The sequence below is a fragment of the Macrotis lagotis genome, chromosome 5 (genome assembly GCF_037893015.1).
Source record: "Macrotis lagotis isolate mMagLag1 chromosome 5, bilby.v1.9.chrom.fasta, whole genome shotgun sequence".
NCBI lineage: Eukaryota > Metazoa > Chordata > Mammalia > Peramelemorphia > Peramelidae > Macrotis > Macrotis lagotis.
Window position 1 is genome coordinate 171283771 of NC_133662.1, and position 144179 is coordinate 171427949.

The 144179-nt window shown below is 35.1% G+C and overlaps 1 protein-coding gene and 1 long non-coding RNA gene across 2 annotated transcripts in view; one reads left to right on the forward strand and one right to left on the reverse strand.

Annotated features, from left to right (window-relative positions):
- LOC141488119 (uncharacterized) overlaps window positions 1-209 on the forward strand; it is a 101250-nt gene extending 101041 nt beyond the window's left edge. Inside the window, exon 3 of the long non-coding RNA XR_012468590.1 lies at window positions 1-209. This exon is cut by the window's left edge and continues 47 nt beyond it. This is a non-coding gene — a long non-coding RNA (uncharacterized LOC141488119).
- Window positions 210-20524: 20315 nt separating this feature from the next.
- Window positions 20525-119825, reverse strand: NOX3 (NADPH oxidase 3). The gene is made up of 13 exons (XM_074190284.1): window positions 119781-119825; window positions 119062-119157; window positions 118853-118963; window positions 116850-116934; window positions 89577-89722; window positions 87547-87728; window positions 81920-82049; window positions 72005-72097; window positions 69401-69654; window positions 67114-67276; window positions 44690-44836; window positions 38518-38642; window positions 20525-20651 (listed from the first exon to the last, which is right to left on the reverse strand). Exons 1-13 carry the CDS (start codon window positions 119823-119825, stop codon window positions 20525-20527), a joined length of 1704 nt encoding a protein of 567 aa, XP_074046385.1.
- Between the last annotated feature and the right edge of the window lie 24354 nt (window positions 119826-144179).

The window sequence follows — 144179 nt, forward strand, 5'->3', positions numbered from 1 at the left end:
CCAGAAGATCATTATACACACTACAACATGGTGAGATGATCAGCTATGATTGGCCGGTTCACTTCAGCAGTACAATAATCAAAGAAAATTCTAAAATACTTACGATGGAAAATACCATCCATATCCAGAGAAGGAATTTTGGAGTTTAAATAAAGACCCCAAACTTATTATGTTAAACTTTTAAATGTGGTCTTATGTATTATGTAAGCTTTTCCTCTCTTATGTTTTCTTTTTTTCCATTTGGATCTGGTTCTTTGCATCATCAATATGGATTTTATAAATGTATAACCTATATCACATTACTTTCTTTTAGGGATGGGGGAAGGATGGGAGGGAGGGAGAAAAATGTAAAACTCAAAACCTTGCAAAAAATGATAGGTAAAGATTATTGTTGCATGTAGTTGAAAAAAAACAAATAAAATATTTTAAAAATAATAATTTCCAGAGATTCATTGTATCTAATTTTTCTAAAATTTTATTCATTCCTTCATTTCTTGTTTTTTTGTTTTGTTAGATTTGTTTTGGTTTGAGAAGGGGACAAGCTGAAATTTACCATCACAATAATGTTACTATTTCTCCTTGTAACTCATTTAACTTTTCCTTTAAGAATTTGGATGCTATGCTGTTTGATGCATATACTTCACTTTGTTATTAATACATTGTCCTCAATACCTTTTTTTTAGGTTTTTTTTTTGAAAGGCAAATGGGGTTAAGTGGCTTGCCCAAGGCCACACAGCTAGGCAATTATTAAGTGTCTGAGACCGGATTTGAACCCAGGTACTCCTGACTCCAAGGCCAGTGCTTTATCCACTATGCCACCTAGCCACCCATCAATACCTTTTAAAAAATGTAATTTCCTTATTTATATCTTTTAATTAAGACTATTTTTGCTATTCCTTTCCTCTGAATTATGATTGCTACTTTTGTCTTTTTAACTTCATTTGAGGTATAATAGATTCTGATCCAGCTCATTATTTCATTGTATCTTTCTATTTTGAGCATGTTTCTTTTAAACCACATATTTGTTTAATCTATTTCCAGTACATTATGCTAACTCCTCCTGTATTTATGGGTGAATTCATACCATTCACATTCATAGTTGTGATTGTTAATGATGTACTTTCCTCAATCATTTTCTCATATACTTTTCTTTCCTTTTGTTTCTTTCCTCACTTTAAGAGTTTGTCTTGCTTACTTCCCTTTCTCAGTCTTCTTTTCTTCTTATTCACCTCCTGACCCTTAACATCTTTCCCTCCTATGTCCCTGTTGTGTGAAATGTATAACCACATGTATGTACATGGGTTCTCTCCTTTGACTAGTTTAGATGAGAGTGAATTTCAGGTGTTACCCATTCCCTTGGCACCTCCTCTTGCTTCTATGAACTGTTTATTGAACAGTTCAATTATACAGAATAATTTTCCCTATCCTTCCTTTCTCTCCCCCTTCTCCAGTGTTTTTTCTTCTTCCCCTTTCTAGTCTTTTAAGAAAATCAGAATATAACAGAAAAAAAAAACTCTCTCAAGTAATAACCTCTGATAGTGATAGAATTCTTGGATAATGTATGTATCATATATGCATATATACATATATAAACAGTTTATTTTTGTTGGTCTCTTATTTTGTTTTTACTTTTTTTTTTTACTTCTTGTTTGGTATTTCAAAATTTCTGTATAGCTCTGGTGTTTTCATCAGGTATCCTTGGAAGTTTTCTATTTAATTAAAGATCTATTTTACCCTGTAAGATTATACTCAGGTTTGCTGTGTTAGTAATTCTTTACCCACTAATTTTTAATATGACGAAATGAGAGAATGACAAAGTCTAAAAGTGGACTTGAGTTCAGAAAATAATGATGAAGAAGTTACTCAACTCTTTTGCTTTTTCAAGGCAATGGATTTAAGTGACTCCATTGTGCCCAGGGACACATAACTAGGTAATTATTAAGTGTCTGAGGTCAGATTTGAACTCAGGTCCTCCAGGCACAAGAGCTGGTGCTCTATCCACTGTGCCACCTAGCTGCCCCATGAAATATTCAGCTTTTGAAAACTATTAGTTTTTGAGAACTTTATTTCACCTTTTGAAACAGGTCAAGGCCAGTATCAGTAATGGCATTTTCCAGCAGAAAATAATGATCATAGGATTATGCATTCATGCAGCTTGAGAGGAGAATTCAAAAACATTACTTTCTTGACCCTAATCTCCTTAATAAGGGAAATTTGAAAAGAGAACTTGTTGCCTGGAGCAGAGATCCTGATACTTAGGATATGGTAACCCTCAGAGTCTAGACTCTGATAAAGCCAAATTGGTTATGCTCTGCATTGGTCCAAGGGAAAGAGTTCTGATCATATCTGATAGAGGTTGACCATGACCTATTATTGAATTTCAGCTTAGCAAAAAACCCCTGGAAATTAGGAGACTATTACTAGTCATCAGAATGAAATATCCTTTGGAGAGTAGTGCCTTTGTATTCTTCTGAGGAACATGGTAAATAGAAAATAGACCCAAGAAACAGTGGAACAACATACTCAGGCAAGACATCTTGCCCAGCAAAGAATGTCTCATGGACATATTAGAAGATAATGTAAAGGCTTGAATTGTTCATTCATATGTATTCAACATGTGTGGCTCCTCATTAGTGATCTTTGTACTTTCTCACTTTCCCTCTTGATCATGTGAATATTAGTGAGAGAATGCTCCTTAGAATTATATTATTTGAGTAAATTGCTTTGCTTTGAACTAATTTTGTCCTAGGGTTGACTATTGAAATGTAAATATATCAGTTAGCACTTAAACCTATGGTTTTAAAAAATCCAGATATCTTGAAACTCCAGGGAATCTCCCCCTTGTGTTAGGGTATGACCAAAAGGGTACTATATGAGCATCCAAAATGAAGTGAGTACCACTAAAAGAATGGGAATCTTGAATTTGGTATGATATGTAGTATATTTCATGATTGTATTGTATTTCTTTGATTTTCCCTCTGTCAAATGATGTTGTAAATGTCGAACAGGGGCCTGAAAGGGAGATATTCCCCTTATTAGCCTTCTAACAAACAAAATTGCATCTCCTCCATTTAGGCAAGAGTATTTCAAACAAAATATACTGTGAAATGAAATATACATTATGATTAATTTAATTCTACAAATTTTCCTTAGAAATATGGACTCTACTGCTATATCCTATTTAAATGATGAACTTACCTTCTCATTTTCTATAGAAAAATCTCAAAACATTCGTGTTTTATTTTGGTGATTATGAACCATTCATATTACTTTGTAATGTGTTAGACTAGGAAGAAAAGAAAAGAGTTGGGAACCCATAGGAATTTTTTATGAGCTTAATGGGTCCAAAAGATGGATATTGTGAATTATTATCATATATTATATTACTTCTATAAACCAATTCCAAAACCTGTTGATATTAATTTTAAGTTGAAAATAACTACATCCTGCCTTAATTATAAGCAGTGGAAATTGCTGTGTGAGGTAGAATCCCTGGGGGCCATAAATTTGCCTTGTTTATTACCTATGACTTCATTTTGATCCTGGCAAAGGTGTTTATGGCTGTACATTATATTTTAAACCAGGGTCCTGATTGATGTAGATTGCTGGGAAGGTCAAGGAGGCAGTCCTGTGATGGTAGTGATGAGATCTTCTGACCCAGACTCAATTAGTCTGCTTCTCTGTTTTGAATTGGAATATTTCCCACCTATTAGACCACAGACCATACTATTGTAGTCCTTGAGTAATGGAAAGTTGTAATGCATGAACTGGCTATTTCAAAAAATCTCTGACCCTTACACAAGATCAAGAGAATAAGTACAGAGCTGAGGGAATTTTGTTCCAGTATAACTATGAAAGGTCAACTGTAACTCTCAGACTTATACCTGACAGAATAGTTTATTATTGTTATAAGAAATGCCTCTTTTCCACCTCTAAGAGTAAATTCCTCTACCTACTTCAAGTGATATCCAAATATATAAATAGTGAATCTCAGAGTCATTACTGTTACTTATGCCTGAATCCACAGTGGATTCAGCACAGGAGGCTGAAAAGTTTTCTTATCATTCTTATCATTCATCTAATCATTCTATGTACCTCTGTTTTTTTTATTTTTCCTGAATTTATTTTTTGAGGTGAATGGTAATCATGGTTAAATGATTTGCTCAGGGTCTGAGGCCACATTTGAACATGGATCCTCCTGGCTCCAGGACTAGTACTCTATCCATTGCATGACCTAATTGCCCCATATATCTAAGTTTAAATGATCATCTATAAAAAAAAGTTTATTAAATGCAAATAGCTTGAATGTAATTTCATGATCTCTCCCAGAGGATGTCAAGGTTCTTTATTGATTCCAGAATGCTTCCCCTCCCCATTGTCCCTCAAAAGTCTGGGAGTGATTCTGGCCATCACCACTATAACTTGTCTTATGAACTGTATACATCAATCAGTGTGATGGAAAACATTAGTGTCCATTCAAGTTCTTAAAAATTGTCTGTTGATTCATCTCATTGATGATAATGAATGAAAAAAATTGTTCTGGAACACAAAGAAAAAATTGAGACAGTCTTTATATTTAAGCAACTCACATTCTAAAAGAGGAACATAAAGTGCAGAGAATCCAGCTTCAGGGTGGATGAAAAGACCTATAGTCCTGACAGCAGAGTGATTAGGAATATATTAAGACACAGTGGTCCTCCAGTCACAAGGATGGAACAAATGATCATGTCCAATGGTGAACATTGAAAGGCCAGATGTTTAGGCCCAGTGATCCATCAGAATCACACAAAATTTTTCAGCTTTTTCCATTCCTTCAACTGAGAGAGATAATTATACTTTTAAAATATTTGATTACATTAACCATAAGATCTCCCATAATTTTAGTATATTGTCCACCATGGACTAATATATATATATATATATTAGTCTCTTCTATGCATGATCAATCATAACTGAGAAGATCTCTCCAAAACATAAGAAATTGCTAATACCTCTGGAGCCCAGACTTTAACCAGAGGATTTTCATCATTATTTGCAAAGGTCCCCCAAAGGACTGGATTTGATGTTTAGACATATCAGAAGCAGTTACCACAGAAATCTGACATGAAATTAAGTAAAATATTACAGAGGAGCCAAACAGAGGACAAGATGTCTCTGTATATGAAACACTGATCAAAAAGCTGTGTGAATGTTAATGTTTCTTTTATGTATTGCATATTTTTTGAGTCTGAAGACAAGTTCTGAAAAATTGTTACATCAGAAATTCTGACCATAAACAAACAATATCATTGTCCATGAAGCTTATTCTGAGATAATGACCTTCTTTGAAGGAGGGGATGAGCAAATTGACTCTGAAAAATTTTCTAAATTTTCTCTAAAATTTTTTCTAAAGTCTTATCAAGACTATAAGAATAACCTCTGAGTACAGACCCCAATTCAACCATCAAGGTGAATTACTCACACATACTCCCATTCTTTTCCATTCTCCTTAAGACTTCCACCCAATCACACTTAACAAAAAATTCTCAGAGTGTAGTTCTGGGTGTGGAAGTAACAGATAATATTTTGTTTTTCACTGGTCACTGCCTTAGAATATATGAGAAACACATTAGAGATAAGACCAGTCCTATTTAAAAAAGGGAAAGCTGGGAAATCATCTTTTTACCAGCCTTTCTTTCAATGTAAAAGGTCAAATTGGTTGTGACATTCCTATTGAATTAGCTTCCTCATTACCCCAGAATTTTACACAAATGCGACAATCATGAAAGTTCTCAATTTTGTTCTCTTCTGGAAATCTTTTTTTAGGGTAAATAAGCCCCCATTAAAACAATGGTAGCTCCAACATAGAAGAAATGCATAGAAATACTAAAATGGGCATGATACCTACTGATATTTTAGATATTATTAACTCAAATTTATGTTATGCTTTCTTAAACTTGTAATGAAATTCCAAAGCACTTTGCCCGCAACAACCCTTTGAGGTAAGTAGCAAAAATTTTGATATTTTCATTTTATAAAAGAGAACATAGCAAACTGAATGGCTAGCACGTGTCCAGCAGTATTTGAACTCACATCTTCTAGCTCTGAAGTTGGTGCTCTGCAGACCAGAAGTGATTTGATAGAGCTCCAGGATGTACCAGAGTCAATTGTTAAATTGCCTGGAGAGACAATTATTAAAATTTTCACTATGAGCATTTATAACTTGGAAATTGGAAATACTACAAACTGATTTATTGTTTCATTGATTATCTAGATTTAAGAAAGTAATGGAGAAAATATTGATAATATTGATTAAACTTAAAAGTGTGTTATGAGTAAATTTTTTTTCCTCGAGATCAGATTGTTAAAAATTTATCAGCACACTGTTGGACAACTCCATTATTTAATATTAACCAGAGAAAAACCAAATGAAAATGTGTATTTTCCCCTCCTCTCCATGACACAGCATAGCTATGTGGAATACAGATCAAATACCTATGATGTTAGGCTATAACACACTGTTATAGTTGTTATAGTTGAATTCTGTATCTACTAATTAACTAAGTTAAACTTAGTATATTTTCTCATCTTTAAAATGTTTCACATTATTGAGTTTTTGGAAAGAAACATTTTATAAACCTCAATGTTCTATATGAATCTGAAATAAAATGATGATAGCTAGAAATTCTAGGATATGGATGTGTGGGACCTTTCTCCTTTTAGGACATATCAGGTGTGATAAAGTGCTACTCTAATGTGGTTGACTCCAGACCTACTCTTTTAGGTGCAGGCCTGTTATATCTCTATATCATCAGAGGGAGGGGGATTAATAGTGTCTCTTTTCTCTGTCATTTGATCTCGACTGACAATATTTTCTTCTATTTTAAGGGCCCCAGAGACTAGTACCCTGGATCCATTAAACCACTTTGTATCAAATAGTTTTTACCAAGATATCTTTACTTTAAAGATATAGCAAGAAAAAAATGTATTAACAATTTTCTCCCAATACCTTAGGGGCATAATTCCCTTCTATGCCAATTTAGAGTCCAGAGGCAGAGTGGTGTGAGGGATTAGATTCCCCAATTAGCTCAATTTCTACAATCCACTGATCCCAATCCAAATCTTGCATTGTTACTAGCTTCTACTGGATTGGAGTCTGAGATCCTTGGTCCCTAGCTCCTCAGATATGGCAATTATTAGGCAGACTGTAACACTTGATACTGATTCCTGCAATCCTGCCTTTTACTTCCAGCCCAGATCAGAGACTTCAATTCTTGTGCCTAGAATGGAAAAGAAGAAACAAGAGTTGAAAGACCCAAGCCTGCTTCTTTGGAGTTTCTATGACCTGGGTATATGGGGGAGAAAATTCTATGTCCCTTCCTCCTAAATCATAAAGGATAGCTTTGTCTTAAGAGACCATTAATTAAGGAGTCACCTGTGGTCCCTCAGGCATGAATCCAGAAAAAAATACTAGCTGGTGCTGACTCAGACATCTAACAGTTCTGGGTACAAAGACAATGGAAACAATCTCCTCCTAAGCATGTGGAAGACCAATACAGGATGTCCATACACATTTCAGTACTCAAACTTCTCCTGGATAGAAGTCCTTGGTGTCTTCTATGTGAATGATATAATCTTAGTAACTAATAGATCTTCACATATGTCAGATCCCTCTTTATACTGACCTACAGAAACTCTAATTTGGGGATCAGCTAGGTTGGGTCATAACCTGTTGATTTCTTCTTTGAGGACAAGTCATTGGCTCTGGCTGAACAGGAAGATGATATGAGACTACATGACTGAACTTCTAATATTTCTCTTCTTTTTAACCTTTTCCTATCATTCCAACCTTGTACTCTACAATATTTCCACCCTCTCACATACCAATATAACATCTATTGAGCATTTACTACATGCCAATCATTGGGCAAAGTGCTAAGGATACAAAGAAAGGTAAATAACAAATTTCTTCTCATAAAGAACTCACATTCTAGGGTGGCTAGGTGGCACAGTGGATAGAGCACCAGCCTTGGAGTCAGAAGTACCTGGGTTCAAATCCAGCCTCAGACACTTAATAATTACCTAGCCTTGGGCAAGCCATTTAACCCCATTGCCTTGCAAAATCTAAAAAAAAAATCACATTTTAATTGGAAAGGCAGCAGGTAAATAACTGATGTGTTATATGGAGAACACAGGAATGAACAGCTTACTTATTTTCTCTCTCTCAAGCCAATACTCATCTTCCCATTCTATTTTGTCTTCAGTTTTTTGTTTTAGTTTTGATTTGTTTTTAGTTTTGGTTCCAATGACTGAATTACAATGCTAGGTTATCTTGATTCTGATTCTGCCTACATATTACCCTGATAATAGACTTGAAGCTTCCTGGAATTCATAATATACTAGAGAGGTCTTTCAAAAGAAAAGAAAAGGTGACACACCAACTCTACTAACTGGTCTCTTCCAGGAACAATATAGTCTGTCCTCTAAGGCACCAAATAAAAACCTAAATTATTTTGGGAGAAGGCTATCCTCTGGAAATTTGATGGGGATATATTTCCTAAAGGCTATTTCTATTTTGATGGGGATATATTTTCTAAAGGCTATTTTTTATGCAGTTTTTAAAAAAGTTACTAATATTGGAAGAAAAAAATTCTGGTGTCCCTATGTAACACATTTTATCATTGGAAGAATATACTTAATTTAATACTTGTTGATTTGGTAATTATGCAAAATAGCATATTTCCAAGGCTTATTTAACACTAGACAGCAGGTATAAAAGAAACCAGTAATAGCCCCTGGGAAGTTAGAATAAATTCTTTTAAAAAATTTTTCCTGGAATTTTTATTAGTTTACTTATATACAGTTGTCCCTTCCCTTCATCTTCTTCTCTGACCTCAGAACCAGGGATTAGCTTATCTCTTTTTCAGATCACATTTCCTTCATGATACCCCCTTAGGCTACTTTTTTGAATGTGGGTTGTCATTAGAAAGGTGTTGCAGCCAACTTGGGCTATATGAGGATAAACTAGTTCTACCCCTCACACATTTACTATGTCCCAGGCACTTTACAGATGTTTTGTCATTTGGTCCTTACAACCAAGTTGTTGCAAAGTAGGTTCTAACCTATTTCACTATTAAGGAAATTAAGGTTTAATGACTCAGCTAGGATTTCACAGCTATTGTCTTGGACCATTTTGAACTCAGGTCTTCCTAACTCCAGCCCTAGCACTCTTATCTGCTATTCCATCAGTTTGCCTCAAAGTAGGGGAAATCAGTATATTATAGATAAGTTGTTAATTTACATTGATAAAGGGAGTTTCAATAACTGGAATTCTCTTCTCATCCCCATCACCCACTGATAAAATCCCTTCTTCATTTTTACAATCTTATCAACAACAAAAAAGCAAGACAATAGGAAGATAAAAAAATATAATCCCTGCCCCCCTGCAGCTTCATTGTATATGGATACAATATGTTGAAGGAGCTAGTTTTTCAAGGAGCATTTGATACATTATTGAATCAAAAGTGAAGATTCCAAATGGCACGGAGCTACTTGGATTCTTATAATACTATGATAGAAATATTGTCATCCTCCATTTATTTTGCTGTATGAATCTTACTACATCCCTGACTTCAAAGTTGAGAAGTGAAGAAATTGATACTTCAGAATTAAACTTGTCAGGGAAAAAGTGTGTGCAATATACTTTAAGAAATAATTGATTTACTAAAATATCTTGCTTAGAAAATATATTGTCTATACTATATTATTCACTGCATATTTACATCTGCTCTTGTTTTGCCAGTGACCTATTGTGTCTATTCGTCTTATCTTATGACCATATTCAGATCATTTACACAAGCCAAATGCATATAAGGCACGGTGCCAGTAGTGATAGTAGTAATGTGGGCTAGTTTTTTTCTTAGAAAGTATTGAAACCATGTTCAATTGACTCAAGAGCCTAAAGGCTTAAGCTGTTGACATCACTTCCTTGTTGACAACACAGCCATAAGGAGCTCCAGATGCCATCTTTGAAGAAAATCAGCCAAGAGAGCTCTCCTTCATTGAGGGGTCCTCAATGCCTAACCTGCATTGGTGAAGTAAATCTCCTTGCCTGTTGAATGACTTAGAAGAGCCTCACCTTGTTCCATGGTCAAAGGATAATCTACTAAGGTACTCATCTATCAGGACCAGTCTAAAATACCTAATCGTATGATACAGATTTACAAATAAGATAGCTGTTGCCTTCAAGGGGTTTATATTCTTACAAAATGATGTTTTATGTAAATAATTGAAAAGGATATGCAAAGTAATACAAAGCATTTTCAAGATGGAGAGAATGATAATAACATGGAAACAGGAAGGCTATTATATTGGAAAATGGCAGCTGAGTGGTACTTTGAAGGAAGAGATAAACAGGGAGTGCATTTCAGACATGAAGAAAACTTTCAGACAAGAAGCAAAAGCAAGGAGGTAGGAGATGGAATGTCATATGGAAGTTTGGATTGGAACAGAGAGTTTATTAGAAACCCTTTAAGGATTGGCAAGTTATCTCCTTGTTCCCAGGTCATTAGCACAATTTACCTGAACTCTATAGTTGCCTGGGGAACTTATTATATTTTTTATTAACAGGAGATTCTTAATAATTGATATAACAGAGCCCCCCTGGAATTTCCCTTTTGCAGATGGGGTTCTTCCACATTGCTCCCTTGAAAGATAAGGTGACATAGTTCCTACTGTATTTTAGCTTCTATTCATCCCTTACTACTCTCCATGCCTCTGAGCACTTTCTGCTAAAGGAGCTGACTGGGCAAATACAGGAAGATATTTTTCATTTCCTTTGACTGCGTATAATGTTTTCATATATAAACACAATAACATAGTCATTACATATGCACTTACATTATTGCAGCTGCTGTGTGCTCTGTGCCACTCCCGGCAAGGCAGGGAGTCCAATATTTCTATTTTCCATTTGGATCCAAATTGTGTTCATAATAAAAGAGTTTTCAATCAAGGTAAATACAATTCCATCCAAGCATAACATCTATATTCCTACTCCCCCCCCCTTTTTTTATTTCCTCCCTTTTCTTCTAGGTCACTCACCCCTGATACAAGTGAAATTCTCCTCTGGTGGTGATAACAGCTCTGCTCCTCAATGGACTATAACAAGGGCTCTAAATGCATCTCTGGTAGCATACCACAGTGATTTGCAAAAGTGAGAATAAATCAAAGCAGCCAAGAGATGCCATGCGAAGCCAGAAGCTAAATGTTACATCATGTTGCACGAGGCCAGGGGAGAAAAGCTCCTGTTTTCTTGGCAATGCAATATCTTTGTGCTTGTTACCTCCGATCCAGCCCCATTAAAACAATCATTCTGAATCTGCAGGAAATTGTCACCTCTCTCTTTTATGCAATGGCAGCTGGTATTGGAGGCACCACACATCCTTCATTCCCTTCAAGGTTCTCAACACACACATATGCACACACATACATTCTCTCTCTCTCTCTCTCTCTCTCTCTCTCTCTCTCTCTCTCTCTCTCTCTCTCTCTCTCATACACACACAGAAAATAAAGCTTAATTCATTTTTTTAAAAAAGTGTCAGCTTACCCTCAGGCTCAGCACAGGCACCAGGGGGAAAAAAAGATAAATGCCTCTAGGTGAACTGGCACAGGCTCTAATTCTCCACTCACTCTGCTGCTTTCCTCTATGCATCACATTCATCATTCCTGATAGGTAGACATTTTTTAAAAAATGAAAAAAACTTAAGCAATATTAAAACAAAGATGCATGGTTCTAAAATACAATAACATAACTTCATTTTGGAACTCTTCTCTTGTATCGGTTGTATAGCAGTTTGCACAAAGTTATATAATAAATGATTGAGGTTGGGGTAAGAGGGTTGTGAAGCAGCAGGGAACTTGGAAAATGGAGAAGGAACCAGAGAAATAAAGAAGTGTCATTTAAAGGGAGAAGAAAGGAGGTCTGAAGCAAAGGGCATGGGGTCAGAGATTGGATGGAGATATACTAGAGATGCATCCTGGACTAAGTTGATGGTCAGATGGGATAATCCTGAGTGCTTTGAATCACCAGCTATTTTTTGAGGGAGTCTATAGAGAATGGAAGGGGGGCTTTTAACTCTCTTTGACCCCATACTTCTGGGAAATCTAAAAGAGATTCATTTTTTGATCATTGGTGTGAGGAGCTGGGGATCCAGACACAGTCATGATTAGAGTATCCAGGCAAGATATTTGAAAAAAAAAATTTCTCTATAATTTAACCTTCATACCTTAGAATTCAGAATCCTTGAATGGATGAATTTGGACACTCTCTTGGTACTTTGGTACATGGATGTTGTTATAATGACATTTGTATAATGAGGGACCTGGAATATAAGAACTCTAAGGGTGCCTACCAGCTCTAGATCTGTGATCCTGCACTATCAGAGGTTAAGAAGTTGTTTTAAATGATCCTAGAAAGAGGTGATTTGTGGAAGGATATTTTGAATCACGTCAAAAATCACACATTTTTTAATAGCTAATAAGATAATACATACACAAATATATATACACCCATACATATATATTTACATATATATATATATATATATATATATATATACATATACATCCATATATATATAGTTTAGGTGGCCCTTATACAGGAATTTTTATCAAGTAAATTACCCCCCCTCCCCAAGTCCAATTGAGCAAGGTTTTTTTGAGTCTCTATTATGTATCAGGAACTCTGCTAGATGCTAGGGATACAAAAATGAAATGAAAAATCATCCTTGACATTCAACTTGGGAAGGCAACTTGTAAACAGAGAAGTATATAGATGCTAATTTGAGGATAGAGACAGCACTAAAAACTAATGGAATGAGAATAGGTTTCCTAAAGGAGGTGGAATATAAACTTATCCTTGAAAGAAGCCAGGAATTTTCTGTGAACATCCCACATACCCCCAAATATATATGTGTATATATATATATATATATATATATATATATATATATATTATACATATGTATGTAGAAGTATATATAAATATGTATATCCATATCCATATACACATATACACGTTCATATACATACCCATACACACATAAGAAAATGCTTTTGCAGAAATGTAGACTGGGATCATTGAAAGTGTTTTGATCTTCTCTTCCTATTGAATTTAAACTCAACTCACTGGTCCAGTGGGAAGATCACTGGTTTTGGGGTCAGAGGACTTAGATTCAAATAAATATATACTTTACTATCTTTGCAGCCTTGGTGAGTCACTTAACCTCCCTCAACTTCAGTTTATACATATACATACATACATATATATATATATGTAAAATGATAAGGTTGTATGCAATAGCTTCTGAGGTCACTTAAATCTGTTATCCATGTGTTGTACTTGTTCAACATATGATGTACTAATCAACTTAGACCAGATTAAGAGTGTGGTGACAGACAAACAAGTAGAGAATCCATGAGTTAAAGCTGAAGGTGATAAGGCAATAGTTGAAATAATGAGGAGTCAATTTAATTCCTAAACAAAGATGAGAAGGTGGATAAGAATATCTTTGTTTCATTTCTCCAAATAGATATGGGTCAGGAAAGATACAGGGTTACTGGTAGAAAGCAGTACTTCAAAATAACAGTGATTTTATTTTATTTATTTATTTTTTCAGGGTAAATGGGGTTAAGTGGCTTGCCTAAAGCCACACAGCTAGGTAATTATTAAGTGTCTGAGGCTGGATTTGAACTCAGGTACTCCTGACTCCAGGGCCAGTGCTCTATCCACTGCGCCACCTAGCCACCCCAACAGTAATTTTATTGATAGGGGTATTCCTTCCACTGATGATCATAGCCCATTCATACATACTAGTAAACTGGCATATATATAGCTTTTTAAAGTGTAAATTGTACATATTTTTCTTGATACAGAGAGCCCATGTACTTGACCGTGGTCATAGTATAACTGAGGTTGCTTTGAACCGCAAATCCAATGTTCTTTCTTTTCTTTTTCTTTTTTCTTTTTTTTTAGATTTTTCAAGGCAATGGGGTTAAGTAGCTTGCCCAAGACCATATGGCTAGGTAATTATTAAGTGTCTGAGGCCAGTTTTGAACTCAGGTACTTCTGACTCCAAGGCAATGTTCTTTCTAATACATCATGCCAACAATTTAAAAAAAAGCTGTTTATTAGAATTCAACTTATCTACAAACATAATATTTCAATATGTATATAAGAACATAAAATGATTATATAATAATAAAAATAATAAATAAAATAAAAAATAATAAAAATGAAATTCTATTACATACACTTTGTTTTAAAGTATATATTAAATTTGTCACAGTAGCAACAAAATTACCTTATTTTCTCACCCTTCTGCATTTTTCATTCTGTTTTATTTTTAATTTTATTTTTTAATGTTCTTATTGTATTTTTATATCATGATAGTTTTCCTCACTACCCTCCCCACTCCTAAAAAGCCATCATATATAACATATTTTTTAAAGATGATGGGAAATAATGAGGAAAAAATCAGCAAAATTGATCATTACATTGAAAAACTCTGAAATATGTGATATGAGCAGTACTTGTGGAACTCCCATTTCTACAATGGGCTGGAATAGATTGGGAGTATCTTCTCATATGTCTTCTTTCAAGCCTTGCTTGTTATTTATAATTTTGTAAGATATATTTTGATTTTTTTCTGCATATATTATTTCTGCCTGTATTGTTGTAATCACTGTATTCTGTGTACTTTAAATGTTCTATTGATGCTTCTTCTGCTTTGGTTCTCTAACACTACTTCCTATTTAATCCCCAAGAAAATAAAGAAACCCAACTTTGTAAAGAAGGGAGGAATGCTACATCATCTAGCTTCTCAAATCATGATTGTCTTTGTATTGATCAAGGACTTATAGTTTTCCAATTTTTTTCCTACACATTACTTTGGTCATCACATGATATATTCAGAAAATTGAGTTTTTAATTGCAAAAAAAAAATAATTACCCAGAAATTACTTTCTGGGGATGAGTTTTTCTGAATTTAGCCTGATCCCTAAGTGTTAGATGAACACATTCTTTGGTAGACATGAAAAAGTTGTTCTGACTCAGTTGGACCAATTAGAGCTTGTGTTATACTTGTCTGTCACTGCTAAGACATATGTCAGAAGGACATTTCAGTGTTTTCTAATGTCTAAAGTAAAAAAATTAATTGGGGGTAGATTGTGTTCTTGATTTATTTTATGTGAAGAAGAACTAGTTTGAGGTCTAAAAGTAAATGGGTAGCTTGAGGAATGTGATCATATCAGAAACATAACAAACTATATCTGAAGGGAAAAAGAGAAGAAAAGTCATTAAGAGAAATAAAGAATTAAACTTTGTTGGGTTTTTGTATTTTAATAATTCAATGAGACAACACTATTTAGAGAAAATAGTTGTTTTATTCTCAGAGACAAAATAACAGTATTACTGAGACAAGAAAGCCAGCCATTTAAACATACTGTTTATATATATAATTTTTTATGAATGAAAAAAGAAAGAAGGAACAAAGGAAGGAAGGAAAGAAAGAAAGAAGATAGGAAGGAGGGGAAAGAAAAAAATAATTGTTAGCAACCTACTATGTGTCAGAGACTATGCTAAATATTGGTGATGTAAGTACAGGCAAGCATAACAGACTCTGCCCTCAAGGAGCTTGCATTTCAATAGAAGACAACATAGACTGACTATATAGGAGCAAGAGTTGGAGAGTGTGAGGATGACTTAGCTTGGAGGTGTTTAGAAGTATTGTGTTGTCTCTAGGATTGGGTAAGATAAAGTGCTAGCTCACCAGAGTCTAGGTTTTAGGGGCTCCTCAATTCTGTTGAGAGGAGTCTAGTGGGCAGGAAACATGACTTGGATGTGGCTGGGCAGTGGCATGGTGGTCCCAAATATTGAGAATAACATCAGGTAACATATAGATATTTGAAATTTCCCAACTAGAAATGAGTTGCAACTAAAAAGCCAAAGAAGGTAGTAGAAACAATACAAAACAAAACAAAAACCCATATTTATAATGGACAAATTTAGTAGTACTAAAGAGAAAAAAAATGCTTCAGAATGGAAAGGGAAAAGAATATAATAATGAGATATTGAAAAAGGAGAGCATTTTAACATTTTAATTTCTCTGTATTGAAAGATCAAATGCAAACCGTGATTTCAGTAATTTTCAATTGTGAATAGTGGATGGAGAGTCAAATTGATTAAGGGAGATATACAGTTGTATTTCCATACTTGTATCTTTTCAATACCTGTTTGTATTCAAATCCACATACCTTGATAACACACTTTATTGGTTCCCTCTTTAAGGGAATGAACAAATATTACTTCACAGCTCTTAGTCATTATTTTTAGGGAAACATGGACTATAGAAAAAATCCCTGAGGCTTATCAAACAAATGTGACTTTCTCTTAAAAAAGAGAAAAGAAAGGATGAACCAAGAAATTACAGTGTTGACATCTAGTATCTGGGAAGATTGCAAAAGAAATCAACAATTCCCAATCATCTAGAAGAGCTCAAGGCATTACATTGCAACCAACATGGTTTTGTGAAAGAAAGTAATACAAGGCAATTTAATTTCCTCCTACAATAGAGTGACAGGCCACAAAGATAAGGCAGACGTGATAAATGTAATCTGTTTTGATATCAGGAAGGCTTTTACCTCTGTTGCATATGACATTCTCATTTATAGGCTCAGAAAACATGTTCTTGATATTTTACAGTTAAACAGGCGGATCTCTTGCCTGAAGATTGCATACAAAAGCTAGTTGTCAGTGGCTTGGCATTAACCAAGAAAAGGCAGAATGATGAAAAGGGTGAGACACTGCATCTACAGTCAGGAGGGACTGAGTTCAAATCCTTCTCTGACACTTACTGGCTATGTAACCCAGGACAAGTCATTTTATTTTTCAGTTTTCTAGATAGCTGTTCAAGAGCAGGAATTGTAAACAAAATGTGTGGATCAGAATTTTGATAAAGAATAAAGAGAACTTTCTAAAGAGAAATACATAAATGCACAGGAAGCTCACTGAGGAATGTGATGTTTAAAGAGATGGAAGCAAAGGCACGTAACTGATGTTAAATTATGAGTGGAATGGTCCTTGAAGCATCAGAAACCATCAAGAACAGGATAAGATGAAATTGGCAATGAATGCTGAAGACTATATAGAGGTATTTTTACAACTATTTTGGGGGCAAGAGAAATGTAAAATAAGAGATGAGACCATTAGTGTGACAGAGTTTGTGGTTGAAATGATACCCAAGTGTCATGACATTAGACCTAGGAATCTATTCCTTAAATCTTGCAGGCTTTCAGAGTATAGGTAAGCTAAAACACTTTGCTTTCTGGCAAAATTCTAGGATATTTTATGAAAGAGATAGTTTGTAAGCATTTAGAAAAGGAAGCAGTGTTTATTAGGAATGAGCATAGAGTCATCAAGAAAAGGTCATGTCAGATTAAACTTGTTTCCTTTTGTGTTAGGACTATTAAACTGATACATCAGAGGAATACTGTAAATGTAATATACCTTGATTTTTAACAAGGCATTGGCCAAACTTTCCAATGATATCCTTGTGGGCATCATGGAGAGATGAAGGCTGGATAATTGTGAAATGAATTAGGGACTGTTGGTATAACTAGACCAAAGGAGAATTTATTTAATTATTTTTCCAATTTTATATGAAGATAGTTCATTCTCCTCCCACTTAGCAGGTAATCTGATATAGTTATACATGCACTATGACATTACACATATTTTCGTTTTAGTTGTGCTGGGTAAGAAGAATCAGAATAAAAGAGAAAAGCCATGGGAAAGAAAAAAACCAAAAAATAAATTAAAAATATGACAATAGTATTCTTTGATCTGTACTCAGATTCCATAGTTCTTTCTCTGAATGTGGATGGTATTTTTCATCAAAAATTCAAAAGAGTATATTGATAGATTACAGATTACTGTTAACTGGAAGGAGGTATCTTAGGGAGTGTCCCAGGAATCCCCCTTTGAAATCTGTTGGTTATGTTTTATAAATTACTAGGATAATGGCAAAAAATATATAGTAATCAACTTGGCGGGAAAGAATGAGGAAACACATTGAACAACAGAGTCAAAATTCAAAATAAACTAGAAAATGGTCTGATTTTAACGAACTCATATTCAGTAGGGATAAATAGGATGTCTAGCACTTAGGTTAGAAAAATGAACTGTGAGAATAAATTGAAAGAATCCAATGTTTAAGTTCTGAGGAGGAAATTATAGCTATCTTTAAATAGTTTATGAACTTAAAAATAAATATGTGCTACTGCCTAGGTAATAGAACCAGGAACAATGGATTCAGATTTTAGTTCAAATTAAGAAAAACATTTCTTAGAAATTAGAATTATCCAGGATTATGGAAGGGGTTGTCCAATTAAATAGTGATTTCTTCATTGGAGTTCTTCAAGCAAATACTGAAAGCCCAGTTATCAGTGATGCTGCTATGAATATTCTTGCGCAGGGATTGATTGGACTAGATAACCTCTCCAGTAACTCTCAACTCTGATATTATGTAATTGTGTTTGGAAGATTTCAAAGGAATAGAAATATTGCTGGTGTTGCTCCAAATACAAAAAGATTATATCAACATCTACTAACTCATGTTTCCTTTATTATTTCAATAATCAGTTTCCAAATACATCTTTGATGTATTTGTCAAAAACATGTTTAATGAAAGCATGGGAGTGGAATATACAATTCAGTGTGGTAAAATGTAAGGGACACTCAATTTATAGTCAAAGAATCTGATTTTGAATCTTCTTGCTATCAAATAATAATGAATAATCTTTGGGGCTTCATTTCTTCTCTATAAAGAAGGAACTAGATTAAAACATTGAATTAGATTAAAGACTCTCAACCTGGAATCTATGAACTTGTTGTCTAAAAATAATTGATAACATATTTCAATATATTTAGTCTTTTTTTTATTTGATAAGTATTTAAAAAATTCCCTCCCAATTACATGCAATTTTTCACAAAATAATTTACAAGATTGAGTTCCAGAATTTTATCCTTTTTCCTTCCCCTCCCCTTTTCTGAAAATGGTAAGCAATTTGCTATAGTTTATACATGTGCTATCATGTAAAACATATTTCCATATGTCTCAGTTGTGGAAGAAGAAACATCAAAAGGAAAAAATAACTATGAGAAAGGATAAAGTAATTGAAAAAATATGCTTCAATCTGTTTTCAGACTCTATCAGTTCTTTTGAGAGTCCTTCGTACTTGTCTTACTCTCCTTTGTAATCCTATGTACTTTATTTTTATGCATTTAGAAACACAATTCTGAGAAAAACATCATATGGTTCAGCAGATTGTCAAAGAAGTTAATAACACAAGAAAGATTAAGAAATCCTAGACTAAATGATCTTTAAGATTTCTTCCTCCACTAAATTCAAGATACTAATAGCTGCCTAGGATCACAGATTTTGAGAGTTGGAAGGATCTGGATCTCAGTCTTGGCCAATCTATAATTGTGGTTCAGCTATATCTTTAAAATCATACAATGACTGTGAAAGGCTTAATAAGCTATATATTTTATTTATTTTTCTAAAGCATTTGATTTGATTTTATAAATAACAGACAGACTTGAAAGCTTGCCTCCAACAAGGTGGTGTTTTGCATGCATATATAAAATAATAAAGAAAGACTGTGGTGGGTGGGTGGATGTGATTTTGGGAGTAATTATGTTCAATGATCTTCTTCGTTTTGACTTCATAGAAGGTGTAAGACAGGGTGACACATGAACATGTTATCTTGGAAGATATTCTGCAGAGTCCTCCAAAGTTTATTATTGGAAGTAATTTTAATTAAATGCTCTATTCACATTATATTATATTCATTGTATGTGGGGCACTGAAATAATACTGTCTTCTTATTGAAATTTATAACAATATCAAAGATATTGGTCTAATTATTAACAGCATAGAAACAAATTGAATGAAAATATAAATTGCAGCAAGATGGGTAGTTGAATTAGTCCAGCAGTATATATATCTTGCACAAACAAAGCAGATAGGCATTGATTTGGATTCAGAATTGGGTAAGAAAAGGAGATTCAGTTAAAGCACATTAGGAAAAACTGCGTGTTGCTCACATTGATCCTAAAACTGTTTGCTACCACAAATACTCTTTTCATTCACAATAATTTTTTCGTGATTTTATCTAGCTATAAATTTGGTAAAAGAACACTATGATCTGAAAATAGTCAAAATTATAAGTAACCAAATGGGCTGTGCTAAAGGCACCATTAGCATACATATCCTGAAAGATTTTGATGCTGGTGTCTTGTAAGAAGTCTTGAAAATATCAAAAAGTATCTAGTATGTTGGGGGAACATGTAGGATATCATGGACAAGAATCAAACAGGTTAAGGAATTGTAAAGAGGTGGTCTATTTGGGTGGAAGATAAAGACATTATTAAAATCATATAAAGTATACATATAGAAGTATACAATGATAAGCTACAAAATATGACCTAAAAATTTTCTTTGTTGTAATTAAAATGAACACCACTTGGGTCAGCTGAGGAATATAAACCACACATCTCTTGAAGAGTCTTGGAGAGAGCTTTGGGTCCACAAAAGAATACACCAATGTTACTTCTGTAGTAAAGAAAAAAACAAAAGATGTGTTAGAAGAACTAAGGTTAGTTTAGAATTATAGTGTGGGGTAGTTGAAGCTTATCTTCACATCTTTACTTTTCCTGTTTTTCATTTTAGCTTAACTTTTAGGCTCCCCTCTCCAACCTAGACTTTTTACAATTATGCTCTGGGTTTCCTCTTGTCATTACAGAGAAGAAACTAATTTGATAAAAACCAATTCCTATTAAGGAATTATTGATTTAATGTGTGCTTCTTTTCAGGTTTATTTGCATTTTTAAATGGACAGAGTGAAAGGACAATACTTGATGAGGGGGGGAAAGACTAAAAGAAAAAAATTGCTGAAGGGAATGGAACCTAATGATATAACTTGAACATCTGAATATCCAGAATATTTCAAGTTAGCAAAAATAGGGAACTAGACCTATGGAGTTGGGAAAGAAGACAGCAGCCATTGCCAATTGTCTTAAGTAGAACTTCAGCCTGGGCTCTAATGCTTAGGGTTCCAGGATCCAATATGTAAAATAAGGAAGAATAGGGATTTTATAATGTCATAGATTATAATGCTCATCATATTATTCTGCTAACATCATTGAAGAAGAGAAAACTAAAGAACAACCTAAGGGAAACTTCATGGTGAATCACTGCAATTTCAAGGTCTGTTATTCCTGAGTGGCCCAGTGGATAGAACTCTGAATCTGGAGTCTATCATACTTGAATTTTCCCCTCTTTCAACCTCTATGTCCAGTCAGTTGCCAAATCTTGTCAATCTACTTTCATGCATCTCATATATGGTTTTGTCTCTTAACTTCCATGGTTAAGGGTTAACATTTCTAGTTAAGGCCTAGTATTCTTGTTTCCATTCTCCCAAAATAATTAGCTCTCCACTTCAAACATCCTCTTTCACCACTCCTCTCCCAGACAACAACATGATATTCTTCAGGCATAGGTCTGACCATGTCACTCCCCTTATTCAGAACCTTCTGCAACTATTATAACTAGAATGACCTCAGTTGGGCATTTAAAACTCTTGGTGATCTGATTCTAATATATTTTTCCATACTGATTTCCCAATCCAGATTACTTATACTATATTTCATCCAAACTAGTCTTTTAATACATCTCATTCCATTTCCCCTTTCCATGGTTTTTGCACAGGCTGTTTCCCCAGACTAGACTGCACTCTCTCTTTTTCTCAGCCTCTGAGAATTTCCTTTAAGGTTCAACTAAGACTATCCAAAGCCTTTCCTCATTTCTCTAGATTTTAATGCCCTCCCATCAATTTCTTTCAATCTGCTTTGTATATATATTTTGTATTGACTGATTAGTATAAAAAGACTTGCCTATGAAGCCCTCATTACCTAAGTGGTAATTCACTGTGCTGTACATGACCCATGCTGTTTCTTTCCTTGCCTCTTCTTTGAAGGCAAGGACCATTTTATTCTTTTATACACAATGCCTAGGACAGATCCTTCTACATAGTAGAGACTTAATAAATATTCAATGAACTAATGACTGAATAAAATCAGTTGACACTAAAGTTGGAAAAATTATCAGACTGTAGAATGTTAAAAAATTGTGACATGTGAATATAATGGAATACTATTGTGTTGTAAGGACCAATAATTAAGAAAAAACTTAAACAAGAGAAGCCTTGCATGATGTGACATGGTAAAAAAAAGAAGAAAATGAGAATAATGCATACAATAACCACAACACATAAATGAAAGCAATTCTAAAAGACTACAGAACTCCATTCAAATTCAAGTTGCAAAGCACCCATCATTTCTTCTGTTAACAGGGTAATCTACAAAACTGTAAATAAGTATTTTCAATTGCAATCATTCTGTTAGGAGATATTGCTTAGCTGTTTTAATATTGAAAATAAAGGTTAATTTGATTCTATTCTATGATACACTCCAGTCCCTGCCTCTGCCCTACCTTCAAGGGAAAGGAGAAAGGGCAAAAAGATCAATAAGTATGATTTCCTACCTTAAGGAAACTCATCTCTAGAATTAAATATAAAATCTTCTATCATTCAGTCATTCATAACTTGGTTCCTTTTTATTTTTCAAGTTTTCCTTAACCTTACTTACTCATGCATCCTCTTCAATATAGTGACATTGGTTTCTTTCTTCTTCCTTTCATAAGACACGCCATCTACAGTGATGTCCATTTTCAATAGATATACTCTATGCCTAGAATCCTCTCCATCCTTGCCTCTGCCTTCTGGCTTCCCTGGCTTCAGTTGGGTTTTAACTAAAATTCTACCTTATCGAAGAGGCCTTTCCTTATCCCCTTAATGCAAATGCCTTTCCTTTGTTGATTTTTTCCATTTTATTCTCTCTCTTTGTGTATATTTATATACATATGCATATTATATATTATATATATACATATATATGTGAATATGTATATATGTAAACATTTATATATATATATATATATATATATATATATTTCTAGTTTGAATATAGTTGTTTTCATATTGCCCCCCCCCCCCTTTAGTCTGTAAATCCCTTGAGAAGAGGGATTACCACTTAGGTAATGAAGGCTTCATAGGCAAGCCTTTTGCCTTTGGTTGTTTGTCTGGTGTTTAACACAGTTTAATGAAAACTTGATTTGACTAAAACATTTTATTAAACATCAGTTATGTTTTAGACATTGTGATAAACTCAGAAAATACAAAGAGAGGTATTAATTTTAAAAGTTATTGTATATGTATGTATGTTTTGGTACAAGTCAAATTGTATGCCCTTGACCTATTTAATATGACCACACCTGAATTAGAGGATGTAGGATATTTTGGAACAGTATCCTTGCATCCCCCAACTCATACCAGGTAAATTAGTGCCCACTCTACTGATACAGAAGGCCATGGTTCCAGTTGTCTGTGTCATTTGATTAAAAAATTCTAATAATCATAGTGTTCATATTTTAGTTCATCTCTAGGAGCATATGAAACTCTCATAGAGTTTTGATTCATGTTATATAGCAAGAATTTTTCTGATTGATTCTTATAACACCCTCACATTCCAGACCCACAGTACTGGAGCCATTCTGTAGTGAAGATTTTAGAACCCATACTGCTTTTTATTATTGTAATAATTGACTTTTTGCAGAGAAGTACTTATAGCCCAATTCATTCCAGTATATGGTTCAACATATTCTTCCTCATTAAACTATATTCCAATTATTATTATGCCTTTGAGAGTCATTAATAAAAGGGACTACTTCCAGGACATGACATCTGTGACAGGAACTGATGGTTCAACACAATTTCCAACCCTGCTTTCAAAGGTACCTTGCAAAAGGTAATTACAGTAATTTATAATTACAGTACATTTAAACTAATTTCCTCTCTCAGTTCTGCTACTTGAAAAGTCCTCATCCCTATGGCAAAATTCCAGAAAATTCTTTTTAAAAAAAGATGCCCACTAAAACAGACAACTATTTGATTCAATAAAGTTGTTCTCAGTTATGTATCCTTTCTGTGCCAATTCCTACTTTTTCCACTCCTGGATAGGACTTATAGGGATGAATTGGGTTAGAATAAGCCATTGTTATTACATGATACTGTACTTTAAGGTTATTAGAAATTAATGTGGATTATGGGCATTTGGGATTGTGTGGGGTGTGCAGACAAGTTTGGCTTTTGGTGCTTTGTCACTAGCCCACAATGTATGTACAGCATACAAATATAAAACCAAAAGTTAACAATTACCACAAAGGAAAGATGAAAAGAATCCTAAAGAGACTAATCGAGGTCTGTTTAAGGCCAGTTGTGGTGTATGGAACACCAGCACCATGAATCAGCCCACTTCTGACATTTTGTTTTTGTTTTTGTTTTTGCAAGACAATGGAGTTAAGTGACTTGCCCAAGGTCACATAGCTAAGTAATTATTAAGTGTCTGGGGTCGGACTCCAAGGCTAGTACTCTATCCCTTGCTCCACCTAGCTGCCCCCCCCACTTCTAACATATGGTACCCCTGATAGAAGTTTTAAGTCTTCATGACTTTATTTATATACATTCGTATTTAATGGTAATGCCACTTATGGGAAGCTTCGCCACATGTACAGTTGGCTCCTAGGACTGACTACCTCTCTATGCATAGATTAAGATCATTCTATGGTTTACACTTTTAATAATGATTACATTATTTGTATAGCCTAATAGTCTTGGATTTTCTGCCTTTGTATTCACTTAAAAATATTCAGGGGAAGCTTAGGTGGTTTAGAGGATAGAATGTGAGACTCAAAGTCAAGAAAGATCCAACTTCAATTGGTACCTCAGATAATTACTAGCTATTTGACCCTGGTCAATACACAACTTCTCAGCCTCAGTTTCCTTTTCATAAAATGGATATGATAAAAGTATCTACCTTACAAGATTGTTGTGAGAATCAGAATTAAATGAGATAACATGTGTAAAGTTCTTTATAAACCTTAAAGCTAATTTATACATACATAGGTATGTATAAACTTATTTATGATACCATATATAATGCTAACTCTTGTTATATTTATATAGCAATTAAAAATACATTTTACTGGTGACTAATCTGTCTTCTCAATCCAGATTCATTTGAGCTATGCCAATGTCAATTGTATGCCACTCATTTAATTCAAAGTTGAGATCACCTATCATTTTATAAGGGAGGCTTTCCTAATCTCACACACTATTACAATACCCTCTTTCTCAGCAATTTGCCTTGTATTTATTAAACTTTTGCCTCTCCCTTCTGACTCCCTAAAGCAGAATGTAAGCTTCTTGAGGACAGAGCTATTTAATTTGTCTTTATTCTTGGTGCTTTGCATTTAGACTGCTTAAAAAATGAGTGGAGAATGGAAATTATTTGAATTGCTTCCTTGTAGTTCATATCTACATATACTGCATAATGTTTATCTTTTCATCATCCAAAGACTATGAATGTTATGGAATCAAAGAATCGTAGAACTTTTGAGTTGGAAAGACCTCAGCAACCACCCAGGTCAACAAATACCCAAAAGGAATTCCTACAAAGTCATATGCTTTTTGAGACAGTCCTAGTCCTATGATAACTATAATTGTTTGGATGTTTTTCCTAACATCTAACCTAAAAATTCCTTTTTGTAATTTTCACTCATTATTTCTGTTTCTGCTTCTGTGATTAACTCTATTCTACATGACTGACTTTTAGTTACTTGAAGTTATTTTTTCATATCCCCCAAAATCTCTTCTTTAGACTAAGCATCCTCAGTTCCTTCAACTAATTCTTGTATAACATGATCTCAAGGACGTTGTCACACTAGTTTCCTTCCTATGAACATTCACCAAATTTATCAACTGATAAAATATCAAGGTTTTTGCTACTTGGGCTTGGATCCACTTATGATAGCAATGTTACACATGTATGCATTCTATATATAGTTATATATTTTAAGTGCTCATGCTTTCTTAGGCTATTGATTTTCATAGTGTTAATTTAAAATTTTAGTAATGATCAGGAAGATGTACACATAAATGTTGTTCCACAGTTGATCTCTAACCTACTTTCCCTATTTATTTCATAAGTCCCTCCCTCATAATCCTGTCATTCTATCCAAACAGGAAAGCTATTCCCTAGTTATGTTTGTCATGTTTTATTTTTGTATATTCACAAAGGTCACCCCATCCTTGGAACAAACTCCAGCTAATTATTAAAAACCTACTATGCAAGGGAGAGAATTTGATACTCAAGATTGGAAGTGAATGTTGAAAATTGTTTTTGCAAGTAACTGGGGAGAAAAAACCTACTATGTGCAGGGGTATGAGTTTCCTTATACACTGAAGCTGAAAATTCAACTTTTCCCCATCTTTCTGGGGCCACTGCTCCTACCTTGGGGCAGCCAGGTGACATAGTAGATATAATAAGGAACCTGGAGTCAACAACATCGGAGTTCAAATGCAACCTCTCTCTCTTATTATTTGTATGACCTTGGGCAAACCCTTAGTTTCCTTATCTGCAAAATGGGGATTCAAAATTGAATACCTCATGGGGTTGTTATGACAAACAAATGAAATAATATATATAAAGTTGCTTTATAAACTTTAAAGCATTGTATAAATATAGCTATTTATGATGATGATGATGAGCTTCTTTACTTTAGTCTATAGCATTTATGTTTTCCCCATAGACAAATAACCATTTATGAATAAATATTGTGATTTATAAAGTCAAAAATCTGTTATAGCACAAATGTGGTGGCTTCCCTTTTATGAGCCCATGGACAAATACTATAGACCCCAAGTAGAACTTATATAATTACTCAAGATTACTCAGAATTTTTTTTAAATAAAAGGTTCCCAGTAAAAGAAATATAGAAACAGGGCATATCATTCTACAGTTTATAGTCTAAAAGCTGTAGATCTGGGTGAATCCATAAGCTCTGGAATAGAAGTAGCTTTATCGGCATTGATCCATCTAGTGCTGCTGACTTTGCTGAGAAGAGAACAAAATTTAAATGAGCTAAAAAAAAGTACTTAAACCTGTTAAGAGCCTTGTCTTTGGAATTTAATAATAAAAAATGCTACCAATAAAGAAGAAAATTCAATTTTTCACTTCTGCATTGGTTAAATATCTATCTTGTTCTCTGGGGGACTCTTCCTCCCGCCCCCAAACCCTTCAACCACGCTTTGGACAGATGGGATTCAAAATATTGTGTGTCAGGAGATTTAAATCCCGCAGATATATGAAAGCATGGTAAACTCAGGAGTAATCCTACCACCTCCCTGGCTTCCTTGCTTCTACTGCCTTGAGCACCCTATCTTTAAATTGTATGTTTGTTTTTATGTGTTGGCTTTTATGCCTGATAAGTTATATGCCTGGAAAGACAGACTCTAAACCCCATTTAAAAAAAGAAATCAAATTACTCTATGCCCAGAGTGCATTCTGCAAATAAAATCAATAAACAGAAGCTTTCCTTTGGATTTATGGGGACTTAGAAAGAAGACACAAGGGCTACATACTCAAAGTTCATATCTGGACTAGATAGTAGGTCCAACCTTGGATTAATCTTTTCTGGGAAAACATTTTTTTTAACAGCTAAAAGCTCACTCAAATAATTTGTAACATGATTATATTTTATAGAACACTGTTTTGGAGATTATCCTTTTTAGTTGTTTTGAAACTATACGGAAGTAAGCATTCTTGTATAGCCCTATTTTCCTATTTGGAACCACCATTGCTCATTTCTAATTCCTTATTTTATACTCTTTCATAAATGCTTCAATGATATTGCAATAGTGTCCAATTATATTGTTGGACAGAACAGAGTAACTTTTTTGGACAAATTCTTTTTTGCTAGTTAAAGATTTGCCTAAAAGTTGCTGAGACCCTTCCTAAGACCAAGATCTGAACTCTCATCTTTATTTTCTTCCTTCTTCCCCTCTTCCTTCTTGTCTGTTAAAAGGCAGACCTAAGGAACAAGGACAAAGTTTTTTTTTATTTGCTTAGAAAAACAAAAAACAAAATCAAATATAGTCCTGTCCATAAATTCTTTTTGCTTATAGCTCTTGGGTTTGTAGTTTATCACTCTTAGAACAGTCATATTAACAAGGCTTTAAGTAATAAGACCAAATCTATTTTATATATGAATCTATTGTCCCCTGTCACAGTATAAGTGCAGAGTCAGTGAATGATATCACCAGTTTTTTCTTCTAATTTTAGCTCTCTGTACATATACATCTAGTGATTGGAGAGCTACTACACTATGCTGTCAACCTTCATCCCCCACTTAGGCAGGCATTTTGGGTCTTGTTACTTTTTGGAGATTAGTAAAATAGTTGAACCATATCTTTCTAAGCATGCTAGAGACCCACCCAAGTCCAAAATATATGTCCAACAAGTCAAGGAAAGTATTCCAAAACCAACCAGCTAGAAATCAAAGCTTTCTTACTACAAGCAAAGTAAAACAGGAATGTGTATGTGAAATCATGTTATTAAGTTATTCTCTCTGTCATACTGATGGATAGATAAATCTAGGGGTTAGTTATTTTGAATAGCAAGGGTTTATATAAAGATAATAAATATATTAATAAAAGCAAGTATGCCCTCTGTCTAGTTATAGTACAATCTATCTTATATTAGAGTATCATTCTTGGTTATTGTTTAGGCTCTGACTAGCTCAGATGAATGTACATAGCAACTGTTTCTGGTTTGGCCAGAAATCCTGAGTCTTCCCCTCCCAGATAGATTTATTTTTTTGGATTAAACAAAAGTGGCCATTCATTACTTCATTTCTTTCTTACCTGTCTTAATCAAGGAATGGGCCTTGCCTCAGTCAAATAGACTTAGATTAAAGACCTTAGTTTAAAAAGGTCAAGATTTCCCACTGTGTTCAGGGTCATCTCCAGTTATCCTAATGACCCCTGGACCCAATGACTCCAGAGAATAAAGTAGGCTGGACACTTTGCACAACCCTCCCTCCTTTAAATCCAGGTCACATGCTTGGCATGGCATCACCGCTCTGTCATCATGGTCTTCTTTGAGAATGAAGGAGAAACAATAAAAATTGTTTGAGTATTTAAAAGCGTTAATATAAATGAATTTGCAAGATATTTCAGTCAAAAGAATTATTCCCATGTACTTAAATTTAAAAAGTGTGGTACTAAAAGCACTATGCACATGTACAAATGAGAAATGAAGGATGTGCATACGGCAAATGTGAAACCAGATGGACACATTTACCCAAATTAACATGAAAGTATTTTTACATTCCTGAAAACAATGGGCACGATAAAATTCATTCATACAATATGCTTCTAGTCAACTTTGAATTAAATGGCAGACATAGTTCTACATTTTCTTTTTATCTGTATATGAAAAGCATATTTTATTCACTCTAAAACACTTTAATTTTTTTCACTTCCTAAGCAAATCTAGGAAAAACCCCATCCATGGTGAAATTTAAAAACACAAAATCACTTCTCAAACAGGCATTCACACATAGAGATCTCTGCTTCAAGACTGTCCTATGAGGAAATGCTGCATGGATTAATGTTATCATTAATATTGTCCACTAGGGTGAGGTTTCCCAAATACTCAAGTGGATTTCTGACTTCAACTGATTGGAGAATTCCCTTCAGCTTCATTGATTGGAACCATCCTTGCCAGTTTACTCATGTCCAAGTCTTTCTAAAAGTTCAATAATGAGGATCTGTCTAGTGGACTGGAGACCTCTTCACTTCCTTCTGACATTATAATGGTTTTAGTGACTAAAGCATTTGATGAAGATATAATCAGATAGCTCCTCTGGTACCCTCACAGTTTGAGTCAGTTATTGTTTCCAAAGGGGTTCCCAAGATGAGATGATGGTGATGTTAGTGGGAAGGATCGACATTGAAATGAGGAGTCATCACTGAATATAGGCAACTACTGAAAATATGACTTCAGCATCAATATTTCAGGAATCAATGATGTCAGTGGTGTGGATATTCTAGTGATTCAAATCAAGACCATTCCATGTTCTTGTTAACATTTTCAAGAGAGGCAAGGCAGTATGGCACTGTGGAGAGGGTACCAGACCTGGACTCAGGAAGAACTGGGCTAAATATCTCACCTCAAAGATTAGTAACTGTGTGACCCTGGGCAAATTACCTCTTTGGGCTCATTTTCTTCATTTGTAAAATTAGGGGGATTAGACTTATCAAAGTCCTTTTCACTTCTCTTTAGATAATCCTGTGGGTTTCTGATTTAGATAGATTAAGTTAAGAGAAAGTTTATTATAGAAGGAGAAAAGATATTATAGAAGGAGAAAAGATGAAATACAAGGTTATTTGTGAAGGGAAATCAATATGAAATAAAGAGCTAGTATGATACATGAAAGTAAACCCTAAGTACAAATATAGGAACCTTGAAATTGGAACATTGATTGCCTGAAATGGCCTTCTGAAATTTAGATGAGCTCTATAAAGCCCCACACCTTAATATAAAACATATTTAAGAAAATTAATTCCATCTGAAATTATTCATTGGATTTGATAGCAATTCAAAACACCAAAAGATTGAAATGTCCATCAGTGTAGTCTCCATTGAGACTGAGAAGAGCCTCTCACATCCTTAAAAGGTCTTCATTCAGGGTCAAGTATGTGAGCAAGTATGTGATGATAAGCTATTCCAAACTTAGCCAGACTGACCTTCCAACACCATAGTGCGTGATCAGGCATTTCCAATTTGGCAATTCTACTAAGATTTGTGTTCCTTCAGAATAACCTTTAATGACCCAGAGTTGCTTACCTCCATGCTCTGATGAACTAGCTGAATTATAGCTTAGTGGAGGTTCATCATCATAATTGATGATTAAAATAACTGGATTATGGAATATAAACAATAGCTCTTTTAACTTCTGGACACTGGACAAGATGCTTTGAAACACTGATTAGAAGATAATACTATCCAATTATGTACTCTGTAGGTGGGAAAATGGATGATTGTTAATCTGTTAAAAAAATCTTATGTAATTTGGTGATAATTGTTGCAGAAATACAATAGGAGAGTGTGTGCCTTTTTAGCCACAGCAGTAGGTTCTCCTATATGCAAGAGACTATGCTTGAAATCCAATTTTGAAAGGGGTAGACTTTTCAGTCCCTTTGTTATTCCACCTTCCTTGATTGCTACAGCAATCCAAAATCAACACTGTTATTGTTGTTGTTGAGTCTTTTGTTCATTTCAGTTATGTCCAACTATATGTGACCTGTTTGGAGTTTTCTTGGTAGAGATACTGAAGTGGCTTGCCACTTCCTTCTTTAGCACATTTTGCAGATGAAGAACTGAGGTGAAGAGAGCAGAATGATTTACCCAAACCCTGATTTGAATACATGAATGTAAGTTTCCCTGATAGTCCTATGCACTATGCCATCTAACTCCAAAATCAATACTTCTCAACTTGAAAGCTTTGATCACCTATTCTCAATATCTTTGCTTACTGCTCTAGTCAACACCCTAAACCTGCTAGAGTCTAAAGACTAAACTACTGAAGGTTGTTCCAAATCGGATCTTAAATCACTTAAAGTTGAAAGTCTTAAATTGATGTTAGCAGATAAAAATTTTAAGTGAGTCAGAAAAAGAAATAGATAGCCCTGGACACTGGCCAGATATACTCTCTGAATAGGGCTTAAATTCAAATCAACAAATATATATTGGGTCATCATAGCAGCTGATAATATAGGTAACATCTCAGGGTGGGTGCCAAATTGAGAATGCCTGGTAGTTTTAAGAAGGTACTAAGAATGGAGTGATTTCAAATAGAAGGACTGGCCTGTGGCCATACATTTGATTAAAATTTTGCTTAGGGGTCTTTCTTGTAGGTGACTTAAAAGGTCATCTTTGGCAGGGATTTTCTCAGTTGCAGGTCTACATTCCTGTGGGTTTATTATGTCACAAGTCTGTGTATCTCTTGGAGACAGAAAACTTCTAGAATTGGCAATAATATTGGTTACTTAGAAGTCATAAGAAATCAGAGAGAAAGCTAAGTTGGGGCCTGCAATCAAAGGAGGCTGAACAAGTGAGAATAGAATCTAATATAAACCATTTACATCTTATACAACATTAATAGATTTAGTAGGGCAACTTAATCTGTTCTCCAAAATAAATTCTTTTCAAAAACATGCATAATACTTTCAGAATTTAAAAAAGTCTTATGAAATTAAAGGTATTGTCTAATTTGGGGGATACCATTTGAGGTGCCACAGGAAATATAAATTTCAATTTTTTAAGAACCATTTGAAGAGATGAAAATTTTGAAAGACAATATTACATTTATTTTTGAACTAGATATGATTCTTTGATTTCATAAAGATACACAAATGCTAAGCATGCAGTAGATGTTTAAGAAATGCATGGTGACTGAATGAAAGAATGAAAAATAAAATGGTGCTGAAAACAGTGTTTGAGTGAAGAAGTAGTGATGGAAAAAAGAGGAAATGATGTTCAAAGAGATGGTGACAATCTGCTATTCTTCATGACTATACTGTATTATAGACATTTTTAAAAGAAATTTTTAAAGAAAAAGATTATTTATGTGAATTATGAAAGGCCAATAGCTCATATTTGAAAATATTTTATGATACTAATTACTCAGCATTTTACCCCTGCTAAGATTTCAGAGTATTAATAGACATGTCATTTTCAGTAATATTTGACTTTCTGTGATCCCATTTGGAATTTTCTTGGTAGGGGTTTGCAATTTCCTTTTTTCAGCTCATTTTACAAATGAGGAAACTGAGGCAAAAAGGAATTAAATAACTTGCCTAGGATCACATAGCTAATGAGCTTCTTGAGACTAGATTTGAATTTGGAAGACGAGTTGTGCCATCTGGTTTTCTCATAAATACATACATAGATAGATATAAGTACATTGAATAAGTTGTAGCGATTCAGAGCAGGATGAGAATTAAAAAGTTCATGATGTTCAACCCTTTCTTTTTTTTTTTTTAAAGAGAAGGAAACTGATGGGATTGAAACCCAGGACTCTTCCTTCACAGCTGGAGGGCCCTGTCTGAGTCACCATGACAAATTCTGGGTGGGGGGGACTTTTTAATTATTTAAATTATTGAAGTTGTTTCCTAAGGATTTCTATCACCTAGCTTTTATAACATCTGTACTGCTTTGTGAATATTAGTGTGGGCATTCAGTAAACAGACTTTATTTTTTAATATATACCCTTAGAGTGTGCTGAAATGTTTTTATTATACTTCAATTTTCATATTGAAGCCTTAATAATTACAAAAATTAATTACAAACAAAAACAAAAGTATAAGCTGTCATATTTCCTCTTTTCAGCCTTTCATCTATTTTTAATTTTTCCTTCGTCTTTCCTTATTTGTATTCATTTTGATGTCCATCAATTTGTTTCCCTATTACTGTTATTTTTGCAATTTTCTGCTTCTTTTTGTAGCTAGCACTTTTCTCTTTGATCTGCTTCCCTTTAAGCTTTTTTTTTTGTTCTGGTTTTCATCTTCTAAAAAAAGTGTTTTTCTCTCCCCTTTTCCTTTATTCTTTTTTTATTTAACTCTTTCTTCTGGGAGCAAGAGTAAGCCACAGCTTTGAGTGAACAGGTAAATGTTTTTAAAAGAGTAAGTCAAAAGGATTCTTAGTTTTCTGGTGATGAATAGAAATGGTTGAGATTCTCACTTCAAAGACCCTCAAGAACAAAGGCTTTTTTCTTAGACCACTAACAAATCCACCAATTCCTACTGACCTATCTCTGCCAATAGAGATGAACTAATGACAGAACAGACCAGTCTTGCAAGAGTAGCCAAGTATGCTTGGGAACAAACATATCCTTGACATAATAAGAAAAAAATACAGTTTATCTCTTTAATAACCATCTTGAGGAAAATTAATGTGACTTTGTCCTTTGTGCAGAACAGTAATTGGATTGTGTGTTTCATTTATATCTGGACAAAGGCCAGGATATTGAAATACTTCTAAATATTAGATTTTCTCTTTTAAAAATTAGATTTTATTGGCATTCTCTTTCCGAGATTTCTTCATTAAAAGCTTCATTAAACATAAATCTTCTTTTTACAAAGCAGAAAACAAAATTATTTTAAAGGGGTCATTGTGTTTCTGAAGGGTGATGCTTAGCTGTCTCATTGGTAAGATGACTTTTCCCAGAGCTCTGGTATTCCAGGGATAAAACAACAATTGACTTTTGCCTACATGTGTCTATTATTCATTATACTGGCACTTGAAATTGTCTAGTAAGCAGCAGAGGTCTAAATTCAAAGGTTAAAAATTTAAAAAATCTTAATCCTTTTTCTCAGGGCTAGGAAATACTTGATAGTGAAAGCATTAAGTGAAACTCAAACCCTGGGGCATCCATCTGTTTTGGAAGATACCAAGACCTTTTTCAAGAAGCTGAGGAAGTTGACATAGCTATTGGGCTGAAAAGCACTCAGCTACATTAGAGTTTATGAAAGGGCAAAGAGATCTATCTGACTAAAATGTTACTCAAGAGTGGAGGAAATAAGATGACTACAGCAGGATGAAAGTTTCAGTCAAGTTTGTAGGAACTGGACAAATAATTAGAAATATAGACAAGAAGGCACAAGCTAGATAGTTGAATAGATCAACTATTTAATCTCTGGAATACCAGAGATTTGGGAAAAGACTACTGAGAATCATTCAGGTCCTGATACTTTCTAGTTTTACAACCTAGTTTTATAATCTCTGAGACTCAAGTTTCCTCATTCCCATTTGTAATGGCCTAGACTTTTCTTAAAATTATAGAGCCAATACGAGCCTCAGATGAAACAACATGAATGTACTTTGCAAACTTTAAAGCATTATTTAAATATGAGCTAAAATGATTATTCAAAAAGACTTTTAAAGTAATCCATTTCATAAGATGTGAAAAAATATATTTTAAAAACATTTACACATTCTGAAGAGCAATTTGGAACTGTTCCCAAAGGGCTATAAAACTCTGCATATGCTTTGATCCCACAATTCCACTGCTGGGTCTATATCCCAAAGACATCAAAAAAGGGAAAAGGATCAATTTGTACAAAAAATTTCATAGCAGTTCTTTTTTGTGATGGTTAAAAATTGGAAATTGTAGGGATGTCCATTAATTAAGGAATGACTAGGCAAGCAATGTCTATAATTATAATAGAATATTATTGTGCTATAAGATATGACAGGCAGGGTGATTTCAGAAAAACCTGGAAAGACTTAGATGAATGGATGCTTAGTAAAATGAACAGAAACAGGAAACATTGTGCAGAGTAACAACAATATTGTTTGATGAAAAACTGTGAATGACTTCGCTATTCTCAGCAATACAATGATCCAAGACAGTCCCAAGGGACTAATGATGAAGTATACTAGCCACCTCCAGAGAAAGAGATAATATTGTTTGAATACAGAAAGAAGCATGCTATTTTCCTCTTCCTTTCTTTAATTATTTTCATTTTTCAATTTTTCTTGTACCAAATGATTAATATAGAAATGTTTTACATGATTGACATGTATAATCCATATCAGTTGTTTTACCACTTCAGGAAGAGGGAAAGGAGAGAGGGACAGAATTTGGAATTATGGAAAATGTTAAAAATTTGGAAAATGTTAAAAAAATTTCCATTTTTTCATGTGTTTTCCATTAAAGTTAACACAACATTTTAAAGATAATAGGGACCATAATATGTTTCAACTCTTGATTATCCAAGTCAGTGGTTAGGAGGAGAAGCACACTTAATCCTAAATAGTAAATGCTTTGAAAATTATATTTGACTTTTAAATGCACTTTTATACTTCTAAGTGAAAATCTGGTGTTCTAGGACTTCATTTAAGACAAAATGATGGAAATGAACCATAAAGATCTTACCCAGAAAAGACTAGAGCTCTTAATGTCTTTGCCAACCTGTCCTTCTGTCCCTCTTTCCTGTAGTTTATTTCATGTTGGAGTTAGATAAAATTGCATCTTAGCAACCGTACAAAACAACAACAACCTGGGCAAGGCTCATGTTACATTACTTGGTCACTTATTCTCTCTCTCTCTCTCTCTCTCTCTCTCTCTCTCTCTCTCTCTGTCTCTGTCTCTGTCTCTGTCTCTGTCTCTGTCTCTGTCTCTCTCTTCTCTTTAGGCTTCTGGTTCACACCTTTCCTGGGAAGGGAGATAATTATGTTTTTGTTTTAAGAGCCTTCTCTACTGTTTCAGGCTTGCATTGTAAGATGTTAGCAGAGATAATGGAAGATGTCAGTAAGTGACATTTCTAAGAGGTGTAGATGATAATATCAACATGAATTCTAAGTCAAGATTTTTATGTGGAAAAAAGAAAAAAGTCAAAAGCCTACATTGTCTAAAACACTCACAGATAATTGAGAGTTGACTATAAAATGCTTCTGCAATTGATTTTTTCCTAAAAGTTGAAATTTATAAAAAGTAGACGCCTGCTGCACTGTTATGAAGTAGCATTATTATGCCAGTTTTCCCCACCACTATTCCTTCTATAGAAACTACATACTAAATCATTGCACAGTTAGAATCTATTTACCTTCCCTCCAAGATGCCCCCTGTGCCCATCTTCCACATTGCTTGTCAGCACCATCAACTCTGTTCTTCCACATCAGCAACCTCTGAGTAATCTTCCACTTATTTCTGTCCCTTACTAACACCTGATTAGCTATAAATTCTGACACTGATTTCTCCACATCTCCTTTATCAGCCCCCTTTCAGCTCTTTCCACTGTGATTGCATTAGGCCAGTTAACTTACTTGACAGCTCTCAACAGAAGAATCACAAATCCTATTTGGACAAATTTCCCACTTTAACCTCCATTCCCTATAATGCATCATCATCACAACTACTAAAATGCTCCTCTTTAACCTATTATTTTGGCCAGACTCACCTCTGCCCTTCAAAGGTTGAAGAGACTTAAAGCTTGATGCTTCCTCATCTGGGACACTGAGAAACGGACATTTAAAATCCCTTATCTATTAATATTTTCACCTTTCCTATTGAATATTTCTCTTTCTTATTGTAGATTCTACCCTATGTGACTATTTTCTTTGCATATCTATTCAAAAGCTATATTATTGCTGAATTTCTACCCAATTTTTTGATACCTTTTCCTCATCCCTTCACAACCATTGAAGCCTTCTCTCATCCATCATGAAACCTAAATAATTATTGAAATTCTCTATGAAGTTTTCTTAAATTGATTAGGAAAGAGTTGGCTACTTCCTTCTCTGCTGAATTCTTAAGGTGCAAGACTGTTCAGTTTTGGCATGGTATTTTCAAGGTTCTTTTTTCCTGATCAATTGGTTCAAACGCTGCCTCTGGTGTTTCCTATCTGTCTGAATTGAGATTGAGTTTCCAAATTTCCCTGGTCTTCATTTTTCTACCTTGCAAAATGAGAAGGTTGGACTAGATAACTTCTGAGTTCTCTTCCAGCTCTATGAGCTTATGATCCTATGAACTTATGCTAATTAAGTTAACTTTTCATGTGAGTGTACTATGCACTCATCTATTACCTTAATGGCTTTATATTACTGATGGAATATCATATATATGGGAAGGAGTTAGTGCTAATGGGTCTACAAGAGGGTTTAGTTGTCTCTTTGAATTATACCTACCCTAACATCATAAGCAATTAAGACATTTAACAAATACTTTCTGATGATGATGATCATGATAATGATGATGATGATGATGATGATGAAAATCATGATGGGATCAATAGCAACAACATGGTAAAATCAGGAGTAAAGAAAATCTGGTTCAATAGAGTGAATTTACTATGAACACAGCAGCAAAATCTTTAATAGTTTCTTTGGAAAGTGCTACATTAATTAGCTGCAATATCTGTTTACTATGGAAAGGAATTTCTCCCCCTTGCTATATCATGAAAATTCTGGTCTTATATTTAATTATAAAAACTAGTTAATTACTTGGAATTATTGAGAACTTCAGAGTACAATACTTTCATTAAAAAAAATAACACCTTACTCAATAAAACACATCAAATGATTCAGAATTTTCGACTCCCACTGCTTGAACAACAGTGACTGAGCTGAGTGCCAAATGATCCTTGTTTGATATTTTGACTTTTTAAGCAACAAACTCCTGTTAGTTTTAAGTCCAACAAAACTGAATTCTCTAATTGAATAATTAAGGAACAATTGTTTTCACTGGAGAATTTTGGAAGGTATGTGTAAGGTAAGAAATATCTTTAGACTGAGGTTTTGGACTGAAATAGGGGGAATAATTTTGACAAAAGAGTTTGGTGAATGTAAACTTTTTGACAACTTTAACTCTGACATTTTCTTACTTTTTAGGGAGAAAAACTAGGTTTAGAAACATTGACAATTAATTTCCAGATGCATAGACAGTGAACTAATCTTACCTGGGATGGTTGTAAGCCAGTTCTCTGAACTCATTGTTCCAATTAGGTCTTCCAAAGAATGTCTTCTGCTTTAAACCAGTAATTACATCAGTGTTTTCATCCCAATGTAAAGCTATGTGGGCAGCCTAAAGTAAAAATCATAGCATGATATTATTCTTTGGATAAACAATGAAAAGCCCCATATAGGATATTCCATAATGCTTCCCCTTATAAAGTAAAGTTAAAGGACTATAGATGTAATGCATTTCAGGGAATCATAGACCTCCAGATACCACCCAGCCCAATGGAGACCTAGGGAGATAAAGGGATTTATCAGGGTTACAGATGTATAGATGATTCATTTCCAAAACAAGGTTTTAATATATGTTCTCTGACTACATACCCACTATCCCTTCCTTTTTACTGTGTTGCAAAATGAGATTAAAAAAAATCTAATCATTATTAGGCATTCTCACAGGGGCACAGGAAAAACAATCAGAACTGAGTAGAAGTAAGTAGTATAATGTTTTCACTACTAAATGGCTCAAATGAGTGTTCTCTCTTTCTTCATCACCTTTCTCTATTTCTTTTTCTTTTTTTAGTTTTTTCTTTTTTTACAAGGCAATGGGGTTAAGTGGCTTGCCCAAGGCCACACAGCTATTATTATTATTATTAATATTAATATATTATTATTATTAAGTGTCTGAGGCCGAATTTGAACTCAGGTCCTCCTGACTCCAGGGCTGGTGCTCTATCCACCGTGCCATCTAGCTGCCCCTGCCCTTTCTCTTTTTCTTCACAATCTGCTCACTCAACTCCTTGCAACTCGTATTCCAATCCACACATCTGAATAGACCTGTTTGTCTGTTTGATCTTTCTAAATCATTGACCATTGCTGTCTACTCCTTTCTTCTTGAAACTCACTCTCATGACATTGTTATCTTGGTTCTTGTTCATCTACACCTCTAGTCTTCTGTTTCCTTCCTGCTTCCTAAATATGGAAATTTTTTGAGGCTTCCTCCTAGACTACCTTACTTTCTCCTCTGTGTAGATTTCCATGTTCAGAGATTCCATCAATTATAGCTACAACTATCGTAAACATATCTTCCAAAGTGTTTTCTCTAGATTAGATAGCTTTTTCAACCTCTAATACTCTATCTCTACACACTGGACATTTCCCCTTTATTATTTCATTATCAGCTCAAATCCATCATAATGTCTAAAATGGAACTCATCTTTTCCTTCTCAAAGCCAGCTTTCTTTCTTGACTTACTTTTTTTCTGACAGTTGATTCACTAACATTATTTCTTATGCCCATCATCTTTCTATTCCCACTGATACCATTCTAGTTCAATTTCTCAGCACCTTGTGCCAGTGGGTTCCCAAGTGATGTTCTTTCTCCAATTTCTTCCTCCAGTAACTTGTCCTTTAATCTATCACTCAGCAAACCTTCCTGAAACATCACTTTCATCATATTATTTCCAGGTGTAAAAACCTTCAAAATAATCCCACCATTCACAAGGCATTAGTCAAATATTTGTTTTTCACTGCCCTTAAAAATGTACTCTTCAACTTCTTTTTCCAAATTTATCACTATCCTTTTGTTCTAGTCAGATTCATTTACTGTTCCAGAGTTCTCACCTTGTACAATCTCATACAATTCTCCTTGGTAAATATTCCTCTCCTCTACTTCACTCCTCTCTTGCAAATATTAACTATCTTTTAAAGGTTCTGCTCAATACCTATCTTTCCTAGGAAGACTTCTTTAATGAATCTAGCTCATAATGTTCTCTGTCTTTTAGTCTATATTGCTTATCATGCTCCCTGGACATATCTTGCCACTGTCATGGGGAATCCCTTGTATAAAAATCCTGAGAGACAAAGAATTTCCCATTGACAGAGTTGTTTTACAGATGGTTCTGATTTCAAAGGACATTATGGTTATTGCACTGAGATCCTGGCCATTCAAATGAGATCAATCTACTCTTACAAAAAGGAGAAAAAATAATGAATATCTTTTAAATTATTGTCTATAGCCTGCAGCTTAAAGGAAATAAAATGTCATTTAAATAAATATTATTTCTACAATACAACTAATACAATGATGTCAATTTGTATCTATTTATTGTATTGTGCTGTAGAACAGCACAAGGAGCTGGACCCAGACTTAAATGGGATGAGATTGCAATGAATTACATTTGGAAAATTGGGCAGTGATTTTGAAAATGCCAAACTTATTTTTTTAACACCAACATTCTTAAGTGATGTGATGCATCTGTATATTATGGAATAAAATCATCTTAAATAAATAACAGAAAATACAGTCAAACAATTATTTATTAATTTCTTTCTGTAGACCAGGAATATGTTCTTTGTGAATGGAATTGCTTCATTCACTTTATTTGTATTTCTACCACCTGGCACATAACAGGTTTAATAAATACTTGATTGAATGATAAAAAATGAGTTCTACCCTCAAGGAGCTGACATTTGAATGGAGAAGACAACTTTCAAATAAATAAATATATTCATCATTCATACAGAGTAGATGGAAGATAAGCTTAGGGGGGGAAGACTCTAACTGTTGGAAAACAAAACTAAATACAAAAACAATGGAGAAATTCATTAAGGGTGTAGGAAGATTGCAACAGACTAGCAACAGTTTTTTTTATGTGAGAAACTGTTTTAAAATATTATCGAAGAAACCCCAGTGCCTCCATGTATAAAAAGTCAAATTCTGAAAATAAAATTAATTCAACTTAATTTGAATTTAGCAAGCAAACTTTTGCTATTCAGTAAAAACAGTCAATTGTGGTGCCAAAGAATCAAAATAAAGACTTTGGCTTATCACATATAGAGATTTAGGGATAAAGTATTTATAGTTTCAATGTCTTATCAATTAAATCAATAAGCATTCACACATGCTATTAAAAGAATCAGAGGAGGTCTCCAAAATGTCGATAGGAGATTTGCTAGGAGATTTGCAGAAGAGGCAGACAAGAATTGCAAGTTTAATGAATGAATGTAATCTGCCTCCCTCTGGGGAGTATCCAGGTCAACAAGCTAAGGGATCAGTGAAATCCATTGACATATATGACTTTATATTTTTTTCTTTATCTGCATGTGTGTATCTGTGTGTATCTTATTCCAACTGGGTTTTAAAAATTAATCAAGGATGGTATCATACTATACTATTCCTCACGTTATCTAGTGAAATACCTGTTTATATAGCAGGTCCTCAATAAACATTCCAAGTTTGTTTGAATTGTTTAAAACATAAAGAGAAAAAAATTAGCTATAGATAAGAAGTTGTATTTTATAATGACTAGTTGCCATGACAAACATGTGGTTTGTTTTATTTTTTTAACTAAAGCAAAAACAAGGAATGGTTTTTAATCTTCCTTTATATTCTCAACATTTACCTCAAAGTCTAGATCAAAGTAATTATATAATAAATGCTTGGTGACTGACACTGAATTGGACTATATAACTTAGTTCGCTATTCATTTGAGTCAAAATGGTTAATTTAACATTGCAAGCAGACATACCCCCAGGGGCGTGTGTATGTGTATATATGTATATGTGTAGGTGTGTGCATATATACATATATTTAATTTAAGGGCAATTGTAAAAAGATCTTTATTTTTAATTTGTCCAGTGAATGAATTTATTCTATGGATTGGTAATTTTCAAAATCTTTGCAAGATTTTTATATAATTCTAGTTTGCTATTGACAAGTCAATAAAAATATTGAACTTAATGAACAATCAGTTATTTATAAGATGACCACATAATTCATGATGGTTTGACTTAGCTGAACCAGTTTCCAACTGTCTGCCATGCCCCAACTCTGTGTCGAACTAGGTACCTCCAATTTTATGAAGATGGAAAATGATCAAAACTTAATAACTTTAAGTCACAGAAATACAGAAAGCAAGCATTCATCACACAACTATATTGTACTTTTGCAATAACTCTTACTGCAGTGCCAAAAAAAAATCAAGCAATGAGACACTGTCACAATTGCAAAATAACTGCAGCTGTCAGACAAAACCCCAATGTTACATCTACAGATGTAGAAAAGCAATTATTGAAGGGAACTAATTCCTAACATGCAGATTAAGGGTAGCTTGGTAAGGGGAAGTCGGCAATGATTTATTGTGAGGGGTCCATCAATTCAATCCATTTGTATACCAAGAATTGCTGTTGTATTTTATCAATGAACAGAAATGAATAGTTCAACTACTGTCTTGAGGCAGTGTATTAATTTTCTTTGACTTTGAAATCTGGGCATCATATTATAGAATGTTTAGGATCACTATTATAGAGAATAAAGATCAAAGTCATGTCTGAACTAGACTCTACCAATAAGAGCTCTTATTTAAGTCTGAGCTATTATTATATGAGAGGCATTCTGAAAATGCAATATATTTGGAGTCTAGAGGGATGAGTTTTCGTTTCAGCTCATCTACTTTGTCACTGTGTGAGCTCAGGCAAGTTGTTTTCCCTCTCTGGGTTTCAGTCTCCCACCTATAAAATAAGATTAATAGTATTTGCACTGCCTATCTCACAGGGGTTTTGTGAGAATCAAATGAGTTAATTATGTATGTAAAGCAGTGACTATGTAATTGTAAAGAACTCTACAAATATGAAGGAGTTATTTTATTGATCAAAAATCCCATTTATTCATATGCCACTTAAATGAAGGAGAAAAACTGTTTAGAAAATGTAGTTAACATTATTTAAGTCATCTAGAAGTGTGAAATTTGGCTTCCAATGAAATCTAACTTCAACATAATGCCAAAGAATCAAGATATTTAACTAGTGTTGCAAACAGACCATAAAAATTCATTTAGCTGTAGACCAGCAAGCAAACCCTCATTCATTTGCAGAAGCATAGTGCCAAATTAAAGTGTTGCTCTGCAGGGCCAAAGCAAGAGAGAGATAGAGAATCCATTTGCAAATGCAGTTATTAAGGCAAATCTCCTTGGATCTAACACACTTTACTTGGAAGTAAATATCAATACCACCTGCTGCAAAATACTAGTTGGAATAGCATAGTCCATAACCTAATAATTGATTCATTGATAAGTCCCATTTAAAGTTTAAAAAAGCAAAGGTTTATAATATAATATTCAACATTCAACATTACCATCATGAAAAGACCATTATTTACATAAAACCTTATATCATCTTCTGGCATCTGTTCTATTTGGTAAAAATCAAGACCTATTACTTTGCAAATATATACAGCACAGAATTTATCTTTCTTTTTTAAAAAAAAGAATTATTGACACACACACATTTATAAGAATGCCTAAAAAGAGAGAATCCTCAGTCTTTTTAATTGATCAAATATTTTAAAATTATTCTCTGTTGAAGCTTTCACAGTTTGTAATTCATATCTTTGAAAATAAACCTTTGGGAATTTCCACTGAAATCTGTACAGTTAGCCCCCAATAGGCTACTATGTCCCCAAAAGGTTCTAAGGCAAAAGGCAACAGTTCATTAGGAACTCATTGAAGTGAACAATGTAGTCTCACATGATAAACTTGATAGTGGAGTCAGGAAGACCTAAATTCATATGTGGCCTCAGATACTTACTACTGTGTAACCCTGGGCAAATCAATTAACCTCTGTTTATCTTAATTCCCCCAAAAAGGAAATGACAAATTATTACAGTATCTTTGCCAAGAGAGAGCATTAATGTACTGTGGTCCATGGAGGCATAAAGATTTGAAAGCAACAATTGAGACGTTATTGACTTGGCCAGGGTCATGCGGTTAATATGTGAAAGTGTCAGAACTTGAACCTAAGTTTTCTTGACTTAGAAACTGGCTTTCCACCTGTTTTGCCATATTGTCTCTATCTTTATTTCCCTTTTTGGGGGGATTGTTTTATTTGCTGGATATATCTTTTAGAAAATCAAGTAGGCACACTCAGTTTCAGGTGAAAGTGTTTTGGAGTCAGCTCAAACTGCCTCACCCCATTTGTTAAATTTTCAGTGTGACTATTTATATCTTGAAAATAGGCAAACACTACAAATCAGGACTTGACTTGAAAGAAAATATTGAAGAAAATGTTAATAATGGAGATAAAACTTAAAAATTTGTGTACATTTCCCCAATCCCCTTGGAGAATTGCTCATTAAATATTTACCAACACACCACTGGTTTCAGGGTTTCATTAATACCTGATTTTCATCCCATCCAGTAAGAAATATATGATAACTAAGGAAATTTGTCTTCCCCTTTTCAGCCATCTGAGTTTCCAGCAAAAACAAAAGATCAGCAAACCACTCAAAAGCACATGGAGCTCTGCAAATCCAGTAGAAATAAACCTGTCAGGGAAAAAAAGGCAGGGAATTGGACAGGAAAGTCTTCTCATAACGCTCTTAGTAATCATCTATGCCTATAGAGGCAAACATATCCTTCTGTTCACATTTAGTCTGCATTGGGATGTTTTGCAAATAATGTTCTTCTCTATGCCAATGGAGAAACAATCTCAGTGTGCCTGAATGCTTTTAGAAAAAAAAAAATCACTGTTTCTTTGAAAAAACCAAGAATGAATGCTTGGGCTTTGGGCTTTTACTAAGCTTTTACATGAGGATCAATTTACTAAATTCAATCCTGTGCTTTTCCTGAATAAAGATTAATAATCATAACAAACCTTGCAATGGCTTTGCAATGTTCCTGGATGGGGATAAAGCATTACACTATCTACCTTCATCTTTACTTATGACCTAAGCTCAGGATTTGAACTCAGTCCTCCAGAGAATCCTACAGCTAGTGTATTAATCCACTTCAGCAGTCAGATTTCGGAGAAAGCAGAGGTTATAATTGCAGTTGTGAATCTCAATGGGCTGCATTTTACCCTCAGTCAGATCAGCATCCATGAAATCTATTGGGTAGGGTATGTGCATGCACATCTACTGCCATAATGCAACTCTCAATGTGAAAAGGTTTTTTCCTTTCTTTTTGTTTCTATTTTTTTAAACTGTAGGCAAAATGTCTCCATTCAGTAAATGTCATGGAAAAAAATGTAGCATCAATTTGCTGGAGTAAATACTTAGCTTTTCTGCTATTAGTTTCAGATAAGTATAGCCTAGAGTCACTGAGATATTAATTCCTTCCCCATCTCCTTTACACCAACACTTTCTCCTTGGATAGGTGCCCGTGTTTTAAGTGTCAACATTTTGGGATTGGAAGATTCCTAGACTTGAGGTAAGAAGACTTGGATCTGAGTATTGATTCTTCCATTGATTAGCTCTATCTCTCTGAGTTAGTGCCAACCACTCAGAGCCTCATTTTTCTCATTTGTAAAATTCATGATAAGACTAAGACTCAGAATATGTGAAGTTACTTTATAATTGAAAAGCCCTACCTTTTGATCTTAAAAAATATCTAGAGAAGGGAGCCAAAAGTAGCAGAGAAAAGCCAGAAATTTCCTTAAGCTTCCCAAGGTTTCCATCAAGAACTACATTAATCGAGTCTCTAAATGGATTCTGGAGCAGCAGAACCCATGAAAGAACAGAGTAGAGCATTTTACAATAAAGTCTGTGTTGAGTGAAATGGGAGTATACCCATAGTAGTTACCATAGCAAGTAACTGAAACTCACCATTTGAGGGGACTGGGTATGGCAGGGACCAGCCGGAGGTTCTCAGCTACAGAAAGATCTGGAGCAGAGGTCCCTGGAGTCTGGGCTCAGGAGCCCAACTAGACATTTCCCTCCTTCCTCCATTCAGCCAACATGACTAGGTGGTCAGCTCAATCTTGTGAGCAAGCTGCTGGCCTTTTATGACCCAGTCTAGTGAACAGGCCATGACATACTCAATGCAGAAAGTCTGTGAGGAGGCCCTTCCCCCAACATAAGAAGCTTGGGACAATGACCAGTAACAAAACTCAGAATAAGTAAGAAAAGTTAAAAAAAAACTGGAGCAAGAGAAAGGCTGGGCAAAACAGCATCTCAGAAGAGTATGGCAGAAAAAAGCACTACATGTGAAACTTCAGAGGAGAATATGAACTTGTTTTTTAGCCCAAGAAGACTTCTTGGAAGAACTCAAAAAGGATTTTAAATCTTTTAACAGTTGGGAATTACAATTAGGAAAAGAAATGCAAGAGAAATTCAATATCTTGCTAAAGAAAGCACAAAAATTGACTGAAGAAAATATATCCTTTAAAAATCCAATTGGGAAAGATTTCCAAGGCACAGCCAACATGGCAGCATGAAGCTAGCATGCTCCCAGGGCTTTTCCCTACACAATGTTAAATGACCCCCCTATACCAACATTAAGACTATAGATCCCACCAAAAAAAAAAGACTGAAAAAAGTTGTCAACTGTAGACATCATGAAGAATGTCCTAATATACTAGATCAAGGGGAAAAAAATAGTCCTTGAAAGGCTATACAGAACACCTCCAGAAAGAGACTTCAAGTAAGAACTCCAAGGACTATCATAACCACATTCCAGAATTCTTAGCTAAAGGGGAAAAATACTGCAAACAGCCAAAAAGAAGCAATTTAAATACAAAGGAAGCACAATCACATCTCACGGGATTTAACAACTTCAACATCAAAGGATTGGAGGGTCTAGAAAAGGATATTTTGGAGGACAAAGGACCTTGGATTACAACTAAGAATTTACTACCCTGCAAAATTCAGCATATGGGGGGGGGTGGATTTTTTCAATGAAATTTTCTACGATTTTTCTTATAAAAAAAGAGCAGATGCATGAAAGAGATGCATGAAAAGGAAAATGGAAAGAAAAAACAACCAAATGCTAGTCAAGAAAATTAGATTGTATACATTCCTACAAGGGAACATAATACTTGTAAACTCTTGAGAATTGTTTTCTCTTAGGCTAGTTCATGTTCTGATTATAGTTGAAGTGACTGTACTTGGAGTATATGAGTGTGGTTGGTTCTTGTCCTTCACTATCAAAGAAGACCAAAGTGACATCAATATGTTTGAGACAAATTACAGTATGTCTGTCTGTGACTTGATCAGACCAATATGATATCAGAATGCTTTACCACAGGCTCAAATAGTTCAGGTGAACCCCTGGGTTGTTTACTGCAAACTAAAATATGAGCTACTTTAATTCTGCCTTGCTTATAGAGTTCAGAATTTTCTCTGATGAGGACACCCTATGCTGGGAGGTCCTGTATCAATGACTCTCATGCTTTTCAATCAACTCTAAAGTTCTTAAGAGACTTTCAAGGTGTCCCAATCCTCAGAGTACTTGGAAGTTTTCTACATAATTAAATCAGAAGTGACTGTAGATTATTAGATACCTTAGTTAAGGTTGTAGTGCAATAGGGGCAGAGGGTGGGAGTATACTCAGAAGGATTGGACATAAAGAGATTAGGAAGTTATCTTCCCTTAATCCATACTTAGGGTTTTAGTATAATAGTTGGAGTGCTAAAGGGACAGTGGGAGAGAGTGTCCCCTATAGTTTGGTTGGGAGTATTGTAGGGCTATGATTGGAATATTATAGAGAAAGAGGGAGAGAGTATATTTAGAGAGACTGGAAATGAAAGTATCATGAAGAGATTTTGCTTTGCTTGACACTTTGCTGTTGAAGGGAATGGGATTGGGTGGAATATAAATGGTTCATGAAATTATTTGACTTTGCATGGTGCTTTGGCTCATGAGGTTTGTGTGCCCATGGAGGGTGCTTGAAAAGGGGGTAAGGTGAGGTTTAAAAAGATTATAATTTGATGTGATTCACAACTCTTGAGAAGTGTATTTCTAATGAGACAAAATAGAGGAGGGTACTTATTGACAGTGAGGCAATGCTGCCTATCGATCAATCAACCTTTGAGAATAGTACTTCTATTAGGTCAGAAAAAAGGAATGTATTTTGACAAAGGGTTATAAGTACATGACAGGGTTGAAATAATAAAAACATATTAAGGACTATACTTGGAGAAGGCTAAGCATTAATGAATAAATAACACCAGATGAAAAGTCACAAAGACCTATTTTAATAGAAGGAAAGAAGGAAAGGTATGAACACTGAGTAATTCTACTCAATAGATTTGTCCAGAGAGGGAATAACTTACATTTCCAAATGAGGTATTACTTTTTTTAAGGCAAATGGGGTTTAGTGACTTGCCTAAGGCCACACAGCTAGGTAATTATTAAATGTCTGAGACTGGATTTGAACTCAGGTACTCCTGACTCCAGGGCCGGTGCTCTATCCACTGTGCCACCTAGCCACCCCCAACTGAGTTTAAAGTTAAAAGGGAAAGGTAGCAAAACATTGGTAAGACAGAATAAGAGGACAGGAAAGAGAAAAGTATAAATGGGGAAAGATAGCATGGAGGGAAATTACAGAATTAGCAATCTTAATTGTAAATATGAATAGAATGAACTCTCTCATAAAATGGAAGCAGATGGCAGAATGGAATAAAGACCAGAATGCCACAACATGTCATTTACAAGAAATACATTTGAAGGAGGGAGATACACACAGGGTAAAAGTCAGCGATTGGAACGAAATATATTATGATTCAGGGGAAGTAAAAAAAAAATCAGGGGTATCCATCCTGATCCTCAGACAAAGCAAAAACAAAAATAGATCTCATTTAAAGGAATAAGGAAGGAAACTACATCTAAATCAAAGGCACAATAGGCAATGAAGCCATATCATTATTAAACACATATACACCTAGTGGTATAGCATCCAAATTCTTATGAGAAACTGAATAAATTACAAGAAGACATAGATGGTAAAACTATCAGAATTAGATAAATCAAACTACAAAATAAATAAGAAAGAATTAAGAAGTTGAATAAAAGCTTAGAGAACTTAGATATAATGGACTTCTGGAAAAAATGAGGATAGAAAAGAATTTACCCTTTTCTCTGTAGTACATGGCACCTATATCAAAATTTACCATGTACTAAGGCATAAAAACCTTACAATCAAATACAGAAAGGCAGTTATAATAAATGTCTGCTTTTCAGATCATGATGCAATAAAAATCACATGAATTAAAGGGTCATGGAAAGATAAACCAAAAATTAATGAGAAACTAAATAATTTAATTTTAAGGAATGAGTGGGTCAAACAGCAAATCAGAAATAACCAATTCATCCAAGAAATGATAGCAATGAGACATCATACCAAAATTTATAGAATGCAGCCAAAGACGTTTTCAGGGGAAATTTTATGTCTCTAAATGCCTATATGAACAAAATAGAGAAAGAAGAGATCGATGAATTGGGTATGTAACTAAAATAGCTAAAAAAACCCCCTAAAGTTCCAGGGCAACTAACTAGTTTAGAAAACAGTACTGACCTTGAGTCAGGAGGACCTGAGTTCAAATTTGAGATACTTAGTAATTACCTAGCTGTGTGACCTAGCATTCAAGTGTTCAGTCCATCATAGTTGTACTTTCTGTAGTATTATTGGAATGCTAGGCAGTTTAGCTTAAGAAAGGACCTCAGTGTCTGGTATCTTCTCCTGCCAGGTGACCTTCAGAATCTTCCTAAGACAATTTAAATGAAAGTGATTTGGTTTCCAGACATGGTGCCAGTAGATTATCCTGGTTTCACAGGTATACAGCAATGAAGTTAGCAAAAAACTTCATTAGTAAACCATCAATTTGGTAGTTAGTCTAATACCTCTGCTCTCCCACACTTTTTTTGGAGCCCCCCAAATACTGAGTTAGCTCTGGCTGTGCATGTGTCAGCCTCGTTGTCAATATGAATCTCTCTAGGAAGGACGCTACCAAGATAAATGAACTTTTCCACAGTACTCTCCATTTGCTGTTTTTGATGCTTTTGCATAGAGATGGTATGGAGCATCTATATTTTCTTGGTGTTAATTGTTAGACTAAAATTATCACAAGCAGCAGAGAATTGATTGCAATATCATCAGGAAAGAGAACATGCACCCTTCCTCCACTTTGGTCTTGGCTTGAAGAATTTACCATCAGTGCTGACCTTGATGCTGTATTCATCCTCAGTGAAGGCATTTGATAACACGGCTGAGAACAACATGCTAAAAAGCATGGGAGCAAGGACACAGCCTTGTTCCACTTCAATGGTGACTGGGAAATCTTGAGAGCATCATCCACTATCCAGAACCTGGGCAAGCACAACATCATGAAATTGATGAACAACACTGAAGAACTTCTCTGGGCATCTAAATTTTGACAGTATTTTCCATAAACATTCATGATTAATGGTATCAAAGGCCTTGATCAGATGTACAAACATTGTATACAGACCTCTGTTCTGTTCCTGACATTTTTCCTGGAATTGTTGGGTATCAAACATCATATCAACTGTTCTTTTACCCTTTCTGAAGCCACACTGGCTCTCAGGGAGGTGACCATCTTTCAGGTGAAGGATCAGCCTGATGAGAAGGACTCTGCCAAGAATCTTACCAGCAATGACTAAAAGAGAAATATCCCTATGATTATCACAGGACAATTCTTGGGGGATAACATCTTCATGCTATATAACCTGGAAAATTTCAGTCAATTTTGGCATAAGTAATGGACTCCCACCCCCTTGTAGACCTCAGCTGGAGTAGAATCTGTACCAGGTGCTTTGCCATTTGAAAGGAGCCTGATGGCATTCAAAACCTGTTTTTCAATTGGAACTTCAGGTAGAGACTGATTGACTTCAACTTGAGGTAAATGGTAAATGACTTCTGCATTGATTGATGATGGTCTGTTAAGAACACTATGGAAGTATTCAGTCCATCTCTCTAGGATCATCTTCCTATTGCTAATCAATGGGTATCCATCAGTACTGATCAGTTGAGAGGCACCCAGTGCTTTGGCCCATAAATATCATTCAGAGGATAATAAAAGAACTTTGGTTTGTTACTATCTGCATAAAACTGAATTTCATCTGCCTTCTTCCTGAGCCAAGAGTCCTGCATCTCTCTAAGCTTTGCTTGTACTTTACTTTTGATGGAATTAAATGCTTTCTTAGAAATGGATGAACTATTCTGTTGGTAATTCTTGTGAAGTTCTCGTTTTTCATTTAGCAGCTTCTGTATTTCCCCATCATTTTCATCAAACCAGTCTTGATGTTTGTGAGTGTTCTGGACCAGATGAACATGTGCAGTGTTGTATACCAGATCTCTGAAATTTGCCTATTCTTTTTCTACTCCACTGTTGCCAACTGTGTATTGGCTCTATTTTCCCTCCAAGTTAGTAACAAACTGTTCCTGTTTAGAGAGACACTCAAAACTCTTAACAATTCTTCTTGTAGTCATTTTGTCTTGGAGTCACTTCTTTGTTTGAATGTGAATATTTAGTTTGGAGAGGAGGAGTCTATGATCAGTCTAGCACTCTGCATCACACATTGCCTTTGTCACTCTCACATCCTGTCTGTCTCTTCCCCTTACAGTCACATGGTCTATTAGATGCCAATGTTGGTCCTGAAGGTGCATCCAGAAAATTTTATTGCATTTAGGTAAGCAGAAAACAGTGTTTGTGATGAGGTCATAAGATGCACAATTCTTCAGTAGTAGGTGACTATTGCTGTTGCTGTTTCCAACTCCAATCCTCCCAAATACTCTCTGCCTTGTCTGGTAATCTGAGTCTATTCTAGCATTAAAGACACCAGAATTATCAGCTTATCCTCTTTGGGTACATTGATGATAAGGGTCTCCAAGTCTTCATAATTTTTTTCTTTGACTCCATCAGGGTTCATCATGGTGGAGCATAGGCACTGATTATGGTGGCATGGCATTTTCCTGGAAGTGGCCATCTCATTGTAATGAGCCTGTCATTCACTCTTTTTCATAGGCATTCAAACTTGTAGACTAGATTAGTTTTGATCACAAAATCTACCCCAGGAGGTGGCTAGGTGGCACAGTAGATAGAGCACCGGCACTGGAGTCAGGAGTACCTGAGTTCAAATCTGACTTCATACACTTAGTAATTACCTAGCTGTGTGGCCTTGGCCAAGCCATTTAACCCCATTGCTTTGCAAAAAAACCACTAAAAAACAAAAAAAACCCAAAACAAAAGCAAAATCTACCCTAGCTTCAATGGAGTCTGAATGCAGACCAAAGTTTACTATCTTCAATTTTTAAAATTTGTTTTATGTTTTTTATATTTCCCCCTCTCATGTTTTTTCCATTTTTGTTCTGATTCTTCTTTCATGACATGATTAATATGGAAACATGTTTAACATAGTTATACATGTATAACCTATATTACACTACTCTTTGTCGGGGGTGGAGGGAGGGAAGAGAGGAAGGAAGATGTGAAACTCAAAACCTTATATAAAATGATTGTTGAAAGCTATCTTTGCATGTAGTTGGAAAAAAAAATCTGAAGAAGACAGTTATTATATCTATTCTTGACCAAAGAAACTACATTCTTTTACACCAGTGTCAAACTAAATCACACTCATTGGAATTTAGTTTCATTTCTTTCTGGATTTGCTCTTAGTAGAGTAGAAAATAACTCCTCTATAAGGTACATGAAATGCCTTCTTAGTTGCCCTCTTCTCCTTTAGTTTTATTACATTAGCTGACACCTAATATGGTAGTATTTTATCATATACATAAATATCATTTCATGAATTACTCTCTTTATCCTTTCACTTGGTGGAGAAAATAATTTTTAAAAGTTTTCCCAGTATAGCTCCAATTGAAGACTAAGTGTCTACCTATTATAGAAAAACTAAATGAATACAATAAAATAGATACAACAACATTATTTTGTTGTAAAATTGATGAAATATATAATTTGAAAGGAAAACTTACATGAACTGGATGCAAATAGAAGTGAATGAAAGTAGAACAATTTATAAAGCTAAAATTTCTTAGAGATTTACAGCTTTGAAAGACTTTAGAATGTTAACCAATGTAATGATAAACTGAGTCCAGAGCATTGAGGATGAAACACAATACTTCACTACTGCCAGAGAAGTGATGGATTTAAAATGAAAATTTAGGTATAGTCAATGGGAGAATTTTGTTTGCTGGATTATGCATATTTGTTATGAAGGGTTTATTTTTACTTTTTCATGTTTTGTGGGGAAGAGAGGGAGAGATATAATAAATGCTTGTAAAATAAGTAAATACATTTTTAAAAGAAAATTGGGAGAAATGATTTTTTAAAATGTAAAAGAAGAAAGTCTAGAATGGTAAGTTAAGTCATTTTATATAGCACCTAGGACAACACAAAATTCATGACAAATAGTGATAAAATAGAAAGGACACTCTGGTATAGCAAAAAGAGCCCCAAATTTGGAATCAGAGGACCTGAATTCAAATCTTGATGTTGCCTCCAGTTATTTCCTCAAACTTCATCCAATTTCTTTACCTTTTTTGAGCTTCTCTTTCTTGTGAAAAATGAAAAAGTTGGAAAAAAGATGTCTAAAATTTTTTCCAGCTTTGAAGTCTATGATACTGTGAATGAGCTGAAAGACTGAACATTTCAAATACTATACTAATCTTTCTTAACTAAAAAATACTCCAGTTCTTCCAAGATATTAACCCACATCAGCTTTTTTCCCTCAAATAGGATCAATTTTTATCCTTATTTTCTTGTGGCTTAAGTTTGTATGTGTGTATAGGGTCCCCTGGATCTTTTTATTTTCTTTGCCTACTCACAATAGCTTCCCATTTCTTCCTTCCTCTGTAAAGGAATAATGCAAAATCTTTTGGGTGATGTTTAAGCTTGTTGAGTTCAAGAGTCAATGGAAAGAAAATGAGCAGACTCAACAGAAGTGCTTCAGGCAGGAAACGAAAAAATTGTGTGTAAGAAAACAGTATTTACTTGGATTCATTTTAATCTCTTCAATGGAGAGACAAAGTCAAATCTGAAAAGGGATAATTTTTTTCATAATACCTCCACATTTTGTCTTGTATAATATTCCATCTACAATGGATTGAGGACATGTTTATATGTATACATAGATCTGTGATTTGTGACTTTCATACTCCAATTTTTTTCAGAAAAATCTGAAAAAAATCCCAGCATATTCAGTGATATTAGAGATCAGAGATATTTGATACACACATGGAATTAATAGATTACTAATCTAAAAATTGTCAGGAAAATAAATGAGGGACATTGACCTTTCAAAGGATGCTGTCTGCATCAGCCATATTTTATTGACTCAATAGTCCTTTTTTGGTTTTAAGTTAAGTGAAACAACATTCTTTGCACTTGTTGCTGATAGATTCAACTATTTATTGGACAAGGGATGCATGCAGTAACAAAGTGCCATTTCTATCTCCCCTTCCCTCCTCTTTTCCAAGTCTCTAAAGTCCTAAATCCTGGGGAATTCAATGACAAAAATCATGGCACTTTCATTAACTGGGAAAAAACTAAGGGTCATTCCCAGTTATCACCAGTCTGATAATATCATAGCTTTTAGTTGGAACAACCTGATGTATATGTAGGTATGAGATTTTTACATAGGAAGCACAATAGATCAGCATAAATATTTTGATTAGTACTTTCAACAAACATCAGCACATACATTGCAGTATACAATTGCAACTGGAGAACCAAAGAACATAGAGGTTTTGTTAACAATCACAGAGATTGTTCTGGGGACAAACACAAAATAATTAAAGAACTCAAAATAGTGACACAGTGCAAGTAGAGTTTCATATTGTGTGTTAATGAGGTTCTATTAAAGGTCATCCCAGGTATCACTTAAGGGGACTTAAGTCACTATTATTGTTCAGTAGTTTCAGTTGTGAACAACTTCATTTGGGATTTTCTTGGCAAAGATACTGGAGTGATTTTCAGTTTTATTCTTCAGATCATTTTACAGATGTGAAAACCAAAACAAATAGGGTAAACTTACTTATAAATTTACTTATGTGGCCCAGGTCTGGATCCTTATTCATGTTTTCCCTAACAGACAGGTTTTCTTCTAAATTTCTTAGGCATTACAGATCAGATTGTTCCATCATTTCATGCAAGTGGCAAATAGAAGTTGTACTAACTTTTAAACAAAGAATTATAGGAAAACTAAGAAAAACCACCAATCCATCTTAAGATCATTGTTCCTATCATTCTTTGCACTAATGACTTTTGTAACTAGAGTCTACAAGACTTTTAAACTATCCTACATATCAATCTCTTAGGATTATGGCCCATTTTGAATTATTTGTGATCCTGGGCACTTCTTTCTCCCTACTCTTTGATTCTCACTAGTCTTTTCTTTAAAATCAGGCAGGTGCTTTATGTATTTTCTAAGAGTCTTTTGTATCTGCAACATTTTGTTTTTATTATTTATAATTAACATCTACCAACAAATAATAATTCTCTATTTGGAATCAGACTCATTGAATCTCAGTTTCAAAATGATTGAGAGTCATTAAAAATATTTGGAAAGTATAGTCATTCTTTCCTGTAGATGTTACTATGTCATATTCATTATAAAAGTCAGATTTAGTTCTTCAAAGCTCTATGAGATCTTGAAACCAATTTTCATTAGAGATCAGCTATTTTAACTTATACCTGAACAAAATTCCAGTTTTGAAGCCAAGTCATTTACTTCTTAAAGGAGGGGCAATGGAGGGAAAGAAAGAGCTGTTTTTATTGTTAACATAGAACCATTAAATAGGGAGAAGACCATAATTGGAGGTATAAATTTCAATACTATGTATATATATGTATATATATATATATATATATATATATATATATATATATATGGCACTCCACAGAACCTATGTAATTTTAAAATAAATTATCTCATAAATGGAAACATTTCAATATTTTTATAGGAGTCAGATATTGTCTTACTGCTTTCTTACTGAAGAAGGTTCAGTCTTCTTAGCCTAGCATTCAAAATTGTTTTACAAGTTGACTCCACCCACCTTACTCCATAATATTCTTTTTATGTCCTTTAGACTGTGGTCAAAATGGAATTTGTTCCATGTTTTCCTGCTGCTGCTGTACCTTTGCTCAAGCAGTAGGAGGGACCTAGCTTCCAGGAAGAGATAATCTTGCCGAGTAGGGTACTGAGCCCTGGTCAGACTTCATATCAATATTGTAGAATTGTCAATGATGAAAAAAAGATATCACATCAGCTTTTATCTATCTAGACAAAAAATCCACTACTTTTTTTTTTTTTTTAGTCCATGTCCGTATAGAACATGGGCACCCTGGTTTAAGGACAGTGATAAAGAAGACTTTTCAGAGCAAGTAATTAGGATGGTGAAGAGCCTAGTTCAAGACATGAGGCTAGTTAGAATGCACTAAGCATGTCATTTTTGTTCAGGTATTGGAAAGGCTATTACTTTGAAAATATATTAGACTTGTTCTTTTTGTCCCTTCACAACAAAACCAAAAGTAATGGCTAGAAGTTATAGTGAAATTTAGGTTTGATGTCAGGAAAAAACTTCCCACTCTAATTTATCCAAAAATGGAATAGGCTTCCCAAGAAATGATATGTCCCTCCTCCTTGGAGTTTCATAAGCAGAGACTAGATGATCACTTTTGGGGTATATAATAGTAGAGATTCTTTCATATAGCAGATGGCTGCAAAAATTCCTTCTTATGCAAAAATTCTGTGAGAATGACGTGATATTCCCAATATCTTAAATTCTTTCCCTTTATCCTGCCTTACTTAGCCTTTTAAATTCTTATTCATTATTCAATCACTAGCTTATACATTATGTTCTCCATGAAGGCTTCTCTGAATTCTGCCACCTGGAAGCCCCTTCCTATCAATTTTTTACATACTTTGTTCATATTTCTCCTATCGTATTCCATTTTGTACTAATATTATTTGTTTATAGGTCTTATCATCTCATTGGATTAAAACTCCATGAGGATAGGGATTTTATCATTCCATGTTTTATGTTGCCTAATACCTGACTTTCTTTTACATTGTAGGCACAAAACTGTTAAATAAATATAAAAGTAAAAAATAAAAATAAAAAAATGAAGATTTTTCCCTTGAAGTTTCTCTAGAATTGCATTGGAGAAAATGCCCCTAACCCAAATTTTTGTCTTCTAGGTATTTATCTTTGTGTCTTTCTGTTTTTATGAAACCTCTTTCAAGGGGAGATTCACTCATCCAGAGCCAATGTATCCCCATGCTCCAGGTAAAATGCTGTAATATGCTGTAGTAAGTCTAATATAAGCAAGTTTAGTAGTATGGCTTATTCAGGCTTTACTAGTACACTCTTAGGAGAATGCACAGTGAAAAGCTACAAGGTCCTGTTCCTATTCTGAAAGACAATTTTTTTTTATCATTTGATCCTGAGGAAGATGCAATGCCTCCTGATACAGAAAGGGTTCTGGTAAGAGAGCTTTCTATATGTACATGGACTAAAAAAAAGTAGTTTTTTTTGTCTAGATAGATAAAAACTGATGTGATATCATCTTTTTCACCACTGACAATTCTACAGCACTTAACGGTTTACAGAAATATTGTACATGTAGTTGTACTCCCATATCCCTAGTAGATATTATTATTATTATTCCATTTTCACAGATGAAAAAACTGAGATCTAGAAACTTGTTGACTTGTTCAGGGTCATACAACTATGAAATGATTAAATTTTAAATTTAAATTTAATTCAGCAGTGATGACTGCAAGTTACTATATTTGTTACTAAGAAGATAAAACAGAAACAATATCTTGTCTGCCAGGGCAATATCCTGATTCTTCACCTCATCGCTTCCTACCTAGAATATTGCATTAGTCTCAAAACTGGTCTCCTTGTGCCACCTAACTTTTCCTCTGTTTAATCCATTTTATAGTCAGTTGCCAAATTGATATCCATAAAGTATAGTCCTGACCATCTCTTTTCTTTTCTCCAATTTCACAATTCAGTTAGTCTCTCTTGAAAAGAAACTCCTCTGTTTTGACATTTAAAGGTCATTCATAAACTGACTCTAAGGTCTTTTTCCAGATCCATTTAACTTTTCTTCTCCTAAAATACTCCATTCCAGTCAAACCTACTCATTTGTGGGTTCCTGTAAACCACCCCTGCAAACTTTTGCACAGGCTTTACACAGTACTTTGAATACTTCCCTTGCCTTCTATCCTATTTTTGCCTCCTGGAATCTGTTTCTTTTTCTCACAGTTCTTTTGAAGTGCCATAGCAATAAAATATTTTTTCTGATTCCCCTACTTTTTAGTGTTTCTCCTCAAATTAATTTTTATTTACTCAGTTGTATAGATGTTGGATCTCTTTCTCTCCGTGTGTGTGTGTGTGTGTGTGTGTGTGTGTGTGTGTGTGTGTAAATGCTTATTGAGTTGATTTTTAAGTTCTGTCTGCAAAAGTAAGATATAAACAAACTCTATAAAATCAAAAATTTTCCCCAAAAAAGTTCTACAGAATTTAGGAGAATACTATTAGACTTAAAAAAGAATGAGGATAAATAAAAGGAATGAGATCTTTCTACTTAATGAGTAATGATGCTATAGAATTCATTAACCAGGTTATATCAATTATTTATACATTATTATAAAGATTATATAGATGATAAAGACTGGGGCTATGGAAAAGTTCAGCACAGGCTTACTTTAGATGATTAATTCATAGTAGATTTAAAGGAAAACACACATTTAGGGGAAGGGGAAATACCTCAAATGTTGTTAGGAAGGTAACTGGACTCTTTCTTGGTTCCACTGAGAAAGTATTGAGCAGGATTTTTGGTTTGTTTGTTTATTTTATCTGATTGTCTTGATTTCAAAATCTTCCTGTCATTTCTCAAACACAATAATTTTTTCCATGATTAGGGTTCACACCAATATGCACATTTATATTTTAGCTCTTAAAAATTGATTTCCACTTGTTCTGGTGATGCTTCTATGGCTACAAACTATGGAATATGATTCAGAATCATTGAATTTCCAAATCAGCAGGGACTCCTAAATGGGAAGGAGTAGTGGAATAGTGGGAAAGTTACTGGTTTAGGAGTCAGAGGGCTGGATTCAAATTCTGAGTTTGACACATCCTGTTTGAATGACTGGACAAGAAACCAGGCTTCGGTTTCTTCAATGGTAACATGAAGTAGATGGACTCAGTGACCTTTAAGGTCCCTTCCATCGTTAAATCTTTTATTTGAGCTTCTTTCCCTTTTCCTTGTCTGGACTTCTCAATGCCTAGTAGAGGTAGGCTGCAATATCACACTGCTCCAGTTGTTTCCACCCTCCATTTACAATATACCCTAGTTTAAGTATCCCTTAAAGCCAAACCTCCAGGTTCAGTAAAGTAAATTATAGAGCCCTGCTTTACAGAAAGTTTGAAGTTCAGCATAATGAGCTCTGTCAAATTATAAGTGCTTGGACTTTGAATGCAAAAGGTCACTTCTGCTGGAACAGCCTGGGGTCAACTCCACAAATAGAAAATTTTCTGTGGCAAAGAGGCTTGTCCACAGGATGGAGCCTCCCAGATGTGGCTGGTTCTTTCCGGGGCTCTTAGATTAAAATTATAAAGTTGTGCTTCACTTTAAGCATGTATGACCTCACATACCCTCTCTCAATGATCTTCAGTCCTTTTGACTTCCCCCCCCCCCCCCATAGTCATTAGCTTTAATATGAAGCTCTGGACATTGCTGACTATGATTACATTCTAGCTGCACCACTGCTTTGTTCTCTGACCTGGGGTGAAACTTCTTATGCCTCAGTTTATCCTGATTAAAGATAATCATACTTGCCACCTCCCTAATGAGGTAACTGTGGGGAATAATGTGCAGGCTGAAATGGTCTGAGGTTCTTCTGTGAAAGATGCTAAGTACAGTAGTATTATATGCATCTTCTAAAAAGAAGAATATAACCTGGAATGCACCAACTCAATTTGCTACTCTACACATGATTAGTATAGATGATCCCTTCCAGCAGGAGGCAGGGATCTGATGTGAAGGGAAGGGAGTATAAATAATTCCTCAAACTAAACAGATTAAATTAAAGACATTTTTCATTCATTCATTATAAAAGAAAGTCCTCCCTTATTTTATTAATATATTTAAGTAGAACAAGGATTTTTGTCTTTCTTGGTCTCTTTCCCTGGCTCCCACTGGCCCCTGCTGCCTTTTTTATTTGAATTATCTGTTTATTAGATTAAGTTAGGAACCCAAAGGCCATTTTCCATGGAATGCACAATAAATAAATACCCATTATCACAATTATGTGTTATTAAACTGATGAAGGAAGATAATTTATGAAAAAAAACATGGTAGTCTCTTCTCTAATCTATCACATTTTTAAAATAAAATCATGGAATATGGCATATATCTGCATATAAATGCAAATTCTCATATGCACACACACACACACACACACACATATATACATAAATAAGGAAAACATGATATTTTTTTTGACTGTCATGCTTCCAGTGATTCAAATGTCCTAAGTATCTGGGGAATCTTAAAAAAGGGTAATTCAATATACTTATGTCAGTAATCTCCCCTTTACCTCTTGTCTTTTTTGCACCTTCCACCTCCCCTCCCCCATTTCATTCATCATTCTGGATGGCTCACATAAGTAAACTGGTCTAAATTTATTTCCAAGTGTTCTTTTCACAAATTGAATGTGAAGCAGAATTAATCACACACATGCTAGACAGGAGTTGGAGGAGTTTCTAATATCTACAGGTCATTTGTATCCCCCGGCTCTACTCTTCTGCAGCTTCCCACCACAGTCCTCAGTCACCTGTGTTTCTTTCCTTCATCTCAAAGGAGCATGGCATTACATTCTTACTCTCATAAAAAAAAAATAATGTTGGCCCTTCTTGTTTCTGTTGGAAATGTCCTTTCAATAATATGGCAGTTTAATTTCACTTTCTCCATTGCAAGTCATCATTAGCTCCTCACTGGTTAGTATGTATTCTGTCCTCTTGGGCAGCCAAAAAAAAAATAGTTAGGCGTCCAAGGGCAGCTTCAAATACAGGGTACTATTACTAGACTCCAGGAAGGTGGCAGGCAGCCCATTTAATTTTCTCCTGTGTTTTTATTTTGAAGCTTTAAAGGCTGGTGTGGCAGGGAGGATGAGGGAGTGGAAGGAGGTGGCAATTTGCTGCTCTAAAGACCTGAGAGAACACTGGCATTGGGAAACAGGTTCTGACTTCAGACTTGAAAGTTGAGGCTTTGTTGTGAGGAGAAATTACTGGTTTTTTATGTTCCAACCTGTGCATTTCACATGGAGGGGGGGAAAAATCCAGTCTAATTGCAGCCCAGCATCCAGCCTTAACATTCCAGTTCCAAACCCCTGCATCATTTCTATCCCCTCCTAGTTACAGAAAGGAACAAACTGAAAACTATAGCCCAGATCTATAATTGTGAAGAAGCTGTTAGATAAATATGTACTTCTTTCGGTATGTTGAACTTTTAAAATTATACAGATGCTGACAGCTAAGGAGAAGGAATAGTATTTATATTGCAAAAAGCATGTGGGCGGCCCTGACAAATATTAGTTATATAAACCTAATGATAGCTGTATTCAAACAAACACAAAGTTGCTTAAAAGGTGGTGGTGGTGGGGCGCTTCATAAACTTTTCCAAATGTTTTAGATTGTGAGGAAATAGATTACATGTGCAATTTTTCCCCTAGCAGTCAACCTAGGCTAGGTTTTCACTGACTTCTGGTAATGAGAAAGGTGAGAAACCTCCAACTAACAACAAATGAATCCTGGACTATGTCAGGACATCCTAGGTTTTAATCCCAGATTAATGACTTCTGAATGTGTGTCCTTGGGCAAATCACTTATTCTAGGTCTAGTAGGGTCTCTGAAATTCAAGTGCTCCTTTTTTTTACAATGCTTTTCCTGTTCCTTAGTATTTGTTAGTAGAATCTTCCTCCCTTCACTGCAAGTTGTTTGCATCTATTTTGTATAAATTTAGCAAATCAACATATAACATCTATCTTCATAATGTTTTCCCCAAATAAAAGGCAAACTTTTTGAAGGCAAGGGCTATTTCCTATAGAATGGTATAATGTGTTTTCCACTAGAGTCTGCAGCCTCTTAGAGATGAAAAGAATCTTAAAAATCATCTGTTTTAATCTCCTGCCTAATGAAGGAATTCCCCAGGACACTCTATCAAATACATTATTATTTTTTGCTAGGCAATAGGGTTAAGTGACTTGCCTAAGGTCACACAGCTAGGTAACTATTACATTTTTGACTCAGATTTGAACTCAGGTCCTTCTGACGCCAAGGCTAGTGTTCTAACTACTGTGCCATCTAGCTGTCCAACGAATACAATATTATTGAACATTTTGTTGGTCATTTTAATTATACGTCATCCCTACCTGTATGACTCAAGATGAGGTAGCAGTGTGATGCAGTGCCACCCCTCCTAAAGCTAATACAATCCTGGACATCATGGAAAGAAGCATAGCTTCTAGAAATAAGGAGGTGGCAATTCCTTTGTCATCTGCCTTGGTCAGACCATGCTTGGAGTCAAGAAGAATGATAATTGCAAATTCATATCTGTTCTTAGATACTTCCCAGTTATATAACCCTGTTTGCCTCAGTTTCCTCATATGTAAAATGAGTTAATGAAGGAAATGACAAGCTACTAGGGTATCTTTGCCAAGAAAACCCCCAATGGGATCATGAAAAGTCAGACATGACTGAAAGATGATTGAACAACATTCCCAATTGTTAGCACAGTACCTGATACAAAGAATGTATTTAATAAAGGCCTGTTAAATTGAATTAAATTAAATTAAATATTCTCTTCTTGAGTTTAATTGTTAAAAGGACAGGCACTTGCATCCCTTAGCAAATATAAAATCATCAGATGTTTAGATATATGGAAAAATAGTTATATGTAAGCATCTCTAAACTTCTTTTCAGCTCTAACATAGGATTCTAGTAATTTGCAATCCTCCAGTTCTAACATCCCTTCCTCATTGCTCTAATATTTCCAAGGTCATTTTCTGTCATGCCCCTCCAACCATACCAAATCTCACTAGAGCCCTGCAAATGAGGGACATATTATCTCCACCCTTTTCAGTTCTAAAAATCCTGTTCTTAGGTGTCTCTAATATATGTATCACTGTAGTTTTGTTGTGGTCTTTTTTATCTGTAAGCAAAGTCAGATTTGTTGCTGTGCCAGTATCCTGAGGACTTTAATATGTAGATAGATGGCTTAAAACTGAGCCAAGGAAGAAGAATTTGATGAGGAAAAGATAGCCATGAGACTTTTGATGATATTAAAGGAATTTTCCTTCAAAAATATTTTCACTCAAGTTTAAATAAAAGAATTTTAGAACTAAAAAGTAACTAAGTGATCATCTAGTCTGAAGACTTCATTTTAGAGATGAAATAACTCAGGGTCATAGAGAAAAAAAATGACTTGCCAATGCACAGCAGAATTGCTAATTGAACCCAAATTTTTGCTTTTAAAACCCAATGTGTTTTCTTCTAGAGTTTGCAGCCTCTTAGAAATGGGATGAATCTTAAAAGTCATCTATTTTAATCTCCTGCCCTAGGAAGGAATTCCCTTGTCCCCTGTACCCTATACCTAATACTTGAATATCGAATTCTTTTATTGGCCATTTTCATTTATAGGCCATGTCACTTACTATATAATTCAAGATGAGATAGTAGTGTATGGCAGCTCCTTCCCACCCCTACACTCCAAAACTAATGCAATCTTGAACATCATTGAAAGAAGGATAACTTCTAGAAATAAGGAGGTAGAAATTCCTTTGTTATCTGCCCTGGTCATACCATACCTGGAATAAATCCTTCAATTCTGGACTCTGCATTTCAAGGATGTTGCTTAGCTTAACAGGGTAACCAGAATGGTGAAAGGTCTTGAGATGATTTCTATTAGCATTAGGGGATAGTTAACCTGGGAGAAAAAGACTTAGGAGGTACATGATAGCCATGTTCAAGTACCAAAATGTTGCCAGGTAGAATAGAAATTCTATTTGTTCTCTTAGGCCCTTAGAAGATAGACCTGGAAAGGCTGGGTAAAAGTTGCAAAAAGGAAAATAGGTATTTGATGTCATGAATCATTTTTTAACATTTAGAACTGTCCAAAAGTGGAACTGTTTACTTTGGAAAGTATTGTTCTTCCCTTCTTTGGACATCTTTAAACAAAGGCTACATCTCTATGTGTTGAGTTTCTTTTGGAATATTGGTTCATCTTTATGGACACAGATGTTTCTTCCAGGTTTGAAATTCTATGAGTCTCTGAAAGCAGTCCATTTTCTTTTGGGAAGATTCCAATTGATAGAAATATTTTCCTTACGTTGTAGAAAATTTGCCTTACTGTAACTTCCATTCATTGGTTCAAGTTCTGTTGTCATTTCACCATTTGAACACATCAAAAGAAACCCATGGGGTAACTAATGATATAATGGATAGAGTACCAGCCCTGGAGACAGGATAACCTGAGTTCAAATCTGACCTTGGACACTTGGTACTTACTAGTTGTGTGATTTTGGGCAAATCACTTAAATCCATTGCCTTGCAAAACCAAAACCAAATAAACAAAAAACCCACTTCATTTAACTTAGTATTTTTTAACTTCTTCCTTTTCTAAAGTTTAACCTTCTTAGCAGTTAAAGGAAAATTCAGGATTTTTTATTTTATTTTTTTATTTCTGAAAAAGAAAAGAATTTGTGAGGACAATATGTTGATCAAGTAAATTCTTAGCAGAAAGTAAGTGAAATAGAACTAGAAATGATTGTGGAACTTCAATAACCTTCCATATTGCCATGGCATTTTATTCTTGGATTTGACTTAACAACAAGCCTTTTGGGGGACACCAGAACCCAAGAATATTTGATCATTATCATAGGTTTGGTACACAGGAAGTATTTAATAAATGTTTGTTATTTGGTTAGTCATTCATCTCTCTTGACTAAAAATATCCTTGATTTTGCCAATCTGCAATTTGCTAAGTGCTATATTTGTTTTGTTGAGTTCTGAGAAGCAAGTTAAAAATGTGACTTTTGTGGGGAAAGGGAAGTCAAATTTTGTGGAATAGCATAATAGACTTTACATTTCTTTGCTATCTTCTTAATACTTGCTCTGGTGTTTTATGCACAGCCACCCTTGATATGTATTGACTAATTAAATCCATAGATTGTCAAGGGAGACCTAAATAAAAGAGGAATTAGGAAGGTAAATAAATAAGTATATGGTGTCTTCTATCTCTGAATAATGGACATATTTTCATTTAGGTTGAAACTATCATAAAGGTTTCATTTTTAACTGCTAAAAAGGATCTTTGACATTAAAAAAAGCTGAGGTTTGGAAAAGTTTGATGATTTCTTTAAAGACAAACAGTGGTAGATCTGAGCCCAAGATCTGAGTACAATAACCCTTTTACTTCTTGACATTGCCAAAAGTGTCATTCTAAGACCACATTGGACCTCTCTTTTTTATTAGAGTTGAATTTAACTACAGAGTTAGAGTGGAGGTTCTTAAACTAAGGACTGGGGATTTGATTATTTTAAAAACACACATTTTGTTAGCTATTTTTCAATGTAACTAGTTTCCTTTCTAACAATATGTATATTTTATGCATTTAAAATCATCATTATGATAAATCTCTAAGCTGTGAATGCCAATTAAGTTCAAGACTCTGCAAAAGTAAAAGATTAATGGAAAGAGGGGAGTAAGAACTACAAAGAACTAAATTCTTTCAGTTTTGTCATTTTTTTCCCCCTCTTCCTAGTGATCAGGTTCATTTACCTCTATCTAGATGTGATGATTAACTCAAGGATAGTTGGGAACAAGTTAGACTAGAGAGTGGTTTATCTATGTGTGCATGTTGAGGGTAGAATGGGTAAGGAATATATAATAGACAAATCTATATTGTGCCTTCCATTATATAGTAAATAATCATCATTATATAGCAAATAATAACTAAATATCTGAATTAAGGTAATGGCAGTGAGGAAGTAAAGAGGGAGTCAGAGATGAGAAACATTTCACAGGAAAAACAGAGAGGCCTTAACAATTGATGCAATGTAAAGGGAGAGAACAGAAACAGAGATAATCCAGAGACTTGGAGTTGGATGATAGGATGGTGATACCTTTTTCTTTTTTTTTTTAGTTTTTTTGCAAGGCAATGGGGTTAAGTGGCTTGCCCAAAACTACACAGCTAGGTAATTAGTAAGTGTCTGAGGCTGGATTTGAACTCAGGTACTCCTGACTCCAGGGCCAGTGCTCTATCCACTGTACCACCTAGCCGCCCTGATGGTGATACCTTTAAGGGAAGTAGGGAAGGGGGGAGGAGGAATTGTTTGCGAATGAGGAAGATGAAAAGCTTAGGTCCTTAGTGTCTCTAGCTATTTTCTGTGATTCACAAGGGGAAGATGTTATAACAATATTGCACCAATATTTTCAAGCCAAAACTGGCAAAGAAATGTTGCTTCTTGCTATAACTGCTGTCTCGTCACACAGCCAATTGTCGCATGTCCATATTTTACCAAGATGAGCAATTACATGTTCTATAATGGCAGTGGAGCAATAAAATTTATGTCTTGTCATCTTTAACAAGATTAGACATAACCCTTCTCATAAATATAATACTGAATGGAGATTTTTAAGAACATAAGTGTAGTTAAGGATCCTTGAGTTTATCCCTTATAGTTAATTAAAACCCTCCCCAAGAATCTGCAGATGATACAAGGAGGCTGAACATTTTGCTCAGGGAAGGTCTACATGAATGACTTTCCCATACCTTGTCTAGCTTCAGCTCTGCTTGTGGATCACAGCATCTATGGTATATAGATTTCAAAACGGAGGCAAAGGGGGTGACTCCTATTCCTGCAGCAATGCACACGCTGACTTGATAGTGAAAAACACCTGTGATAGCAGCTCCAAATGGTCCATCCACTGCCAGCCTAAAGATACAAATTAAAATACAATTTAATAATTAGGAATAAAATCAGAAAATATGATTTTTAAGGATGACTTTCTGGGTCCACTTACCTCTTAAGAATCTACTTAATGTATAGTTAAAGGGCATAACTTCAGGATTAGTCAACTTCCTAGGAACTTTCAAGACTAGTGAAATAACAAGTTTCGTCTGAAAAAGGAAAAAAAATACACACATACACACACACACACACACACACACACAAAGCTATGGGTTTAAGATTGTTCTATTTGGGGAGCTGAAACTTGACTTGAAGATATATGGGGCTGCTTCCTTGTAGTGACAATGAGGCTGTCGTTATGGGCAGATTCAATTGGTGAAAGGACAGATATTGACTTATTTTGGCACCTCCTGTCTCTCCTATGTGATGGACTTGCTTTGTAGTCATTGGAAGTTGTGTCCATGGAATCAAGGTTAGAGAAATAAGTCCTTTTTATCTTAAGCTGGCCAAATGAAAAAACAGAAGAACTAAGGGGAGTTGGAAGACCTATATTGCCCTTTTGGAATGCAATTCCCTTCCTTTCTTTCTTGTTTAATCAGAAGATTTAGTGTATACAAACTGAGCAGGTATATTGTATGTCATTCAAGTGTAATGGAAACCATTCATTTGAATTTCTTGAAAATACACTACAAAGTCTATTCTCAGGAAAATCATTGAACTTTACCTATATCACAGATAACTGGGCCAGCAATACAACATGTCCCATGATGATAATGTTTTAATCTCTCTATATTTAACATATTGTTTATGAGATGCTACTGAGGTAGAATAATTTATTCTATGACCTCTGTTTTACATTAAGCAAATTCTGTTCTTAATATACTACCATATCCTTGATAAAGGGTGATAAAAATGACCAACATTTATTTAAAAGTTCAAAGTTTGCATAGCATTTTACAAAAGTTAACTCATTTGATCCTCACAAAACCTTGAGAGGTAAGTGCTATTACTTTGCCCATCTTAGGGATCAGGAAACTGAGACAAAGAGAAGTTAAGCAACTTGATCAGGGTCACACAACTAGTAAGTGTCTGTGGAAAGATTTAAACTCAGGTCTTTGTGATTCCAACTCTACCTATTGCACAACCTAACCAATAAAAAACTGAGCAAATTCAGACTTACTTGACTTATATATTATATTCCTATCTTATAGTTTCCCACTGGAAATCATTCAATCTTGTCTTTATCAGAATATTCATGATTTAGTGAAGTACTAATCCTTTGAAAGGAGCTAGTGGATACAATTCTGGATTTGGAGTCAGGAAGACTTGTATTTGAATCCAGTCTCAGACACTTACCATCTTGACCCTAGCAACTCAGCTTCAGTTTCCTCATCTGTAAAATGGGGTATAATAATTGCATCTGTTCCACACACTTGCTATGAGGATCAAATGAAATTAAATGTGTAAAGCTCTTTGCAAGCCTTAAAGCATTCTATAAATATTAGTGATTATGATCTCTAAATTTCCTGAGCACTTGCTACTTGTTCTGCCCAGTTCCAAATGGCAGCCTTAGGCATAATAGGTGGAGTTTATGAAGCAAATGTGGTTTGTTGTAGGAAAAAACCTAACAATAACTTAGTCTTGCTATGAGTATGAGTATTAAATAAGGCTAATCTTTGGAGCTTACATTTTTTTTTTATTAAAACTTGGATGACCCTGAGTTGATTATGATGTTAGAAGGGATACTTGTTTAGGTATGCCTAGATAACTTGAGTACTCTTCCAACTCAAATATCTTGCTATTCTGTAATTCTTTACTTTTCACAGAATGGATACAAACCATACAAGTGATGCTTCTAGGAATAAAGTGCTACTAATTCTGTCTCTATAAATCAATTATGTCTTAGTATTTCATTCACTTGAATATTTTTGCTATAATAGTACTGGATAGATTTCTTCAGTGTTGTACAAGATATATGAAAGTACTTTGATACACAGAATCTTCAAGGGAAAGAAAGAAAACACACAGGAGCTGTACCCTCATAGCCTTGGAGAAGACTATTGCTGGCTGTTATTGTAATCTTTTATGCTGAAGATAATTTTTAATGCATATATATATACATGCTTTAAAATTAAATTTGATTCTAACCTTGGAAGCATCCAGGGTTCCTTGAATGATGTTTCTTCTGTTCCAAAAGTCTTAAACAAAGCTGCTGTCCAATCACCTGCCACACGTATATGTACACTAAAAAAATCTTCCTCAGGGGCTGAGGAGAGGGTGAAAGGATGCCATTCCAACTGGGAAATGGAAGGGCACTGTAAAAAGATGTACTGCCCAGGCTCCATTTTAAAATCACGTTTTTTCATATGAATTTCCAGGACTTCAGAGGGATGAGTTACCACCTAAATCATAGCAAGATAGTGATTTGCCTTTTTATTCAAGTTTAATTATAGCAAAGAAAGAATGAAATAGTCTCTGAAGGCACCTATGAGGCTCTTTTAACTTGCTTTGGCATTTGGCATCTTAAAGGTTTATTGTTTCAAAAAAGAAAAATACAAAACTATTTTTTTCTAAGTATGGTACCACATCTGTAATGTGGATAATTTTTAGCTGGGGAGCAGCAGTACCTAAGTTATGACTGCATGACCCATATTTTTAGACTTCCCCAGGGGTATGCTTTAGTGAGTCAAAGAAATTACAGGCTAACAAGATTTTCTACTGAAATATATTTCTTTGATAAAAAATAGTACTCCTTATTACATAGCAATAACAAGTACCTAATATCCATATTTACACAAATTATATACAAATATATTTTTCTTGTTTGGGTTTTACTTTTAATTATTGTTTTTAGTTATTTAATTTTATTAAATAAATTGCAACTTTCAATATAACATATAGCTCTTATGCTGCTCAATATAACACTGCATTTTCCTAAAACTCCAAAGGAAAATAACTTCCATATTCATTGTAAACATTTCTTTGGAGTCAAAAGTCTTTTTGGGCATACAGATAGTTACAAGTTCTGGTTTTGAGTTTCAGGGTAATGAGACATCGAGGTTTTTCTTTTTTCAGTTGAATCTACAAATATATTCACCTACTAGAACACTTGAGCTAATCTATAAAGATGAACTTTAATATGAATAAATATAAAATAGTACACTTGGGTTCAATTCAAAAGTATAAGTTGGAGGAGTGGGATTTTTTAGTGGGCAATAAGATTATATAGTATCTGAAAAAATGAATACATGCAATCTTAGACAGCATAAGAGACATATCATCCAGGACTATGGAGGAAATAATTTACTGTAGTCTATGCTAGTCAGGGTACATCTGCAATAGTACTCACGTCTGAGTACTAAGTATTAGAGAAGACAATGATAAGTCAGGTGCATCTAAAAGAGGATAACCATAATAGTTATGAATCTTGAGATCAAATCTGAGCATCAGTTGAAGGGTCTGGTATAATAAACCTAGAGAAGAGAAGACTTGGGGGAGAGGCATGAGAGCTATTTTTCAAATATTTAAAAGATTATCCTGTGAAACAGGAATTAGATTTGTGTCATAAGAGAAAAAGTGCTAGATTTAAGAGTCAGAAGAAAATGAGTTCAAATCACACCACTGATATTTAGTATCTGTTTAACCTTGGGTGAATCACTTAAAATCTCTGGGTTTCAGTTTCTCTATTTGTAAAAAAATGAGTGTGTTGGACAAAAGATATGTAAAGTTCCTTCAAATCTTAAAACTATATTCCTAGGATCCTATGTTTATATTCAAAGGATAGGACAAGAAGCAATAGGTGAAAGCTACAAAGAGATAAATGTAGTCTTTAAATCAAGGGAAAAAATAATCTTAATAAGTATAACCATCTCAAAGTGAAATGAACTACCTCATAAGATAGCAGTGTCTCCCTTCTGCAATAGAAGGCTTCAAATAAAGCCTTAATAATTACTTGAGTATATGGGGCAGCTAGGTGGCACAGTGGATAAAGCACCAGCCCTGGAGTCAGGAGTACCTCAGTTCAAATCTGGTCTCAAAAACTTAATAATTACCTAGCTGTGCGGCTTTGGGCAAAGCCACTTAACCCCATTTGCCTTACAAAAAAAACAACTAAAAAAAATTCCTTGAGTATATTAGAAAATAGTTTTATACAAATAGGGACTAGATTAAATCGCAGGCTTCCTTTTAATTCTGAGATTTTATGATTGTGTGAAAGCCCTTTTAGATAGATTTTCCTAGCCTATGAGGAGGAGAAGAATTTTCAGTTCCTACTTATGTTTTTTGGATCTCAGACTAGCTTCTCTCTGTGTATGTGTCAGGTCATTCTGGATATGAATCAAATATTTGCTCTTATAAAAAAATTAAAAAGTGGTATTTTCTATGTCTGTATAAGGTGGGAGAGGTAAGTTTGGTGAAAGTGAGCAGTTCTTAGATCCAGTTCAAAAATGTCACCACTGTAGCATCTTTTCAGAAAGAGAAGTTGAAGTGAAAAGAAATATGGTGGAATTTCTATTACTGCCTCATAAACCCTTGGCAGAATTCTGTAAACTGGTCTGATCACTAGACCTACCTTCTCTTCTATAAAATTAGTCACACTAAAAGATGCTCAGGATGCAAGCAATTATTAGAACAGAAGATGAGCCTCTAAATTATAGACAGTTCTGCAGTAAAAATGGCAAATTAAAACTTGGACTAATAAAAATTTTTCATCTACACTCTAGCTTTTATTCCTACATAAAGCTGCATACATACCTTAGTAATGACAACTTTCTGTTGAGATCGCCAGAACCTAATTATCCTTTCACATATATACAAGACCACAGGGCCTAAAACCCATTTCCAAGCCTGTAGAGAAAGAAAAGGAACTGAAAATATGATCTCAATATTTTTACTTTGGATCAAGCTGATATATGACATTATGGGATTAGGATATTTCCCTTATAACTCTTGTTGATTATCTGAGAACTAATATCCTTTTACTAAATGTTAAACCATTCAATTAATCTCTTATTTAAGGGATTAAGCCCCTTGGTATTGATATTTATGCTTACTTGTTCAATGATATCTTTGTATAATTAGAAAAAAATTGAATTTTCAAAGAGACAAAAGAGTTGAGAGCCTACTTTGAGAAAGGATCATAAATGTTTCCAATTCCACAAAAATTCAAGGTTTACAAAACAACATTAATGAACTTGCAACTTGATAGCATTATATTACTAATCAATAGTTTTGGCCTGTGCTGCCTTATATGAGGGGTTAGCAAACATATCACTTCATGGATTGTAAGAATCAGTCTCATTACAAAGTACACAAGTGCTGGGTTTACCAAGGCTACAGAAATGAATAACTATCAGGAAAGCTATCATCTCGAAACTATGGTCAACTCAAAGTTACTATATAAAATCTAGAAATGTTTGGATTACTCCTATAATTGATTAATCAGGTTCCCACTAAAGTATAAGTTCATTGAGGACAGAAACATTTTTTATTTTCTTTGTTTTTCTCATAGCCCCTGTAGTAAAGAATAAATGTATACTTGTTGGATAAATAATTGAATGGGCTCACCTACTACTATTGTCTTTATCTTATTATTGTGGTAGATATTGCTTTCAAACTTAGAATTTCCAGGTTTCCACTGGCCAAATTTTATTTATTTTAATTTACAAACATTTATTAAATACCTCCATTATGTTAATAGATATAGGTTTACAGTAGATAGTTTGGCCTAGAGTTAGGAAAAGTCATTTCCTTGAGTTCAAATCCTGCCTTAGATCCTGGATATGTTGGTTAACCCTGTTTGCCTCACTTTCCTCTTCTTTAAAATAAACTGAAGAAGAAAGTGACAAACCACTCCAGTATCTTTGCAAAGAAAACCCTAACTCAGGTGGTTAGAAACAGCTGAAAATGACTGAAAAATAATAACAATAGGCTAGTAGTTAGGGATGTAAAGACAAAAACAAAATAGTCCTTATTACCCTCAGGGAGCTTACACTGAGTACTGGGGGAAGACAACACGAATATAGACAATTAAATATGAAATATTTAGAAAATAATAGAAATAAAGCCAGGAGGGAAGAACTATTAACATTTTGAAAGGAAATTCTTGTGTAGTAATGGTACATTAGTTATGTAGAGTGGTTCATAAGATAATTTATGATACAGTGGAAAGATCGCGGGATATAGTGTTGAATAACCTGGTTTTCTATTCTGACAATGTCTTTTTAACTATGAAGAAGTCACGAAACCTGCTTGGACTTCAGCTTACTCATCAGGAAAATGAATGTCTTAAATGAGCTATGAGGACTTTTCCAACACAAAATCTATGACCCCATGATCCTAATATATTTCTTTTTGATTGTGCAAATCTATCCTTTGAAAATTTCTGAAAAAAAAAAACACATTGTTAGCCTAAGTTCCTGATTCATCACATTGTCCACTTTTGTTCTGGCACCTTTAACACCATCTTGTGGACAAATTCTGTTTCTTACACTGCTTTTGCAATTCTGTAACGCTGAGTTGGTATTATCCACATAATGGAAACTCAATAAATACTTTTTGATTATTGCTTTACTTTTCCACTCTTCCATAACTATTTCTTTTCAGGTTCCTGACCTCTATCTTCCAATTACTTTGAGTAAAGTCCTTCTGTTTTATTTTTGTTATAGCTAAGTTTTTCTTCTTGCTATATTTTTTGTCTCTTTTGTTTGCCTTTGGGTCTATTCTCCTTTCAAAAGTCAATATTCATCAGATGCCCTATCTTTCCTGCATCAACTCTTTTCAAAATTCAGCACTAATCTTACAAATCTTATTCACTAAATGTTTATTTTATACTGACAGTAAGAAGCAGATTTAAACCAACCATCCCCATCTTAGGAAGGCTTAGCAAAAATATTGAACCAGATAAGAAATGAACCATTTTCCTATCAGTTTGGGGCGGGGCATGAGGTGATGGTGGAAGAAAGATGATTATGGCAAGAGATTAAGGCATATTTTTGGACAAATTATCCAGGTAGCTGTCAACTTCTTACTTAAATTTTAAACTCCTTGAGAATAGGAACTTTTTCTTATTTTGATTATTTCTCTGAATCCCATAGTGTTAGAACTAGAAAAGACTTTAGTGATCATCTGGCTCAACATTCTTATTTTACTCTCTTTTCACTTTTATTACTCTTAAAAAAAAACAGCTTTTATTTTCCATCATTTCTATAGGTTATTTTTCCATCTTCTCTACTTTTCCCTCTAATTTTCACCCCTTTCATGCTCATTTTAGCATTATTTATATGATTAAATCATTTTAGATTTGTATTTGGAAGGGCACAGAGAGATTAAGTGTTGCCCACCTAATATTATACAGCTGTTAAATAGCTGCACTTGCAGGGCCCTGCCTCTTATTGGATCTTTAGGGTTTTTTTTTTTAAATTCATACTCTGTTCATTAATCCTTTTTGTCTATTTTGTTAATACATAATTTCTAATAATATTTTTTTCAGATTTTTGACACTTTTTTATCTATATCTCTTGTCCCTAAATTTGCTGTTATTTCATTATATCCTCTTTCATTTTGTTACTATTTCTAAGATATTTTTTTTCCAATTATTATTTAGGATATCATTATTAAGTCTCCTTTTTGGTTTGTCTCTTTTCCTTATGCTTCATGCATTTGTTACTATTTTTATTGTGTTATAGGTTATTATATATTTTTATATACTTATATGCAATTTTATTTTTGTAAAGATACAAGTTTATGTTGAGAAATATGTATGTTCTTTAAAGTCCCCATTCAGAAGATGCCATAAAGTTTAAAAATCTAACTTTTCTAACATTTTCAGCTCTAAATTTTTCTTATTTAAAAAATAATCTTTTTGTTTATCTGTCTGACAAAGGCATTAACATATTAACAATTAAATAAATTCAATCAATAAATTAAATTATATGCTATGTTTATTTACAATTGTCATTTGGTTCACATACTTTTTAACACTGATATTGTTTTATAATGAGTGTATCATATGGGTCCTTTGAACCCATAAGTATAATATAGTACCCTTTATCTCTCTTGGTATTGTGTTTTAACTTTTAATTCATGTTCCCAAGATTGAAACTCTTCTTTATTTGGAAATAGATAATGTATAATAAATTTTATTCCAAATTTTCATTTTCATTTCACATATCATCGTCACCTTTTAGAAATGTTTCTTTCATGCAGCAAATTGTTGAATTTATATTTTCTTGTAATTTCTACTACTCTTTCAATTTATTGGATTGTTTAAACTATTCACATTTAAGGTTTCACAACAGTTAAGATTTGTGTTTTTCTTCATTCATTTCTTCTGTAATGATTTTTAATGCCCTTCTCCTTTAAGTGAAAATTCTGCTCTGTAATTATCACTTTGATGCTAGTCTATTCCCACAGGCTCTCTTCTATTCCCATTGAACTATCCTTGAATTTACTTAAATTATTAATCTTTTTGTTTTATTTATTAATTCATCACCCTCTCTCCTGTTTTGACTTCCCTTTCTCTACTTAGAAAAGTATGTGGTTCAGAATCTTCTCCTTACTCCCTCAACCTTAGCTTAAATAACATTATTTTATGCTACTCTTTTCCAAGAAGTTTTCATTTACTTTGTACTCCCTGATATATCTATCCTCCTTTAGACTACAGTGAATTAGATACTCTCATTTGCATCTTATGTTGTTTTCACTTATTCCTTCTTTATTCTTTATATACCTCTACCTCTTGAAGTACCGAATCTGTTTCCTCCTCTATACCATTTCTATGTTCATGTGCTTTTAGATCTCACAATATTCTCTCTTCCCCTTAGGTATGTATTTGATTATATATTCCTTCATTATTTTATATTTCTTTTTTGTACGGTCTTTTTCTGTTATGCTTCACTGTTAGAAATATCTGTTCAGAAAGAAGGCAGTATTGTTACATGGAGAGCATCACTGTTCTGAAATTATGACTAGATCTACCCTTTACCCCTTCAATGATCACTCAGCACTCTGAAGAACAGGTTACTCTGTCTCTGATTCTACCATCCTATGTGCCAAATGCTCCTAGTGATCCATAAATCCCTTCTCTTGGTTTGTGGAATCTACTGCCCAAAGGAAGTTTATATACTGTGCTCATTTCCATCCAGATGAAATCCATCATAAGTATCAGTTTTTCTTCATTGCTGTCATAGTTATATGCTTTAATGTCATAATTTTCTTTGCTACAATGAAAGTCACCTTCCAATCCTCTACCCATCCCAGACACTTTTTCTATTGCATTTATTCTATTCTCCCCTAATTCCACATTGATATATTTAAAAATTATTTCATTTCTTTACCACTCAGTTCTGGGATCAATAGAGAAGGGCTTATGTCTTGCTCTTTTCTATCTTGTCTTCTCTTTTTCTTTTTGTGATATCCGTACCTCAAAAGATATCTTTTTGCTTATAAGGGACAAACTATTCATTTTGCTCTTGCTCTTCCCTTTTCCTAATTCTGATTCTTTAACTTCTAGATGCTTTTTGTCCTTTGATAATGCCACTCCTTTTGTCCCTTAGTGCAATTTCTTTTTTTAAAGCAAAAGTCTATAAATAGAAGAGATGATTTCATTATTTGGTTTTTTTTTTTTGAGCATTGTACTTGTTTATCTTTTTTATGCTTCTATTGTTTGGATTTTTTGAAAACCTGAAAGCCTCCTCACATCTTTTTGGGATATTGTTGACTCAAACTTTTCTTTTGTTTGGGAGGGAGTCTATAATTATTAGGCTCAGTTTTATTAGAGAAGTTATTTCATATTGCATCTCAAATTTATTTGCTTTTTAAAAATATTCCATTTCATTTTCTTATTTGTTGTAACTTTAGAATAATACTAAGTTATATGAATTGAAAGTCTGATTGCTTTTAAAATTTGCTGTTTGGTGCTAAGGGTCTAAAATTAAACCATAATATGCCTTAGAATTATAAGGGTTAGTCCATGGAATAGAGAAATACTTATTTAAAAGTTAAAGTTTTCCTTAAAATTTCCTCTGATAAGATAAGATTTTAAAATTTATCATGCTTCTCTGGGTACTTATGGTTCTTAATTTATCTTTGCATATCAATTGTTCAAGATCAGTCTCTTTGGAGTAAAATTCCTGTATTTTTTTGCAAAGTTTTGCTTCTCTTCTGAAAAGTTTTTCTTCCATTTCTATATTTTTGAATTTCAAACTTGCAACTTCCTCTGCCAAATCTTTGAAGTCTCCATTATGTGTTTCAACTCTGTTGAATTTTTTCTTTCTCTTTGTTTTAAGAGCTTTAGTATCTAACATAATTTCTATTCTAAGAAATTTAAAACATATATTTCACTATTGTATTTCTTTCTATTGTTCCATGATATCCAGAGAATTAAGAGAATTCCTTTTTGTATTAAGGATTTAAGGATTTAATTTTCTTTTATAGTATAATATTTATTCAGTGGGCTATGACCATCTTTTTAATTTTTACCCACTTTTCCTTCTGCCTGTATAGGTCTTATTGTTGGTTTATCTGATTGGCAACTCAATTTATACTCAATCCCTCTCATCTGGACTTTTTATCTCTTGGCTTTTTAATATACAGAAACACAGACAAATTTCCAGTATTTTGTGGTTTTCCTCACATCTAGATTTCTTGTTCTATTTCCCCAAGGCATGGAAGCTCAAAGGATATCCTTCCTAATATTTTTCTCTCTACCCTTTGTGCTTTCATTACTTCATTTTGCTAAATGGAAAAAAAAATGTCTTCTGCTCTAAAAGCTAGTAAGTGGTAGAACAAAGATTCTTTTTTTTTTGTGCAGTGCTCTTTTCACCTAGACATGCTGCCTCCCCAAAGCACATGGTACATTGTACATAGTAGGAACTTCATACGGGTACATTCTCTGCAGATTTACTTGAAGATAGGTAAATTGTTACCTTATGTTCTTTCTTTCTTTCCATTATTTTTAACTTCCTTTCTGTCTCTATTTCTTCTTTCTACCGTCTATTCACCTACCAATTTCTTTTGGAAGAAAATCTAGTTCTACAATCTAGTTCAATTTTTATTTGGGGTTATAAACAATGATTTAAATATGCACATTAAACAATTGATAACCAAGTAACTAAGTGACACACGTAATAATCCAAAATAGAGTGGGGACAGAAAGAAAATTGCAATAATGTGAAGTTAAAAATAATACAAATGTAATTAGGAAAATACTTTATATTTCATTTTATTTGCTACAACAATCCTTTGAGGTGGGTGCTAATGTCATTGAAATTTAATAGATGAGGAAACTGGGGGTGAGAAGTTAAGAGATTTGCCTGATATCATAAAACTAATAACCAAGGCAGGAGTTGAACTTATCTTTGTGACTCCAGTTCCAACACTTTATCCACTGTGAATAGTGGATACTCATATAATTTTAAATTATTTTTAACTTCACCATGGTGTGAAGAATAATTTCAAGAAAATGTCTGTCTAGATATTCAGAAATAACTGAAAGATTGTGTTAAGAATTGCATTAAACTATGCCCAAAGGGCAATAAAAATGTGCATACCCTTTGATCCAACAATACCACTACTGGGTCTATACCCTGAAGAGATCATGAGAAAGGGTAAAAATATCACTTGTACAAAAATATTCATAGCAGCCCTATTTGTGGTAGCAAAGAATTAGAAATTGGGTGAATGTCCATCAATTGGGGAATGGCTGAACAAATTATGGTATATGTTCATTATTGAACACTATTGTTCTATTAGAAACCAGGAGGGATGAGATTTCAGAGAAGACTGGAGGGAATTGCTTGAATTGATGCTGAGAGAGATGAGTAGAACCAGAAGAACTTGTACCCTAACAGTAACATAGGGCTGATGATCAGTCTTAATGGACTTGCTCATTTCATCAGTGCAACAATCAAGGACAATTTTAGGGTATCTGCAATGGAGAATACTATCTGCATCCAAAGAAAGAATTGTGGAGTTTAAGCAAAGATCAAAGACTATTATTACCTCTAATTAAAAAAAAATTATCTTATGTAATTTTGCTGTTATATTTTATTTTTTCCTTAAGGATATGATTTCTCTCTCAACACATTCAATTTTGATCATTGTATAGACAATGTAAAGACTATCAGACTGCTTTCTGTAGGGGGTGAAGAAAGGGAAGTGATTTTGGGGAAAAAATTGTAAAAGTAAAAAAAAAGAAAAAGAAAAAATTTAAAAATTGCATTAAACAAAACAAACATGTAGCAGTAGAAAAACCACACCATGGAAGTAAAATGATCTTTTAAATTTTGATTTAATATAACAATAAGCAGGTTCCATAACCTTTCTATTCCTCAGCTTCCTTATACCTAAAATAAGGATATTAAACTAGATGACCTAGAATATATCTTCTAGATGTGATATTTCTGTTCATCAAAGTCATTGTTTGTTGCCAGATAAACACCAAGGATCACTCTGTGTTGCCAAAATTTAGAGGGAGCTAATTTTACTGGTTAGCTAGTGTTTACTAAAGCAAATAACTAAAAAATAATTAGCTAACACAGGAAGCTACTAGTCAGTGGTTTTTCTCCCCTTTGTAGTAATGCACCAGGTGAATTCTTTCTTGGCCTCACCCTGCCTTGCCCTGTTCTGCTCTCCTCCTTCCTACGTGTTCACTGGCATCTTTGTCCATGTGACCCATTGTCCTAAGGTCTAAGGTCTTTTCTCTCAAATGTCCAAAATATCCTAAGAAGTTGATTTTTGTGTGACATATTCTAGGAATATTTTGTGGTTTGTGAGCTATTAGAATTCCTTGTAATCACTCTTTGTCTTACTAAATATGTTTTCCAGATTCATGTTAACTCTCTCTCTCTCTTTTTTTTTTTTTAGGTTTTTGCAAGGCAAATGGGGTTAAGTGGCTTGCCCAAGGCCACACAGCTAGGTAATTATTAAGTGTCTGAGACCGGATTTGAACCTAGGTACTCCTGACTCCAAGGCCGATGCTTTATCCACTACGCCACCTAGCTGCCCTAATGTTAACTCTATTTGAAGAATGAAATAGTACTAGTTAAGCAGCAGTAATTTCTTGTGTTTCTACCCCTTGAATTTTGCTTGCTTTCATCTGGAAATAAAACATAAGCAAAAAAAGACCATTTAATGTCTTTGTTCAGACTCAGCCAAAACTTTTGTCAGAAGTGTCATGACCACTCAATTGCTTTAAAACACCCACCATTTAAAAGAGAATGTTAATGTCCTTTGCTTGGTTAAGAAGAATCTAGAAATCTTTGTAATCACTGTAAACATCTGTCTTTGGAACCTGGGGTTGTGGGGAGTTGAAGATTAGTATAAGTTGTATAATTTGCCCCTAATTGGTATAATTAATATGGGGGTTATATAGGATTGAAACTGGTTCTTGAAATAGGAGGAATCTGTACAGAACTTACAGTAATTGGAACCCAAGTGCTACATGGAGTTAGAGAGGAGTGGAAAGATGGGAAATAAAGGGATAAAATAGATATGAGTCAGTGGAGTGCAGGAACCTCTTTGTGTCCTTGGGATGTCTTTTCCTTTCAGGGTCTACGAGACATCAGATAGAATACTGCACAGTTCAGCCAAGCGGTAATTGTACAGCCCACACAAGCTTTGAATCAGGATCCATTAAAAATAATGGAAAGACTGACAACATGAGTTTGGGTGTGCAAGGAGGTGTGGCAGGAGAGAGTTAACAGAGAGATGGGTAAGTTTTCCCCCCTTTTAATGATAATTAATGTCAGTGCATGCAGCAAGGAGCAGGCTCTGGTCTGTATTCATGGTGCGTTGGAGGGTATTGATTTTTTTATGGAGACACTGTAGCTGAAAATTTTAGAGAGGCATTCATGTCCTTCATTAATATGCAGGTTGGATAGTGGCTAACGATAGTTTAGTTTAAGATAGAGAGAATCTATACTGGCCATTAAAAGAGCTACAGTCTAATGGACATGTCTATTCAGTTTCCTTCTGTTTTTAACATTTCTCCTTGTATTTTTCCTCTTTAAAACAATGCACTTCAGTGATCTAAAGTATGATTTTTAAGATATAGGGAGTTTTTTTAAAAAAGTAAATGTTTTATATCTTTAGACATTGGTTACTTAATTATCTGATTCCTGTGCATTCAAATCTCATTTATGTGATGGGGGGGGCAAACCCCTCATTTTTGTCTGCTGCTTCTATTTTTCAACTTATTTTTTTTAATTGTATCTCTTTTATATGGTCTCAAGTTTCTGCCTAAAGTCTACCTGTCTATTGCTAGGGTAGAACAAGGAAGAGAAAAAAAAGAGTTGGAAGAAAAGAATGTGGTTTGGGAGAAATAGGAGAGAGTAGAAATAAAATTCTGAGGAACGTCCTTTGTAGGGATTCCGTTTTTTACTTAAAGTGTGTACTTGAATCCCCAGAACATTATGAATATCCGCATTCTCAAATGAGTATAAAAACAGTTTCAAAAATCAAATTTAGTGATAGGGTGGGAGGGGAGGCAAGATGGACCAAATTATCTTTTGCCTTTTTGAATAACTCCTGTCCGTAAACAATCAGAAGGTGAATGTATCTGTTACTGATATAAAATACTCTTCTTTTAATCAGATAAAAGAAAAAATCCTATTTATTTATATTTTACATAGACTTTTGTGGGAAAAGGTCATAAAGGATCATTCTTACCGAAGGTTCATTGCCTGAAAACTGTGGCAAGGGGCACTGAGGGATTTTTCCCCATTCAGTGAGATGATCTTTACAGTAGGTGACATTGTGCAGCATCATACTCTCCAGGGTCTGACTTCGGATAATCTGTCTTCTCATCCAAAAAAATGCCCAAAAGACATAAGACAAACATTGGCATTTTCCTTTCAACATTTTCCCCCCAATGATGTAACATTGTAAGATCATTTTGTTCTAGAATACAGTGATAGATTATTTTGTTCTTTTTTCAGTTGCTTCAGTCATGTCTGAATCTTTGTGATCTCATTTGGGGTTTTCTTGGAAAAGATGCTGGAATGATGTGTCATTTCCTTCTCCAGTTCATTTTTACAGATGAGAAACTGAGGCAAACAGGGTTAAGTGATTTATTCAGGGTCACACAGCTAGTAAGCATCTGAGGCTGGATTTGAACTCAGGATGAGTTTTCCTGGCTTCTGGCCCAACACACTATGCCCTATGGTACCAACTACCTGCCTATAAATTTGCTTCTTTGAAATCATTTTTGTCTTTTATTTTCTTAGTGTGAGTTGGAGGACATGGATACAAATTATATTAATACCTATTCTACTATTGTCAAATAGGGTAACCCATAAATGGGTCATGTCATTTATTAACTTTTTAGTTTTTTATTTATAAAATGAGAGGATCAAAGATAGGAAAAAATCTTAAATCGTAAAGCAACACTTAGCCTTCTTTTCTGTAGATGAAGTAATTGGGAACAAGAGATTAAATGACTTCCTCAATTAGACAGGTTTTGTACTTAGATCTTCTGAATATCAAATGCAACAAACTTTCTACTAATCCATATTGCAATCACTAGAAGAACTTTAAAGTCTCTTCTAACTCTAAATTCTAGGGTCCATTTTTTTTTGAAGAATGTAAGGAGCAATAAATGATTTTGAATACTTGGAAGAGAATTGTTCCACTTTTAATAATTTCATACAGCATTTAAAACTTTGCAGTACTCTACAGATAAATTACTACATTTGAGTCTGAGAAAAAACATTAAGGAAGAGACTTTTTAGGTTTTAATACCCCCATGTTACATGTGGGAAAATTGAGGTATAGAGAAGTTTAAATGACTTTTCCATGGTCACATAGCTAGTAAGTGACAGAAGTAGGATTTGAAGCTATATCTTTCTGACTAAGCCTCCTCAGAAAGCATTCAACCTATTTTATGTTGTCCTAATAAAGGATTCCAAAAAAATCAGGAGTGGTGGGACACACCCAAAATCCCTGATCCTGAAGAGACTAATCCTGGTCAGTGGATTGCTGGAGCTTTGGAGATCTAAACTTAAACAGAGCTAAAGCTAATCCAGTGTCCATACCAAGCCTGGCACCAGTATGGTGCATCTTCAGAAGCAAGGGTTCTTGGGCTGCCTAGACCCAGCTCAGAAGAGAGCAGGTCTGGGTTTCTGTGTCAAATCATAGTGGGACTGAGTCTGTAAGTGATTGGGGCACTTCAATTCATGTAGAAGACAGGAAAACTAAGTCACAAAAAAAGAAAAAAAAAAGAAAAAGTTGTTGGGTTTTTTAATTCCTCCACATTCTTAATGTGAACTTGTGAACTGAATCAGATTCAAATCATTTCTTATTACTGATTTTGGTCAACTGGCTACCTTACTTTCAATGAGTCCCCCTTTCTTTTGCAAGTTTATTTAACTTTTTTCCTTCTCTTTTTTTGACCAATGAAGGAAGCGGTCAGGAGAAGGGTAAGGCACAGTAGTCTTAGTTCTTCAAAGGCCACTGAGTGGCCTTAAGTCTGAAAAGGTTGCAATGGCTCATTTATGAAGCTTTCTTCATATCATATTGAATGATCTGAAGTAGGTACTTGAATACAGCCTTAACAATTGGGGTGATTATTATTAATTCAAATAGAGATTGACCTTTGACTAATTCCCAAGCCCAGTTTCAGAGCCCATTTCCAAGTTTGCTCACCTGTAATATGGTGGAGCTGCATAAACGGTTAGAGCAGCTTATGCTGTTCTTCCTGCTTTATATCAATAAAACTATATTGTAGTGTGCTGAGGGAAACATTAATACTAGGAACTGAGAAACTCTGACCCCTACAAACTCATTATCCTGGTGGTTTCTTGGGTCATCCAGACTTTTTGTTCCTTATGGAGTATGAAAATAGAGTGCAACTGGATATGCATAGAAACCATCTGGACATCATGAATCATCCCAACTAGACAGTTTTGTGGAGGCTATCTAGCCTGGATATTTTCAGATAGGTAAACAGTTACATTTAATTCCCCAATTTAAAAAAAAATGATTCACAGGATGACTAATTTCGGAAGTCAGTTATTCTGTCAACAAACATTTTTTAAGAATTTACTGCATGGGTGATGACATTGTTAATCGGAGAAGGATCTATAAGGCTTAGCAAGTTCAAGTGATGCAACTGATGGTAGATAAGAATGGCTCTGTCCAAGTCCAGTTTCCTTCTACTGGCTATGTGATCTTGTTCTACAACTACTTTTTTTTTAGGTTTTTGCAAGGCAATGGGGTTAAGTGGCTTGCTCAAGGCCACACAGGTAATTATTTAGTGTCTGAGGCTACATTTGAACTCAGGTACTCCTGACTCCAGGGCTGGTGGCTCTATCTACTGTACCCACCTAGCCGCCCCTACAACTAATTTTACTGCATCTTCTATTTGGAATTTTTAACTGACTTCAGTTATATCCATTTAACTCTAGAATATTTAAGCATCTATATTGTAGTTGAGTGAGGTTGTTGTTGAGCATTTCAGCTGTGTTTTCTTGGCAAAGAGATTGCAATGGTTTGTTATGTCCTCTTCCAGCTTATTTTTGCATTTGAGGAAGCTGAGTTAAGTGACTTGCTCAGAGTCTCACGGTTAGGAAATATCTGAGATCAGATTTGATACTCTATCTACTGTGCCACCTAACTGCCCATTAAATAAAATCCCTATCCCCAAATAAGTCCATCAACAAGATAAATATTGTATTCTTCAGTTTACACAAATTCATCCACATTAAAAAAAAAATTCCAAGTGTTCCACTACAAACTTAGATTCTCTTGTGTTTACATAGAGCAGAAACACATTGGTGGGGTTAAAGTGAGGGCAGTACATAATGAACCATAAAGGAAAGGGTTACTACTCAATGAGGGAGCCTGGGGAGATTCTCATCAACATCAAGCAACAGCCTTTATGAAAGGAGGTGGGGTAGACCCCCCCCCCAGGAGAAAGGGTAGTTCCTTTGACAGAAGACAGCTGTGAGACCTTGACTTCCCCAAAGTGACAAGCTAGTTTGTGCTCAGAAAACTATCTGGAGGCCCAGCTAGAACTGCCCTGAACAAGAAAAGTGTTATTAAATTGAAATGCATGTGGGGAATTAAGCAGTGTGAGCATAGTGGCAAGCGTACTAGACTTTGAAGCAGCAGGCCTGGCTTCTCCATCCTGCCTTTGCTGCTGACTAGCTTTGTAACCTTCAGCAAATCACTTAACAGCTCTGGGTCTCTTTCCTCTGTTGTAGAATGAAGGGCTAGATTAGATCAATGGTTTCCAACTTTTTGTTCCACGAATCTCTTTCAACAACAGAAAAAATGCATCGTGAACCTCCAGGGTAATTTGATATACTACTCCTAATATTTTTTTTATAATTACTTCCTGATTAAGGCAACACAACAGACTTTTTTGCATGAATCCCTTTGACCATCATGATGAACTCCTTGAGGGATTTGCAAACCAATAAATGAGAACCACTGGATTACATAATTATAGCTCGTATCATGCTTTAGAACTCTCAAACTCAGTTCAATTCAATTGATTAGCTTTTATCTTTGCATGCCCAGTGCCTAGCATAGTGTCTGACACATAGGAGACACTAAATAAATGCTTATTGATTGATTTAATTAAAAAATGAAAAATGCCTACAAAATGCAAGGCTTTGGGGTCTCAAAGACAAAAACAAAACAGGTCTGTTCAAGGACTTTACAATCTATTGGGTGGATACAGATTTCAGGAAATATACCCTATATATAAATAATACAAAAGCACAAACTAGGAAGGAAGAGAGAATCAGGAAATACTTCATTTGTGAGGTGGCACCTAAGCTATGTCTTGGCATAATTTAAAACTCCTAAGAAATAGAGTTGAGAAGGGGGAGTGCATTCCAAGCCAGAGAAACTAGTTATTCAAAGTCATAAAGGTGCCAAGATAGAATACTGTTAATATGGGTTCCTCAAATATACTTTAAAAACTGAGTTTCTTGTCTGTAGGGACTGTTTTTGCCTTCTGTTTTTTTCTTCATCAAAGAATTTAGCCCAGTATCTGAGACATAGTAAGCATTTATTAATGCTTGTTGTCTTGCTGAATGATTGAATGGGGTACAGACTGGAGGTCAGTTCAACATAACATAATGAAGGCAAGAAAGTGCATGTATTGATTGACAGAGGTGGGATTTGAACTTAGGGTCTCTTTCTCCTAATTTCATTCCATTAATAGTACTATGTTGCCTCTGAAAAACATGGTGGCAGCTGCAATGACAACATGAGCAGTAATTTTAATGGCCATGCTGATGCCATGAGTCTGGTCCTCTTCAAAAGGAGCAGAACTGATATGAGATGTATTGGAAAGCAGATGGAAGATAGCATGCTACTGTCTGATGTACCTTCTCCAATAGTTTCTTCCAGTGTATTTCTAAGTGATGGTTGCCACCTTATAGATGATTATTTTACTTAGACTCACATTCCAAATAGTCCCATGTTGCTCCTTTTGGATTGTGAATGTATATCACTTAGCTGACGCTTGGAACCCCAAGCCTTGGAGGCAAGTATAATGGGAAAAAAACATACTTGCATGGAATTAGCTTGTGAATTGAAAATCTTAGAAGGGTTATTGATGGGTCAAATAAAATTTGTCTGGAACTACAAAATGGTTGACTCCATGTGACGCATTGTGCTGAAGTCTGCCAACTCTAGTTGAAATGCTTTGCTCAAACTCATAATTCATAATAGGGAATTGCATTTCTTTTAACGAAATTTGGTAGGGGACACTGTAGTAAGAGCAAGGAGACCTGGATTCAGGTTCCAGCTTATCCACCTGTAATCTTGGATAAGACACAATCTATCTAAATTTCTTTTATCCCATCTGCAAAACTGGGTGAAGCATCTATGCATGATCTTACGCAGGATTAGTTGTGAAATATCATTTGTCCATAGGCTGCTAAAGGCATAGGTTTTTCTTGGTAGTGGAACATTAGAATTAGGTCATTGAAGCAAGAGTGAAGTGTAAATACAGAAAGGACCTTCATGATTACCTTCTCAACATTCATCTTTTTGTAAGCTTTTGAGTTTCACATTTTTCTACCTTCCTCATTCCCCTATTTCTTCCCCATAGCAGCAAGCAATCTGTTATAAGTCATACATGTACAATCATGTTTAACATATTTCCATATTAGTCATATTGTGAAAGAAGAATCAGAACTAAAGGGGAAAAATCATGAGAAAAAGAAAAAACATGACACAAGTTTTGAAAAGTGTAAATAGCATGTGTTGTCAGAATGGCTATGGAAGATGTTTGGGGTACATAGAGATTGAATATATTATAAACTAGAATTTGGACTTACCCTGTTCCATGGATAACTAAGCCAATGAAGAAGATGATAAACATGTGGTGTGTATACCAGAATAACTCATAGGAGGCCTGCTTAATGATCTCAGTTGATGAAGTCATGATCAAAATCAAAACCACAGTTATCACCAGTCCAGTTACACCAGCTATTGTGCTCAGGAATTCAGTAATTATGTTCTGAAAGAAATAAGTCTCAATTAGAATTTTTTTAACTTCTTTTCCTAGTTAAGATTGGAAAGTATGAGCCTAAGATAGTTTTTGAAAGGAAGAAAAAAATAATGAATAAAAGAAGGAAGAAAGAGAAAGAAAAGAAGAAACAAAAAAAGAGGAAGAAAGAAAGAAGGAAAGAAAGAAGGAAGGGAAGAAGAAATGCTTTACAAGCACTGTCAAGAGCCTATTTGTATGCAAGAAGCCAGGGCTACAAAGATAAAGTCCATATTCTTGGTGCTCAAAACACTTAGAGCTTAGTTAGGGGGCTGAGCCATGCATCTAAATAAATATAATATGATATAGAATGTGATGGAGATGCATAGGAGGATTCTAACAGAGTGTTATGAGAAACTCAAGTTTTTGTTATTCCCCCCCCCTTTCTTTATATCCTCAGTACTTAGAACAGAGCCTGCACATAGTAAAAAACTTAATAAATGCTAGTTTAATGACAGACTGGCTGATTGAGGGACCAATTTTTAGTGTAGGGAATCAAGGAAACAGTTCCCTTCTCCTTCAACAGCAGGAAAGAACAACTATGGCTGTCAGGCCAAATCAGCTTATCTATTTTTGCAAGACCTGAGAGTTAAGACTGGTTTTTACATTTTAAAAATACAATAAAATTTTATTAAAAATGTTTTAAAAAATGTTCTTAGCTCTCAGATTGTAAACCATTTCTGTCTCTTGCTCTAGAAAGGTTTCAGTTCTAATCAGCTGATATCAGTATAAAGGACTTTCTTTTGTTGGGGAGAGTCTGAAATTTACGTTTCCCCCCCCTTTTTTTAGTGAACACATTAAAAAAATGGCATAAAATAATAGCGAAAGCAAAAAAAGGAAAGTAAACTTTTAAGAGAAGATGCTTTTTTTAAAAACATCCTTAAGCCTCTTAGAAAAAAAGTATTATTATTACTAATTATTATTATCCTGATCACTATTATTCCCATTTTATGAATAAGGGAACTAAAGCTAAGAGGCATTACCTGATTTACACAGGATCATACAACTAGTGGATTTTGGAACCAGAACCCAAACTGAGAATTTTAGCAGGGCTGGAGAATACCCTATTCAGACTTGTATATGACTTGTCAAAAATGATTACTTTGGGGCAGAAACAGGATTCTTTTGAACCCAGGCCTTCAGGCTTCACATCCAGGGCTATTTCATGTGTTCCCAGCAGAAAGGTAGCTTACACATGTGTGTATGTGAAGATTATTGACAATTTGAGTGATTACATTTTTATCATCCTTTTCCTTCAATAATCAGCCTCTCTTTTAAGACACAGTTACCTCTAATGGTAACACTGGACATAAAATTAGCTCATTCCTCAATATCAGATCTATACCACCGGCAATTCAAATGCATGCCAAAATATGAGGCCTATCAGAGTGGGTCAAGAAAACAATTTGCAAATTGAAAATGAAGACATCCAATTTATATTCCCTGAACTTGGATGATACTTCATAGTTATGAGTCTGACACTAGGTGAAAAAAAAGTTCTCTTATGCAGGGTTTTAAAATTTAAAATATAGCATTTTAGCAGGTTTATTGCATTTTATACTAGACCTAATCTACTTTCCCTTCCCCCAATAAACTAATTAAGTGCCATTCCTTGCTTTTTTCCTTGCTGTGTACCCTCTCAGCAGTTTATAGTAAAAAAAAAATTCACATTTTTAGCTGAAATTGATGTTAGCATTTGGCAGACCCTTTACCTCGCTCTCTTTTATTAAAAGGATTTGAAATATAGTTTTCCTGACAGAGAGATCAAAAGAGGAAGATTTCTCAGATGAGAAAAATGGACAAGCACTGAAGGGAACTCACTGTGTCATATTTCCTGATTGGGTTCAGGTAGCTTTCATTTGGTTTGCTGCCAAGGTAAGAAAGCTTGTTTGGCAGCTCCCCAGCCTCTTTGGATTGGCCAGTGTGATAGTGCTCCATGTTGACCACATGTGCCACAATGTGGATAGCTAGAGGAAAAGAGGATAAATGTACAGGTATTCACATACAGTCCCTTGAACCCTTGCCAAGGTCCCTATGGAATGCCCCTCTAGAATTAAGTCTGCCATCATGGTTTTATTGCCTCTGTGAGGTTCTTTAAATAAATCTTAAATCATATGTGAACTGATGCCAAATGAAGTAAGAAGAACCAGGAAAATATTGTATACATTGACATCAATGCTGTGTGATAATCAACTATGGTAGATTTAGTTCTTCTGAGAAGTACAATGATCAAAGATGGTTCTAAAAGACTTGTAATGGAAAATGCCATCCACATTCAGAGAAAAATCTATGGAGTCTAAAAGCAGACCAAAATATACTATTTTCAGTTTTTTAAAAAAAATTGCTTATTTTTTCTCCTTCTTGTATTTTTCTTCTTTGTTCTGCTTCTTCTTTTACAATATAATTAATATGGAAAAATATTTAACATGGTTGTACATGTATAACCTATACCAGATTACTTACCGTCATAGGGAGAGGGTAGGGAAGGGAGAGGAGATAGAAATTTGTGGAACTCAAAATCTAAAAGAAAAATGAATGTTGAAAACTATCTTTACATGAAATTGGAAAAAATAAAATTCAAATTTAAGAAATATATCTTGTCACAAAATTAATCTTCATTAATTTTGATTTAAAACATGAATATATTCCATATAGTATTTTGAAGAGGTAATGGTATCATGAAGTCTTGCAATTAGAAAGAGATATAACTAGTTGAAACTGAACCAGGAGCAAATTTCACTGGATATGGGGTAGGGCGGTGCAATGATGATGAGGAAAGTCTCTCACTTATGCCCTTCCCTCCCTTCACCCTTTATGGAAGATAGAGCATAGTGGCTCAAAAGATTAGTTCTTCTGAAGATTCCTGTGGTTTGGGGGAGCCAGCATTCCCTATCTTCTCCATCTTGGGCCACGGGAGCACATTATCTATCAAAGTAAGTTTGGAAGGGACCTTTTTAAAGGCCAACTAGTCTAATATAAGAATGGCACTTATGTGACACAGGTGTGGAGTCTGGAAGGCTCATCATCGTTGTGAGTTCAAATCTAGCCTCAGAGACTTACCAATTGTGTGTTCTTGGGCAAGTACTTAATCCAACAGTGTGGCAAATCACTTCAGTATCTTTGCCAAGAAAACCCCATTTAGGGGTTTTGGATATGACTGAACAAACCCTAATACTCTCATTTTTATAGATGAGGTAACTGAAGTCCCAAAAGGTAAAGAGATTTGGCAAAGATCACATAAAAAGTGTTACATAAGGAATAAACCCAAGATCACACAGGAAGTTGTGACAAAATTTTCATATATGAACCCCACCTTGTTGGACTTTAAATTTAGAATTCTTCCAATTGTTTTTTTTTTTAGGTTTTTTTTTTTTTTTTGGTAAGGTAATGGGGTTAAGTGGCTTGCCCAAGGCCACACAGCTAGGTAATTATTAAGTGTCTGAGACTGGATTTGAATCCAGGTATTCCTGACTCCAGAGCCAGTGCTTTATCCACTGTGCCAGCTAGTCACCCTGAATTCTTCCAATTGTATCACTCTTTTTTTTAGCAAGGCAATGGGGTTAAATGACTTGCCCAAGGTCTCACAGCTAAGTAATTATTGTGTCTGAGGATGGATTTGAACTCAGGTTCTCCTGACTCCAGGGCGGTGCTCTATCCACTGTGCCACCTAGCTGCCCCCTCACACACACTCTGTATCACTCTTACTTGAAAGATAAGGGGTGGGAGTGAGAGAAGATAGTCCTTAGAGAACAGTTTCAAGGTAACAGGATTCCTCCTTCTACTGCAAGCAATTGAGGGAAAGTAATGCTCTGTATTGAAGTGAAGTATATTCCGTGTCGAAGTGAAGTGCCCACTAGGTTTATTTCATCTATCACTTTTACTTTGTTTTTGCTTTGGTTCAAATTCGTATGTGTGTCAAATTGTAGAGAATCATCAGAACTTCTAATTCTAAATCAAATAATTATTTGTGACAAAGGACTGTGATCAAGGTTAGGTAAAGGGTTCAAAAGATAAACAATTTTATCTTGGAAGTACCCTGCTTGGCTTTCAGTCAAGTGTTTGCTTGTTTTTCTTGTTATTAAAAAAAGAACTATCAATCTGGCGAGAGGCTTTCTAGGTTTTTATCCACTAACAGGCAGTAACTGAGATGATCAGTAGGAACCTGAAAGAGATGAAATCCACTCTGTGTTGGTATCAGGTTCCATGAGACCAAGGGAATCAAGAAAATATCTAACCCTTCTATTATATTTTCCTTTTCTCTTCAGGGAAGAGTTAGAATTGCTGGGTAATCCATTGGTCTACGGTAAGGCAGTCAATCTGTGCAACCTTAGCTTCACTAGAATAATGGCCCATAAAACCTGAAAGAGACTGTAGACAATGTGTAGTTGGGGATATGACTAGCGGGGGCAGGATAGCCATAATATTGTTAGTCTTGAAATTTCAGATATAGGAGTTGTTCTTATACATGTTTACCCTGGCCACACATTTCTCCCATGTGTCTCTCTCTTTGCATGTCCCATTTTTCCTACTGAAGCTGTGTATGTATACATTCCACACATGTGGGATAAAGCGTTCCAAGTTTTTTAGAGAGAAATACTTGATTGCTATTTATGCTATTATGTTATTACATCAAATTCATCTTCTTTGAATTACTTGTTTCTTATGATTGATTAAAAAAATACAACTGTGGGGTCTTAAAAATTGTGTGTGTGTGTGTGTGTGTGTGTGTGTGTGTGTGTGTGTGTGTGTTTAGTGGATTAATTTTCAATTAGTACCACGAAGCTGGATGTATCACATTTGAAGTTAGAGAGGATGCTTCAGGTACTACACCAGGAAGAGAAAGTGCTTTACTGTGATTTCTCAGTCACCAGGATGAGTTCCATCCCATAAAGGATAAGCTAGTAGTTACTTTTATTTTATTTTAACAAATTCCCTTTTCTGCCTCTCACCTATCCCTTAGCTTTGTTTGCTCTGTGATTTCTGACTTGATTTGGCATTGAATCCTGTTAACTATGTCCAGTAACTATATGAACTATGACCTCTTTCTTTAGGAAGATTCTTTTTCTAGAATTCTAATAATTTTTTGTCTATGCCTAATTCTTCTATAGGATGGGAAAGGTTTGAACTTGAAGTTTGTATATACAGATATATTTATTAAATATTTTCCTATTGAACTGAGATATGCCACTATTCACAGAGAGCCTTTTTTACATATATTTAAAAACAAGACTACACTGCTACATTCAGGGAAATGGTTACATTTATACTTTAAATCAAGAAAATAAGCTCATAGTTTCATCCAGCCTGAGGGCTTTACTTCTAATGGTGTTCATTCCTAGCTTCTGAAATCTGTAGAGTAGTCAGTAGTTAAAATACAGAGGCACTGATATATTGATGGACACTCTGAGAATGGGATATCTGTGAGGGGAGCAGATGTTGTCTTTCACTGGGGAGCCAATTCAAGGGAGAGATCACAGCTTATTCTACCCAGGAGGTATCTAACCCTTCTACTATATTTTCCTTTTCTCTTCAGGGAAGAGTTAGAATTGCTGGGTAATCCATTGGTCTACAGTGAGGCAGTCAATCTGTGCAACAGAAGGAATGTTTTGACATCTTTAATGGATATAGTGGATGCCAGGATTGTGATGACAAATATTTAATAATGGCTTAGCCACAAAAATGACATTATTTTAAGTTTAATCTGTATTAACACTTTCTGCATCACTTTCTTTGAAACAATTGGTCAAACAATAAGTTAAGGTTTTTGATATCTTAGATATTAATGTTCACACTGAAACTTCAACAATTGACATGACAATTTGAATTGACTCCAGTATACCCCTAATAAGAAGTGTTCCTCCCTGTCCCCCTCCCTCCCTTCCTCACTCTTTGTCTCTTTATTTCTGTCTCCTCTGTCCCTTCTTTGTCTCTATCCTATCTCTCTTTCTTCAAATCTAGGTTGAGATAAGTTTTCTTCTTCAGAGGCTGTCTAAATAACCAAAGTAGATGTAACAACCATATTCATGATTTGAACAGTAGGTCTCTATCCTTTCAGTGGATCCCTGTGTAAATGGTAGTTATTGATTTTATCAGTGGGAATTGATGCAACCAATTCAAATCATCCACAACTGGGAGCAACTACTGAACATCACCATCATTAAGAAGCCTTCTTCCATTTGGACTCTAAAGGACATCTTCATTGGAATGGCATCCTTTGGGAAGGATACTTCTCTGTTTTGTCCTTTACTCAAAAATCAGAGACTCTCTAAATGAAATTATCTCTGGATATTCTTTCATATCTCTGCATATTTTTTTCTGTATGTTTCAAGCAGTCTTAATGATTTTAACATAAGTATGGGAGATATACCTTGTTGGAGGTGAGTTCTACATAGTAAAATTCCTTCTAAAAAGTCATCAACTAATGATAAGAACTGTGGCATCTTACAGTCTCTACTCATTTCAGGTAATTGTGCATTTATGGAGATGTGGTTTTCTATAGAGAATTATTTCTAAAAGTCTGCCTGCTCTCATCTCATATTTTCAAGCAAGAATACCCTTAACAAGTGTCTTAGACAATTCTCCTAAAGATTATAGAAATGAACAGGTAGTCATATAGATCAATAGTGATTGATGTCATCTTGTTTACTTTTTTGGGATAATAGTTCCATCTATAGATTTTTTTCCAGTCATTTGGTATTTTCTCTTCTTGTTGATACAGTAAGTGCCATGATGAGGAGCTCAAAGGAAAGAAAAAAGCATCTTAACCAAAGAAACCTTGCCTCTTTGTCAGAGAAATATGCAAACCAAGGATAAAACTGGTTTAGAATATAAACTCAGTTGCAAGTGGAATAGAGGAGAATGGTAGAAGATTTTGAGTCATAGTATTTCACAAAATATCAAAGGAGAGTGGGAAAGAAAACAAACCTGCAGAAGGCTTGGCATGAAACCCAACTAAGACAGTTCATATTCAGAGCAATTATAGATGAAAATGGATGGAAAAGCAAACAGAGGCAAAATAAAGCAGTTCTGTCAGCATTTCTATACACATTTTTCTTCATCATCCATGACAGTAGAATCAACATATTTTGGCCTTAAAAGTTCAGTTTCTGATGTGCCATATGCGGAAATGGAAAAGGCATTGAAAGAGATGAAGACAAGAACAGTTGGACCAGACCAAATAATACAAACAAAATCCATGATAGAAGTTCTATACTTTTGTTAGAACTGAGAGTTTTTAAACTACTCTTGTTTGTGGTACTGGGAGAGCAGAGTGGCATCATGTTGTAGAAGACTTTGGATAACTGCTTATTACTCAGTAGAGAATGGAGAACCATTTAAAAGTTTCAACAAAATATGTGACATGTCCTGATCTGTGAATGTGGAAAACAAGTTTATGGTAGATTGGCATGTGTATAAGAAAATGAAGAGAGGAGAATAAAACAGAAAGACGTCTAAGAAACTATTATACCTCTCCAGGTAGGTGGTATTGTACGAGGATAGTGGCAATGGGAATAGAAGACAAGGGACAGACAGAGCTAGAATTAGAGTACAGGAAATGTTGATGAGTACCATTTCTTCCCTCAAAAGCAATTTGACTATTGCCATCACAAAAAAATCAATTAAATGCAGTCCTATTTCCCAAACCTCTTGTCTAACATGGGTGGGGCTCTCTTCTATTTGCTTCTGCCATCTGCTCTGAAGAACCTTTAAACTCCATTTCTCTCTTATGGAAGCATATTTATTTTTAAAAATTCCCTTTAAAACATAAATTTCACAGCAAAGCTTTTTGGAGGTGATGCCACAGCAAACTTAAGCTACAGTAGTGAGTCATATCTACATCGCAGGTAAGTTCCCTTGAGATTCTGGTCCAAAGTTTTAGCCCCATTCACCTTATCGGCTATGTATGAAAACTATTATTGTTATATAAAGTACTCTTTGCCTGAGCTCCTAGCAAGCCCTAGGCAAGGCACAGTTTTCTGCTGCAAAAACCATCCATTCTAACTCCCAACATCTAAGGTAAGCAAAGGGGAAGATTTCCAGAATAGCTTCAAAAGCTTCAGTATCAGCATCTGTCCAAGACACCTGAGCAGGAGAGAAGTTACCATAGCAACCCAGACAGGCTTTCAAAAGAATCTGGAGTACAGGAAGGAGAAGCTGAGATGACTGAGGATGTGGGGCCTAAAGTGAGGAATACATTCTTCTATCTGCTGCTAACTGTGCTATCCTATAACCACCAGGTTCTGTTTTGACAGCAGCAACCCCAAGTCCTTCACCTGGTCTGGCTACTACCCTTACTGGCCATTTTCCACATTCCATGCACTATGTCCCTCCAATTAGAGCCTCTACTCTGCTCCTATTAGTCTGAACTCTGATAGTTGAACTTTTGCCTTAAATTTTCCAGATCCAGTACTTTCCTACCATTTTCAGATAATGCTGCCATAACTGCCAGTGACTATACCCCCTCCACAGGGTCCCTTTATGTTTGATTTTTCTTCAATAGAATGCAAACTCCTTGAAGACAGAGACTATTATGTGTGATTTTATTTGTATCCCCAGTTCTTAACAAAGCTTCTGGCACCAAAAATGGCTTTTCCTTCCTTCTCATTCTTTTTAAATTTTATTTATTTAAGGCAATGGGGTTAAGTGATTTGTCCAAGATCACACAGCTAGGCATTTATTATTATTGTTATTATTTTGGGTGTTGTGAGGCAATGGGGTTAAGTGACTTGCCCAAGGTCACACAACTAGGTAATTATTATGTGTCTGAAGTCAGATTTGAACTCAGGTTCTCCTGACTCCAGGGGTGCTCTATCCACTGTACCACCTAGCCCCTTTTCCTTTCCATTCTTTTCTTTTTTTTGTTTGTTTTTGTTTTTGCAAGGCAATGGGGTTAAGTGACTTGCCCAAGCTCACACAGTTAGGTAATTATTATGTGTCTGAGGTTGGATTTGAACTCAGATCCTCCTGACTCCAGGGCTGGTGCTCTATCCACTGTGCCACCTAACTTACCCTTTCCTTTCTATTCTTGATGCATCTTAGAGTTAATGTATATTGATCTTGTAGAGGTTCATCATTTGCATTGGACATGCTACAGGAAGTTTAATGTCGTAAATAGGGGCTACTTCCTCCAAGGTGTGATGGGACCTAGTGAATTTACCTGAAAGCCACTCCTGATGCACTATAATTGAATATCTGTTCAGCTTGAAAGTGGGATCCAACCTGTAGTCCAGGTTGGTTCCTCCTTGCACTGGTCATTACTCTGCTCCCTTCCCACATAGACAGCCTCATGGTCTCTCTTCAAGGCCCCCCCCTTTTCAACAGGCACAAAAATGACTATTTATGACTCTGATAATGACTCCAGTGAAGAGCTATGTTCCTGAGAGAAGGTAGTAAAAATAGCCTAGGCAGAAAGTGGGAACATGACATGAAAGCATTTCTGAGAAACACTGGGGAAAGGAGCAAAATGAAAAAAGAATGGAGACAACTTCTTAAAACAATTTCTTTTACATTGTGTGAATTAATTAATTCATTAATTAGTATAAAAGTTTCATCTTCAAAATGTTTTCAGGGGAGGTAGAAGGCAGGGACATGTTTTAATGACTGGTAGTGGTGATAAGGAGATAGGTAGCAGTTTTGCTACCCCTACTCTAAGTTTATTGAATGAAGGCTTGGGTATGTAATGTATGTATATATGTGTGTATGTGTGTGTGTGTGTGTGTGGGGTAACTGGATAGCTAGAGTGGGCTCAAGGATCCTAGTCACCTTCTGACAATATCTTCAGAGAATTCATTTGAGAAGGCTGACCAGCATTTTCCCAACATCCCTATCTGGAATCACATAAAGAAATATTTGAAAAGGAGAAAAGAAGCAGCATAGACATAGAGAAATCAATGCCTTCAATTAATAGATACCAGTGAGCTAAATCATAGATTTGGAGGAAATGCTGGCAAAAAAAGAGGAAGATTGGTTTTGCCTGCTGGAGATGCTTATGGAAGGAAGGATTCCTTTGAGATGAAAAGAATTTTCACATCTAATGTGACTGTCATTGAGGCAAACTTCATCATGCATTTTTTTTTCTGTATTTACTGTTTTCTGGAAAGCCTAGAAAATGTATGCCCTGGAAACTTTTTAATAGCATTATTTAGCCAGAAGACTGGTGAAAGAAAAAAAAATGTGCTTAAAATACTTAAAGAGAAGAGAGACAGAAGCAGAGACAGAGACACAAACTCAGATAACAGTTCCAATGTAATATTCTATATGTGTCATCCTGGGCTGAAGATGACTATTGAAAACCACCATGCCCTGGCTTTTGTTGTGAGCTTAGTTGCATCTATAATTTAATATTCTTCAGCCTCTAACCACCCCCCAAATTATTGTGTAGGGAAGAGAGTTTATGGTTTTATGTATTGCTTCAGCTTAATTTCTCTTAGACTTTTTTCATCCCCTCCCTATTAGAATCCTATTTTTCTATCTTGTTGTGGCATGAGGTCACTTTGTGTTCCCAAAGACTACACTAGTGATATGCATACCCTAGCAAATCCCACCATGCTGGAAAGGCTTCAGAGTAGAGCTGGAAGGGATATCAGGGTTTATCAAATCCAGCATCTTCACTTTAGAGTGAGGAATCTGTCTGTCTGACATCTGAGGATAAGATTTGCTATGTTCAGAGGGACATATCACCAGATGGATATCAGGTGACAAATTTTCAAGAAGACAAAGGTGTGTATGGGATTATAATCAGTATCAGCGGAGGGAATTTCCACATCAAGGCAATCACTAAAGTATGGAGGTAAACAGTTCTTTCATCATTCTTTATTTAAAATAGAGCCCTGGCACTGGGTATTTTGCTACCTCCAATAGCATGATGCTACTAAGAGAATCCAAACATAAAATGGCAAATTGTCATTCCCAGAAGGATTTTCCAATCTTATGGTTGGATGACTTCTAGGAACATTGCCAGGAAACTAGAAAATTCTGAGTTTTTTTTTCCCCCATATGGATATTGCTTTATGCTATAAATCATTTGAGGGGCAGCTAGATGGCACAAAAGATAGGAATAATGGGTCTCGAGTTAGGATGACTCATCTTCCTGAGTTCAAAAAAATCACTTACTAGTTGTATCATCCTGGGCAAGTCTCTTAATTTTGTTTGCCTCAGTTTCCTCATCTGTAAAATGAGCTGGAGAAGGAATAATAATACACTCTAGTATCTTTGCCAAGAAAACCCCAAATGGATTCATAAAGGTTAGGACTTGACTAAAAAAAAATGATTGAACATTAATAAATAAATCATTTGAGGCTTGGTGTGCTTTGGTCCTCTTCATATACTCTAGTATTCAAACAAACTGACTTTCTTCTGGATCCTCATATACCACATGCCATTTCCTATTTCCACAGTTTTTCCTAGGCTGCCACCTATGCCTGTAAGGTAAACCCTTCTCACCTCTGAATCCTAGATTTTTTTACTTTCTTTGAATATTCAGCTTAACTGACACTTCCCACAATGGGGCATTTCCTCATCCTATTATTTTTCCTGATTGAATGAATGCATGCTCCTTCAGGGTAAGGTCTGTTAAATTTTTGTCTTTATATCACTAAAATCTATTACAGAGTACATAATCAATAAATGTTACAAAGTGGTGCAATAGAGCAGTGGACTGGAAGTCAGGAAGACCTGAGTTCAAATTTGTTGTAGTTGTAGAACCCTGGGAAATCTCTTAACCTTTATCTGTCTGTTTCCTCATCTATAAAATAAGGATAATATATAACACCTATCTCAAGATGATGTTTGTCCTTCATTCTCAAAGAAGACCATGACAACGGTGAGGTGATGCTGTCCTAAGTCAACAGTTTTATTTTCTCCTCCAGGGACATCTAGGTCCAGTGGTCAGATATGAATCAGGATGACTGCAGATGACCCTGAATGTGAGGCAGAGTTCAGTGACTTGCCAAAGGTCACACAGCTAGTAAGTGGCAAGTGTCTCCAACTGGATTCGAACTCCCCTCCACCTGACTCCAGTGCTCTATCTACCTGCCTATAGGATTATTGTGAAGATTGACTGAGGTAATATTCGTAAAAATACTTTTCACTGTGATTTACTAGTGTTGTTGTGGCTGTTTGTCCTTTTTTTTCCAAACAGCACCAGTGACATCAGGAAAGTGATGACCTGACTTGCAAATGAATTCTATTTGTGAGACAGGACTGTGCAAAGCCGCCTACTTCACTCTTGCCTCTGGAGCCATGTGGATCCAGTGGCAAGATAGAGATCAAGGTGACTGGAGATGGCCCCTATTGACTAGTAAAAGACACTTTCTAATTGTTTATTCCTTTCCCTCCCCTTTCTTTTATTCATTTATTGATTGTTATATTGGTATATTATTTTCATATTGCTTTTTCAAAAACTAACCTTATTACTTTAAAAATAGTCAGAATCTCAGCACCTTCAAGGTCAGTTGCTTTCCTTTTTCCTTGCTAGACTGTAGAGGTAGTTATGAGGCTGGACTGTGAATAGTAGGAAGTGGTGTCACAGAGATAGAGGTATTCATTTCAATTCAAGTAATATTTCCCAAGATGGAATTATAGGTCTAGATCTAGAAGGGAGTTCTAAGACCATTTAGTCCAATTCTACAGATGAAAAATCCAGAAAAGCTAAGTCTTGCACAAAGTAACCCAAGTAGAGATAGCATGTGTACCCAGATCCTCTAGCTCCAGAACCAACACTTTTCTACTCTGTCACTTTTACTCCATGGCTGTTATCATGTGCTAAGTTCAGGAGTGACAAAAACAAAAGTCAAAGTCACTGCCCTTAGGAAGCTTATATTCCACTGAACTGCAAGAACAAGTGGATCTCAGATAATAGAATTAGACTTAGAAGACACTGTAGATCTCAATGGCTCCAAGTTTGCAAACTTTGTTTATCATCACTGATAATGATGGGATTAGACTCAAACATGTATCAAAGGGCAGAAACTAAGGTGCCAAGTCTCAACAGAATTATGTACTGAGGTGCCCAATCTGGCTGTATTATTAGCAGCTATTTCTGGAAATGTTTTCCACTGAAAACATTTTATTTTCCAATTAGATTTCATTATATGCCAGTATTGGTCATAAAAACCATAGGGATTAAACGTGACTAATAGTGCAACTGAGCAGGTACTATATACCACTCAGATTTAAGAAAGAGAAAGTTCTCAATTTCCTGTCTGTCTTCAAAAGGACATTTGCTAAAAGGATTTGCTAAAATTCTGAAAAGTTGAGGTACATGAAATCTGACAAAATTAAGAAAGAAATGAGGATGGTGTTTGTCCTTTGTTCTTAAAGACTGTGACATCAGGGAGGTGATGTCATGACAAGCAAATTAATTGTATTTGAGGGAGGTGGGTTGAGGGAGTGCAGTACTAAGTCACCAGTCTCATTTTATCCACCAGAATCATCTGGGTCTGGTGACTAGATATGAATCAGGATGACTGGAGATGCTTCTGGATGTGAGGCAGTCAGGGTTAAGTGACTTGCCCAAGGTCACACAGGTAATAAGTGTCAAGTGTTTGGGGGAGAGGTTTGAACTCCAGGCCCTCTTTCTTCCTGGGTTGAAGCTCCTAACTGCCCTAAGAAATAATGAAATGATAATAGCATTTGGAAGTTACAGTGTGAACTTCAATTACTGGGTTAGCAGGACTCAATGCTCTATCCTCTGTGCTTTGTATGTAACCTTTGCTAATTTGTCATTGTGATAGAATTTCCATGAAGGTGATAATAATATTAGGAATAATAGGGGATTGGAGGTACCAAATTATGTCTCCTTCTTCCAAGAAATCTTCAATTTAGTTGTTTGTTTCAACCAAAAATCATATGTCTTTTCCCAAACCAGCCTAATCCAAACCTAAAACTGCAAACAACCTGTTTGACTCAAGTGTGAATTGTTTATTTTCCAATTACATTTAGGTGAAATCCATGCCCTCAAATTCCAATTGTGCATATACTGGCAAGAATTAAAAAATCTCCAATTTAAAAAAAAACCCTCATTTAAATTAAATTGGTTTAATTCTCCCTTTTGGAAAGCATAAGGGCATCTCCTCTTCCATATTATAATTTATCATTGACTGTAGGGTCTCTTATGTATGGAGAATTTTGATAAATTGCAAATCATAACAGGCCAATATCAATGTTTTGTTCTATCTATTCCTTTTAATTTTCAGAGTTAGGCCTCTTAATATTGGTAGGTGTCAATCTTGCAATAGATTTACTTTTGTCTTGGTTTAAAATGCATGGAATATAGGGCAGCATATTCTGGGGACATAACTCTCCTACTATTTTTTAAGTGTGTGTGTTAGACACAGACATGGTACCTAAAAAGTACTTGTATTGGTATAACAAGCTGAACATCCAAATAGTTCAATGGGATTTTTATGGAACAATAGATTGCACTAGAGAAAGCATGACGGGTCACTTGGACTATAGTATCCCATCAGTAACAGGTCACACCATGATGAGGGCATATTGGGAAGCCACTTGTTTTCATGTCTCATTTTTCATTCCTGTGTGCAAATAACTATCAATGCAATCAGGTCATGGTACTAACATATTGAGGTTATGAATACTTTCCAATTAGAAATATATGCCTCAGTTGTCATGGAATCCCAGGAGGAGAGCAACATCAGTTATTCTAGGTTTTTGTCATTTTTACAGTTTAACATTCTATGAAGGTCTTTCATGATCAGCCTACCTTGTCAGTCTCATTTCACACTGTTCTCCTTCATAAGCTCTGTGTTCTGGTCACAGTAGAACTCACCATTTCAGTATCTTCACAAACATTCACTCTCCTTCCTGATTTTCTCTTACCAGAGGATGTATCCTCTTCATAGTACCCTTGTATCTCTCCTGTGAAGCCTTTCCTAATCCCTCTTATCTCTCTCCTGAAATAATTTCAAATTATATTATTATATACAACACTTTTGAATAAATATACAAAAAAGGGATAAAATCTTTCCACAAATCTTAGTCAAGTCAAGCCATATTAATTCAAAACAATAAATAGGTAAAGAAATGCTTTTATTCAATGGCTCCTTCTAAACCTACCTAAAATTTCATAACTTTTGACTACATTTTCCTTTTTTTATTCCCTTTATTCCTTTTTTCTTTTCTTTCTTTAGTTTATATATAATTCTTGTTTTTATGATTTTTTTTTGTTTTTTTGTTTTTTGCAAGGCAATGGTGTTAAGTGACTTGGCCCAAGGCCACACAGCTAAGGTAATTATTAAGTGTCTGAGGTTGGATTTGAATTCAGGTCCTTCTGTCTCCAAGGCCAGTGCTCTATCCACTGCACCACCTAGCCACCCCCTATATATATAATTCTTATTCTGCTGATTTTGCTCCAAATCAAATCATATAAGTCCTTGTCTATTTCCTTGCATATTTCATGTATTAAGTTTTGTGATACTAAAATATTCTATTATGTTGCTATATTATAACTTTTTCTGCTATTCTCTAATTGTTGAACATATAGTTTGCTTCTAGATGTCTGCTTACAAATAGAAAAAGTATGAATATTTTCACACAGAAAGACTCTTCCCTCCTCCCACTTTCATATAATATTTAGAGCTAGAGTTGTTTGAAGCCTTTCCTAATCTCCCCAGATACTGGCCTAAGTAACTCATCCAAACAAATAACCTTTCATTTCCTTTGTATATATTTTGAATATAATCATATGTAAGTCTGTTTTTTATTTTCTTGAGGTAAGCTCCTTGAGGACAGGATTTATTTTGGACTTGTATTCTCAATGACACTGTGCAGTACTTAGTACATAGTAAGCAGTTGATCAATACTAGAGTGATAGATCAAATGCCATCATGTGAGCCAAACACCTGTTCTAAAAGTGGGGTCAGTTTTGTGACTCATTGAATATTGCCATATTATTCTCCAAAATAAGTCTAAGGTCATCCCACTAATGCATTAAAGTGCCATTTCCCCAATCTTACCAACACAGGATTTTTTTGCCATTCTAATGGATTTAAGGTAATATTTTAAGGTTATAGTGATTTGTATTTCTCTGATTAGGTGATCTCAATTTTTTTTTTTAGTTTTTGCAAGGCAATGGGGTTAAGTGACTTGCCCAAGGCCACACAGCTAGATAATTATTAAGTGTCTGAGGTTGGATTTGAACTCAGGTGCTCCTGACTCCAGGGCTGGTGCTCTATCCACTGTACCACCTAGCCACCCTGATCTCAAATTATTTGTAATATATCTGTTTTTTCTTTCTAATAAAATACAGTTTCATTGATGGTGGGGGTTATTGCTTGATTTTGTTTATCCTAGAACAATATTCTACATATATGGGCAGCTTAATAATTTTTTTTGAATTGATTTTTTTAAAACAAAAGAAAAAATGCTTCTGTAACCTTCTCAAAATGAATCAAACATTCAGTGAATGACCAATAACACAAGTCATTGTGCTAGGTCTTGGTAATCTTATGTGTATTAGCCTGCCGATATAATATCAGTGTAAACTGAGACTCTCCTTCCCCATTCTCTCCCTACCTCAGTTCTCCAAATAGCTATTTAGCTTCAAGATAATCTGTGCTACCAGAAGCTTCCACCAATATTTTTACCTTTGGTATTTATTCTGACTTCCATCAGCTAGTGTACACAATTAGTTCAAGGCAAAGATATTTAATGAAATAGAATAGAAAGAAAAATTAGCAATGGAACATTACTCCCGTATACCATTTTCCCTGAAACATTATTGGTGAGAAGACTGAGCACATAAGGAACACATACAAGTGAGGAACATATTTGTCTAGGATTTATGTTGAGAGGCAATTTAAACTAATAGTTTTTAGGACCACCACCACAGTGTCTTCTGGTGTCAATGCAAAAAAAAAAAACCTATTGGTTCTATTCCCTAGTGGGTATGGCATCTCTGTATGGCAGACACTGCCAATGTATTGTTCTGGTCCTATTGTTCCTCATGGTGGTTGTCTTGTGACGATGTCCATGCCTTAGATCCCTGTTGGCTTCTATCTCTTCTGATCTCATCTGAGTGCTCCTCTTGCAGCTTCAGACTGTAGTCTTTGTTGGGAATTGTTTCCTCTGACTATATTTTGGGGGGGGGCAGCTAGATGGCACACTGGGCCTGGGGTTAGGAAGATTCATCTTCCTGAATTCAAATCTGACCTCAGACACTTTCAAGCTGTGTGACCTTGGACAAATCAATTAACCCTGTTTGCTCCAGTTTCCTCATCTGTAAAATGAGCTGGAAAAGGAAATGACAATCTTTTCCAATGTTTTCCAAATAGAAATTCCAAATGGGATCAGGAAGAGTCACACACAACTGAACAACAGCAACAATAGCTATTTTGGGCTCGACTCTACAGTCAGAAAAAGCCATAATTTCAGATTTCTAGTGTCTAGTCACCAAAGCTTCTACATTCACAGTCCCAGACAGAAATACCCAGACAAAAAAAGCCAAGCAGAGTGCCCCAAGATGTAGTCTTTTCTTTTCCACTCCTAAGTCTTATGCTGAGATCAAAACTTTTGTTATGACTAACTAATTTATTGTTAAATATTTCCAAGATTTTCTCTGGCACAGCATGGGAATGCATTTTAGTTAGAACAAAAGTTAAACTAAAGAGGCAAGTTCAATGTCCTTCACTCATCTAGCACACATTACTGTCTTTATAATTCATAACTACAAGTAGGGAAGCCTGAAACCTTTAATGTTGTATTTTGGAGAGGGTAAATCTTCTTTTCCTTACATCCTCCTTTTAAGAACATCTGTGGCTTCAGGAAATAACTTCAAAAGTACTTTAAACATAAGAGACTGTGTACTCTAGCTTATAGAGCACTGGGATAGAGTCAGGTCATAGGGTTATAGGTATAAAACTGGAAGGGACCCCAGAGATGATCTTGTCTCACCCTTTATTTTTTAGATGAAGAAATTAGGACATAAGGAAGATGAAGCTTGTCCAAGATCACATAGGCAGCAAGCTTTGGAAGTGACCAAATTTCCTTCCCACTTCTGCTTATGATTTGTTGAGTGACCTGGGGCAAGTTGCTTTATATCTCTGTCCATCTAACAAAATAGGAAAAGTTATATCTATCTCCAATCAACTCCATGAATCTATTTTATGGTTTTAATATCTATATGTTTTTTGAATTTGGTAAAAAGCAAGGATACTCATAGGATTTATAGCTAGAAGAGACTTTAAATATTATCTCGTCCAACCCCTTCATTTGTTTTACAAATTAAATTCTAATCTGTCTTCTAAATACATCATATATTTAAAAGCAAACTCATGTTTCAAGGTTCCGCTCAAAAGCCATTTCTTTCATGAATCCTTTCATGAACCCCCATCTCTCCATATTCTCTTATTAAAGACATTCTAATCTGTATTAACTTTATCTGTGTATGTGGCCATTGGCACTGAAAACATCCGTTTCCTAACTGATGGAGATCAATTGCCATAAGGAGATCAAAAAAGTCTGAAATCTTCCCAGTCAAGAACATTTAATTTCCTCACAAAATGTAGGTATATAGGCCAGCCAAGGATAGCAATGGCTAGAAAGTAAGCCTGTTTGGATGATAGACTTGTGTGTAAGGTCATACAGAGAAGAATGGTGTAAGACTGGGAGCAGTAATAGATGGCAAAATGCAATGGAAGAGGGGAAAAATTTAAAGGAAAGAATAAATATTTATATATCTCCCACTATGGGGAGATATTATGCTTTTAACCTCAGTCAAAAACCCAAACGGAGAATTTTTAAAGTATATTAGAGGTATAAAACAGTGTTATATGAGTCAGGGCGGGGTTGAAGTAGAGGTTCTGTAACAATATTACACATTTTGTATTTAAAAAAAGGAAATGGAATTTAAAATGATTCAGAGATACTGTGCAAAGTACTTTAAAAATGTTATGTCACTTGATTCTCAGAAAACCTTTGGGAGGTATGTCCTAGTATTAGTATTATTCATATTTTTTACAGATGCAGATCCTGAGGCAAGCAGGGTTAAGTGACTTGCCTAGGGTCACACAGTTAGTAAATGTCTGAGGCTGGATTTGAAGTCAGGTCTTCCTGAATCTAGTTCCCTAGTACTTTATTTAGATGCCTGTTTATCAGAACTCTGATTTCAATAATGAAAGGGACTCTCTGTCAAGATAGAATAGGAACCATTTTCTACACTTGGGTACCCAGAGATTAAATAACTGGAGTCAGACACTTTTTGATCCATGTTGTCCTTCATACAATGATAAAAGATTTTAAAGCCAGAAGGCTCATCTCGTCCAAGTGAATCGAATTCATCTTTGTACATATTTCACATATAAGCTATGGAGGCAGTTTGCCCAAGCACAGAGCTAATAGATGACTTCTGAGTGGAAATCTGAAACCAGGTCTTCCTGAATCCTGGTCCGGCACTCATCCCTAGTGCTCTGATGAAAGTGGCACAGTGGATGGAGCACTAGTCTTAGAGCAGGAGGATGAGAGTTTGAATCCAGCCTCAGACACTTGACTCATACTAGCTGTGTGACCTTGGGCAAGTCACTTAACCCAACGGCTTCACATCCAGGGCCATCTTCAGTTGTCCTGATTCATCTCTGGCCACTGGACTCAGATGGTTCTGGGGGAGAAAGTGAGGCTGGTGACTTAGCATAGCATCCCCTCACTCTAATCCAAATCATGTGTTTGTATGGTATCATCTCCCTGATGTTGTGGTCTTTTTTGAAAATGAAGGACAAACATAATTACAAAATGATGGAGAGTAATGCATTCAGATTATGTCTTTCACCTCTGCAGCAACAGGGGAAAACAGAGACCTCTCTTTTGGGAATTGTTGTTCTGAAATTGGACCCAGATATTTTTGCTAGAGCCCTTGTTTCTGAAGCAATCTCTGCTTTGCCCCTACAGCTCCTACAGCCGCCTGCCTTCACAGGGTCAGAGCTGTATCTGATAATAAAGTGTCTCTCTCCTCTGCTACTTCCATGGCAACAAGCAGCCCTGCAGATTCAGAAGGGTTGGGGGGGGGATGCTCTCCCTGTCTCCCCCTGATCCCTAACAGAGCAATTATTACATTTTAAAAGCTTTCCTTCCTGAATAAGAAATTTGACCAGCATCTGTGGTTTTAGGGAGGGTGTTGGTGGGGGCTCAAACATGCCAACACCTAATTGCTTTTCTTTCTCTGTCTTTTGCTATCTAAGAGCTGGTCTTGGTTGTCTGTAATCCTAGGGAAACATCTCAGAATGTCCTCTTCCACGTCCTGGTCAGTTTGTCATTGTGCACTTTTAACCTGTCTTAATAGAGGTGGGTAACTTTGGCAGGAGTGCATCTACTGGAAGTTTGTGTATCAACCTCTAATTTTTTCATCCATTCTCCTTTAGGATTGAATCACAGGTTTTTTGTTGGTTATATTAAAGGATGCAAGTAGAAACTGATGGAAAGATGTTAAGGAAGATGGGGAGAAGAAAGAAGGGGAGAAAGAGGAGGAGAAGGAAAGTGGTGGTGATGCTAACCTTCTAGCCAGTGATCAGGGGGTGGGGGTAGAAGAAAGAGAGGAAAAGGGGGGAAGGGGAAAACCACAAAACAATGTTATCTGGAATCTTGGGCAGCTCTGTAAATTCAGTGATAGGAATTTTGATTAGCCTTGTTTTTACCTTCTGGCCTTCCAGCATGCCTACTTATGATAAGAAGTGCCTGGGCAGTAGGTAATCCCCTACTAATAAATCATTTTCAGAGATCTCTAACCCCAGGAATATAAAGCCCTACTTTCCACCCTTTCATTATTATTAATGCAGAGCATTCTAGACTCCCTGTTCCAGGTAGACCTTGGGGAACCTTACAACTGAAAGCAAAGCTTGCTTTTGAGCCTGGGACGCCCTTCAAAGTGAGCAGGAGATAATGGCCTGTGCAAAGCTCTCCCCACCCTCAGACGCAATTCCTTTTATCCCCTGAGTTCCAGAGCTAGCCAATTACCAAACAGGCAGTTCCCATAAGCTGTGGAAATGAGTTAGCAAACCTGTAATAGGGAGAGGCTTCCAGGAGCAGGACTGGCCTAGGCCCCAGCTCAAGGATGTTGAAATAAGAGAGGCAATCCAGGAAGGAAGACCCCAGAGAGTTGCAAACATTCAGTTTCACTTGACTCTCACTTTGCCCTCTTTCAAATAAAATAATAAAATTAAATTAAAAAAGGAATCATTCCTGACCTAGTTCTGCTGGAGGGACTTGAAGAGGTCTCTAAAACTCTAGTCCAGGTCCTGGTTAATAAGATTTAATGGGATTTATAAATGAATGCCACACACACACACACACACACACACACACACACACACACAGATACACACAGACACACAGACACACACAGTTCCACAGTCAGCACACATTCCTGAAGAAACTAGACCATTAGATTTAAAACTTTGGGACCAAATTCTAACTGTTGAAACCTGTGATTTCATCTCTAAAGGATGCTTCATTAGGAAGTGACTAACTCCAAAATGACTCTTAGCACTGATGGACACACAGAAACATAGCAAGGATTGGCCAGATTTCCTAGATTCTTCCTCAGTTACAATTCCTTTGATCTTCTTTATTTATTATTTTTTAAAAGAAAAAGAACTTACTCAGGACAACTGAACTCTTAATTGTACCCCTTATTATCCTCTCCTCCCCACTCCCCTCTTCAATAAAAGCTTATTTGAACTGTGCAGTTAGCTCACTAATTAAATGTCCATGGGTAGTGTTTCCAAGATTTCTGCTCTATTTTTAACTCTAAAAGGGCTTTAGTAAGAAAATAGATGGTGTTGCCTAAGGTAGGCTCCAGCTGCAGCAAACTTCGGCCTATCCTGGGAATTTTCATCGTGGACCCTTCAAAGGCTTTGAGCAGCTCCCCCTGTACAACAGCTACAGAGAAAGTCCACAAAATGCACCACAGGGATTTCCATGTTTTTAGCTGATGGCATTGGATTTGTTGCCAGACTTCTAAGTGCCTTTCTAAACCAATGTAGATTTAAAAAACACATTAAAAGTTCAATTAAATGTTTGCATTGCTGGCATGACAGGACTATAGAAGGCTTAGTTTTTACTGTTCATTTCCTTGGAAGTCACAGGAAAAGTTTTCTCATCCCTAAGATGTTTTTTCTTTCACCCTTTTTCTATTGTAACTTTCCAGAACCCCTGCTCTCTGATGGGTTCCCCCCCCCAAGCCAACACCCCCACCCCACCCCACCCACCCATTGGAGAATAGAAATGGTAAATGGGTCATTTCTCAGACACATGTACCAGGGAGAAGAAAACCTTTTAAAATATAATTTTGGATTTGACTTTCTGCACTGTTTGTTGCATGTTGGTTCCCCCATTAGTATGTGAGCTCTTTGAGGTTGCGGCTCATGTTTTTGTTTTTGTTTTTCCCAGTGCTTAGAACAGGGTTTGGCTTGTAAGAAGCCCTTAATAAGTGCTTGTTGAAGAACCTATGATCTCTGAAGTAACTGTCAATTGAATATATTTACATAAGACATATACATATATAAACACACACACATATATATTGGAACTATTTGATGTACTCAGATTCTATTCTTTGTTTAGAGCTAAAGATTTTTGACAATTTTTTTATTATACCCCCCAATAGTATTACTGTGAATAAATTAAGGAAAAAAGTATATTTTTTTAAAAAAAAATCTTTTTAAGTTCCATTCCTGTGCCTCCTTGTAGTGTGGAGGTGATTCTGGGTTCTCTGAGGTTAAGCCAATGGAGTTCAAGGTCCAATGATTCCTTTCAAGCTGGACAATCATTGAATATAGGCTTGGTGACACACCCGAGTCTGTCTTCTGAAAAACAGTCTAGCTGAAGGGCAAAAAGACTCATCACTGGAAGACTAGCCATCTAGGATTTTTTTTTTTAAACTACAGCAGTTTTATGAAATCATTCACTAAGACATGAGAAGGTTGTAATCTCCATTGCTGAAGAGGGTATCTGTACTATTGAAAGCATAATCTTTCAAATATTGAAAAAAATATATATATATACCAGTAGAGAGAAATTTCTATCATCAATTGAAAGGGACGAGGTTTTGTGTATGTGTAAGTGTGTGTGTGTGTGTGTGCATACACACATTAATACACACCCATATACTTACATGCATATAACCACATACCTACATGCACAACTATATATACACCCTATATAGGCATAGAGATAGTGTGTGGGTATATATAAACACACACACATATGTGTTCATAGATACTCATTTGTATGCCTTTACAGGTGGTACACATAGAAATATAAGATAGAGGATTTTATGTGATAGAAGCAAAAATGTCATATATACATATATCTAATATTATTATATCTGTAGCACAATAATCTACAATAGGTATTATATGAAGATAATAATAGAGCTCCTAATGACTCTTCAGAAAGATTATATTCCAATATTTCAATGTATCTCTTGGCATGCCAAAGTAGAAATTTCCTCTATTGGTGTTAAAGATAGCTAGGTGGCCCAGTCAATAGAGTGCTGACTTTGTAGTCAAGAACAAATGAGTTTAAATCCTGCCTCAGAAACTTACTGAACTAAAGTTTGAATTTGATCTACCTGCCTCAGATGGCTAAATTCTCTCCAATCTTTCCTCCACAAGACTTCCAAAGTTATATTTACTAAAATGTAGGTCTAACCATATAATTTCTCTACTCAGTCAACTTCAATGGCTAGTTTGCCATTGTCTCTAGGTTCAAATACAAGCTTCTTTGCAATCAGACAGACCCCAATCTATTTTACCAACCTTGTCTTACATTACTCCCATTCCTACACTTTAGGTTCAGCTAACCTTATATTAGGGTGTTGGGGAAGGCTTTTGAGAATTTCTTGGATTTAAAGAAATTAACTGAACAAATTAGAACAAATAATGAGGCTGAAGCCTATGTGACGTAGTTTGTGCTACATAATGAGAAAGCAGGACTCATTTGAAAAGACCCTGATATTGGGAAAGATTAATGGCAAAAGGAGAAGGGGATGGCAGAGGACGAGATGGACTGATGGTGTCATGGAACCTGTGAACATGAGTTTGGACAGTCTTTGAATGATAGAGTGGAGGACAGAATTGGTGTGTGATGGTCCATGGAGTACTGAGTTAGACATGATTGAAGGATTGAATAAACAATTAGGTTTTCCCTGCTTTTTCACATATGATATTTCACACTTGAAACTCCATCTCTTCTCTTGGTACCTTTTTATCAGCTCTTCCTCATGTAGAATGTTTTCATCCTGTTTTTCTGTATCTTAGGACCCCTCATTTTCCCCAAATTCTGTTCAAATACCATCTTTTATACGACTTTCCTCTGTTTCTATTGCCTTCTTCCCTAAAGAATTATCTTGTATTTATTTTTCTAAATATCTGCTTATGAGAGGCAGCATCACCTCATAGGTAGAGGCCAGGAACTCTAGTTATTATCTTAGCTTATCTTACTAGCTTATCCCTGACTCCTAGTATTTATGTGACCCATGGGCAAGCTTTTGAAATCTTTCCTTTTTCAAATCTGAGTTATATTTTACAGTAGCAGTGCTGATCTTTACCATAGCTATACCCTCAGTTATCTGCATTCTCTTATTTCCCCTATGTACTCCCTAGCCTTTTTTGGCAGTGAAGTAATCAATAGCATACATTGACTCGATTTGAAGGATCTCACTAATTTTATTGTAGAATTTTTCTTATTTTTCATCATTAAAGGAGATAGTGGTGCTCAAGCTGCAATTCTTCTAGGTAGTCTTTTCCACTTATAACCATCCCTTTTGCTCCTTCTGTTCAGTCATTTTCAATTGTGCCTTATTGTTTGTGACCCCATTAGGGGTTTTCTTGGCAAAGATACTGTAGTGGTTTGCTGTTTTCTGCTCCAACTCATTTTTCAGATGAGGAAACTAAGGCAAGCAGGGTTAAGTGATTTGATCAAATTCACATAGGTAGTAAATGCCTGAAATCATGTATGAACTCAGATATTCCTGACTCCAGACCCAGTGTTCTGTCCACCGAAGCATCTAGCTGCTCCATGCTCATCATTAAGTATTACAAAATGAAATGACCAGTTGTTCTATGAGATATTTTAAAGGACGTTAAAAAAAAACCCCAACTAACCCTTCATTTTCCTCACAAGGAAGACATTCCTCTTGATTTTATCTTAAAATTTTACTTTATCTTCTGGTTTCATTTATCATGAAAATATAGATATCAGTTTAGTTCATATTTTCTAATAGAAGGCCAATCATAGACTCATAGAATTTTGGAGTTGGAAAGAGCTTCAATGACCATTTAGTTTAAATTTGGACCTAAAAATGAATTCCTTCCAGATTGCTCTCCTAAAGATATTTTCCAGCTTGTTAGTGCCCTCATTTAAATGTGGTATCAAGAATTGAATGCTATGCTTTAGATGTGGTCTCTTATTCCTAAATATATTCCTTTTCTAATGTAGTCCAATATCACATTAGTTTCTTGGCTGCCATTTCATATTGGTGATCATATTGAATTTGCTTTACACTAAAACCCTCAGATAATTTTTTCAGATTAACTTCTGTCTAGCCATGCTTTTCCCATATTGTATTTTTGAAACTGAGTTGTTGAATTCATTAGTCATTGGACAGAGATCAAACATTTGGAAAACCTATAGTAAGCATAATAGTTTTTAGATATTTAGGTAAGTAATTCATAGTGCTCTCTGTTCCCTTTCCACCCTTCCAACACATTTATCATGGAAGAACAATATATATATATATATATATATATACATATATATATATATATATATATATATATATATATGATTAGTTTCATTTTGTATTTTCTTTGATTCTTGAGTTACCAAAACCAGATAATTTTATTAGCATGTGACCAGTCTACTTATGATGAGTTTCTCTGTACTTAGCTAGTTAGAACTTCAAAAATTAGCTGGCAGAATCAGCTGGCAGAACCATACTTGAAGCTTCTCTAATAAGTAAGAACAATCCAAAAATCTACAATCCACTCATATAGTCTACCGAGTCAATTTCCAACCACAATGAGGCATTGCAATAGGAATTTGGGTAAGCAAATGAATAATGCAACGAATAAAGTTCACGGTATAGAAGGGGAACAGTTCACATGCATATTAAATATAAAAAATAATGCAGAGTACTGCTTGAATGGTTTTTATTCCTTTTATTCCTCTAACCACCAGGGGAGCAGTTAGCCACTAACTTGATTCCAGTCAGCAAAGTGAGAGCCTGTTTTAGGGTGTTTGAAAATTCAATTCATTGGTTAGAAGTGTTGGAAAAGCATCCTATCTGATTCTCAGTGAGACATTGCTCTTATATTTCTCGACTTCACCACTTGTTGTAGGATATACTGCTGAGTGTGAGAATTTATGAATTTATCAATTGGAAGTGTCCAAGTCCCCATCCCACCAGCAGTATGAGTAGCCTTCATTTATAAATCCTGTGAACATTCTTAGCTTGAATCAGGACTGGAGTTTTCAGAGAACTCATTATCATCAGAAAAACTAAAATAGAAGTAATTTTTTTTTTTTTGAAAAACAAATTGGGGGTGGCTAGATGGAGCAGTGGATAAAGCACTGGCCCTAGAGTCAGGAGTACCTGAGTTCAAATCTGACCTCAGACACTTAATAATTACCTAGCTTTGTGACCTTGGGCAAGCCACTTAACCCCATTGCCTTGCAAAAAAAAAAAAACAAACCAAAAGAAAAACAAATTGGGGTGGAGACTAATGGGATGATTAGATACTGAAGAGTCTGCAACTCTCTGGGGTTTTCTCTCTTGAGATGCCTCCTGCAATTTTTTTTTTAATTCAACACTCTCAGACCTCTGAGCCTTTTTTATGTGAAAATAGATTTTCAAACTAATTTTATTTTATTTTTGGTAAGACAGTGGGGTTAAGTGACTTGCCCAAGGTTACATGACTAGGTAATTTTTATTTGTCTGAGGCTGGATTTGAACTTAGGTTCTCCTAACTCCAGGACTGTGTCACCTAGCTTCCCCTCTTGCAAACTACTTTTAACAGTTTAATGGGGAATTTCTAGCATGATGACTGTTCAGCAGTCTATTGTGCTCTAATATCATAATTATGAAAGGAAGGGAACACACATTTATTAAGTACCTACCATGTTTCAGGAGCTAAAAACTTTGCAGAAATTATCTAGTTTGATTCTCAAAACAATCCTGGGAGGTAGGTGCTACCCTTATCTCCATTTTACTAGTTGAGAAGAATAAGGCTGAAATGGGTTCAATGATTTGCTCAGAGTCATATAGTCAGTATTAGAGATCAGATTTGTATTCAAGCCATTCTGATTCTAGGCCCAGGATTTTATCCACTGTGCTACCAAATTATTAATGCTACTTTTAATATTTCTAGTCTATCTTTATTAGTCTCTTTATTCTCCTGTCTAATACCAAAGGTTCAAAAATCATGTTTCCTAGTTTGAAACCAAATCAAAACTAATGTAAGAATTTTTTTAAAGTTTGATTAAAGTTAATTTCCCTGAGAGTCAGCCTTATGTTTCCTTCCACAATGAAGGAACTTAATAAATGCTTGGTGATAGATCAGACAAGTGGTTTGGGGGTATAGGAAACACAATGTTCTTCATGGATACTCAAGGAGGGTGGAAAGGACTCACCTAAAAATTTTAGCATCAGATGGCAAATCCTATCTCCTACCAGAGGGAAATAGGACCTTCTAGGGTCCTTGATCCAGCACAATTCATAGTACAAAATATCAGAGGTTCTTTCTGCCCATTTTTTCTGGCTATGAATCTTTCCTTTTAGTTTAATTTGATACTCCCTTTTAGCTCTTTTTTCTTCTGAGACTCTCATCTCTTTACTCCTATTCCTTAACAAACCACAAAGTCTTTTTCAAAGCATATCCCTGGTTAGTTTAATCTGGTGTTAAGAAAAATCAATTGGGAGAATCTTTGCCTCATGTCTCATTGCACACCCCAAGTCTATGTTAATTGGCACTCCTGCACAGTCTGTCATATCTTGTTGCTTAATTAAATTCACATTTGTTTTGGAGTGTTCCTTTTACTCTGCTATTCTCTATGCATGGGAGGATAAAAACAAATGAGGAAAACATTTTATAGTTAAATTAGTTTGAAGGAAACAGTCCTGAATCATAACTCTTTATCATTTTGTAGCCCTTCATTTCAACAACTGTTTTGCTGTATTATTTTTGGTGCATATTGAAGCATACTAATTTTGGTACCTTTGGAATAAATGGATCTCCCTTAAATATTTATTGTACTTTATGCTATTTCAAAACAGTTTATATCCATTATTTCAAAAATGTCGACTAGTTTCCAGAATCTTCTTAGCTTCTTTTCCTCCCCTTTTGTCCTTTCCTTCTTTCCTACCTCTTTTCTTTCCCCCTCCCTCTGTTCCCTCCTTCCTTGTTTTCTTTCTTCTTCTTCTTTCCCTCCCTTTTTCTCTCCCCTTCTTTTCTTCCTTCTCTCCTTTCTACCTTTTTTCAATGTAAAAATTATTTTCATGTGACCATAAATGCTTAGATTAAATGTGCTGTATTCCATTGAACCATATTAAAAATGACACATTTACTTTTAAGGAGAAATTGAGCTTACATTGACACCCCCATCCCCAGCTTAGTTATTCACAGTTGAAAATAGTGGTTAATCAACTATCCCATGATAAATAGTGGAAAATGGGGCAAGAACATTGGAATAAATAGCATTTAAAAGGTTAAATATCAAATTATACTTTCTGGATTTTAATGATCCCACAGAAGGCAAATCATAGAATTTAGGAAAGGAAAACAACTTGGAAATATCTCAGCAAAATGAGCACAAGCAAGATTGAATGACTTCTCCATGATCACAATGTAAGCACAGCCTGTTTTCTTTGACTAAAATCTAGGGTTTTCTCAGTATTTTGTTAGTTTTAATACAAGGGTGCTTTAATGGAGATTTTTTCTTAGCCAAGGCTAAACTCTAATTCTCTTAATTTAATGTTGTTTTTAATTATTTGGATATCAAATCTAAGTTCTTAGGAAATCCTTTTGGATAATCCCAAATTACATAAATCAGGAAGAAGAGAAAATCCATAAATAATGAAACACTTACTTGCATTAATAGCTATTGCATAGGCCACCAACTTGTGGAACTTGAGGCTTTTGACTAATTGTTTCTTCCATGGTCCTCTGTAACACTGGATGGGAGAACATGATAGTTTTTGGAGATAATGGATAATGGAATGAGAATCAGGAAATTTAAATGCTCACTCTTTCTCTCTGCCATTGAATTACTGAGATTTTGTTTATATGACACCAAATTAATCAGTTGACTTGTTCAATTCTCATCCTTTCTTCAATTTATTCAGTAGGAAAAAGGAGAGAAAGCCAATTTAGTCAAATTCTGGAGGGAGGGAATTTAGTCAATAGGTTTGAATTTCTCGTACAGTTAGTTTTCAGTCATGTCCAGTTCTCTGTGACCTCATTTGGGGATTTCTTGGCAAAGATACTGGAGTGGCTTGCCATTTCCTTCTTCAGTTCATTTTATAGATGAGGAAGCTAAAACAAATAGTTAAAAGACTTGTCCAGGGTTACAAAACTAGTAAGTGTCTGAGGCCAGATTTGAACTCAAGAAAGATAAATCTTCCTGATTCTAGGCCTAGCACTCTAGCCACTGTGCCACTTTGAATTCCCAAGACTACCTGAATAGGTTGATCTTGGACAAACCTGTTAAACATCCATTCCTTGATTTCTGCATTTGGAAAAGCAGTATGCAGATCTTATCCTTACTATAGAACATAATCCTGTATGGGTTAAATGATCCATTGATTTCTTTAAGCTACTTACAGAAAGACATTATAGAGATTAGATGGATTTTTACTAACTTATTAGCAATGATTTCCATTCATGCTGATGTTTGAAAACCTCACTTTTTTTTCCTTTTCAGGAATCAGTTTTGTACAAATTGATGATTCTCTTTGTCAATATGTATAGCCAAGGACCAAATATTTTGAAATAAGTATAATTAGGAATACAGCCTGTGATTTGGGGGGTAAGATTCAACTCTAAGCAATCCAGTGACTTAACGTTTTCAAATTCCATTATCCTAAAAGATGTTTCCTTGTGGGCTCTCTGCTGAACTTTTTATGTAAGTTCTTTGAATTTGAAATGGTGAGAATTCGTGCTGCTATAGTAGTTCTACCTTTGTGAAGCAGGTCAAGTTTATTAACTCCATTTTTCAGACAGAGCCAATGAGACATGGAGAGGTTGAATGATGAGGCCAATATCTTGTGGGGAGTAAATGGCAGAAGTGAGAATGTAACTAGAAATTCTGATTTCTTGACAATCACTGGTTTTCTCTATTAGAAAGACATAAACCTTAGTTTAAAAGGAAGGTTAAGATTTGAAAAGAGAATGGAACGCATGAATAGAGAGCAGTTAAATAACTCAAGTTCAAATCTGACCTCAATATTTTTTATAATGTCATATGATATGCAATGGTGGAAGAAGTTACCACACTGGAGCTCCCCATTGCTGACAAATGCAACGATCCTTTGAGCAAACTAAGACTTTTGGTGCCCATTTAGTTTTTGACCAAAATAACATGGAATAGAAAATCAATGTTACATAAGTTTATGAAAGGAACCATTTCCTACTTTTGACACATACCAACTTTGTGATCACAGGCAATTCAAATATTCAGTGCCCCAAGTGATTCTGTAGAACTGTAAGCTACAGATTGATAACAATATCTAGGAAAAGTGACAACATCTGTTGCTGTGTTGTTTCAGTTATGGTTAAAGCAACTTGCTGAAGGTTATAGTCAGTTAAGTGTCAGAAGCTACATTTGAACTCAGGTCCTTCTGACTCCAGGGCCAGCCCTCTCTCCTCACCACCTAGCTATTCTGACAACATCCATCTAAAGGGAACTTTTACTCTGGGAGTTCCCTAAATGCATGAAATCACAGATCTAGACACAGGTCTCTTCCTCCAACCTTAGATAATTCAATTCAACAAACATTTATAAAACATATATTACTTGGAAAGCACTAATCTGATATGGGAATAATGACCATGCTTACCACAGAGAAAAGTCAAACTAGGTGTGGTACTTACAGTGATTGTCCCTCTCAAAAATGAAATGAAATTTCGACTGATGGGTAACAGAATTAACATGCAATTAAAATTCAGGCATACTGCAGATGCTCTTGCCCAGGCCAAGGCTGACTGTATATGATAAAAAAAATACAAAAAAAAGTCACTAAAAGAAGGAAATTAAAGATAAAGGAAAAATATTTTCCAAAAATTCACAAACTTTTACTTACACCTAGAATAACCCGTGTATAAAGAAAGGCATCCTCTTCTTCATACCAACGTAATGTGTCAATAAACAAATAAAAATTCCCTCCCAACCATGACAGCTGGAATACAGAATAGAATGGAGAGAGCAAGTCAATCAATATCATCGTCAACCTTTTCCTGTATTCAGAATCACTTATAAGTCTTTAAAAATTAAATTAGAATTTCATCATGCTAATCAGAATTGAGGCACCCCCTTCCTTATTATCAAATTGTTCATAGTGGTAATTATAACAGTTATAAATTGTAAATATTTTTAATTATATGTTTAAAAACCCATGGAAGTACTCCAAGCTGTTTTAAAACTGCCGAAGGTTGGAAATTCCCAATGAGACATTGTTAAAGGTCAATGACATCTAGAAGAAAGGAGACAAAAACCTCAGAAAGTACTTGAGAAAGACCCCAATCTTGCAGGCTGGTTTGAAGACCTCATTTGATTTCCAGGAGCCAATTCATACATTATGCAAGAATAAAATACTTGACTTTAAAAATAATTGAAAATGAGCTTGCTCACACAAACAACTTTACATAATTCTTTAAGGGTAGATTAAATACGACTATTGAATGTTTTCTAATCAAATCTCTGTTTTTGTGTCATACTTGAAATCACTTAACATTCTGACACACTCAGATTCAAAGTATGTTTAACATATTTTCTTATGTTGAAAAATAAAGAGCTACTTACTAGTAACATGACAGACAGACTTTCATTCAAAATCCAGCACCCCATCTGAATGACTGTTTTTATGCTGAGAAGCAACTTACTCTTTTTCTTCACCTTAGCCTGGATTTTCTGCCCTTGGTAAAGGCTTTCCTACTAACTCCTTTTGTCTTTAGGTCTTAATAGGCACCTCCTGGGAGATGCGCTTTCTAGGAATTTCTAATTAAGGACTTCCTGCCAAGAGCAGATCTCCAAGCTGACATGCCTCATGACCTAAGTAAATAAAAAGCAAACTTCTGTCTAATGGTTCTTTTCTCCAAAATATTTATTTCACAAGAGAGGAAAGCAGTTGCTATTAAATTATTCTCATAAACTTTCTACTCTATTTTCTACATGGTTATAGTCAAGATTATAATATCTAATTGGACAAATTCATGAAATAAATAACTGAACTCAGAAACTTAAATGAAAAAAAAATTTCCCTCATACTTTTGATATTTATATAATCTGTCTCAGCTATATTCCAGCTTTCATAAAACCTTTTATTATAGATAAATAAAAAGTCAATGGATATTAATTAAAGAAGCATATAACAAAGATAAAAAATATTGTACATGTAAGAGATATAAACATAAAGGAATAAGATTGATCTATATATATTTATGGAAAATGCCTCATCACTTTGTATTATATGTGTTAACATATACATAAAATCTCTCTATATATTTATTAAACATTATTTTTCTCAGATAGGGAATTTTGAGATTGACATTTCTTTAAAATTGACCAAATCAGAAACTTTTTTTGTGACTCCATCTTTCCTCCCAGGACAAAGACTTTATTTACCTACCACTGGGTTCATAGAGGGACATGGGGATAATTCTCTGGATGGCTCAGATCAAAAATTTGAAAGATAAAATCACAAGAAAAAACTGAAATATAGGAATTAAGTTATCTGATTTATGACTTCAGTTCTCCTTGCAACTTAAGGTCATTGGATAAGAAGGTAGAGCTAGAAGGAATCTTAGAGGCCAATCTAGTCCAACCCTCCATTTTACAGAGGTGGGAACTGAGGTCCAGAGAGGTAAAAGGATTTTCATAAGCTCACAAACTAAAGATCTAGTTTCTATGTTTGTATCAAGTGGCTTATATAGCAATTAAGCAACAAACATTTATTTGGTATCTTTTATTAATTTTTATCTGTGATAAACAGCACTCATCTATGAATAAGGGCATAATCTTTCATGATAGCAATATAAAATCAGTATATTAACAAAACTGACTTATCTTAGACCTATACTTTGAAAGACCTGAATTTGAATCCTATATCTGGATTTCTGCCTACATATACTATTTTTTGACCTTGGGCTAGTTAACTTATCCTTTCTCAGTCTGTGTCTTCATCTGTAAAAGTGAAGCTTATGATAATATCTTATTTCATATTTCAAATGAAATAAAATATATTATCCATTTTGCAAATCTTAAAACATCATATACATTTTAGATATTATTATTATATGAATTTTGGGGGATCTTAAACAAACTCAAAGATTTCACAAATAGGTATAATTTCTCTTACAGAAACTCCCTTTACCAATGTGGGTAAAGAATCCATCCTTACCTTCCAGTCTTAAAGACTTGTTTAGAGTATGGAGAAATTAAATGACCTGTCATAGCTAAAACGGGTCAAGAGGAAGATTTAAATTCATCTCCCTGCCACTAAGGCAGCCCCTTTATTATCCATTTCATTATGTTGACTCTCTTCAAGTACCATGTTTCTCATCTCTTACTTCCTCTCTCTTCCTATTATTCTCTACATCCCCTACTTTGATTTTGTATATAATCAAATTTGAAAAGAAAAATTCTGTAGTCAATCAAATCAAATAGTGTTAAATAATTTCATCCCTCATTCATTCAAGCATTTTGGTTTCCCATAATGTCAGAACAAACAGATGTAGAGATGGACGGACAGGCATGTATTTCCAGAGATAAGTAGGATTACTTGGAGAAGTATACTTTCATATGCCAGCAAAAATATTTTAAAATTCAATTTTTTTTAGAAGCCATAGCAATGAACCTTCTTTCTGATTTGTTTCCTTGTAGAAATGGATCAAGTCATAGGTATTCTGGCAAAATTAACTTGAGATTATAGCTTAGCTAGGGAAATTGCTACAGTCATTTCCTTTAAAGTACACTCACTATAGATTTGAAATCTTCATATTCATTCCTCTAAGCCAATAATCTTCCATCGTGAAATAATTTGTTATTATTCCTGAAGTGTTTAGGATTTACATCTCTTTGAGGTTTTATCTGGTTGGGTTATAAAAATTAATTCAGAGGGAAATACACCTACAGTTTTATGCTATTTTTTCTATTTTTGTTCTAGTGGGTATGAGGAAGATTTGAAAATTTCTAGGCTTTTATATTTTTCACATAGCAATCCAAATAACAAAAAGACGTATTATGGAGTAATAAAAGGTGGTCACAATTTTTTGTTAATTGCTTAGTGTGTTTCCAGACCCACATTAAAAACATCATTTGACGACTTAGTTTTAAAGAGATGTCCATCATTACTTTAAAAATAAGGTTGGTTAATTCCCATTTTAATACATAGAACTGCATTGAATGAACTGAATGCTATATTTATTATTCATTCACAGTATCCATGGGACTTATTACAAAGAAGCAGTTATGATTTGCATTGTGAAAATGTTTCTTGGTAGCTCATATTTTAATTCATTATTTTTTCTTTAGAGATTTTTTTTTTAGGGAAAATACTGGGGTCATAGAATCATAGATTCATCTTTATAATGGACCTGAGATGTAATCTAATCCAATCTCTTCATTTTACAGATGAGGAAATTGAGGGCCAGAGAGGTTAAATGACTTTACTGAGGCAGGCAGAGTGGGGATTTGAGTCCAGGTACTCTGACCACAACTTTATTATAGCTGGTCAATTATATCACAATATCACAGAGCTGGAAGGAACTTTAGAGACTTATCTAATCCAATTGCCTAATTTGAGAGATAAGGAAACTGAGGCAATGAGAGTCATGGACCTGTCAAGGTCACAGTTAGTGAATGGCAAAGTTAGGACCAAAGAGAAATATGACACTCCATCCCCTCTGCTGCCAAATGTTATATTCAGTCAGTATTCAATAAGTTTTCTCAAGAAATGCTAAACCCTTCATTTCTCAATTGGGGTAGTGTGCTCGTAGAACCTTGGACTCAGAAGACCATGTGCTGACATTTAAACATAAGCTTTAAACATGTGTTTAAGAAAAATGGTATAATCCCACTGCACAAATCTTCAATAGCTTTTCCTTTTTAGAAATTATCTTGGTTTTAGGGAAAAGATGTGTGTGTGTGTGTGTGTGTGTGTGTGTGTGTATTTTTCAAATAAAACACAAAATGGGAATAATATCACTTCCCCAAAGTATTGTTGAATTGCTGGGAGAAGTCAGTAAACGAGTCAGTCAATAAGCAAATATTAAGCACTAGCTTTTTATTAGAATGGGCAGTTAAGCGGCATATCAGATAGAGCAGTGGGGTAGGAATCAGGAAGCTTCCTCTTCAGGAATTCAGTCCTGGACTCAGAGACATGTTGTGTGAGAACTTGGACAAGTCTCTTGATTCTATTTGCCTCAGTTTCCTCATTTGTAAATTGAATTGGAGAAGGAAATGGAAAACCATTCTAGTACTTTTGCCAAGACAATCCCAAATGAGGGGCAGCTAGGTGGTGCAGTGAATAAAGCATCAGCCCTGGAGTCAGGAGGACCTGAGTTCAAGTATGACCTCAGACACTTAATAATTATCTAGTTATGTGATTTTTGGTAAGTCACTTAACCCATCCCCTTACAAAAATAAAAAGACAGAGACAAAAAAAAAAAGAAAATTCCAAATGGGTTCACAAAGAGAGAGTTGAACAGGACTGGAACAACAACAAACAATGAGATTCAGCAGGCATTGTGCTAAATGCTGGAAAAGCCTTTTAAACTTTTGAGCACCACCTAGATATTAACTCCTATCCTTAAACATCAATGTCATCCCAGTTTCATAGTCAGGACCTGTGGAGGGTGTTACCTCTTTCTCAGTTAAAAGAAATCCCAAGCCATCAGATTACATCCTTGGTCTCCAAGTTGATTAGATTCCAGATGTCAGTTCTTATCTTGAGAACAAGAGCCAACTTCAATTGAACCTTGTGCTCTCTGTCTCTGATGCAGGAATTGTGACAGACAACACAAAGTACATTGAGGGCTCTGCAGGTGCCAGGTGCTCTAGGATCCTTATCTTCTGTCTGCTTCCTCATGACATTTTATGCCTACACATCATGAACAAATATCGACAGGTTCTACTGTTTAGGATAATGAGATTTGTCTATGCCAAAGTGATTTTTAAAGGACTTTGCAAGGACCACAGCTATAATTGCTACCCCTTTGTAGCAGACAGGGAGAAAAATGGTTAGGAGGGAGAAGGGAGAAGAGGGAGCTGAAAAAAGGCAAGTATGGTTGGAATGTGAACCACTCTTGCAGTTCATTTTTTAATATTTGAAAAAAGCACCTGGCACAGGAGAAGAACCCAAAGGACTGGCTTGGGAATTCCAGGATGATGGTGGCAGGAGAGGGAACCCCTTGGAAAACTAGACAAGGAAATTTTCAGAATGCCAGGGAATCATGAATATGGAGAATTCCATGCTAAATGACAGGAAAGAAAGGTGTACTGAAGATCACTCACTTTACTCAAAAGCTCACTAACAAATGATTTACTTTCCCCCCACTCAAAAATTTATTATAATAGTTACCATTTGTTTTTATCTCACTTTCATTTCATTTCATTTCTAATTATGTCTCCATTCCTTTATACTGGGACTGGAAATCTCTGACCTGTGGACCCTATCGGACTGGCATTGCCAAGGCAATCTCAGGCAGGGACTTGAAATCCAATAAATGTGGTGGCTTTTTATAGGTGAATTAATTAAATGTTCGACCAAATATAGCCTACAAATGATGCTTTAAATATCCAAATGGCCCTTAGCAGGAAAAAGGATTTCCATGCCTACCTTATACTGATAATGCTTATATTGTTGTTCAGTTGTATCTGACTCTTCTATGACCCCTGAGGTTTTCTTGGCAAAGATACTGGACCAGTTTGCTATTTCCTTCTCTAGCTCATTTACCAGATAAGGAAAACTGAGGAAAATCAGGTGAAGTAATTTTTCCTGGGTCCAAGGCTGCATTTGAACTTAATTCTCCTGACTCCAGACCCAGAGCTCTATCCACTTAGCCATCTTGCTGTATCTTCTAATAAAGATTTAAAAAGAAAAAATATTATACCAGCAAAACCAATTAACAAATCATCCACAGGTATATGTAATATTTCACACCCACAACCCCCCACCTCTGCAAAGATTCTTGCTACCAACCATGGTTCTTAAAAGCAAATGTGCTGTGAACTAGACAGTATTCCCTTGCCCATTAGTCACAAATGCCTGAAAGCCAGTGAAATGAATGTTGCCTTATTTGTTTTGAAAGATGGATGTAATCAGTCTTGCTAATACAAAAGGCAGTGTCCACTGCTGTATTCAATAAACATTTACTAAGTACCCACTATATCTAAGTCACCGTGCTTTGGACTAGGGATACAAACACATTTTCTGTCTTGGTCAGAGGAATCTCAAAAACATATGATTCTAGATTTTGAATTGGAAAGGACCTTGGAGACCTTGTGGCCCAATTCTTTCGTTTTATAGCTGTGGAAGGTGAGAGCCAGAGAGGTTAAGTGATCTGCTTGAGGTCACATAGATGGTAAGTGACAGATTCAGGATTCCAGTCAGGTACCTCCAACTCCATAAGGAATATCAGTCAGTCAGTCAGTCAAGAAACATTTATTAAGTTAAGTACCAGAAACTGAGCTAAGTGCTAATTTTGAATAGTATATGCCATAGGAAGATGTAGAGAGATTTGATAGCTATCTTCAGGTATGTAAAGAACTGTTATTTGGAATAGCAATTAGATTTACTCTATTTTTTTTCTCAAAGGAGAGAAGGAAGAATAAAAGTTGTGAGAAGTGAATTTAGGCTTGATGTAAGGATAAACTTTCTAACAATTAAAGCTGTCCAAGCATGGAATGGGCTACCTGAGGATGGGATATGTCTCCACTCTCTGGGAGTCTCTGAACAAAGGGAGGGAAGAAGGTAACACACCTCCCTCAAATCTGACCTCGGATATCTATGCTATCTATCTATCTGGCAAATGAGTTAATCTCTGCTACTTCAGTTTTTGCATCTGTAAAGTGGGTAAAAGGTCAATGATGATAATATTAACATTTATCTCCCAAGGCTATTATGCAAATAAATTAGACCAGATTTGCAAAAGTGCTATGTGTGGACCTTAAAGTACTTTATCTATGCTAGTTATTATTATTATTATTATTATTATTAAATACTTGAGCATCTTTTTGGTTGGAGGGACTGGCCTAAGGAAAACCTGAGCTCATATTCAACTTCAGAGACTTGCTAAATATTTCATCCTAAGCAAATCTTTATTTACCTCAGTTTTTCATCTGTAAACTGAATTGGAGAAAGAAATAGTAAACCATTCTGAAGTAGAAGAAATGTCAAGAGAATTATGTTCTATAATTAATCTATTTGCTCAGCACTGACCATGTATCTTATGTAAACACCAACTTTTGAGCTATCCTTCATCCATATTTCCCTAATTACTTCAATTCTGTTCTCTAAGTCGTTGCCCCCCCGCCATCATTTTATACCTAAATACCTCATCTTCCTGCCCCTATAAAAGCTCACTCACCCCTCAGTTGAGTTGCTTGCCTTTCTTTGGCAAGATAGCCTACTCTTGGGGGGGGAGTTATCCCCCGGTTAAACTTGCCCTATATCCTTACTTACTGCGTATATCCTGATGGTTCATCTTCATTTGAGAAAGCTCTTTAGAAAACATGATCCCTCAAAAAATGCCCTATATTTCTCTTTATGCTGCTTATTTTCTTACTGCTATTGTTGCTGTTAATCCCCTTAGTGGATCAATGTTTTCCACCTGCCTCAGCTTTCTGTACTTTTTCTTAGCTTCTACTAAATAGAGGAATATCTAAATAGACCTTATTTTTTCTTTTACCCTAAATTTTTCTGTGCCAGAGTCGATCTTTTAACTGAATTCTTTCACACTTGCTCAAACCCCTGAAATCTTTATCTGGACACATATTCCATCATCATTTCAGTATCATTGCCAAGAAACCTCAAAATGGAGTCACAAATCACAGAGTCACTCGACTAAAGTGAATGAATATCAACACTTCCCAGGTATGTCACAGAAGGATTTCTTATTTAGGGGCAGGGTGAAGTCTAAGTTCCTTTTCAAATTTAAGATATTTGTGTGAAATGAATATTCTGTGAAATGAAAAATGTCTTCTTCCTCTCACCCTTGGAATTTCACAACAGCCTGCAGCTTGGTCTTGTCTCTCTCTCTCCATATCAATCCATTGTACATTCAACTGTCAAAATGATCTTTCTAAAATATAGGTTTGATCATGGAACTCCCCTGTTCAGTAGACTGCAGTGACTCCTTATCATCTTCAAGATCAAATTTAAAATCTTTTTTTAAGGCATGTAAGTTCCTTCATGACCTAACTGCTTTCTAGCTTTCCGGACTCCTTAAACCTTACTCCCCACCCTACTCTATAGTCTTTTTTTTTCACTTTTCACTGACTTTCCCTCAAATCTAGAATGTCCTCCCTCCTCATTTTCACCTTCTGTCATTCTGGCTTCTTTCAAGTCTTAATTTCCTCAAGAAACCTTTCCCAATTCTCCTTAATCTTAGTGGTTTCCTTTTAGGAGATTACCTTTATATATCCTGTATATATTGTTTGTACATAGTTGTTTGCATGTTGTCTCACACATTATTTAGATGGTGAGTTCAGAGAAGGGAATGTTTCATTGTTGTGCTTAACACAATCTTGGCACAAAGTAACTGCTTAATAAATGCTAATTGGCTGACTACAAATCCATAAGGAATAAGATAAAATGTGATCTGGGCAAAGGACAAGACTTAGATAAAATATCAATGACTGATGAAAGTTGGGAACTCATGTAGGAGATAACACCTAAGCTAAGGCTTGAGAGAGAAGAATTCATTAGCTCCAAATTAAAGATAATGTGGATTAAAAAAATTCATAATACATTATTATTAGCAAAAAATAACTAGTGTTTATATAGCACTTTAAATTTTTTTCAAAGTTTGCAAAGTGCTTTAAATATTCTCTTTTGTTTGATCCTCATAACAAGCCTCTAAAATGCAAGGAATTATCACCCCATTTTGCAGATGAGGAAAGTGAGGCAAAGAGGTTAAATTGGAGGGATGACAGAAAAAAGCAAGCAAATTTATAGTAAATAGAAATTCAACCTCACTTGTATTGCAAAGCTCTCAGACTAGAATCCTTCAGCATTATATTTTTAGCTGCTTTAGTGTTTCACAGTTAAAGAGTGGCTGACCCAACAAAGGAACTCTTTGATCCTCAAGGGCAAGATTGATCATCAGGAAGCTTTTGCTGCTGCATAATAAAAACTGGAGCTCCCTGTAGATAGTGCAGAGGAGTTCATCCTAGAAAAAGCAGCACCTGTGAGCTAAGCATTAAAGAAACATTGCCTGTCCTTGTTCCCAAAAACCAAATACCATAATCTGGATCCAAAGCACATGCTTAGTCAGCACTTCCCTGTGCATGGTGTTGTTGAAGGATTAGTAGAACCCAAATCCAATCCAAAACAACAAAACTGTTCCATAACTCCTACAACAATTGAGGTATCTGTTTCCGAGGAATATTCACAGTGATCAGCGTACAATTATATTTTTTCTCCTTTTTGAAAGATTCAAGAACCTGGAAAAACTTTAAAGAAAATTATAAATGAAATTGATATTTTTATATTCAAGCAGCTTACTTAAAGAATATGACACAAATATTAATTCATATACTCAATGGGGAGATTGGTCATCCTTTTAGAAACTGCTGCCTCCCACTTTCCAGTCTCTCACAACTTACTCTCCACTCCACCCTGCCTTCTCTCTCCTACCCTGATTCAAGGACTCTTTGATCCAGTGACAAAACTGGCCTCCTTGCTGTGACTTGTAAGAAACTCAATCTATTGACTCAAGGCATTTTCCTTCCATGTTCTCTATTCTTGGAATGCTCTTTGGTCTCATCTCTATTTTCCTGTTTTTCCTGGATTCCTTCAAATCTCAGCTAAAATGCAACCTTCTAAAGGAGGTCTTTCCCAATCCTCTTAAATCTTGTGCATTCCCTTCAGTTTCTTCTGTAAATACAGCTTGTTTTTACATAATTGTTATATATGATCTGCCCCATTAGATTGTGAGCACCTTAAGAGCTAGGATAGTCTTTTACATTTCTCTGTATCATGAGTGCTTAGTAGAAGTCACATAGTAGAAGCTTAATTAATGTTCACTTACTAATTGACTTGAACCAAGATGCTCTTTCTCCAAATCCTGACTCTACTCCTTACTGTTTATGTGACTCTAGGCAAGACACTTGGGCAAATTTTACTTCTCTGGGGCTCTACTCTTTATCTGAAAATAAATAAATAAACTGCTAAACAAGCAACCAAATAAATAAAAGCAGGTTGGAAGAGAGGTGGGAGAAAGAGAAGGCAGATCTTTGTTAGGAAAAAACAAATTTAAAAGAAGACATTTGGACCTGGTAATAACATCTGAGATCTCTTTTGGTTCTAAAATCTAGGAGATTCTGTTCAGTTCTTTCTGTTCCAGCTTTGTGACTATGGGTAAGTTGCTTAATGAAGCTTCAGTTTCTTCATTTGTAAAGTGGGAAAATTAATCATATCCTTAGAGAATTATTGTGAGGAAGGTGCTTTGCAATATGTTATTATTACTAGAGTAGGTTTTGTTTTCATTCTTGAAGTGAAATGAGATCCATACAATCCAATTTTTTAAATCATCTTTGCTATAAACTTTAGTTAAGAATACGTATCTGGGCTCCTCTTCATTTAGGCTAATTCAATAAGCAATTCATAATTTTTTGATTCATTCAACATTTATTTTATTGTCAGAATTCACTTGATATTGTGACTATAGCACTGTATTAGGCATTAAAAGGGAATCAAAGAGGTGGCTAATATGGAAACTATTCTTGAAAAATTAATTGCCTAATCAGGTGGTAAAATTTATATATGAGAAAAATAGAATACAATTCTAAAGAGGGGTGAATGATATGGCATAGATTGTATACATGGGTTCAGGGGACCTCAAAAGGGAAAGAATAGTATAATAGGTTGTTCAGGTAATTCTCATTAAATGAGATGGCTTGAGATGGAACCTGCAAGACATGTAGTGAATGTATTTGTGAGAGGTTGGGGGAAAGTATTCAAATAAGACTGATTTCCTATGGGCTTGAATTTTAATCCTGGTCATAAGAGAGTTGTTTTGGCACAAAACCCAAAGCAACAACCTCTAAAATACCTTTACTGCCCTGGTTTTGATTTCAATTGCTTGATCTATACTTTTCTAGTACAAGATCATTGGATTTCAAGCTTGAAGATTTGGGTTCAAATCTTGGGTTCTGTCACTTATCACCTGTGACACCAGTGGGGCTACTTTAAGGATCATTGGATAAGACCCATCAAATCTAATGTCTTCAATTTAAGAATCTGAGGTTCAGAAAAATTTAGCAGTTCAGTTCCCAATTACTACAAAGTGATGTGGAATTGAAATTCAGATTTCTTATCTATAAAATCAATGTATTGGATTAGATGTTCTCTGAAGTCTGTACTAGTTCTAAAATCTATGTTCTTATCTTTTTTTCCTTGCAAGTAATCATTTTCATAAGCATCTGTTAAATGCTTTACTGTGCTCATTCTTCTTACTTGGCTTTCCCACAGACATCTCTGCAATGAGACAAATAGAGTTCATTATATTTTCTCCAAACCACACAGATACCTATATTCTTCTAGTCCCCCAAACTCGAAACCAAGAATCATCTTTGACTCTTATGCCTCCTTCAATCTCAGTATCCAGTCAGTTGCTAAGTCATGTTGGTTGAATTCTACCTCCACCACACTGGTCAAATTCATCCCTTCTTGATTCACAGAGCTTCTACCCTGGTCTAATATCATAACATTATAATGTATCAACTGTTCTATTTTGATAGATCTATAATTGGTCTCCCTGGTTCCAATCTCTCTCCCTCTCCAATATATAGCCTCCACACAGCTGCCAAATTGATATTCCTAAAACATAAATCTGACCGCATTATTCCTCCCATCCCACCCACTTAAAAATATTGGATAGCTCCCTAATTACTTCTAGGATAAAATAAAAACTCTTCAACCTGTCACTTAAAGCCTTCCACAATCTACTTCCCACTTATAATACCAGTCATTTCATATTACTCCCTTTTACATATTTTTGTTTCAGTCAAATGGTTTTATTATTTGTATGCTATATCTCACCTCCATACCTTTGCATAAGCAGTATGCTATTTTTTGATATGCATTTCTTCCCTATAACTCATATAATCTCTACCTTCTTTTAAAGCATAGCTCAGGAGCCATCTCCTATATTCTCTCCCTCTTGAAATTACATTGTATGTAGCATGTATTTTTACTTACTTGTGTGTGTGGGGGGGGGTTATATCCTCCCCCAGGAGAATGTAAGCTCTTTAGAGAAAATATTGCTTCATTTTTGTCTTTGTAGATTCATTGGTTAACACAGTGGTTTTTTTTTTTGTATGGTAGGCACTTGATAAATGTTTATTGAATTAAATTGAATTTCAGGACATTGGTGGGAGGAAGGCAGCGAAAAAGATCTCTCCTAAGAGTCTGAGATGCTAAAAATTGGGTTGAATTTGGGGAGGGGCTATCCTCTATAATTATAATTTTTTGTTTGTTTGGATTGCCTTCACCTGGAGTTACTCCAGAACTTCTAAATTTCTCAAAGTATAATGCGTGCAAGCATACAAGATATATTCTGTAGAAGGCATATTGTGCACAAAGTTGTGAACATATTTGAGAGATAATAGAATATTCCAAATGACAAGTCATAAGAACCAGGACTAGGGTGCTAGCAGAGTTTGCAATAAATATAGCCCCTTGATATCCACCATTCACTACTTTACTTTTGTCAAAGCTATCATTCTTTCAAGGAACTTCTAAATCACCTTGGACTAAACAAAGGAAAGGCAAGATGGATTGATAACTCAATTTTCTCCCCTCAAACTCAGGGCAAACAACCTCTAAAGCTAGATGAAGACTTATACTACCCAGTGATTCTTGTTTTTAAAATTTTTACATACCTTACTTTATGTGTTAGTGCAAGATTAATTCATATTAATTCAAATGTTAGTACAAGATTAATTATTTCCATTTTACAGATGTTAAAACTGAGGTTCTGAAAAGTTAAGGGATGCAGACTTTAATTCAGGTGTCCTGACACTATATGTTTTCTTTTTCTTCTGCCTCTATATTATGCCGCCCTTAAGTTACATTGTTCTCTTCTCAGTACAGTTTGGTGAAATCCATGATTAATTGTCATATTCTTTATGTATATAATGCTGTGTCTAGTATATATTGGCACCTAGGAAAAGTAAAATGATAAGAACACTTTTTGTTACTTTTACTTCTCAAAACCTGAGATAGGATCATAACAATCCCCTTAGGTGGATACAGTAACTAAGATTAAGAACAACAATGACATAGTGGTTTCCATGAAAGTAAATAAAAGCTAGAGAGAAGTTTTCTTTCCCAGGTAGTGAATCATTCGTTGTCTCTATTCAGGAAAAAAATAAAGTGTAAAAAGGCTAGTCTCTAGATCCCTCCTTTGCATACCCAAGCTGTTCATCTCTCAAAAGTCAAAGTGGATGCCAGAATTCCATAGATTTCATTTTTCAAGATGAACATTCATATTTGAACATATTTCAAGCCAGATGGTTTACAGTTCATGTATTTGTTGCTGTTTTCCTGCCACAACAACTAAATATTGAAGATACATATCTGTGATGAGGAGATCACTTGCAAAACCATCCTTTCCTCCTGCTATTTCTTGCTGCACTCACAAATCCTCTGCTTTACATCACAGTGCATGGCAGGGTGAAAGGCTTGGGTGCTTCAAATGATGAATTACCTCCTTTTGATTTAATAGACAGGAGGTAGATGAAATAAAATAAAAAAATCCCTTTCTATAAATAAATATTTGTTATAACAGCTATGAATTTTCTGATAGCAAATAAGAAAGCAAATGGATATCTATTGAAATAGTGATTTCATAATCTTTTTACACTAGTTTGAAAGTTTACTTTTAATCCTAAGTTTAGTTGCCAAACTGTGGGATCAATAAGAAAACCTCCAGAAACCAGAAAGTAAAGGAGAAGTGACAAATACAATTCATATAGGTTCCAAAAGAAAGTTTGAATTTTTTTTTAAGTGGGGTCAAACTCTTTTCCATCAGGAATGAAAAATGTCAGGTGGAGAAAGCATTCCACACCACACAGAGAAGGCTGTCAGTGTCACTCAGCAGGATCAAAGAGCTCTCCCTTTCAATAAGAAGCAATTTACTGCCCATTTGTCATCTTGGATGGAATTCACTATAATACGAAGCTATTAGTATTTGTATTGTGATTATTTTCATAGCATCATAGGATCTGGAGCTAGAAGAGGCCATACGGATCATCTAATTGTGTTCATTTTGTTTCAGTAAACATTTATTTTGTACCTACTATGTGTTGTCTTGGAGATATAAGAACAAAAATGAAACTGTGATCTTGACCTCATATTTTACTAGATGAACTCTTTTATTGATCTAGCTAGGAAACTGTAGGCTGGAGAGGTGAAATTTTTAAAAGATCTTTTCCCCCTTTCAAAGGCCATTTGGCTCAAATAATCAAAACACAAAATGGGATATAAACATCTGAAAAAGGTTGGCAGCTACTAATGGATAGCAACCATTTTCAGATTGTGTATTGCTTCTCACAGTGCCCTGTCTGATCACCCAATTGATGTGACAAATAGAACTATTAAAAAAAACAAACTAATGTGTCCATAATAGTTGTTAGAATCAGAAAGATTATTCCAAGTTCGAGTGGAAAATGTACACATGACCAAACCAAAAACATATGGAAACTTATTTTGAGGAATAATAGGGAGCTTACAACTATTTCTTAACATCGCAGAATTTTTAAAATAGGATTTATATTTATATGTATATATATATGTGAAAAAATAAACACAAAACATATAATTACACAAGCATATATATATAAATATATATAGCACACACACACACACACACACACACACACACACACACACACATATATATGCTTATATATATGTCAGTCTTTGAGTAGGAATGGCATGAATAGCTGGAAGGATCAAGAATGACATTCTGTGGTAGGAGGCACTAAAGCTGATCTTTGAAAGAAGCTAGGGATTCTAAAAGGTAGAGAGGTGAGAAGGAAGAAATTTCAGGCCTGATAACCTATGCATTATCAAGGGGACAGATTTCGAAGAGCTTGAAAGGCTAGATAGGGACTTTCCCAAGTGATCGTAGAGCCAGTAGGGAATCACTAGAGATTTTTATTAGGTCAGTTCTTTAGGAATGTCTCTTGGCAGCCATATGGAATATCAAATGGAGAAGAGTCTGAGAACAAGGCATTTGTGTGTTGTTACTGTTGTTCAGACATGCTTGACTCTTAGTGCTCATAAAAGGGTGGCTGGGATCCCTTCATCTTAAAGACTGATCAGTGACAGAGAAAACCTTTCCATGGCTTGGTCTTTCCTTGGTCAAAATACAGTGGTGCCCATTGTAGAGATGGCCAGGAAACGACTGAACTTCTAGTCCTGCTGAGATCTATGAGATCTGCTTGCTATTTTTGAGGGTTAGGTTGGGGAACTACAAAAGAGAAGAAAGGTATCACTTTTTTGGGAGCCAGTGGGAACTATAGAGTTGAAGGAACCTGTGTATTTGAGACTATATTGACCTTGGAATTTACAATAGATTTTTGGAAGATCTATTGTATAACTATTAGATTGTTTTATTTTTCTTTCGTTTCTCTTTTGGGTTGCATTTCATTTTCTTTTGTTTTTAAATAATATTTTCTTTCTTTAATATTATGAATTCTGTATTTGCAAATGGAGAGTCTTTCAGTACACTGGAGTCAGAGAAAGGAAGAAATCTCCAAAATTGTATTTAAATCTGCCAAATTTTGCTAACACCTATATTCTCTTATCTCTTAGCTTCCATTACACTTTAGTCTCCTTTTTTTTTTATCCTACCCTTTTAATTCATTATTCTTTCCCCTTCAGACGTGACAGAGTATAAAAAGCATAGGTGGAGACTTGTAAATTTAGCTTTTAATCCTGGCTTTGACACTAATGAGGGTGGCTTTAGGCACTTGACCTCAGTTTCCTGATATGAAAAATGAAGTGTCAGTTCAGATTATCTATAAGATGTCATGGACAGCTAGGTGGTACAGTGGATAGAGAGATGTCCAAAGAGTTGGATAGGACTGAAAAATGACTTGCCAACAGTAACAACAATAAGATCTCCTCTAGCCTCTTAAATTTTTTGATTCTGTACTTCTATGAAAAACACATTAGTGTCGCAGGACTGGTTTCTTAATTAAACTCAGATCAACCATTGTTGAGCAGCAGGAGGAGTTTGGTCGATATTGCCTGTGTAAAATGTAGTGCTTTTGAAGAACTCAAACTGTTTACTACTATAAAAGACCAACACTTTCACACCAATATTCTCCTGGTGATATGATGCCATATGTCTGTTAATCCTGGAGTACCAGAATCTTAGATGAGTTAACATTACAAACAACTCAAAAAGCAAAGGAATGACACATTGTGGGTATAAGCAGGCTGTAGCAAAATCCCAAACATAATCTTGCATTGAAACAGCATAAAACATTATCAAGGGGATATGAATAATAGTAAATATGATATATAATATAAAATATACTATATGATAATAATTGGAAAAGGAGGGGGGTTAGTCATGGAGTAAGACTGATAGATTGTCCAAGTTGTGTAATGACATTCCTGAGTTAATAAAATAACTGAAAGAAGACTTTCAGAGCATTCATTGACTGTAGTTAAATCATTTTAGTTATGTCTAACTCTTTATGGCCCATCTGGAATTTTCCTGGCAAAGATACTGCGGTTGGTCATTTAATTTCCATCTCATTTTACAGATAAAGAAACTGAGGCAAACAGGATTAAGTGGCTTTTCCAGGGTTACACAGCAAGTATTTGAGGTTGGATTTGAATTCAGGTCTTCCAGTCTCCAGATCCAGCTTTCTCTCCACTATATTATTTATCTTTTCTGTTCATTGGATTCATTGTATTTACTGAATAGCTGTACTAAAGAGGATTTATAAGAAAGTCTTGTCTAGGATTATTCAAACAGTGTTTGAGGAGTTGAGATCTTTATTAGGAGACAACATATACATTGAAGCATTGCTCTTCCAAAGTAAACTATTAGTAATTTGTATCAACAAGTTCTAATTTTTATTTGGCATTAAGATATACAGTGGAGAGTCATGACTTTGGAGTTAGAAGGACTCAGGTTCAAATCCTGCCTCAGACCCTTACTGACTGTGTGACCCTGAACAAGACACTTAAATTCTCAGGGGCTCAGTTTCCTTATATTTGTAAAATAAGGCATTGGATTTGATGACCTCAAAGGTCCCTTCCAAGTCTAAATCTATGATCCAATAGCCCTATAATATTGTTTGTTTAAAGGTCATGGAAAAACATGGTTTTCAAAGAGGTTAATTTGGGGATTACTCAAAAAGCAATGAGAGATGGATGATAGGCATGAGCAGGTCACAATGGGTTATAAATAAGAAATTGCACAGTGGAATGTATAAAAGATGCCATTTGAGAAATTTATGACTGGAAAAAACAGATGAACTAATCAAGGAACAAGAGTTTGAAATAGACTGACAAAGTCTACATTTTCATTAGTATCATTTAAACATGAAGTTGAGGATAGATTCTAGTGGGAGGATATGGACAAGGATTCAAAAATAAGTTAGTATAGCTTTCAACTTTCAGCATTATATGATGAATCTCCATTGATGGTCATATATCTTTAAAAGTACCTCCATAACATATCATCATATTTCTTACACAAGAAATCAATCTTCCTTCCCCATGAAAGGAACTGGTTAAATATGGGTTGTTTAAGTAATTTTAGTTTATACTGGAATTAAACTCTCAGGAATTAGTGAATTTCTTTTTTTTGAATTAGTGAATTTCAATATTTCTCTTCTTCCTTCTCTTTTCCCTCACATCTAAAAAAGACTAATATGTTTGCAATCTGTGGTAGCAGACTGTTAGTCCCTTGAAGCGAGGGGCTGTTTCATTTTTATATTTGTAAACTCAATGCTTAGTACAATGTTTGATATAATGTTCTTAAATATTTGTTGACTGATTTCTAACTTGTTAATGAAAAACTTCTCTTGGTTATTGAACCAGCCATTTTAAAGTGTGACTTTTCATTTGGACCTGGAATGAAAGTAACCTTGATTGTTTTCATGAAATTTTACCTTAGTAGGAAGATGGAGAATCTTAGAATTCTAGAGCATGTAAAATTGAGAATGGCATTTTTTGTTGTTATAACAAATGTTGTGGGGGATTATCCTTCATTCTTGAAGAATTGAATTTAAATGAGGGAGGTAGTTCAAAGTCAATAGCTTCACTTTCTTTTTTGAAACTGTCTCAGTCCAATGGTTAGATTTGGATTAGGATGACTGAAGATGACCCTGAATGCAGTGGGAAGCATTGGTCTTTTTAAGCTAAGGTCTTTAACTGGTCTCAGTTTGACTCAGCCAATGCCTATTGAGTGATTAAGGCTAAGAGATAAAGCAGAGAATGATCTCTTTTACCTAGTCAAAAAAAAATCTATCTAGGAGGGGAAGACTAGTAGGTTTTCTGGTCAAAACAGAAATGGTTGCTATTTATATTCACTGGGGCATGTCAGAATTCAAAGAATGACTAAGTGGGGCTTGATGGGACTCAATTTTTGGCCAGTCTCTGAAAGTTTGAATGAATTGTGACATAAAAGAATATTCTATCTTCATAATAAGGATATCTTATCTAAACTGAATATTCTCCAGCACCTTGCATAATGCTCTCTGCACATTGAAGGCATTTTAATCATTTTTGGTGCCATCAAATTGATCTGATCTCCCCACTTGTAGGCACTAGAGAACTCTTAAAGATGTTTAAGGAGTTTGAGATTTGGTAGGAATTCACATGGGTGAATTTGATCTCGGAGAAGACATACTGGAAAGTTGTGAAGAGATCTTTCTGTCTTCCAGGAGACTCATTAAGATAGGTATAAAGAGAGAGGGACTGAAATTTCAAGGAGCAATCTGAGTGACTAAAAGTTAAGGCAGGTGATGGGGGTACTTGGATTTGAACCCAGGACCTCTTGATCTGCAGTCCAATGTTCCAACAAAAGATAGTGCTATGTCTAATATACATACATATATATTGCATATGTGTGCAATATATATATATATACATACATAAGTATTTACAAATATGCACGTACTATATCTATATATGTCCATATGAACATGTTAATATAACTTATATAAAAATAATTGTCTAACTTTAGACACTTCAGGAGTAATTTAATTTTGCAGATAAGGAAACCGAGGCTTTTAAGTATTCTTGTAGCTAGTTAGTGGCAAATGTAAGACAGAAACTAGGTCTCTCGTCTCTAATTTATTGGATTGGCTCCACATCAGTAAGAGTTTAGAACTCATAAACCATATGATTTCAAAATCTGCCAAGCTTGAAAAAAATATTGGCTCCGACATTCTCAATGATCAAAGCAACCCCAATTATAGCATTATATTAACCAAGCTAAAAAAAAAGTATTACAATTTCCAACCTTTCTGAACTGTAATTAGTCATCTAACTGTGTAGCCAACTTTGGTTGATATATTTGCATAGTTAATTAATTATGATTTATTTAAAAGTACTCGATTTGTAAAACTTTGTTCTCTATTGCCTACAAATCAAATTGCCAAGGGATAGATTTGTTTTTAAGTCTTCTTTTAATCATTTTAAAGATTAACAATCTTAAAATATGTATTGAAAAGACATAAAAATTTTTCTTCACATTTTAAAAAAGAAAATGTAAGTATTTTAAAGAAAAAAAGGGGGAAAGATATGAGAGACTTGATAATTTAAATGTAAGGATCATTACCTGAGCATGTGAGTCATACTTTAGGAAGAACGTTGATTGTTCTAAGCCACCAGGAGAACAATTAATGAAATAATGGTCCAAAAAAATGTAGCACCTTTTCAAAGACCATATCTAGTATACACCCATAAAATAACCTTCTCACTTTTGTCTTAAAAAAGGAACATTACTAAATAGTTGAAAAGTTCATAGTTTATTGGAAAGGGCAAGTTCTATTTTATAGACAGAAATTGGGGAGTTAAGTGACTTGCCTAGGGTGACAAAACTAATATAAATGGGTCAAATGTGCTAAAAAAATTCTAGATACAGAAAATTCTAGATAAATGTTAGTTATTTTTATTGATGTTGTCATCAATATTATTATTATTATTTTAAGGAAAAGTCCATTGAAAAGTCTTTGATATAACCCCAAAGATCTAGTAGCAGTCAAAAAAAAAAAAGAATTGGCCACTTATCTGGATATTCCCAAACACTAAGATTTTAGCATAGGCTTATTTCAATAATTTAAGGATTTGTAGTTCCATCCCTCTATGATACACCTTCCATTGACAGTTCACAGATCACCGTCCCTTTCTTCCTTAGGAGACAATGTTTGTAGATTTCTAGGACTGATAACAAATCACCTTGTGCCTCTATTATTGATGTTCCTGCTGAATTTTGCTAGGTTAATCCTCATATGACATATACTCCCTTTCTTGGCCTGAGTTGAAAGGCTTTCAAATTAGCAGGACTGAGTAGAGCTCCCACACCACAGGAATAGTCTTTCAGAACACAGGCTTAGCTACATTCCATATTGAGGCATAATTCAGTGAACTGGTTAGTGTACATGACAGGATGATTGGAAGGAGCTTTTATAGCATCAAAGAGCTTAAACTGAAAAAGAATTGAGCTTTTAAAAAAAATCAGCATAAAACTCCTTCCCCAATTTAACAGAGAAAGAAACTGAGATGCAGACAACAGTGACTTACCCAAGGTCACATAAATATAAGAAACAGAGCTGAGATTTGGACCCAGTTATTTAATCAATCAATCAAGTATTTAGTAGGTATTTACCAGGAATGAATGAATAATTGATTTAATGTAAAAACATTTTTTTAAAGCTCTGTACTTAACACTAAGACGATTTTGCTTTCAAAAAATCCAATACTCTTAACAGGGAGGGGAGTTCCATGGCATGTTGGCTAAGATGTCCTAGAGTCCTGAAGATTCAGCAATGAAGAACATGGGAAGCACCTGCAGATTAGAAGACAATTGCTGGAGGGTATCTGGAAGATGCAAAAATAGGGTAGACTGAGGATGAAGTGTCAGGTAGGGCAGATTGTAAGGCCTGGGATATGTTCTATCTCCATTGTGATTAGCGACTCCTAGCTCATTCATTATCACATAAGCAGTCATGTCTCCATTCCCTTTGGCTACTCTCATCTCTTTGAGCATCCCAGTGGGGGGGGGGGGTGAAGGGAAGGAAAGGAAGAAGGGCAGCCTTGCTGTTGGTTCTTCCTGTCTTGTGGGCACAAAAGTATGCTTGACATCATGCTAGGCACTAGGGAATTAAAAGAAAAGAAAAAAAGTGAAATAACCATTATTCTAAAAGGGTTGTAAGTCAATTAGCTTTTTTTCTAACTCCAAACACAGGAAACATTTCACAATACCATATTCCCTATTCTTTTATTTTCATCTGAATTTTAGAAATAAATATATATATTCATAGATCTATTTCTTACAGGGCAATTCAGATCTGTTATAATATCAATAAAGAATATTCATTTGTTAGACCAGCCTAGAGAATTTGTTAACTACTGAAAGATTCTCTAAGATGTATGTTTATTTTAATTTTGAATTTGATGATATTTATGAATTGGCACCAAACTCTTCTCTCAGAGCTCTCTCTAAAAAGGTGTATTGAGAGTTTGCTTTTTTCTTTTTTCCTAAGCAGATAATGTATTTTTCTTAATATTAAATACTAACACAACTAATTAAACTTCCTTTATAAGTATTTTCATTTAAATGAATTAATTCCATCTACAAATCTTAACAAGCTTTCAGTTGTTCCCTGTTGGTCTTAATCAGGATTTTTTTTGTCCTTTTAGTCTCATTCACTTTTGTCCTTATATGGTCCAAATTAGTGAGTATTCTATTTATCTGATTTTTTTTCTTTTTTATTATTTAATAAAAAAAAGTTTGTCTGGATTTCATGATATTTCTTATATTTTGTTGATCCTATTTGCATTACCTTTTCATTTCTTTTTTGATAACGTTTTCAGGATGGATTGGGTATTAAAAGAATTTTTTTAATTATTTGCTTCATGTGAGTCCCTCTTTACAAGACATTAAGATGGGGAGGTGAGGGGTGGCTAAGTGGTGCAGTGGATACTACAAATCCGGCCTCAGACACTTAATAATGACCGAGCTGTGTGGCCTTGAGCCAGCCACTAAACCCCACTGTCTTGCAAAAACATAAAAAAAAAGATGTCAAGGTGAACCTGAGTTGTTGTTGTTGTTTTTTTTCTTTTTTTTGAGCCTGGGTTTTTGAAGGTTAGGATAGAAAAGCTAGGGTTCTTGATAGTACTTGGAAGGTTTTGAATCTATCTTAACAACTGATCGTCATCTGAAGACAAACCCAAGATCAGAGAGGTTTGGTGATACAGAGAAAAGAGGCTTTATTTAGGGTTACAGCTATTTATTATCTATTCAGAGATGTTTCCTCTTGTAAAATGAGGGAGTTGGACTAGATGACCTCTAAGTTAATTTCAATTCTAATTTATGATACTGTCCTTCATTTTTTTTTTTTTTGGAAGGTTTTGCAAGGCAATGGAGTTAAGTGGTTTGCTCAAGGCCACACAGCTAAGTCATTATTAAATGTCTGAGGTCAGATTTGAACTGGGGTCCTCCTAACTCCAGGGCTGGTGCTCGATCCACTGTGCCACCTAGCTGCCACACTGTCCTTCGTTTTCAAAGAGGATCATTGACATCACAGGAGATAGCTTGACTCTTACATGAATTGGATTTAAGTGAGAGATAGGTTGTACAAAAACATCAGCCTCACTTTCTCTTCCTGAGTCACTGAAGTCCAGTGTCAAGACAATGGTCAAGATGGCATATAATACAGTGAAGTCTTCGATGTCTGACCAAACTCTAAGCTCCACAGTGCCTGCTTTAGCTGCCTTCATGACTATTGTTTTCACTTTCCCATTCCACAGAGAGAAGTCTTCATATTCTTGGGGTAGACAGCAATCTAACTCACCAAAAAGAATTTGAGACCTGTTGGTTACCCCCAACTTGGTTTAACCCATCTGTTGAGATGGTTTACTGAGGTGTGGTTTCTGTGTATGCTACAATTTCATGATGCAGGTGAGAGCTGGTGAATGAGGTAGACACCAAAGGCAGATAAGCATTCTTGAAAAGAATTTAATAAGCCCTTATACTATAGGTGCTAGCCCTCCTTGGACTAGATGATGAGACAATTCATATAGCACATCACACTTATAAATCTTGCAAAGTTTGAACCACTGAGCACTGAGTGATGCTTTTTTTTTTAAGTCAAATACAAACTTTCCTGAACTTAAAATCTGGGAAAACTTGTAATTAAAAAAAACAACTTCTCAGACCCATTATTTATAATTATAAAAAATCTGGAAAAAAGAGTAAATGTGTACCATTAAGGGAACAGTTAAACAAATGAAAAATATGAACTAAAGCACTGATAGTTGCCATCTGTGTTGGTGGAAAAAAGAATCACACTGGGAAAGTTGTTAGGGACCCTTCAATGTAATGAAATATTGCTTTTGCATTGGAGTCTTTAAAGCAAAATGATATTAATTATAAATTAAAGTAATAAAATCTTCATTTGAGGAGTTAGTGTTTAATAGGACTTTAAACCAGGGAGAGAGAGAGATATATGCATAGAAGTTAATATGGATAGTAGAGTAGAAAATAGTATAGAAGCTAGAGGCTGGGGCCCTGTATATAATTCCCACCTCTGCTTTGGACAAGTCACTTAAACTTCTTGGATTTATCTTTTCAATAGTGAAATGAGGGCCTTAGATTAGATGTCATGATCTCTAGATCTATAATCCTATGAAATGAGGATTGTGTCATGCTTTGAACTATCCATTGTGCTACCTAGTCATCCTATTTTTTATTTTTATTATTTGAGGGTGGTCAGGAAGCATTTATTAATTGTCTACTATATGCTGGATGGACACTGTCTTAAGCTCTGGGATTGCAAAGAACGACCAAAACAGACCTTTCCCTCAACGTGTTCACAATATTGGATAGGTCACTTTGTTTATGTGGACCTTGGTTTTTTTTTTTTTTTAAATGTCAAGTCAGGAAATTGGTAGATCTCTAAGATTTTCTTCCAGCTGGTGTTATTCTGTAATCTATGGACAAAGTGAGAGATAGCATGGTTTAGTGGTTAGAGTGCTGTTCTTAGAGTAACTAAAACCATACTTCTTGCCTTTTATATTTACTGACTGTGTGGTATCATTGAGTACCTTGGCCAACTTGCTAAGTGTATATGTTACAAGACAGGTGCTGATCTGTTGCTTCTTGCCAGAGGAAGTCACTCATCAGGAGATCCCTATATGAATGAAATTGCAGTTCTCTCCTTGGATGGATTTCCCCTCCTCCCAAAAATAGAAGCAGCAGCAGAGAGGAAGAGGAGGAGGAAAGAGGGAGGAGGAAGGGGAGGAGGAAGAGGAGGAAGGAGAAAAGAGGAAGGAGAAGGAAGAGGAGGAGGAGGAGGAAGAAAAGGAAGAAGAGGTAGAGGTAGAGGATGGGGGAGGAGAAGAAGAAGAGAAGAAGGAGAAGGAGTAGGAGAAGAGGGAGAAGGAGAAGGAAGAAGGAAAAGGAGGAAAAGAAAGAGGAGGAGAGGGGGAGAAGTAAGAGGAGAAAAAAATTGTAGGAATAAAAATGAGCTCCAACTTGTGTTTAAAATGACAGGCCAGGCAGCCATTTCCACTTCACTCAGTTCTATCTCTTCTTTTTTTCCTGTTTGAAATAGAAAAATGATTTAGTAAATGAAATTCCACATTAATGCCATTATTATGAGGCTTCTGTATATTGCCCTTTAAACAGATTCTTGTTGTTGACTTTTGGACACTAATGCCATGAGACTTTTTTTTTATGATTACATGTTAATTAAATATTCTGATTACATTACATTATG

Bases quoted from the DNA above. Each gene is read 5' to 3' on its own strand.
- NOX3 (XM_074190284.1), bottom strand. From the start codon at position 119,825: ATGGGGTGCTGGATTTTGAATGAAAGTCTGTCTGTCATGTTACTA. The intron at 116,935-118,852 runs GTAAGTACCACA...TCTCCCATCCAG, and splicing joins TTTTGAGAGGGACAATCACT to TGTTACAGAGGACCATGGAA. The intron at 87,729-89,576 runs GTGAGTTCCCTT...TATTTCTTTCAG, and splicing joins CAATCAGGAAATATGACACA to AACATAATTACTGAATTCCT.